Here is a 144,179-nt window from a genome sequence, read left to right as displayed (position 1 = left end):
TCCACACCTCTTTGTCCGGATATGACTGGATGCAACCGGAAATATCCGGTTGTGTTTTGGCTAACTCAATCCCAGATATTGCTACAGCCTCTGCGTTTGTTCTTTCTGGATATTATCAATGGACTTTATTGTTTTGGATGTTTTTTTATCGGGGAACATTGTATTTTCAGCTTGGATACATAATTGGTTGCACATGGAGACACCAGCTCTACACATTCGTATTTTTTAGGGAGAAAGCTAGAGGAACTGCGACAAACAAACATGCTATTTCTGTTTGTATAGATGACATTTTATGCACTTGCATAACGAAAAGACTTTGCTTTTCTCCAAAAGCATTTTATCTGTGATTTTCTCGGTCCATTGCATACGAATTCCACACCTCTTTGTCCGGATATGAGTGGATAAAACCGGAAATATCCATTTTTTTTTGCCTAACTCCATCCCAGATATTGCTACAGACTCTGGGTTGGTATTTTCGGGATATTATCAACAGACTTTATTGTTTTGAAAGTCTTTTATCGGGGAACAGTTTATTTTGAGCTTGGATACAGTAATTGGTTCCACATGGAGACACCAGCTCTATGCATTCGTATTTTCTAGGGAGAAAGCCAGAGGAACTGCTGCAAACATACATGATATTTCTGTGTGTGTAGATGACATTTTATGCACTTGCCTAACGAAAAGACTTTGCTTTTCTCCAAAACCATTTTTACTGTGATTTTCTCGGTCCATTGCATACGAATTCCACACCTCTTTGTCCGGATATGAGTGGATAAAACCGGAAATATCCGGTTTTGTTTTGGCTAACTCAATCCCAGATATGGCTACAGACTCTTGGTTGGTTTTTTCGGGATATTATCAACAGACTTTATTGTTTTGAATGTTTTTATCAGGGAACATTTAATTTTGTACCGTAGAAACACTAATTGGATCCACATGGGGAAACCAGCTCTATATACTCATATTTTCTAAGGAGAAAGCTAGAGGAACTGTGGCCAAAAAATGATATTTCTTTTATTATTGATGACATTTTATGCACTTGCCTAACGAAAAGACTTTGCTTTTCTCCAAAACCATTTTATCTGTGATTTTCTTGGTCCATTGCATACGAATTCCACACCTCTTTGTCCGGATATGAGTGGATAAAACCGGAAATATCCGGTTTTGTTTTGGCTAACTCAATCCCAGATATTGCTAGAGCCTCTGTGTTTGTGTTTTCCAGACACTATCAACGGACTTTATTGTTTTGAATGTTTTTTATCAGGGAACATTTAATTTTGTGCTTGGAAACACTAATTGGTTCCACATGGAGACACCAGCTCTACACATTTGTATTTTCTAGGGAGAAAGCTAGAGGAACTGCGACAAACAAACATGCTATTTCTGTTTGTATAGATGACATTTTATGCACTTGCCTAACGAAAAAGACTTTGCTTTTCTCCAAAACCATTTTATCTGTGATTTTCTCGGTCCATTGCATACGAATTCCACAACAGTTTTCCGGATATCACAGGATGAAACTGGAAATATCTGGGTTTGTTCTGGCTAACTCAATCCCAGATATTGCTACAGCCTCTGTGTTTGTGTTTTATGGACACTATCAACGGACTTTATTGTTTTGAATATTTTTTATCAGGGAACATTTAATTTTGTGCTTGGAAACACTAATTGGTTCCACATGGAGACACCAGCTCTACACATTCGTATTTTCTAGGGAGAAAGCTAGAGGAACTGCGACAAACAAACATGATATTTCTGTTTGTATAGATGACATTTTATGCACTTGCCTAATGAAAAGACTTTGCTTTTCTCCAAAGCATTTCATCTGTGATTTTCTCGGTCCATTGCATACGAATTCCACACCAGTTTGTCCGGATATGACTGGATAAAACCGGAAATATCCGGTTTTGTTTTGGCTAACTCAATCCCAGATATTGCTACAGACTCTGGGTTGGTTTTTTCGGGATATTATCAACAGACTTTATTGTTTTGAAAGTCTTTTATCGGGGAACATTTTATTTTGAGCTTGGATACAGTAATTGGTTCCACATGGAGACACCAGCTCTACGCATTCGTATTTTCTAGGGAGAAAGCCAGAGGAACTGCTGTAAACATAAATGATATTTCTGTTTGTGTAGTTGGCATTTTATGCACTTGCCTAACGAAAAGACTTTGCTTTTCTCCAAAACCATTTTTACTGTGATTTTCTCGGTCCATTGCATACGAATTCCACACCTCTTTGTCCGGATATGAGTGGATAAAACCGGAAATATCCGGTTTTGTTTTGGCTAACTCAATCTCAGATATGGCTACAGACTCTGGGTTGGTTTTTTCGGGATATTATCAACAGACTTTATTGTTTTGAATGTTTTTATCAAGGAACATTTAATTTTGTACCGTAGAAACACTAATTGGATCCACATGGGGACACCAGCTCTACACATTCATATTTTCTAAGGAGAAAGCTAGAGGAACTGTGGCCAAAAAAATGATATTTCTTTTAGTATCGAACATTTTATGCACTTGCCTAAAGAAAAGACTTTGCTTTTCTCCAAAACCATTTTATCTGTGATTTTCTCGGTCCATTGCATACGAATTCCACACCAGTTTTCTGGATATGACTGGATGAAACCGGAAATATCCGGGTTTTTTTTGGCTAACTCAATCCCAGATATTGCTACAGCCTCTGGGTTTGTTCTTTCTGGATATTATCGATGGACTTTATTGTTTTGGATGTTTTTTATCGGGGAACATTGTATTTTCAGTTTGGATACATAATTGGTTGCACATGGAGACACCAGCTCTACACATTCGTATTTTCTAGGGAGAAAGCTAGAGGAACTGTGGCCAAAAAAATGATATTTCTTTTAGTATCGATGACATTTTATGCACTTGCATAACGAAAAGACTTTGCTTTTCTCCAAAACCATTTTATCTGTGATTTTCTCGGTCCATTGCATACGAATTCCACACCAGTTTGTCCAGATATGACTGGATGCAACCGGAAATATCCGGTTTTTTTTGGCTAACTCAATCCCAGATATTGCTACAGCCTCTGGGTTTGTTCTTTCTGGATATTATCAACGGACTTTATTGTTTTGGAAGTTTTTTTATCGGGGAACATTTTATTTTGAGATGGATACATAATTGGTTCCACATGGAGACACCAGCTCTACACATTCGTATTTTCTAGGGAGAAAGCTCGAGGAACTACGACAAACAAACATGATATTTCTGTTTGTATAGATGACATTTTATGCACTTGCCTAACGAAAAGACTTTGCTTTTCTCCAAAACCATTTTTACTGTGATTTTCTTGGTCCATTGCATACGAATTCCACACCTCTTTGTCCGGATATGAGTGGATAAAACCGGAAATATCCGGTTTTGTTTTGGCTAACTCCATCCCAGATATTGCTACAGACTCTGGGTTGGTTTTTTCGGGATATTATCAACAGACTTTATTGTTTTGAAAGTCTTTTATTGGGGAACATTTTATTTTGAGCTTGGATACAGTAATTGGTTCCACATGGAGACACCAGCTCTACGCATTCGTATTTTCTAGGGAGAAAGCCAGAGGAACTGCTGCAAACATACATGATATTTCTGTTTGTGTAGATGACATTTTATGCACTTGCCTAACGAAAAGACTTTGCTTTTCTCCAAAACCATTTTATCTGTGATTTTCTCGGTCCATTGCATACGAATTCCACACCAGTTTTCCGGATATGACAGGATGAAACTGGAAATATCTGGGTTTGTTCTGGCTAACTCAATCCCAGATATTGCTACAGCCTCTGTGTTTGTGTTTTCCGGACACTATCAACGGACTTTATTGTTTTGAATGTTTTTTATCAGGGAACATTTAATTTTGTGCTTGGAAACACTAATTGGTTCCACATGGAGACACCAGCTCTACACATTCGTTTTTTCTAGGGAGAAAGCTAGAGGAACTGCGACAAACAAACATGATATTTCTGTTTGTATAGATGACATTTTATGCACTTGCCTAACGAAAAGACTTTGCTTTTCTCCAAAACCATTTTTACTGTGATTTTCTTGGTCCATTGCATACGAATTCCACACCTCTTTGTCCGGATATGAGTGGATAAATCCGGAAATATCCGGTTTTGTTTTGGCTAACTCCATCCCAGATATTGCTACAGACTCTGGGTTGGTTTTTTCGGGATATTATCAACAGACTTTATTGTTTTGAAAGTCTTTTATTGGGGAACATTTTATTTTGAGCTTGGATACAGTAATTGGTTCCACATGGAGACACCAGCTCTACGCATTCGTATTTTCTAGGGAGAAAGCCAGAGGAACTGCTGCAAACATACATGATATTTCTGTTTGTGTAGATGACATTTTATGCACTTGCCTAACGAAAAGACTTTGCTTTTCTCCAAAACCATTTTATCTGTGATTTTCTCGGTCCATTGCATACGAATTCCACACCAGTTTTCCGGATATGACAGGATGAAACTGGAAATATCTGGGTTTGTTCTGGCTAACTCAATCCCAGATATTGCTACAGCCTCTATGTTTGTGTTTTCCGGACACTATCAACGGACTTTATTGTTTTGAATGTTTTTTATCAGGGAACATTTAATTTTGTGCTTGGAAACACTAATTGGTTCCACATGGAGACACCAGCTCTACACATTCGTTTTTTCTAGGGAGAAAGCTAGAGGAACTGCGACAAACAAACATGATATTTCTGTTTGTATAGATGACATTTTATGCACTTGCCTAACGAAAAGACTTTGCTTTTCTCCAAAACCATTTTTACTGTGATTTTCTTGGTCCATTGCATACGAATTCCACACCTCTTTGTCCGGATATGAGTGGATAAATCCGGAAATATCCGGTTTTGTTTTGGCTAACTCCATCCAAGATATTGCTACAGACTCTGGGTTGGTTTTTTCGGGATATTATCAACAGACTTTATTGTTTTGAAAGTCTTTTATTGGGGAACATTTTATTTTGAGCTTGGATACAGTAATTGGTTCCACATGGAGACACCAGCTCTACGCATTCGTATTTTCTAGGGAGAAAGCCAGAGGAACTGCTGCAAACATACATGATATTTCTGTTTGTGTAGATGACATTTTATGCACTTGCCTAACGAAAAGACTTTGCTTTTCTCCAAAACCATTTTATCTGTGATTTTCTCGGTCCATTGCATACGAATTCCACACCAGTTTTCCGGATATGACAGGATGAAACTGGAAATATCTGGGTTTGTTATGGCTAACTCAATCCCAGATATTGCTACAGCCTCTGTGTTTGTGTTTTCCGGACACTATCAACGGACTTTATTGTTTTGAATGTTTTTTATCAGGGAACATTTAATTTTGTGCTTGGAAACACTAATTGGTTCCACATGGAGACACCAGCTCTACACATTCGTTTTTTCTAGGGAGAAAGCTAGAGGAACTGCGACAAACAAACATGATATTTCTGTTTGTATAGATGACATTTTATGCACTTGCCTAACGAAAAGACTTTGCTTTTCTCCAAAACCATTTTTACTGTGATTTTCTTGGTCCATTGCATACGAATTCCACACCTCTTTGTCCGGATATGAGTGGATAAATCCGGAAATATCCGGTTTTGTTTTGGCTAACTCCATCCCAGATATTGCTACAGACTCTGGGTTGGTTTTTTCGGGATATTATCAACAGACTTTATTGTTTTGAAAGTCTTTTATCGGGGAACCGTTTATTTTGAGCTTGGATACAGTAATTGGTTCCACATGGAGACACCAGCTCTACGCATTCGTATTTTCTAGGGAGAAAGCCAGAGGAACTGCTGCAAACATACATGATATTTCTGTTTGTGTAGATGACATTTTATGCACTTGCCTAACGAAAAGACTTTGCTTTTCTCCAAAACCATTTTATCTGTGATTTTCTCGGTCCATTGCATACGAATTCCACACCAGTTTTCCGGATATGACAGGATGAAACTGGAAATATCTGGGTTTGTTCTGGCTAACTCAATCCCAGATATTGCTACAGCCTCTGTGTTTGTGTTTTCCGGACACTATCAACGGACTTTATTGTTTTGAATGTTTTTTATCAGGGAACATTTAATTTTGTGCTTGGAAACACTAATTGGTTCCACATGGAGACACCAGCTCTACACATTCGTTTTTTCTAGGGAGAAAGCTAGAGGAACTGCGACAAACAAACATGATATTTCTGTTTGTATAGATGACATTTTATGCACTTGCCTAACGAAAAGACTTTGCTTTTCTCCAAAACATTTTATCTGTGATTTTCTCGGTCCATTGCATACGAATTCCACACCTCTTTGTCCGGATATGAGTGGATAAAACCGGAAATATCCGGTTTTGTTTTGGCTAACTCAATCCCAGATATGGCTACAGACTCTGGGTTGGTTTTTTCGGGATATTATCAACAGACTTTATTGTTTTGAATGTTTTTATCAGGGAACATTTAATTTTGTACCGTAGAAACACTAATTGGATCCACATGGGGACACCAGCTCTACACATTCGTATTTTCTAGGGAGAAAGCTAGAGGAACTGTGGCCAAAAAAATGATATTTCTTTTAGTATCGATGACATTTTATGCACTTGCCTAACGAAAAGACTTTGCTTTTCTCCAAAACCATTTTATCTGTGATTTTCTTGGTCCATTGCATACGAATTCCACACCAGTTTGTCCGGATATGACTGGATGCAACCGGAAATATCTGTTTTTTTTTTGGCTAACTCAATCCCAGATATTGCTATAGACTGTGCGTTTGTTCTTTCTGGATATTATCAATGGACTTTATTTTTTTGGATGTTTTTTTATCGGGGAACATTGTATTTTCAGCTTGGATACATAATTGGTTGCACATGGAGACACCAGCTCTACACATTCGTATTTTCTAGGGAGAAAGCTAGAGGAACTGCGACAAACAAACATGCTATTTCTGTTTGTATAGATGACATTTTATGCACTTGCATAACGAAAAGACTTTGCTTTTCTCCAAAACCATTTTATCTGTGATTTTCTCGGTCCATTGCATACGAATTCCACACCTCTTTGTCCGGATATGAGTGGATAAAACCGGAAATATCCATTTTTTTTTTGCCTAACTCCATCCCAGATATTGCTACAGACTCTGGGTTGGTATTTTCGGGATATTATCAACAGACTTTATTGTTTTGAAAGTCTTTTATCGGGGAACAGTTTATTTTGAGCTTGGATACAGTAATTGGTTCCACATGGAGACACCAGCTCTACGCATTCGTATTTTCTAGGGAGAAAGCCAGAGGAACTGCTGCAAACATACATGATATTTCTGTTTGTGTAGATGACATTTTATGCACTTGCCTAACGAAAAGACTTTGCTTTTCTCCAAAACCATTTTTACTGTGATTTTCTCGGTCCATTGCATACGAATTCCACACCTCTTTGTCCGGATATGAGTGGATAAAACCGGAAATATCCGGTTTTGTTTTGGCTAACTCAATCCCAGATATGGCTACAGACTCTGGGTTGGTTTTTTCGGGATATTATCAACAGACTTTATTGTTTTGAATGTTTTTATCAGGGAACATTTAATTTTGTACCGTAGAAACACTAATTGGATCCACATGGGGACACCAGCTCTATATACTCATATTTTCTAAGGAGAAAGCTAGAGGAACTGTGGCCAAAAAATGATATTTCTTTTATTATTGATGACATTTTATGCACTTGCCTAACGAAAAGACTTTGCTTTTCTCCAAAACCATTTTATCTGTGATTTTCTTGGTCCATTGCATACGAATTCCACACCTCTTTGTCAGGATATGAGTGGATAAAACCGCAAATATCCGGTTTTGTTTTGGCTAACTCAATCCCAGATATTGCTAGAGCCTCTGTGTTTGTGTTTTGCAGACACTATCAACGGACTTTATTGTTTTGAATGTTTTTTATCAGGGAACATTTAATTTTGTGCTTGGAAACACTAATTGGTTCCACATGGAGACACCAGCTCTACACATTTGTATTTTCTAGGGAGAAAGCTAGAGGAACTGCGACAAACAAACATGCTATTTCTGTTTGTATAGATGACATTTTATGCACTTGCCTAACGAAAAAGACTTTGCTTTTCTCCAAAACCATTTTATCTGTGATTTTCTCGGTCCATTGCATACGAATTCCACACCAGTTTTCCGGATATGACAGGATGAAACTGGAAATATCTGGGTTTGTTCTGGCTAACTCAATCCCAGATATTGCTACAGCCTCTGTGTTTGTGTTTTCTGGACACTATCAACGGACTTTATTGTTTTGAATATTTTTTATCAGGGAACATTTAATTTTGTGCTTGGAAACACTAATTGGGTCCACATGGAGAAACCAGCTCTACACATTCGTATTTTCTAGGGAGAAAGCTAGAGGAACTGCGACAAACAAACATGCTATTTCTGTTTGTATAGATGACATTTTATGCACTTGCCTAACGAAAAGACTTTGCTTTTCTCCAAAACATTTTATCTGTGATTTTCTCGGTCCATTGCATACGAATTCCACACCTCTTTGTCTGGATATGAGTGGATAAAACCGGAAATATCCGGTTTTGTTTTGGCTAACTCCATCCCAGATATTGCTACAGACTCTGGGTTGGTTTTTTCGGGATATTATCAACAGACTTTATTGTTTTGAAAGTCTTTTATTGGGGAACATTTTATTTTGAGCTTGGATACAGTAATTGGTTCCACATGGAGACACCAGCTCTACGCATTCGTATTTTCTAGGGAGAAAGCCAGAGGAACTGCTGCAAACATACATGATATTTCTGTTTGTGTAGATGACATTTTATGCACTTGCCTAACGAAAAGACTTTGCTTTTCTCCAAAACCATTTTATCTGTGATTTTCTCGGTCCATTGCATACGAATTCCACACCAGTTTTCCGGATATGACAGGATGAAACTGGAAATATCTGGGTTTGTTCTGGCTAACTCAATCCCAGATATTGCTACAGCCTCTATGTTTGTGTTTTCCGGACACTATCAACGGACTTTATTGTTTTGAATGTTTTTTATCAGGGAACATTTAATTTTGTGCTTGGAAACACTAATTGGTTCCACATGGAGACACCAGCTCTACACATTCGTTTTTTCTAGGGAGAAAGCTAGAGGAACTGCGACAAACAAACATGATATTTCTGTTTGTATAGATGACATTTTATGCACTTGCCTAACGAAAAGACTTTGCTTTTCTCCAAAACCATTTTTACTGTGATTTTCTTGGTCCATTGCATACGAATTCCACACCTCTTTGTCCGGATATGAGTGGATAAATCCGGAAATATCCGGTTTTGTTTTGGCTAACTCCATCCCAGATATTGCTACAGACTCTGGGTTGGTTTTTTCGGGATATTATCAACAGACTTTATTGTTTTGAAAGTCTTTTATTGGGGAACATTTTATTTTGAGCTTGGATACAGTAATTGGTTCCACATGGAGACACCAGCTCTACGCATTCGTATTTTCTAGGGAGAAAGCCAGAGGAACTGCTGCAAACATACATGATATTTCTGTTTGTGTAGATGACATTTTATGCACTTGCCTAACGAAAAGACTTTGCTTTTCTCCAAAACCATTTTATCTGTGATTTTCTCGGTCCATTGCATACGAATTCCACACCAGTTTTCCGGATATGACAGGATGAAACTGGAAATATCTGGGTTTGTTCTGGCTAACTCAATCCCAGATATTGCTACAGCCTCTGTGTTTGTGTTTTCCGGACACTATCAACGGACTTTATTGTTTTGAATGTTTTTTATCAGGGAACATTTAATTTTGTGCTTGGAAACACTAATTGGTTCCACATGGAGACACCAGCTCTACACATTCGTTTTTTCTAGGGAGAAAGCTAGAGGAACTGCGACAAACAAACATGATATTTCTGTTTGTATAGATGACATTTTATGCACTTGCCTAACGAAAAGACTTTGCTTTTCTCCAAAACCATTTTTACTGTGATTTTCTTGGTCCATTGCATACGAATTCCACACCTCTTTGTCCGGATATGAGTGGATAAATCCGGAAATATCCGGTTTTGTTTTGGCTAACTCAATCCCAGATATTGCTACAGACTCTGGGTTGGTTTTTTCGGGATATTATCAACAGACTTTATTGTTTTGAAAGTCTTTTATCGGGGAACCGTTTATTTTGAGCTTGGATACAGTAATTGGTTCCACATGGAGACACCAGCTCTACGCATTCGTATTTTCTAGGGAGAAAGCCAGAGGAACTGCTGCAAACATACATGATATTTCTGTTTGTGTAGATGACATTTTATGCACTTGCCTAACGAAAAGACTTTGCTTTTCTCCAAAACCATTTTTACTGTGATTTTCTCGGTCCATTGCATACGAATTCCACACCAGTTTTCCGGATATGACAGGATGAAACTGGAAATATCTGGGTTTGTTCTGGCTAACTCAATCCCAGATATTGCTACAGCCTCTGTGTTTGTGTTTTCCGGACACTATCAACGGACTTTATTGTTTTGAATGTTTTTTATCAGGGAACATTTAATTTTGTGCTTGGAAACAGTAATTGGTTCCACATGGAGACACCAGCTCTACACATTCGTTTTTTCTAGGGAGAAAGCTAGAGGAACTGCGACAAACAAACATGATATTTCTGTTTGTATAGATGACATTTTATGCACTTGCCTAACGAAAAGACTTTGCTTTTCTCCAAAACATTTTATCTGTGATTTTCTCGGTCCATTGCATACGAATTCCACACCTCTTTGTCCGGATATGAGTGGATAAAACCGGAAATATCCGGTTTTGTTTTGGCTAACTCAATCGCAGATATGGCTACAGACTCTGGGTTGGTTTTTTCGGGATATTATCAACAGACTTTATTGTTTTGAATGTTTTTATCAGGGAACATTTAATTTTGTACCGTAGAAACACTAATTGGATCCACATGGGGACACCAGCTCTACACATTCGTATTTTCTAGGGAGAAAGCTAGAGGAACTGTGGCCAAAAAAATGATATTTCTTTTAGTATCGATGACATTTTATGCACTTGCCTAACGAAAAGACTTTGCTTTTCTCCAAAACCATTTTATCTGTGATTTTCTTGGTCCATTGCATACGAATTCCACACCAGTTTGTCCGGATATTACTGGATGCAACCGGAAATATCTGTTTTTTTTTTGGCTAACTCAATCCCAGATATTGCTATAGACTGTGCGTTTGTTCTTTCTGGATATTATCAATGGACTTTATTTTTTTGGATGTTTTTTTATCGGGGAACATTGTATTTTCAGCTTGGATACATAATTGGTTGCACATGGAGACACCAGCTCTACACATTCGTATTTTCTAGGGAGAAAGCTAGAGGAACTGCGACAAACAAACATGCTATTTCTGTTTGTATAGATGACATTTTATGCACTTGCATAACGAAAAGACTTTGCTTTTCTCCAAAACCATTTTATCTGTGATTTTCTCGGTCCATTGCATACGAATTCCACACCTCTTTGTCCGGATATGAGTGGATAAAACCGGAAATATCCATTTTTTTTTGCCTAACTCCATCCCAGATATTGCTACAGACTCTGGGTTGGTATTTTCGGGATATTATCAACAGACTTTATTGTTTTGAAAGTCTTTTATCGGGGAACAGTTTATTTTGAGCTTGGATACAGTAATTGGTTCCACATGGAGACACCAGCTCTACGCATTCGTATTTTCTAGGGAGAAAGCCAGAGGAACTGCTGCAAACATACATGATATTTCTGTTTGTGTAGATGACATTTTATGCACTTGCCTAACGAAAAGACTTTGCTTTTCTCCAAAACCATTTTTACTGTGATTTTCTCGGTCCATTGCATACGAATTCCACACCTCTTTGTCCGGATATGAGTGGATAAAACCGGAAATATCCGGTTTTGTTTTGGCTAACTCAATCCCAGATATGGCTACAGACTCTGGGTTGGTTTTTTCGGGATATTATCAACAGACTTTATTGTTTTGAATGTTTTTATCAGGGAACATTTAATTTTGTACCGTAGAAACACTAATTGGATCCACATGGGGACACCAGCTCTATATACTCATATTTTCTAAGGAGAAAGCTAGAGGAACTGTGGCCAAAAAATGATATTTCTTTTATTATTGATGACATTTTATGCACTTGCCTAACGAAAAGACTTTGCTTTTCTCCAAAACCATTTTATCTGTGATTTTCTTGGTCCATTGCATACGAATTCCACACCTCTTTGTCAGGATATGAGTGGATAAAACCGGAAATATCCGGTTTTGTTTTGGCTAACTCAATCCCAGATATTGCTAGAGCCTCTGTGTTTGTGTTTTCCAGACACTATCAACGGACTTTATTGTTTTGAATGTTTTTTATCAGGGAACATTTAATTTTGTGCTTGGAAACACTAATTGGTTCCACATGGAGACACCAGCTCTACACATTTGTATTTTCTAGGGAGAAAGCTAGAGGAACTGCGACAAACAAACATGCTATTTCTGTTTGTATAGATGACATTTTATGCACTTGCCTAACGAAAAAGACTTTGCTTTTCTCCAAAACCATTTTATCTGTGATTTTCTCGGTCCATTGCATACGAATTCCACACCAGTTTTCCGGATATGACAGGATGAAACTGGAAATATCTGGGTTTGTTCTGGCTAACTCAATCCCAGATATTGCTACAGCCTCTGTGTTTGTGTTTCCTGGACACTATCAACGGACTTTATTGTTTTGAATATTTTTTATCAGGGAACATTTAATTTTGTGCTTGGAAACACTAATTGGTTCCACATGGAGACACCAGCTCTACACATTCGTATTTTCTAGGGAGAAAGCTAGAGGAACTGCGACAAACAAACATGCTATTTCTGTTTGTATAGATGACATTTTATGCACTTGCCTAACGAAAAGACTTTGCTTTTCTCCAAAACATTTTATCTGTGATTTTCTCGGTCCATTGCATACGAATTCCACACCTCTTTGTCCGGATATGAGTGGATAAAACCGGAAATATCCGGTTTTGTTTTGGCTAACTCAATCCCAGATATGGCTACAGACTCTGGGTTGGTTTTTTCGGGATATTATCAACAGACTTTATTGTTTTGAATGTTTTTATCAGGGAACATTTAATTTTGTACCGTAGAAACACTAATTGGATCCACATGGGGACACCAGCTCTACACATTCGTATTTTCTAGGGAGAAAGCTAGAGGAACTGTAGCAAAAAAAAATGATATTTCTTTTAGTATCGATGACATTTTATGCACTTGCCTAACGAAAAGACTTTGCTTTTCTCCAAAACCATTTTATCTGTGATTTTCTTGGTCCATTGCATACAAATTCCACACCAGTTTGTCCGGATATGACTGGATGCAACCGGAAATATCCGGTTGTGTTTTGGCTAACTCAATCCCAGATATTGCTACAGCCTCTGCGTTTGTTCTTTCTGGATATTATCAATGGACTTTATTGTTTTGGATGTTTTTTTATCGGGGAACATTGTATTTTCAGCTTGGATACATAATTGGTTGCACATAGAGACACCAGCTCTACACATTCGTATTTTCTAGGGAGAAAGCTAGAGGAACTGCGACAAACAAACATGATATTTCTGTTTGTATAGATGACATTTTATGCACTTGCCTAACGAAAAGACTTTCCTTTTCTCCAAAACATTTTATCTGTGATTTTCTCGGTCCATTGCATACGAATTCCACACCCCTTTGTCCGGATATGAGTGGATAAAACCGGAAATATCCGGTTTTGTTTTGGCTAACTCATACCCAGATATTGCTACAGACTCTGGGTTGGTTTTCTCGGGATATTATCAACAGACTTTATTGTTTTGAAAGTCTTTTATCGGGGAACAGTTTATTTTGAGCTTGGATACAGTAATTGGTTCCACATGGAGACACCAGCTCTACGCATTCGTATTTTCTAGGGAGAAAGCCAGAGGAACTGCTGCAAACATACATGATATTTCTGTTTGTGTAGATGACATTTTATGCACTTGCCTAACGAAAAGACTTTGCTTTTCTCCAAAACCATTTTATCTGTGATTTTCTCAGTCCATTGCATACGAATTCCACACCTCTTTGTCCAGATATGAGTGGATAAAACCGGAAATATCCGGTTTTGTTTTGGCTAACTCAATCCCAGATATTGCTAGAGCCTCTGTGTTTGTGTTTTCCAGACACTATCAATGGACTTTATTGTTTTGAATGTTTTTATCAGGGAACATTTAATTTTGTACCGTAGAAACACTAATTGGATCCACATGGGGACACCAGCTCTATATATTCATATTTTCTAAGGAGAAAGCTAGAGGAACTGTGGCCAAAAAAATGATATTTCTTTTATTATTGATGACATTTTATGCACTTGCCTAACGAAAAGACTTTGCTTTTCTCCAAAACCATTTTATCTGTGATTTTCTTGGTCCATTGCATACGAATTCCACACCTCTTTGTCCGGATATGAGTGGATAAAACCGGAAATATCCGGTTTTGTTTTGGCTAACTCAATGCCAGATATTGCTAGAGCCTCTGTGTTTGTGTTTTCCAGACACTATCAACGGACTTTATTGTTTTGAATGTTTTTTATCAGGGAACATTTAATTTTGTGCTTGGAAACACTAATTGGTTCCACATGGAGACACCAGCTCTACACATTTGTATTTTCTAGGGAGAAAGCTAGAGGAACTGCGACAAACAAACATGCTATTTCTGTTTGTATAGATGACATTTTATGCACTTGCCTAACGAAAAGACTTTGCTTTTCTCCAAAACCATTTTATCTGTGATTTTCTCGGTCCATTGCATATGAATTCCACACCAGTTTTCCGGATATGACAGGATGAAACTGGAAATATCTGGGTTTGTTCTGGCTAACTCAATCCCAGATATTGCTACAGCCTCTGTGTTTGTGTTTTCTGGACACTATCAACGGACTTTATTGTTTTGAATGTTTTTTATCAGGGAACATTTAATTTTGTGCTTGGAAACACTAATTGGTTCCACATGGAGACACCAGCTCTACACATTCGTATTTTCTAGGGAGAAAGCTAGAGGAACTGCGACAAACAAACATGATATTTCTGTTTGTATAGATGACATTTTATGCACTTGCCTAACGAAAAGACTTTGCTTTTCTCCAAAACATTTTATCTGTGATTTTCTCGGTCCATTGCATACGAATTCCACACCTCTTTGTCTGGATATGAGTGGATAAAACCGGAAATATCCGGTTTTGTTTTGGCTAACTCAATCCCAGATATGGCTACAGACTCTGGGTTGGTTTTTTCGGGATATTATCAACAGACTTTATTGTTTTGAATGTTTTTATCAGGGAACATTTAATTTTGTACCGTAGAAACACTAATTGGATCCACATGGGGACACCAGCTCTATATATTCATATTTTCTAAGGAGAAAGCTAGAGGAACTGTGGCCAAAAAATGATATTTCTTTTATTATTGATGACATTTTATGCACTTGCCTAACGAAAAGACTTTGCTTTTCTCCAAAACCATTTTATCTGTGATTTTCTTGTTCCATTGCATACGAATTCCACACCTCTTTGTCGGGATATGAGTGGATAAAACCGGAAATATCCGGTTTTGTTTTGGCTAACTCAATCCCAGATATTGCTAGAGCCTCTGTGTTTGTGTTTTCCAGACACTATCAACGGACTTTATTGTTTTGAATGTTTTTATCAGGGAACATTTAATTTTGTGCTTGGAAACACTAATTGGTTCCACATGGAGACACCAGCTCTACACATTCGTATTTTCTAGGGAGAAAGCTAGAGGAACTGCGACAAACAAACATGCTATTTCTGTTTGTATAGATGACATTTTATGCACTTGCCTAACGAAAAGACTTTGCTTTTCTCCAAAACCATTTTATCTGTGATTTTCTCAGTCCATTGCATACGAATTCCACACCTCTTTGTCCGGATATGAGTGGATAAAACCGGAAATATCCGTTTTTTTTTTGCCTAACTCCATCCCAGATATTGCTACAGACTCTGGGTTGGTATTTTCGGGATATTATCAACAGACTTTATTGTTTTGAAAGTCTTTTATCGGGGAACCGTTTATTTTGAGCTTGGATACAGTAATTGGTTCCACATGGAGACACCAGCTCTACGCATTCGTATTTTCTAGGGAGAAAGCCAGAGGAACTGCTGCAAACATACATGATATTTCTGTTTGTGTAGATGACATTTTATGCACTTGCCTAACGAAAAGACTTTGCTTTTCTCCAAAACCATTTTTACTGTGATTTTCTCGGTCCATTGCATACGAATTCCACACCTCTTTGTCCGGATATGAGCGGATAAAACCGGAAATATCCGGTTTTGTTTTGGCTAACTCAATCCCAGATATGGCTACAGACTCTGGGTTGGTTTTTTCGGGATATTATCAACAGACTTTATTGTTTTGAATGTTTTTATCAGGGAACATTTAATTTTGTACCGTAGAAACACTAATTGGATCCACATGGGGACACCAGCTCTACACATTCGTATTTTCTAGGGAGAAAGCTAGAGGAACTGTAGCCAAAAAAATGATATTTCTTTTAGTATCGATGACATTTTATGCACTTGCCTAACGAAAAGACTTTGCTTTTCTCCAAAACCATTTTATCTGTGATTTTCTTGGTCCATTGCATACGAATTCCACACCAGTTTGTCCGGATATGACTGGATGCAACCGGAAATATCCGGTTGTGTTTTGGCTAACTCAATCCCAGATATTGCTACAGCCTCTGCGTTTGTTCTTTCTGGATATTATCAATGGACTTTATTGTTTTGGATGTTTTTTTATCGGGGAACATTGTATTTTCAGCTTGGATACATAATTGGTTGCACATGGAGACACCAGCTCTAGACATTCGTATTTTCTAGGGAGAAAGCTAGAGGAACTGCGACAAACAAACATGATATTTCTGTTTGTATAGATGACATTTTATGCACTTGCCTAACGAAAAGACTTTGCTTTTCTCCAAAACATTTTATCTGTGATTTTCTCGGTCCATTGCATACGAATTCCACACCTCTTTGTCCGGATATGAGTGGATAAACCGGAAATATCCGGTTTTGTTTTGGCTAACTCAATCCCAGATATTGCTACAGACTCTGGGTTGGTTTTCTCGGGATATTATCAACAGACTTTATTGTTTTGAAAGTCTTTTATCGGGGAACAGTTTATTTTGAGCTTGGATACAGTAATTGGTTCCACATGGAGACACCAGCTCTACGCATTCGTATTTTCTAGGGAGAAAGCCAGAGGAACTGCTGCAAACATACATGATATTTCTGTTTGTGTAGATGACATTTTATGCACTTGCCTAACGAAAAGACTTTGCTTTTCTCCAAAACCATTTTTACTGTGATTTTCTCGGTCCATTGCATACGAATTCCACACCTCTTTGTCCGGATATGAGTGGATAAAACCGGAAATATCCGGTTTTGTTTTGGCTAACTCAATCCCAGATATTGCTAGAGCCTCTGTGTTTGTGTTTTCCAGACACTATCAACGGACTTTATTGTTTTGAATGTTTTTATCAGGGAACATTTAATTTTGTACCGTAGAAACACTAATTGGATCCACATGGGGACACCAGCTCTATATATTCATATTTTCTAAGGAGAAAGCTAGAGGAACTGTGGCCAAAAAATGATATTTCTTTTATTATTGATGACATTTTATGCACTTGCCTAACGAAAAGACTTTGCTTTTCTCCAAAACCATTTTATCTGTGATTTTCTCGGTCCATTGCATACGAATTCCACACCTCTTTGTCCGGATATGAGTGGATAAAACCGGAAATATCCGGTTTTGTTTTGGCTAACTCAATCCCAGATATTGCTAGAGCCTCTGTGTTTGTGTTTTCCAGACACTGTCAACGGACTTTATTGTTTTGAATGTTTTTTATCAGGGAACATTTAATTTTGTGCTTGGAAACACTAATTGGTTCCACATGGAGACACCAGCTCTACACATTTGTATTTTCTAGGGAGAAAGCTAGAGGAACTGCGACAAACAAACATGCTATTTCTGTTTGTATAGATGACATTTTATGCACTTGCCTAACGAAAAGACTTTGCTTTTCTCCAAAACCATTTTATCTGTGATTTCTCGGTCCATTGCATACGAATTCCACACCAGTTTTCCGGATATGACAGGATGAAACTGGAAATATCTGGGTTTGTTCTGGCTAACTCAATCCCAGATATTGCTACAGCCTCTGTGTTTGTGTTTTCTGGACACTATCAACGGACTTTATTGTTTTGAATGTTTTTTATCAGGGAACATTTAATTTTGTGCTTGGAAACACTAATTGGTTCCACATGGAGACACCAGCTCTACACATTCGTATTTTCTAGGGAGAAAGCTAGAGGAACTGCGACAAACAAACATGCTATTTCTGTTTGTATAGATGACATTTTATGCACTTGCCTAACGAAAAGACTTTGCTTTTCTCCAAAACATTTTATCTGTGATTTTCTCGGTGCATTGCATACGAATTCCACACCTCTTTGTCTGGATATGAGTGGATAAAACCGGAAATATCCGGTTTTGTTTTGGCTAACTCAATCCCAGATATGGCTACAGACTCTGGGTTGGTTTTTTCGGGATATTATCAACAGACTTTATTGTTTTGAATGTTTTTATCAGGGAACATTTAATTTTGTACCGTAGAAACACTAATTGGATCCACATGGGGACACCAGCTCTATATATTCATATTTTCTAAGGAGAAAGCTAGAGGAACTGTGGCCAAAAAATGATATTTCTTTTATTATTGATGACATTTTATGCACTTGCCTAACGAAAAGACTTTGCTTTTCTCCAAAACCATTTTATCTGTGATTTTCTTGGTCCATTGCATACGAATTCCACACCTCTTTGTCCGGATATGAGTGGATAAAACCGGAAATATCCGGTTTTGTTTTGGCTAACTCAATCCCAGATATTGCTAGAGCCTCTGTGTTTGTGTTTTCCAGACACTATCAACGGACTTTATTGTTTTGAATCTTTTTATCAGGGAACATTTAATTTTGTGCTTGGAAACACTAATTGGTTCCACATGGAGACACCAGCTCTACACATTCGTATTTTCTAGGGAGAAAGCTAGAGGAACTGCGACAAACAAACATGCTATTTCTGTTTGTATAGATGACATTTTATGCACTTGCCTAACGAAAAGACTTTGCTTTTCTCCAAAACCATTTTATCTGTGATTTTCTCGGTCCATTGCATACGAATTCCACACCTCTTTGTCCGGATATGAGTGGATAAAACCGGAAATATCCGTTTTTTTTTGCCTAACTCCATCCCAGATATTGCTACAGACTCTGGGTTGGTATTTTCGGGATATTATCAACAGACTTTATTGTTTTGAAAGTCTTTTATCGGGGAACAGTTTATTTTGAGCTTGGATACAGTAATTGGTTCCACATGGAGACACCAGCTCTACGCATTCGTATTTTCTAGGGAGAAAGCCAGAGGAACTGCTGCAAACATACATGATATTTCTGTTTGTGTAGATGACATTTTATGCACTTGCCTAACGAAAAGACTTTGCTTTTCTCCAAAACCATTTTATCTGTGATTTTCTCAGTCCATTGCATACGAATTCCACACCTCTTTGTCCGGATATGAGTGGATAAAACCGGAAATATCCGGTTTTGTTTTGGCTAACTCAATCCCAGATATTGCTAGAGCCTCTGTGTTTGTGTTTTCCAGACACTATCAACGGACTTTATTGTTTTGAATGTTTTTATCAGGGAACATTTAATTTTGTACCGTAGAAACACTAATTGGATCCACATGGGGACACCAGCTCTATATATTCATATTTTCTAAGGAGAAAGCTAGAGGAACTGTGGCCAAAAAATGATATTTCTTTTATTATTGATGACATTTTATGCACTTGCCTAACGAAAAGACTTTGCTTTTCTCCAAAACCATTTTATCTGTGATTTTCTCGGTCCATTGCATACGAATTCCACACCTCTTTGTCCGGATATGAGTGGATAAAACCGGAAATATCCGGTTTTGTTTTGGCTAACTCAATCCCAGATATTGCTAGAGCCTCTGTGTTTGTGTTTTCCAGACACTGTCAACGGACTTTATTGTTTTGAATGTTTTTTATCAGGGAACATTTAATTTTGTGCTTGGAAACACTAATTGGTTCCACATGGAGACACCAGCTCTACACATTTGTATTTTCTAGGGAGAAAGCTAGAGGAACTGCGACAAACAAACATGCTATTTCTGTTTGTATAGATGACATTTTATGCACTTGCCTAACGAAAAGACTTTGCTTTTCTCCAAAACCATTTTATCTGTGATTTTCTCGGTCCATTGCATACGAATACCACACCAGTTTTCCGGATATGACAGGATGAAACTGGAAATATCTGGGTTTGTTCTGGCTAACTCAATCCCAGATATTGCTACAGCCTCTGTGTTTGTGTTTTCTGGACACTATCAACGGACTTTATTGTTTTGAATGTTTTTTATCAGGGAACATTTAATTTTGTGCTTGGAAACACTAATTGGTTCCACATGGAGACACCAGCTCTACACATTCGTATTTTCTAGGGAGAAAGCTAGAGGAACTGCGACAAACAAACATGCTATTTCTGTTTGTATAGATGACATTTTATGCACTTGCCTAACGAAAAGACTTTGCTTTTCTCCAAAACCATTTTATCTGTGATTTTCTCGGTCCATTGCATACGAATACCACACCAGTTTTCCGGATATGACAGGATGAAACTGGAAATATCTGGGTTTGTTCTGGCTAACTCAATCCCAGATATTGCTACAGCCTCTGTGTTTGTGTTTTCTGGACACTATCAACGGACTTTATTGTTTTGAATGTTTTTTATCAGGGAACATTTAATTTTGTGCTTGGAAACACTAATTGGTTCCACATGGAGACACCAGCTCTACACATTCGTATTTTCTAGGGAGAAAGCTAGAGGAACTGCGACAAACAAACATGATATTTCTGTTTGTATAGATGACATTTTATGCACTTGCCTAACGAAAAGACTTTGCTTTTCTCCAAAACATTTTATCTGTGATTTTCTCGGTCCATTGCATACGAATTCCACACCTCTTTGTCTGGATATGAGTGGATAAAACCGGAAATATCCGGTTTTGTTTTGGCTAACTCAATCCCAGATATGGCTACAGACTCTGGGTTGGTTTTTTCGGGATATTATCAACAGACTTTATTGTTTTGAATGTTTTTATCAGGGAACATTTAATTTTGTACCGTAGAAACACTAATTGGATCCACATGGGGACACCAGCTCTATATATTCATATTTTCTAAGGAGAAAGCTAGAGGAACTGTGGCCAGAAAATGATATTTCTTTTATTATTGATGACATTTTATGCACTTGCCTAACGAAAAGACTTTGCTTTTCTCCAAAACCATTTTATCTGTGATTTTCTTGGTCCATTGCATACGAATTCCACACCTCTTTGTCCGGATATGAGTGGATAAAACCGGAAATATCCGGTTTTGTTTTGGCTAACTCAATCCCAGATATTGCTAGAGCCTCTGTGTTTGTGTTTTCCAGACACTATCAACGGACTTTATTGTTTTGAATGTTTTTATCAGGGAACATTTAATTTTGTGCTTGGAAACACTAATTGGTTCCACATGGAGACACCAGCTCTACACATTCGTATTTTCTAGGGAGAAAGCTAGAGGAACTGCGACAAACAAACATGCTATTTCTGTTTGTATAGATGACATTTTATGCACTTGCCTAACGAAAAGACTTTGCTTTTCTCCAAAACCATTTTATCTGTGATTTTCTCGGTCCATTGCATACGAATTCCACACCTCTTTGTCCGGATATGAGTGGATAAAACCGGAAATATCCGTTTTTTTTTGCCTAACTCCATCCCAGATATTGCTACAGACTCTGGGTTGGTATTTTCGGGATATTATCAACAGACTTTATTGTTTTGAAAGTCTTTTATCGGGGAACAGTTTATTTTGAGCTTGGATACAGTATTTGGTTCCACATGGAGACACCAGCTCTACGCATTCGTATTTTCTAGGGAGAAAGCCAGAGGAACTGCTGCAAACATACATGATATTTCTGTTTGTGTAGATGACATTTTATGCACTTGCCTAACGAAAAGACTTTGCTTTTCTCCAAAACCATTTTATCTGTGATTTTCTCGGTCCATTGCATACGAATTCCACACCTCTTTGTCGGGATATGAGTGGATAAAACCGGAAATATCCGGTTTTGTTTTGGCTAACTCAATCCCAGATATTGCTAGAGCCTCTGTGTTTGTGTTTTCCAGACACTATCAACGGACTTTATTGTTTTGAATGTTTTTATCAGGGAACATTTAATTTTGTACCGTAGAAACACTAATTGGATCCACATGGGGACACCAGCTCTATATATTCATATTTTCTAAGGAGAAAGCTAGAGGAACTGTGGCCAAAAAAATGATATTTCTTTTATTATTGATGACATTTTATGCACTTGCCTAACGAAAAGACTTTGCTTTTCTCCAAAACCATTTTATCTGTGATTTTCTTGGTCCATTGCATACGAATTCCACACCTCTTTGTCCGGATATGAGTGGATAAAACCGGAAATATCCGGTTTTGTTTTGGCTAACTCAATCCCAGATATTGCTAGAGCCTCTGTGTTTGTGTTTTCCAGACACTATCAACGGACTTTATTGTTTTGAATGTTTTTATCAGGGAACATTTAATTTTGTGCTTGGAAACACTAATTGGTTCCACATGGAGACACCAGATCTACACATTCGTATTTTCTAGGGAGAAAGCTAGAGGAACTGCGACAAACAAACATGCTATTTCTGTTTGTATCGATGACATTTTATGCACTTGCCTAACGAAAAGACTTTGCTTTTCTCCAAAACCATTTTATCTGTGATTTTCTCGGTCCATTGCATACGAATTCCACACCTCTTTGTCCGGATATGAGTGGATAAAACCGGAAATATCCGTTTTTTTTTTGCCTAACTCCATCCCAGATATTGCTACAGACTCTGGGTTGGTATTTTCGGGATATTATCAACAGACTTTATTGTTTTGAAAGTCTTTTATCGGGGAACCGTTTATTTTGAGCTTGGATACAGTAATTGGTTCCACATGGAGACACCAGCTCTACGCATTCGTATTTTCTAGGGAGAAAGCCAGAGGAACTGCTGCAAACATACATGATATTTCTGTTTGTGTAGATGACATTTTATGCACTTGCCTAACGAAAAGACTTTGCTTTTCTCCAAAACCATTTTTACTGTGATTTTCTCGGTCCATTGCATACGAATTCCACACCTCTTTGTCCGGATATGAGTGGATAAAACCGGAAATATCCGGTTTTGTTTTGGCTAACTCAATCCCAGATATGGCTACAGACTCTGGGTTGGTTTTTTCGGGATATTATCAACAGACTTTATTGTTTTGAATGTTTTTATCAGGGAACATTTAATTTTGTACCGTAGAAACACTAATTGGATCCACATGGGGACACCAGCTCTACACATTCGTATTTTCTAGGGAGAAAGCTAGAGGAACTGTAGCCAAAAAAATGATATTTCTTTTAGTATCGATGACATTTTATGCACTTGCCTAACGAAAAGACTTTGCTTTTCTCCAAAACCATTTTATCTGTGATTTTCTTGGTCCATTGCATACGAATTCCACACCAGTTTGTCCGGATATGACTGGATGCAACCGGAAATATCCGGTTGTGTTTTGGCTAACTCAATCCCAGATATTGCTACAGCCTCTGCGTTTGTTCTTTCTGGATATTATCAATGGACTTTATTGTTTTGGATGTTTTTTTATCGGGGAACATTGTATTTTCAGCTTGGATACATAATTGGTTGCACATGGAGACACCAGCTCTACACATTCGTATTTTCTAGGGAGAAAGCTAGAGGAACTGCGACAAACAAACATGATATTTCTGTTTGTATAGATGACATTTTATGCACTTGCCTAACGAAAAGACTTTCCTTTTCTCCAAAACATTTTATCTGTTATTTTCTCGCTCCATTGCATACGAATTCCACACCTCTTTGTCCGGATATGAGTGGATAAACCGGAAATATCCGGTTTTGTTTTGGCTAACTCAATCCCAGATATTGCTACAGACTCTGGGTTGGTTTTCTCGGGATATTATCAACAGACTTTATTGTTTTGAAAGTCTTTTATCGGGGAACAGTTTATTTTGAGCTTGGATACAGTAATTGGTTCCACATGGAGACACCAGCACTACGCATTCGTATTTTCTAGGGAGAAAGCCAGAGGAACTGCTGCAAACATACATGATATTTCTGTTTGTGTAGATGACATTTTATGCACTTGCCTAACGAAAAGACTTTGCTTTTCTCCAAAACCATTTTATCTGTGATTTTCTCAGTCCATTGCATACGAATTCCACACCTCTTTGTCCGGATATGAGTGGATAAAACCGGAAATATCCGGTTTTGTTTTGGCTAACTCAATCCCAGATATTGCTAGAGCCTCTGTGTTTGTGTTTTCCAGACACTATCAACGGACTTTATTGTTTTGAATGTTTTTATCAGGGAACATTTAATTTTGTACCGTAGAAACACTAATTGGATCCACATGGGGACACCAGCTCTATATATTCATATTTTCTAAGGAGAAAGCTAGAGGAACTGTGGCCAAAAAATGATATTTCTTTTATTATTGATGACATTTTATGCACTTGCCTAACGAAAAGACTTTGCTTTTCTCCAAAACCATTTTATCTGTGATATTCTCGGTCCATTGCATACGAATTCCACACCTCTTTGTCCGGATATGAGTGGATAAAACCGGAAATATCCGGTTTTGTTTTGGCTAACTCAATCCCAGATATTGCTAGAGCCTCTGTGTTTGTGTTTTCCAGACACTGTCAACGGACTTTATTGTTTTGAATGTTTTTTATCAGGGAACATTTAATTTTGTGCTTGGAAACACTAATTGGTTCCACATGGAGACACCAGCTCTACACATTTGTATTTTCTAGGGAGAAAGCTAGAGGAACTGCGACAAACAAACATGCTATTTCTGTTTGTATAGATGACATTTTATGCACTTGCCTAACGAAAAGACTTTGCTTTTCTCCAAAACCATTTTATCTGTGATTTTCTCGGTCCATTGCATACGAATTCCACACCTCTTTGTCCGGATATGAGTGGATAAAACCGGAAATATCCGTTTTTTTTTGCCTAACTCCATCCCAGATATTGCTACAGACTCTGGGTTGGTATTTTCGGGATATTATCAACAGACTTTATTGTTTTGAAAGTCTTTTATCGGGGAACAGTTTATTTTGAGCTTGGATACAGTATTTGGTTCCACATGGAGACACCAGCTCTACGCATTCGTATTTTCTAGGGAGAAAGCCAGAGGAACTGCTGCAAACATACATGATATTTCTGTTTGTGTAGATGACATTTTATGCACTTGCCTAACGAAAAGACTTTGCTTTTCTCCAAAACCATTTTATCTGTGATTTTCTCGGTCCATTGCATACGAATTCCACACCTCTTTGTCGGGATATGAGTGGATAAAACCGGAAATATCCGGTTTTGTTTTGGCTAACTCAATCCCAGATATTGCTAGAGCCTCTGTGTTTGTGTTTTCCAGACACTATCAACGGACTTTATTGTTTTGAATGTTTTTATCAGGGAACATTTAATTTTGTACCGTAGAAACACTAATTGGATCCACATGGGGACACCAGCTCTATATATTCATATTTTCTAAGGAGAAAGCTAGAGGAACTGTGGCCAAAAAAATGATATTTCTTTTATTATTGATGACATTTTATGCACTTGCCTAACGAAAAGACTTTGCTTTTCTCCAAAACCATTTTATCTGTGATTTTCTTGGTCCATTGCATACGAATTCCACACCTCTTTGTCCGGATATGAGTGGATAAAACCGGAAATATCCGGTTTTGTTTTGGCTAACTCAATCCCAGATATTGCTAGAGCCTCTGTGTTTGTGTTTTCCAGACACTATCAACGGACTTTATTGTTTTGAATGTTTTTATCAGGGAACATTTAATTTTGTGCTTGGAAACACTAATTGGTTCCACATGGAGACACCAGATCTACACATTCGTATTTTCTAGGGAGAAAGCTAGAGGAACTGCGACAAACAAACATGCTATTTCTGTTTGTATCGATGACATTTTATGCACTTGCCTAACGAAAAGACTTTGCTTTTCTCCAAAACCATTTTATCTGTGATTTTCTCGGTCCATTGCATACGAATTCCACACCTCTTTGTCCGGATATGAGTGGATAAAACCGGAAATATCCGTTTTTTTTTTGCCTAACTCCATCCCAGATATTGCTACAGACTCTGGGTTGGTATTTTCGGGATATTATCAACAGACTTTATTGTTTTGAAAGTCTTTTATCGGGGAACCGTTTATTTTGAGCTTGGATACAGTAATTGGTTCCACATGGAGACACCAGCTCTACGCATTCGTATTTTCTAGGGAGAAAGCCAGAGGAACTGCTGCAAACATACATGATATTTCTGTTTGTGTAGATGACATTTTATGCACTTGCCTAACGAAAAGACTTTGCTTTTCTCCAAAACCATTTTTACTGTGATTTTCTCGGTCCATTGCATACGAATTCCACACCTCTTTGTCCGGATATGAGTGGATAAAACCGGAAATATCCGGTTTTGTTTTGGCTAACTCAATCCCAGATATGGCTACAGACTCTGGGTTGGTTTTTTCGGGATATTATCAACAGACTTTATTGTTTTGAATGTTTTTATCAGGGAACATTTAATTTTGTACCGTAGAAACACTAATTGGATCCACATGGGGACACCAGCTCTACACATTCGTATTTTCTAGGGAGAAAGCTAGAGGAACTGTAGCCAAAAAAATGATATTTCTTTTAGTATCGATGACATTTTATGCACTTGCCTAACGAAAAGACTTTGCTTTTCTCCAAAACCATTTTATCTGTGATTTTCTTGGTCCATTGCATACGAATTCCACACCAGTTTGTCCGGATATGACTGGATGCAACCGGAAATATCCGGTTGTGTTTTGGCTAACTCAATCCCAGATATTGCTACAGCCTCTGCGTTTGTTCTTTCTGGATATTATCAATGGACTTTATTGTTTTGGATGTTTTTTTATCGGGGAACATTGTATTTTCAGCTTGGATACATAATTGGTTGCACATGGAGACACCAGCTCTACACATTCGTATTTTCTAGGGAGAAAGCTAGAGGAACTGCGACAAACAAACATGATATTTCTGTTTGTATAGATGACATTTTATGCACTTGCCTAACGAAAAGACTTTCCTTTTCTCCAAAACATTTTATCTGTTATTTTCTCGCTCCATTGCATACGAATTCCACACCTCTTTGTCCGGATATGAGTGGATAAACCGGAAATATCCGGTTTTGTTTTGGCTAACTCAATCCCAGATATTGCTACAGACTCTGGGTTGGTTTTCTCGGGATATTATCAACAGACTTTATTGTTTTGAAAGTCTTTTATCGGGGAACAGTTTATTTTGAGCTTGGATACAGTAATTGGTTCCACATGGAGACACCAGCACTACGCATTCGTATTTTCTAGGGAGAAAGCCAGAGGAACTGCTGCAAACATACATGATATTTCTGTTTGTGTAGATGACATTTTATGCACTTGCCTAACGAAAAGACTTTGCTTTTCTCCAAAACCATTTTATCTGTGATTTTCTCAGTCCATTGCATACGAATTCCACACCTCTTTGTCCGGATATGAGTGGATAAAACCGGAAATATCCGGTTTTGTTTTGGCTAACTCAATCCCAGATATTGCTAGAGCCTCTGTGTTTGTGTTTTCCAGACACTATCAACGGACTTTATTGTTTTGAATGTTTTTATCAGGGAACATTTAATTTTGTACCGTAGAAACACTAATTGGATCCACATGGGGACACCAGCTCTATATATTCATATTTTCTAAGGAGAAAGCTAGAGGAACTGTGGCCAAAAAATGATATTTCTTTTATTATTGATGACATTTTATGCACTTGCCTAACGAAAAGACTTTGCTTTTCTCCAAAACCATTTTATCTGTGATATTCTCGGTCCATTGCATACGAATTCCACACCTCTTTGTCCGGATATGAGTGGATAAAACCGGAAATATCCGGTTTTGTTTTGGCTAACTCAATCCCAGATATTGCTAGAGCCTCTGTGTTTGTGTTTTCCAGACACTGTCAACGGACTTTATTGTTTTGAATGTTTTTTATCAGGGAACATTTAATTTTGTGCTTGGAAACACTAATTGGTTCCACATGGAGACACCAGCTCTACACATTTGTATTTTCTAGGGAGAAAGCTAGAGGAACTGCGACAAACAAACATGCTATTTCTGTTTGTATAGATGACATTTTATGCACTTGCCTAACGAAAAGACTTTGCTTTTCTCCAAAACCATTTTATCTGTGATTTTCTCGGTCCATTGCATACGAATTCCACACCAGTTTTCCGGATATGCCAGGATGAAACTGGAAATATCTGGGTTTGTTCTGGCTAACTCAATCCCAGATATTGCTACAGCCTCTGTGTTTGTGTTTTCTGGACACTATCAACGGACTTTATTGTTTTGAATGTTTTTTATCAGGGAACATTTAATTTTGTGCTTGGAAACACTAATTGGTTCCACATGGAGACACCAGCTCTACACATTCGTATTTTCTAGGGAGAAAGCTAGAGGAACTGCGACAAACAAACATGATATTTCTGTTTGTATAGATGACATTTTATGCACTTGCCTAACGAAAAGACTTTGCTTTTCTCCAAAACATTTTATCTGTGATTTTCTCGGTCCATTGCATACGAATTCCACACCTCTTTGTCTGGATATGAGTGGATAAAACCGGAAATATCCGGTTTTGTTTTGGCTAACTCAATCCCAGATATGGCTACAGACTCTGGGTTGGTTTTTTCGGGATATTATCAACAGACTTTATTGTTTTGAATGTTTTTATCAGGGAACATTTAATTTTGTACCGTAGAAACACTAATTGGATCCACATGGGGACACCAGCTCTATATATTCATATTTTCTAAGGAGAAAGCTAGAGGAACTGTGGCCAAAAAATGATATTTCTTTTATTATTGATGACATTTTATGCACTTGCCTAACGAAAAGACTTTGCTTTTCTCCAAAACCATTTTATCTGTGATTTTCTCACTCCATTGCATACGAATTCCACACCTCTTTGTCCGGATATGAGTGGATAAAACCGGAAATATCCGGTTTTGTTTTGGCTAACTCAATCCCAGATATTGCTAGAGCCTCTGTGTTTGTGTTTTCCAGACACTATCAACGGACTTTATTGTTTTGAATGTTTTTATCAGGGAACATTTAATTTTGTGCTTGGAAACACTAATTGGTTCCACATGGAGACACCAGCTCTACACATTCGTATTTTCTAGGGAGAAAGCTAGAGGAACTGCGACAAACAAACATGCTATTTCTGTTTGTATAGATGACATTTTATGCACTTGCCTAACGAAAAGACTTTGCTTTTCTCCAAAACCATTTTATCTGTGATTTTCTCGGTCCATTGCATACGAATTCCACACCTCTTTGTCCGGATATGAGTGGATAAAACCGGAAATATCCGTTTTTTTTTGCCTAACTCCATCCCAGATATTGCTACAGACTCTGGGTTGGTATTTTCGGGATATTATCAACAGACTTTATTGTTTTGAAAGTCTTTTATCGGGGAACAGTTTATTTTGAGCTTGGATACAGTATTTGGTTCCACATGGAGACACCAGCTCTACGCATTCGTATTTTCTAGGGAGAAAGCCAGAGGAACTGCTGCAAACATACATGATATTTCTGTTTGTGTAGATGACATTTTATGCACTTGCCTAACGAAAAGACTTTGCTTTTCTCCAAAACCATTTTATCTGTGATTTTCTCGGTCCATTGCATACGAATTCCACACCTCTTTGTCGGGATATGAGTGGATAAAACCGGAAATATCCGGTTTTGTTTTGGCTAACTCAATCCCAGATATTGCTAGAGCCTCTGTGTTTGTGTTTTCCAGACACTATCAACGGACTTTATTGTTTTGAATGTTTTTATCAGGGAACATTTAATTTTGTACCGTAGAAACACTAATTAGATCCACATGGGGACACCAGCTCTATATATTCATATTTTCTAAGGAGAAAGCTAGAGGAACTGTGGCCAAAAAAATGATATTTCTTTCATTATTGATGACATTTTATGCACTTGCCTAACGAAAAGACTTTGCTTTTCTCCAAAACCATTTTATCTGTGATTTTCTTGGTCCATTGCATACGAATTCCACACCTCTTTGTCCGGATATGAGTGGATAAAACCGGAAATATCCGGTTTTGTTTTGGCTAACTCAATCCCAGATATTGCTAGAGCCTCTGTGTTTGTGTTTTCCAGACACTATCAACGGACTTTATTGTTTTGAATGTTTTTATCAGGGAACATTTAATTTTGTGCTTGGAAACACTAATTGGTTCCACATGGAGACACCAGATCTACACATTCGTATTTTCTAGGGAGAAAGCTAGAGGAACTGCGACAAACAAACATGCTATTTCTGTTTGTATAGATGACATTTTATGCACTTGCCTAACGAAAAGACTTTGCTTTTCTCCAAAACCATTTTATCTGTGATTTTCTCGGTCCATTGCATACGAATTCCACACCTCTTTGTCCGGATATGAGTGGATAAAATCGGAAATAACCGTTTTTTTTTTGCCTAACTCCATCCCAGATATTGCTACAGACTCTGGGTTGGTATTTTCGGGATATTATCAACAGACTTTATTGTTTTGAAAGTCTTTTATCGGGGAACCGTTTATTTTGAGCTTGGATACAGTAATTGGTTCCACATGGAGACACCAGCTCTACGCATTCGTATTTTCTAGGGAGAAAGCCAGAGGAACTGCTGCAAACATACATGATATTTCTGTTTGTGTAGATGACATTTTATGCACTTGCCTAACGAAAAGACTTTGCTTTTCTCCAAAACCATTTTTACTGTGATTTTCTCGGTCCATTGCATACGAATTCCACACCTCTTTGTCCGGGTATGAGTGGATAAAACCGGAAATATCCGGTTTTGTTTTGGCTAACTCAATCCCAGATATGGCTACAGACTCTGGGTTGGTTTTTTCGGGATATTATCAACAGACTTTATTGTTTTGAATGTTTTTATCAGGGAACATTTAATTTTGTACCGTAGAAACACTAATTGGATCCACATGGGGACACCAGCTCTACACATTCGTATTTTCTAGGGAGAAAGCTAGAGGAACTGTAGCCAAAAAAATGATATTTCTTTTAGTATCGATGACATTTTATGCACTTGCCTAACGAAAAGACTTTGCTTTTCTCCAAAACCATTTTATCTGTGATTTTCTTGGTCCATTGCATACGAATTCCACACCAGTTTGTCCGGATATGACTGGATGCAACCGGAAATATCCGGTTGTGTTTTGGCTAACTCAATCCCAGATATTGCTACAGCCTCTGCGTTTGTTCTTTCTGGATATTATCAATGGACTTTATTGTTTTGGATGTTTTTTTATCGGGGAACATTGTATTTTCAGCTTGGATACATAATTGGTTGCACATGGAGACACCAGCTCTACACATTCGTATTTTCTAGGGAGAAAGCTAGAGGAACTGCGACAAACAAACATGATATTTCTGTTTGTATAGATGACATTTTATGCACTTGCCTAACGAAAAGACTTTCCTTTTCTCCAAAACATTTTATCTGTGATTTTCTAGGTCCATTGCATACGAATTCCACACCTCTTTGTCCGGATATGAGTGGATAAAACCGGAAATATCCGGTTTTGTTTTGGCTAACTCAATCCCAGATATTGCTACAGACTCTGGGTTGGTTTTCTCGGGATATTATCAACAGACTTTATTGTTTTGAAAGTCTTTTATCGGGGAACAGTTTATTTTGAGCTTGGATACAGTAATTGGTTCCACATGGAGACACCAGCTCTACGCATTCGTATTTTCTAGGGAGAAAGCCAGAGGAACTGCTGCAAACATACATGATATTTCTGTTTGTGTAGATGACATTTTATGCACTTGCCTAACGAAAAGACTTTGCTTTTCTCCAAAACCATTTTATCTGTGATTTTCTCAGTCCATTGCATACGAATTCCACACCTCTTTGTCCGGATATGAGTGGATAAAACCGGAAATATCCGGTTTTGTTTTGGCTAACTCAATCCCAGATATGGCTACAGACTCTGGGTTGGTTTTTTCGGGATATTATCAACAGACTTTATTGTTTTGAATGTTTTTATCAGGGAACATTTAATTTTGTACCGTAGAAACACTAATTGGATCCACATGGGGACACCAGCTCTACACATTCGTATTTTCTAGGGAGAAAGCTAGAGGAACTGTAGCCAAAAAAATGATATTTCTTTTAGTATCGATGACATTTTATGCACTTGCCTAACGAAAAGACTTTGCTTTTCTCCAAAACCATTTTATCTGTGATTTTCTTGGTCCATTGCATACGAATTCCACACCAGTTTGTCCGGATATGACTGGATGCAACCGGAAATATCCGGTTGTGTTTTGGCTAACTCAATCCCAGATATTGCTACAGCCTCTGCGTTTGTTCTTTCTGGATATTATCAATGGACTTTATTGTTTTGGATGTTTTTTTATCGGGGAACATTGTATTTTCAGCTTGGATACATAATTGGTTGCACATGGAGACACCAGCTCTACACATTCGTATTTTCTAGGGAGAAAGCTAGAGGAACTGCGACAAACAAACATGATATTTCTGTTTGTATAGATGACATTTTATGCACTTGCCTAACGAAAAGACTTTCCTTTTCTCCAAAACATTTTATCTGTGATTTTCTCGCTCCATTGCATACGAATTCCACACCTCTTTGTCCGGATATGAGTGGATAAAACCGGAAATATCCGGTTTTGTTTTGGCTAACTCAATCCCAGATATTGCTACAGACTCTGGGTTGGTTTTCTCGGGATATTATCAACAGACTTTATTGTTTTGAAAGTCTTTTATCGGGGAACAGTTTATTTTGAGCTTGGATACAGTAATTGGTTCCACATGGAGACACCAGCTCTACGCATTCGTATTTTCTAGGGAGAAAGCCAGAGGAACTGCTGCAAACATACATGATATTTCTGTTTGTGTAGATGACATTTTATGCACTTGCCTAACGAAAAGACTTTGCTTTTCTCCAAAACCATTTTATCTGTGATTTTCTCAGTCCATTGCATACGAATTCCACACCTCTTTGTCCGGATATGAGTGGATAAAACCGGAAATATCCGGTTTTGTTTTGGCTAACTCAATCCCAGATATTGCTAGAGCCTCTGTGTTTGTGTTTTCCAGACACTATCAACGGACTTTATTGTTTTGAATGTTTTTATCAGGGAACATTTAATTTTGTACCGTAGAAACACTAATTGGATCCACATGGGGACACCAGCTCTATATATTCATATTTTCTAAGGAGAAAGCTAGAGGAACTGTGGCCAAAAAATGATATTTCTTTTATTATTGATGACATTTTATGCACTTGCCTAACGAAAAGACTTTGCTTTTCTCCAAAACCATTTTATCTGTGATTTTCTCGGTCCATTGCATACGAATTCCACACCTCTTTGTCCGGATATGAGTGGATAAAACCGGAAATATCCGGTTTTGTTTTGGCTAACTCAATCCCAGATATTGCTAGAGCCTCTGTGTTTGTGTTTTCCAGACACTGTCAACGGACTTTATTGTTTTGAATGTTTTTATCAGGGAACATTTAATTTTGTGCTTGGAAACACTAATTGGTTCCACATGGAGACACCAGCTCTACACATTCGTATTTTCTAGGGAGAAAGCTAGAGGAACTGCGACAAACAAACATGCTATTTCTGTTTGTATAGATGACATTTTATGCACTTGCCTAACGAAAAGACTTTGCTTTTCTCCAAAACCATTTTATCTGTGATTTTCTCGGTCCATTGCATACGAATTCCACACCTCTTTGTCCGGATATGAGTGGATAAAACCGGAAATATCCGGTTTTGTTTTGGCTAACTCAATCCCAGATATTGCTAGAGCCTCTGTGTTTGTGTTTTCCAGACACTATCAACGGACTTTATTGTTTTGAATGTTTTTATCAGGGAACATTTAATTTTGTGCTTGGAAACACTAATTGGTTCCACATGGAGACACCAGCTCTACACATTCGTATTTTCTAGGGAGAAAGCTAGAGGAACTGCGACAAACAAACATGCTATTTCTGTTTGTATAGATGACATTTTATGCACTTGCCTAACGAAAAGACTTTGCTTTTCTCCAAAACCATTTTATCTGTGATTTTCTCGGTCCATTGCATACGAATTCCACACCTCTTTGTCCGGATATGAGTGGATAAAACCGGAAATATCCGTTTTTTTTTGCCTAACTCCATCCCAGATATTGCTACAGACTCTGGGTTGGTATTTTCGGGATATTATCAACAGACTTTATTGTTTTGAAAGTCTTTTATCGGGGAACAGTTTATTTTGAGCTTGGATACAGTATTTGGTTCCACATGGAGACACCAGCTCTACGCATTCGTATTTTCTAGGGAGAAAGCCAGAGGAACTGCTGCAAACATACATGATATTTCTGTTTGTGTAGATGACATTTTATGCACTTGCCTAACGAAAAGACTTTGCTTTTCTCCAAAACCATTTTATCTGTGATTTTCTCGGTCCATTGCATACGAATTCCACACCTCTTTGTCGGGATATGAGTGGATAAAACCGGAAATATCCGGTTTTGTTTTGGCTAACTCAATCCCAGATATTGCTAGAGCCTCTGTGTTTGTGTTTTCCAGACACTATCAACGGACTTTATTGTTTTGAATGTTTTTATCAGGGAACATTTAATTTTGTACCGTAGAAACACTAATTAGATCCACATGGGGACACCAGCTCTATATATTCATATTTTCTAAGGAGAAAGCTAGAGGAACTGTGGCCAAAAAAATGATATTTCTTTCATTATTGATGACATTTTATGCACTTGCCTAACGAAAAGACTTTGCTTTTCTCCAAAACCATTTTATCTGTGATTTTCTTGGTCCATTGCATACGAATTCCACACCTCTTTGTCCGGATATGAGTGGATAAAACCGGAAATATCCGGTTTTGTTTTGGCTAACTCAATCCCAGATATTGCTAGAGCCTCTGTGTTTGTGTTTTCCAGACACTATCAACGGACTTTATTGTTTTGAATGTTTTTATCAGGGAACATTTAATTTTGTGCTTGGAAACACTAATTGGTTCCACATGGAGACACCAGATCTACACATTCGTATTTTCTAGGGAGAAAGCTAGAGGAACTGCGACAAACAAACATGCTATTTCTGTTTGTATAGATGACATTTTATGCACTTGCCTAACGAAAAGACTTTGCTTTTCTCCAAAACCATTTTATCTGTGATTTTCTCGGTCCATTGCATACGAATTCCACACCTCTTTGTCCGGATATGAGTGGATAAAATCGGAAATAACCGTTTTTTTTTTGCCTAACTCCATCCCAGATATTGCTACAGACTCTGGGTTGGTATTTTCGGGATATTATCAACAGACTTTATTGTTTTGAAAGTCTTTTATCGGGGAACCGTTTATTTTGAGCTTGGATACAGTAATTGGTTCCACATGGAGACACCAGCTCTACGCATTCGTATTTTCTAGGGAGAAAGCCAGAGGAACTGCTGCAAACATACATGATATTTCTGTTTGTGTAGATGACATTTTATGCACTTGCCTAACGAAAAGACTTTGCTTTTCTCCAAAACCATTTTTACTGTGATTTTCTCGGTCCATTGCATACGAATTCCACACCTCTTTGTCCGGGTATGAGTGGATAAAACCGGAAATATCCGGTTTTGTTTTGGCTAACTCAATCCCAGATATGGCTACAGACTCTGGGTTGGTTTTTTCGGGATATTATCAACAGACTTTATTGTTTTGAATGTTTTTATCAGGGAACATTTAATTTTGTACCGTAGAAACACTAATTGGATCCACATGGGGACACCAGCTCTACACATTCGTATTTTCTAGGGAGAAAGCTAGAGGAACTGTAGCCAAAAAAATGATATTTCTTTTAGTATCGATGACATTTTATGCACTTGCCTAACGAAAAGACTTTGCTTTTCTCCAAAACCATTTTATCTGTGATTTTCTTGGTCCATTGCATACGAATTCCACACCAGTTTGTCCGGATATGACTGGATGCAACCGGAAATATCCGGTTGTGTTTTGGCTAACTCAATCCCAGATATTGCTACAGCCTCTGCGTTTGTTCTTTCTGGATATTATCAATGGACTTTATTGTTTTGGATGTTTTTTTATCGGGGAACATTGTATTTTCAGCTTGGATACATAATTGGTTGCACATGGAGACACCAGCTCTACACATTCGTATTTTCTAGGGAGAAAGCTAGAGGAACTGCGACAAACAAACATGATATTTCTGTTTGTATAGATGACATTTTATGCACTTGCCTAACGAAAAGACTTTCCTTTTCTCCAAAACATTTTATCTGTGATTTTCTCGGTCCATTGCATACGAATTCCACACCTCTTTGTCCGGATATGAGTGGATAAAACCGGAAATATCCGGTTTTGTTTTGGCTAACTCAATCCCAGATATTGCTACAGACTCTGGGTTGGTTTTCTCGGGATATTATCAACAGACTTTATTGTTTTGAAAGTCTTTTATCGGGGAACAGTTTATTTTGAGCTTGGATACAGTAATTGGTTCCACATGGAGACACCAGCTCTACGCATTCGTATTTTCTAGGGAGAAAGCCAGAGGAACTGCTGCAAACATACATGATATTTCTGTTTGTGTAGATGACATTTTATGCACTTGCCTAACGAAAAGACTTTGCTTTTCTCCAAAACCATTTTATCTGTGATTTTCTCAGTCCATTGCATACGAATTCCACACCTCTTTGTCCGGATATGAGTGGATAAAACCGGAAATATCCGGTTTTGTTTTGGCTAACTCAATCCCAGATATGGCTACAGACTCTGGGTTGGTTTTTTCGGGATATTATCAACAGACTTTATTGTTTTGAATGTTTTTATCAGGGAACATTTAATTTTGTACCGTAGAAACACTAATTGGATCCACATGGGGACACCAGCTCTACACATTCGTATTTTCTAGGGAGAAAGCTAGAGGAACTGTAGCCAAAAAAATGATATTTCTTTTAGTATCGATGACATTTTATGCACTTGCCTAACGAAAAGACTTTGCTTTTCTCCAAAACCATTTTATCTGTGATTTTCTTGGTCCATTGCATACGAATTCCACACCAGTTTGTCCGGATATGACTGGATGCAACCGGAAATATCCGGTTGTGTTTTGGCTAACTCAATCCCAGATATTGCTACAGCCTCTGCGTTTGTTCTTTCTGGATATTATCAATGGACTTTATTGTTTTGGATGTTTTTTTATCGGGGAACATTGTATTTTCAGCTTGGATACATAATTGGTTGCACATGGAGACACCAGCTCTACACATTCGTATTTTCTAGGGAGAAAGCTAGAGGAACTGCGACAAACAAACATGATATTTCTGTTTGTATAGATGACATTTTATGCACTTGCCTAACGAAAAGACTTTCCTTTTCTCCAAAACATTTTATCTGTGATTTTCTCGCTCCATTGCATACGAATTCCACACCTCTTTGTCCGGATATGAGTGGATAAAACCGGAAATATCCGGTTTTGTTTTGGCTAACTCAATCCCAGATATTGCTACAGACTCTGGGTTGGTTTTCTCGGGATATTATCAACAGACTTTATTGTTTTGAAAGTCTTTTATCGGGGAACAGTTTATTTTGAGCTTGGATACAGTAATTGGTTCCACATGGAGACACCAGCTCTACGCATTCGTATTTTCTAGGGAGAAAGCCAGAGGAACTGCTGCAAACATACATGATATTTCTGTTTGTGTAGATGACATTTTATGCACTTGCCTAACGAAAAGACTTTGCTTTTCTCCAAAACCATTTTATCTGTGATTTTCTCAGTCCATTGCATACGAATTCCACACCTCTTTGTCCGGATATGAGTGGATAAAACCGGAAATATCCGGTTTTGTTTTGGCTAACTCAATCCCAGATATTGCTAGAGCCTCTGTGTTTGTGTTTTCCAGACACTATCAACGGACTTTATTGTTTTGAATGTTTTTATCAGGGAACATTTAATTTTGTACCGTAGAAACACTAATTGGATCCACATGGGGACACCAGCTCTATATATTCATATTTTCTAAGGAGAAAGCTAGAGGAACTGTGGCCAAAAAATGATATTTCTTTTATTATTGATGACATTTTATGCACTTGCCTAACGAAAAGACTTTGCTTTTCTCCAAAACCATTTTATCTGTGATTTTCTCGGTCCATTGCATACGAATTCCACACCTCTTTGTCCGGATATGAGTGGATAAAACCGGAAATATCCGGTTTTGTTTTGGCTAACTCAATCCCAGATATTGCTAGAGCCTCTGTGTTTGTGTTTTCCAGACACTGTCAACGGACTTTATTGTTTTGAATGTTTTTTATCAGGGAACATTTAATTTTGTGCTTGGAAACACTAATTGGTTCCACATGGAGACACCAGCTCTACACATTTGTATTTTCTAGGGAGAAAGCTAGAGGAACTGCGACAAACAAACATGCTATTTCTGTTTGTGTAGATGACATTTTATGCACTTGCCTAACGAAAAGACTTTGCTTTTCTCCAAAACCATTTTATCTGTGATTTTCTCGGTCCATTGCATACGAATTCCACACCAGTTTTCCGGATATGACAGGATGAAACTGGAAATATCTGGGTTTGTTCTGGCTAACTCAATCCCAGATATTGCTACAGCCTCTGTGTTTGTGTTTTCTGGACACTATCAACGGACTTTATTGTTTTGAATGTTTTTTATCAGGGAACATTTAATTTTGTGCTTGGAAACACTAATTGGTTCCACATGGAGACACCAGCTCTACACATTCGTATTTTCTAGGGAGAAAGCTAGAGGAACTGCGACAAACAAACATGCTATTTCTGTTTGTATAGATGACATTTTATGCACTTGCCTAACGAAAAGACTTTGCTTTTCTCCAAAACATTTTATCTGTGATTTTCTCGGTGCATTGCATACGAATTCCACACCTCTTTGTCTGGATATGAGTGGATAAAACCGGAAATATCCGGTTTTGTTTTGGCTAACTCAATCCCAGATATGGCTACAGATTCTGGGTTGGTTTTTTCGGGATATTATCAACAGACTTTATTGTTTTGAATGTTTTTATCAGGGAACATTTAATTTTGTACCGTAGAAACACTAATTGGATCCACATGGGGACACCAGCTCTATATATTCATATTTTCTAAGGAGAAAGCTAGAGGAACTGTGGCCAAAAAATGATATTTCTTTTATTATTGATGACATTTTATGCACTTGCCTAACGAAAAGACTTTGCTTTTCTCCAAAACCATTTTATCTGTGATTTTCTCGCTCCATTGCATACGAATTCCACACCTCTTTGTCCGGATATGAGTGGATAAAACCGGAAATATCCGGTTTTGTTTTGGCTAACTCAATCCCAGATATTGCTAGAGCCTCTGTGTTTGTGTTTTCCAGACACTATCAACGGACTTTATTGTTTTGAATGTTTTTATCAGGGAACATTTAATTTTGTGCTTGGAAACACTAATTGGTTCCACATGGAGACACCAGCTCTACACATTCGTATTTTCTAGGGAGAAAGCTAGAGGAACTGTGACAAACAAACATGATATTTCTGTTTGTATAGATGACATTTTATGCACTTGCCTAACGAAAAGACTTTGCTTTTCTCCAAAACCATTTTATCTGTGATTTTCTCGGTCCATTGCATACGAATTCCACACCTCTTTGTCCGGATATGAGTGGATAAAACCGGAAATATCCGTTTTTTTTTGCCTAACTCCATCCCAGATATTGCTACAGACTCTGGGTTGGTATTTTCGGGATATTATCAACAGACTTTATTGTTTTGAAAGTCTTTTATCGGGGAACAGTTTATTTTGAGCTTGGATACAGTATTTGGTTCCACATGGAGACACCAGCTCTACGCATTCGTATTTTCTAGGGAGAAAGCCAGAGGAACTGCTGCAAACATACATGATATTTCTGTTTGTGTAGATGACATTTTATGCACTTGCCTAACGAAAAGACTTTGCTTTTCTCCAAAACCATTTTATCTGTGATTTTCTCGGTCCATTGCATACGAATTCCACACCTCTTTGTCGGGATATGAGTGGATAAAACCGGAAATATCCGGTTTTGTTTTGGCTAACTCAATCCCAGATATTGCTAGAGCCTCTGTGTTTGTGTTTTCCAGACACTATCAACGGACTTTATTGTTTTGAATGTTTTTATCAGGGAACATTTAATTTTGTACCGTAGAAACACTAATTGGATCCACATGGGGACACCAGCTCTATATATTCATATTTTCTAAGGAGAAAGCTAGAGGAACTGTGGCCAAAAAAATGATATTTCTTTTATTATTGATGACATTTTATGCACTTGCCTAACGAAAAGACTTTGCTTTTCTCCAAAACCATTTTATCTGTGATTTTCTTGGTCCATTGCATACGAATTCCACACCTCTTTGTCCGGATATGAGTGGATAAAACCGGAAATATCCGGTTTTGTTTTGGCTAACTCAATCCCAGATATTGCTAGAGCCTCTGTGTTTGTGTTTTCCAGACACTATCAACGGACTTTATTGTTTTGAATGTTTTTATCAGGGAACATTTAATTTTGTGCTTGGAAACACTAATTGGTTCCACATGGAGACACCAGATCTACACATTCGTATTTTCTAGGGAGAAAGCTAGAGGAACTGCGACAAACAAACATGCTATTTCTGTTTGTATAGATGACATTTTATGCACTTGCCTAACGAAAAGACTTTGCTTTTCTCCAAAACCATTTTATCTGTGATTTTCTCGGTCCATTGCATACGAATTCCACACCTCTTTGTCCGGATATGAGTGGATAAAACCGGAAATATCCGGTTTTGTTTTGGCTAACTCAATCCCAGATATGGCTACAGACTCTGGGTTGGTTTTTTCGGGATATTATCAACAGACTTTATTGTTTTGAATGTTTTTATCAGGGAACATTTAATTTTGTATCGTAGAAACACTAATTGGATCCACATGGGGACACCAGCTCTACACATTCGTATTTTCTAGGGAGAAAACTAGAGGAACTGTAGCCAAAAAAATGATATTTCTTTTAGTATCGATGACATTTTATGCACTTGCCTAACGAAAAGACTTTGCTTTTCTCCAAAACCATTTTATCTGTGATTTTCTTGGTCCATTGCATACGAATTCCACACCAGTTTGTCCGGATATGACTGGATGCAACCGGAAATATCCGGTTGTGTTTTGGCTAACTCAATCCCAGATATTGCTACAGCCTCTGCGTTTGTTCTTTCTGGATATTATCAATGGACTTTATTGTTTTGGATGTTTTTTTATCGGGGAACATTGTATTTTCAGCTTGGATACATAATTGGTTGCACATGGAGACACCAGCTCTACACATTCGTATTTTCTAGGGAGAAAGCTAGAGGAACTGCGACAAACAAACATGATATTTCTGTTTGTATAGATGACATTTTATGCACTTGCCTAACGAAAAGACTTTCCTTTTCTCCAAAACATTTTATCTGTGATTTTCTCGCTCCATTGCATACGAATTCCACACCTCTTTGTCCGGATATGAGTGGATAAAACCGGAAATATCCGGTTTTGTTTTGGCTAACTCAATCCCAGATATTGCTACAGACTCTGGGTTGGTTTTCTCGGGATATTATCAACAGACTTTATTGTTTTGAAAGTCTTTTATCGGAAAACAGTTTATTTTGAGCATGGATACAGTAATTGGTTCCACATGGAGACACCAGCTCTACGCATTCGTATTTTCTAGGGAGAAAGCCAGAGGAACTGCTGCAAACATACATGATATTTCTGTTTGTGTAGATGACATTTTATGCACTTGCCTAACGAAAAGACTTTGCTTTTCTCCAAAACCATTTTATCTGTGATTTTCTCAGTCCATTGCATACGAATTCCACACCTCTTTGTCCGGATATTAGTGGATAAAACCGGAAATATCCGGTTTTGTTTTGGCTAACTCAATCCCAGATATTGCTAGAGCCTCTGTGTTTGTGTTTTCCAGACACTATCAACGGACTTTATTGTTTTGAATGTTTTTATCAGGGAACATTTAATTTTGTACCGTAGAAACACTAATTGGATCCACATGGGGACACCAGCTCTATATATTCATATTTTCTAAGGAGAAAGCTAGAGGAACTGTGGCCAAAAAAATGATATTTCTTTTATTATTGATGACATTTTATGCACTTGCCTAACGAAAAGACTTTGCTTTTCTCCAAAACCATTTTATCTGTGATTTTCTTGGTCCATTGCATACGAATTCCACACCTCTTTGTCCGGATATGAGTGGATAAAACCGGAAATATCCGGTTTTGTTTTGGCTAACTCAATCCCAGATATTGCTAGAGCCTCTGTGTTTGTGTTTTCCAGACACTGTCAACGGACTTTATTGTTTTGAATGTTTTTTATCAGGGAACATTTAATTTTTTGCTTGGAAACACTAATTGGTTCCACATGGAGACACCAGCTCTACACATTTGTATTTTCTAGGGAGAAAGCTAGAGGAACTGCGACAAACAAACATGCTATTTCTGTTTGTATAGATGACATTTTATGCACTTGCCTAACGAAAAGACTTTGCTTTTCTCCAAAACCATTTTATCTGTGATTTTCTCGGTCCATTGCATACGAATTCCCCACCAGTTTTCCGGATATGACAGGATGAAACTGGAAATATCTGGGTTTGTTCTGGCTAACTCAATCCCAGATATTGCTACAGCCTCTGTGTTTGTGTTTTCTGGACACTATCAACGGACTTTATTGTTTTGAATATTTTTTATCAGGGAACATTTAATTTTGTGCTTGGAAACACTAATTGGTTCCACATGGAGACACCAGCTCTACACATTCGTATTTTCTAGGGAGAAAGCTAGAGGAACTGCGACAAACAAACATGATATTTCTGTTTGTATAGATGACATTTTATGTACTTGCCTAACGAAAAGACTTTGCTTTTCTCCAAAACATTTTATCTGTGATTTTCTCGGTCCATTGCATACGAATTCCACACCTCTTTGTCTGGATATGAGTGGATAAAACCGGAAATATCCGGTTTTGTTTTGGCTAACTCAATCCCAGATATGGCTACAGACTCTGGCTTGGTTTTTTCGGGATATTATCAACAGACTTTATTGTTTTGAATGTTTTTATCAGGGAACATTTAATTTTGTACCGTAGAAACACTAATTGGATCCACATGGGGACACCAGCTCTACATATTCATATTTTCTAAGGAGAAAGCTAGAGGAACTGTGGCCAAAAAATGATATTTCTTTTATTATTGATGACATTTTATGCACTTGGCTAACGAAAAGACTTTGCTTTTCTCCAAAACCATTTTATCTGTGATTTTCTTGTTCCATTGCATACGAATTCCACACTTCTTTGTCCGGATATGAGTGGATAAAACCGGAAATATCCGGTTTTGTTTTGGCTAACTCAATCCCAGATATTGCTAGAGCCTCTGTGTTTGTGTTTTCCAGACACTATCAACGGACTTTATTGTTTTGAATGTTTTTTATCAGGGAACATTTAATGTTGTGCTTGGAAACACTAATTGGTTCCACATGGAGACACCAGCTCTACACATTCGTATTTTCTAGGGAGAAAGCTAGAGGAACTGCGACAAACAAACATGCTATTTCTGTTTGTATAGATGACATTTTATGCACTTGCCTAACGAAAAGACTTTGCTTTTCTCCAAAACCATTTTATCTGTGATTTTCTCGGTCCATTGCATACGAATTCCACACCTCTTTGTCCGGATATGAGTGGATAAAACCGGAAATATCCGTTTTTTTTTGCCTAACTCCATCCCAGATATTGCTACAGACTCTGGGTTGGTATTTTCGGGATATTATCAACAGACTTTATTGTTTTGAAAGTCTTTTATCGGGGAACAGTTTATTTTGAGCTTGGATACAGTAATTGGTTCCACATGGAGACACCAGCTCTACGCATTCGTATTTTCTAGGGAGAAAGCTAGAGGAACTGCGACAAACAAACATGATATTTCTGTGTGTATAGATGACATTTTATGCACTTGCCTAACGAAAAGACTTTGCTTTTCTCCAAAACATTTTATCTGTGATTTTCTCGGTCCATTGCATACGAATTCCACACCTCTTTGTCTGGATATGAGTGGATAAAACCGGAAATATCCGGTTTTGTTTTGGCTAACTCAATCCCAGATATGGCTACAGACTCTGGGTTGGTTTTTTCGGGATATTATCAACAGACTTTATTGTTTTGAATGTTTTTATCAGGGAACATTTAATTTTGTACCGTAGAAACACTAATTGGATCCACATGGGGACACCAGCTCTATATATTCATATTTTCTAAGGAGAAAGCTAGAGGAACTGTGGCCAAAAAATGATATTTCTTTTATTATTGATGACATTTTATGCACTTGCCTAACGAAAAGACTTTGCTTTTCTCCAAAACCATTTTATCTGTGATTTTCTCAGTCCATTGCATACGAATTCCACACCTCTTTGTCCGGATATGAGTGGATAAAACCGGAAATATCCGGTTTTGTTTTGGCTAACTCAATCCCAGATATGGCTACAGAATCTGGGTTGGTTTTTTCGGGATATTATCAACAGACTTTATTGTTTTGAATGTTTTTATCAGGGAACATTTAATTTTGTACCGTAGAAACACTAATTGGATCCACATGGGGACACCAGCTCTACACATTCCTATTTTCTAGGGAGAAAGCTAGAGGAACTGTAGCCAAAAAAATGATATTTCTTTTAGTATCGATGACATTTTATGCACTTGCCTAATGAAAAGACTTTGCTTTACTCCAAAACCATTTTTACTGTGATTTTCTCGGTCCATTGCATATGAATTCCACACCTCTTTGTCCGGATATGAGTGGATAAACCCGGAAATATCCGGTTTTGTTTTAGCTAACTCAATCCCAGTTATTGCTACAGACTCTGGGTTGGTTTTTTCGGGATATTATCAACAGACTTTATTGTTTTGAATATTTTTATCTGGGAACATTTAATTTTGTACCGTAGAAACACTAATTGGATCCACATGGGGACACCAGCTCTACATATTCATATTTTCTAAGGAGAAAGCTAGAAGAACTGTGGCCAAAGAAATGATATTTCTTTTAGTATCGATGACATTTTATGCACTTGCCTAATGAAAATCTATGCTTTTCTCCAAAACCATTTTATCTGTGATTTTCTCGGTCCATTGCATACGAATTCCACACCAGTTTTCCGGATATGACAGGATGAAACTGGAAATATCTGGGTTTGTTCTGGCTAACTCAATCCCAGATATTGCTACAGCCTCTGTGTTTGTGTTTTCCGGACACTATCAACGGACTTTATTGTTTTGAATGTTTTTTATCAGGGAACATTTAATTTTGTACTTGGATACAGTAATTGGTTCTACATGGAGACACCAGCTCTACACATTCGTATTTTCTAGGGAGAAAGCTAGAGGAACTGCGACAAACAAACATGATATTTCTGTTTGTATAGATGACATTTTATGCACTTGCCTAGTGAAAACACTTTGCTTTTCTCCAAAACATTTTATCTGTGATTTTCTCGGTCCATTGCATACGAATTCCACACCTCTTTGTCCGGATATGAGTGGATAAAACTGGAAATACCCGGTTTTGTTTTGGCTAACTCAATCCCAGATATTGCTACAGACTCTGGGTTGGTTTTTTCGGGATATTATCAACAGACTTTATTGTTTTGAAAGTCTTTTATCGGGGAACATTTTATTTTGAGCTTGGATACAGTAATTGGTTCCACATGGAGACACCAGCTCTACGCATTCGTATTTTCTAGGGAGAAAGCCAGAGGAACTGCTGCAAACATACATGATATTTCTGTTTGTGTAGATGACATTTTATGCACTTGCCTAACGAAAAGACTTTGCTTTTCTCCAAAACCATTTTATCTGTGATTTTCTAGGTCCATTGCATACGAATTCCACACCTCTTTGTCCGGGTATGAGTGGATAAAACCGGAAATATCCGGTTTTGTTTTGGCTAACTCAATCCCAGATATGGCTACAGACTCTGGGTTGGTTTTTTCGGGATATTATCAACAGACTTTATTGTTTTGAATATTTTTATCAAGGAACATTTAATTTTGTACCGTAGAAACACTAATTGGATCCACATGGGGACACCAGCTCTACACATTCATATTTTCTAAGGAGAAAGCTAGAGGAACTGTGGCCAAAAAAATGATATTTCTTTTAGTATCGAACATTTTATGCACTTGCCTAAAGAAAAGACTTTGCTTTTCTCCAAAACCATTTTATCTGTGATTTTCTTGGTCCATTGCATACGAATTCCACACCAGTTTGTCCGGATATGACTGGATGAAACCGGAAATATCCGGTTGTGTTTTGGCTAACTCAATCCCAGATATTGCTACAGCCTCTGGGTTTGTTCTTTCTGGATATTATCAATGGACTTTATTGTTTTGGTTGTTTTTTTATCGGGGAACATTGTATTTTCAGGTTGGATACATAATTAGTTGCACATGGAGACACCAGCTCTACACATTCGTATTTTCTAGGGAGAAAGCTAGAGGAACTGCGACAAACAAACATGCTATTTCTGTTTGTATCGATGACATTTTATGCACTTGCCTAACGAAAAGACTTTGCTTTTCTCCAAAACATTTTATCTGTGATTTTCTCGGTCCATTGCATACGAATTCCACAACTCTTTGTCGGGATATGAGTGGATAAATCCGGAAATATCCGGTTTTGTTTTGGCTAACTCAATCCCAGATATTGCTACAGACTCTGGGTTGGTTTTTTCGGGATATTATCAACAGACTTTATTGTTTTGAAAGTCTTTTATCGGGGAACATTTTATTTTGAGCTTGGATACAGTAATTGGTTCCACATGGAGACACCAGCTCTACGCATTCGTATTTTCTAGGGAGAAAGCCAGAGGAACTGCTGCAAACATACATGATATTTCTGTTTGTGTAGATGACATTTTATGCACTTGCCTAACGAAAAGACTTTGCTTTTCTCCAAAACCAATTTTACTGTGATTTTCTCGGTCCATTGAATACGAATTCCACACCTCTTTGTCCGGATATGAGTGGATAAAACCGGAAATATCCGGTTTTGTTTTGGCTAACTCAATCCAAGATATTGCTACAGACTCTGGGTTGGTTTTTTCGGGATATTATCAACAGACTTTATTGTTTTGAATGTTTGTATCAGGGAACATTTAATTTTGTACCGTAGAAAAACTAATTGGATCCACAGGGGACACCAGCTCTATATATTCATATTTTCTAAGGAGAAAGCTAGAGGAACTGTGGCCAAAAAAATGATATTTCTTTTATTATTGATGACATTTTATGCACTTGCCTAAAGAAAAGACTTTGCTTTTCTCCAAAACCATTTTATCTGTGATTTTCTTGGTCCATTGCATACGAATTCCACACCTCTTTGTCCGGATATGAGTGGATAAAACCGGAAATATATAGTTTTGTTTTGGCTAACTCAATCCCAGATATTGCTAGAGCCTCTGTGTTTGTGTTTTCCAGACACTATCAACGGACTTTATTGTTCTGAATGTTTTTTATCAGGGAACATTTAATTTTGTGCTTGGAAACACTAATTGGTTCCACATGGAGACACCAGCTCTACACATTCGTATTTTCTAGGGAGAAAGCTAGAGGAATTGCGACAAACAAACATGCTATTTCTGTTTGTATAGATGACATTTTATGCACTTGCCTAATGAAAAGACTTTGCTTTTCTCCAAAACCATTTTATCTGTGATTTTCTCGGTCCATTGCATACGAATTCCACACCTCTTTGTCCGGATATGAGTGGATAAAACCGGAAATATCCGGTTTTGTTTTGGCTAACTCAATCCCAGATATTGCTACAGACTCTGGGTTGGTTTTTTCGGGATATTATCAACAGACTTTATTGTTTTGAAAGTCTTTTATCGGGGAACATTTAATTTTGAGCTTGGATACAGTAATTGGTTGCACATGGAGACACCAGCTCTACGCATTCGTATTTTCTAGGGAGAAAGCCAGAGGAACTGCTGCAAACATACATGATATTTCTGATTGTGTAGATGACATTTTATGCACTTGCCTAACGAAAAGACTTTGCTTTTCTCCAAAACCATTTTATCTGTGATTTTCTTGGTCCATTGCATACGAATTCCACACCAGTTTGTCCGGATATGACTGGATGCAACCGGAAATATCCGGTTGTGTTTTGGCTAACTCAATCCCAGATATTGCTACAGCCTCTGGGTTTGTTCTTTCTGGATATTATCAATGGAGTTTATTGTTTTGGATGTTTTTTTATCGGGGAACATTGTATTTTCAGCTTGGATACATAATTAGTTGCACATGGAGACACCAGCTCTACACATTCGTATTTTCTAGGGAGAAAGCCAGAGGAACTGCGACAAACAAACATGATATTTCTGTTTGTATCGATGACATTTTATGCACTTGCCTAACGAAAAGACTTTGCTTTTCTCCAAAACATTTTATCTGTGATTTTCTCGGTCCATTGCATACGAATTCCACACCTCTTTGTCGGGATATGAGTGGATAAAACCGGAAATATCCGGTTTTGTTTTGGCTAACTCAATCCCAGATATTGCTACAGACTCTGGGTTGGTTTTTTCGGGATATTATCAACAGACTTTATTGTTTTGAAAGTCTTTTATCGGGGAACATTTTATTTTGAGCTTGGATACAGTAATTGGTTCCACATGGAGACACCAGCTCTACGCATTCGTATTTTCTAGGGAGAAAGCCAGAGGAACTGCTGCAAACATAAATGATATTTCTGTTTGTGTAGATGACATTTTATGCACTTGCCTAACGAAAAGACTTTGCTTTTCTCCAAAACCATTTTTACTGTGATTTTCTCGGTCCATTGCATACGAATTCCACACCTCTTTGTCCGGATATGAGTGGATAAAACCGGAAATATCCGGTTTTGTTTTGGCTAACTCAATCCAAGATATTGCTACAGACTCTGGGTTGGTTTTTTCGGGATATTATCAACAGACTTTATTGTTTTGAATGTTTGTATCAGGGAACATTTAATTTTGTACCGTAGAAAAACTAATTGGATCCACAGGGGACACCAGCTCTATATATTCATATTTTCTAAGGAGAAAGCTAGAGGAACTGTGGCCAAAAAAATGATATTTCTTTTATTATTGATGACATTTTATGCACTTGCCTAACGAAAAGACTTTGCTTTTCTCCAAAACCATTTTATCTGTGATTTTCTCGGTCCATTGCATACGAATTCCACACCTCTTTGTCCGGATATGAGTGGATAAAACCGGAAATATCCAGTTTTGTTTTGGCTAACTCAAACCCAGATATTGCTAGAGCCTCTGTGTTTGTGTTTTCCAGACACTATCAACGGACTTTATTGTTCTGAATGTTTTTTATCAGGGAACATTTAATTTTGTGCTTGGAAACACTAATTGGTTCCACATGGAGACACCAGCTCTACACATTCGTATTTTCTAGGGAGAAAGCTAGAGGAACTGCGACAAACAAACATGCTATTTCTGTTTGTATAGATGACATTTTATGCACTTGCCTAATGAAAAGACTTTGCTTTTCTCCAAAACCATTTTATCTGTGATTTTCTCGGTCCATTGCATACGAATTCCACACCTCTTTGTCCGGATATGAGTGGATAAAACCGGAAATATCCGGTTTTGTTTTGGCTAACTCAATCCCAGATATTGCTACAGACTCTGGGTTGGTTTATTCGGGATATTATCAACAGACTTTATTGTTTTGAAAGTCTTTTATCGGGGAACATTTTATTTTGAGCTTGGATACAGTAATTGGTTCCACATGGAGACACCAGCTCTACGCATTCGTATTTTCTAGGGAGAAAGCCAGAGGAACTGCTGCAAACATACATGATATTTCTGATTGTGTAGATGACATTTTATGCACTTGCCTAACGAAAAGACTTTGCTTTTCTCCAAAACCATTTTTACTGTGATTTTCTCGGTCCATTGCATACGAATTCCACACCAGTTTGTCCGGATATGACTGGATAAAACCGGAAATATCTGGTTGTGTTTTGGCTAACTCAATCCAAAATATTGTGAAAGCTTCTGTGTTTGTGTTTTCTGGATATTATCAATGGACTTTGTTGTTTTGGATGTTTTTTTTATCGGGGAACATTGTATTTTCAGCTTGGATACATAATTGGTTGCACATGGAGACACCAGCTCTACACATTCGTATTTTCTAGGGAGAAAGCTAGAGGAACTGCGACAAACAAACATGCTATTTCTGTTTGTATAGATGACATTTTATGCACTTGCCTAATGAAAAGACTTTGCTTTTCTCCAAAACCATTTTATCTGTGATTTTCTCGGTCCATTGCATACGAATTCCACACCTCTTTGTCCGGATATGAGTGGATAAAACCGGAAATATCCGGTTTTGTTTGGCTAACTCAATCCCAGATATTGCTACAGAATCTGGGTTGGTTTTTTCGGGATATTATCAACAGACTTTATTGGTTGAATGTTTTTATCAAGGAACATTTAATTTTGTACCGTAGAAACACTAATTGGATCCACATGGGGACACCAGCTCTACACATTCATATTTTCTAAGGAGAAAGCTAGAGGAACTGTGGCCAAAAAAATGATATTTCTTTTAGTATCGAACATTTTATGCACTTGCCTAAAGAAAAGACTTTGCTTTTCTCCAAAACCATTTTATCTGTGATTTTCTCGGTCCATTGCATACGAATTCCACACCTCTTTATCGGGATATGAGTGGATAAAACCGGAAATATCCGGGTTTTTTTTGGCTAACTCAATCCCAGATATTGCTACAGACTCTGGGTTGGTTTTTTCGGGATATTATCAACAGACTTTATTGTTTTGAAAGTCTTTTATCGGGGAACATTTTATTTTGAGCTTGGATACAGTAATTGGTTCCACATGGAGACACCAGCTCTACACATTCGTATTTTCTAGGGAGAAAGCTAGAGGAACTGCTGCAAACAAACATGATATTTCTGTTTGTGTAGATGACATTTTATGCACTTGCCTAACAAAAAGACTTTGCTTTTCTCCAAAACCCTTTTTACTGTGATTTTCTCGGTCCATTGCATATGAATTCCACACCTCTTTGTCGGGATATGAGTAGATAAAACCGGAAATATCCGGTTTTGTTTTCGCTAACTCAATCCCAGATATTGCTACAGACTCTGGGTTGGTTTTTTCGGGATATTATCAACAGACTTTATTGTTTTGAAAGTCTTTTATCGGGGAACATTTTATTTTGAGCTTGGATACAGTAATTGGTTCCACATGGAGACACCAGATCTACGCATTCGTATTTTCTAGGGAGAAAGCCAGAGGAAATGCTGCAAACAAACAGGATATTTCTGTTTGTGTAGATGACATTATATGCAATTTCCTAACGAAAAGACTTTGCTTTTCTCCAAAACCATTTTTACTGTGATTTTCTCAGTCCATTGCATACGAATTCCACACCTCTTTGTCCGGATATGAGTGGATAAAACCGGAAATATCCGGTTTTGTTTTGGCTAACTCAATCCCAGATATGGCTACAGACTCTGGGTTGGTTTTTTCGGGATATTATCAACAGACTTTATTGTTTTGAATGTTTGTATCAGGGAACATTTAATTTTGTACCGTAGAAAAACTAATTGGATCCACATGGGGACACCAGCTCTATATATTCATATTTTCTAAGGAGAAAGCTAGAGGAACTGTGGCCAAAAAATTATATTTCTTTTATTATTGATGACATTTTATGCACTTGCCTAACGAAAAGACTTTGCTTTTCTCCAAAACCATTTTATCTGTGATTTTCTCGGTCCATTGCATACGAATTCCACACCTCTTTGTCCGGATATGAGTGGATAAAACCGGAAATATATAGTTTTGTTTTGGCTAACTCAATCCCAGATATTGCTAGAGCCTCTGTGTTTGTGTTTTCCAGACACTATCAACGGACTTTATTGTTCTGAATGTTTTTTATCAGGAAACATTTAATTTTGTGCTTGGAAACACTAATTGGTTCCACATGCAGACACCAGCTCTACACATTCGTATTTTCTAGGGAGAAAGCTAGAGGAACTGCGACAAACAAACATGCTATTTCTGTTTGTATAGATGATATTTTATGCACTTGCCTAATGAAAAGACTTTGCTTTTCTCGAAAACCATTTTATCTGTGATTTTCTCGGTCCATTGCATACGAATTCCACAGCAGTTTTCCGGATATGACTGGATGAAACCGGAAATATCCGGTTGTGTTTTGGCTAACTCAATCCCAGATACTGCTACAGTCTCTGGGTTTGTTCTTTCTGGATATTATCAACGGACTTTATTGTTTTGGATGATTTTTTATCGGGGAACATTGTATTTTCAGCTTGGATACATAATTGGTTGCACATGGAGACACCAGCTCTACACATTCGTATTTTCTAGGGAGAAAGCTAGAGGAACTGTGGCCAAAAAAATGATATTTCTTTTAGTATCGATGACATTTTATGCACTTGCCTAACGAAAAGACTTTGCTTTTCTCCAAAACCATTTTATCTGTGATTTTCTTGGTCCATTGCATACGAATTCCACACCAGTTTGTCCGGATATGACTGGATGCAACCGGAAATATCCGGTTTTCTTTTGGGCTAACTCAATCCCAGATATTGCTACAGCCTCTGCGTTTGTTCTTTCTGGATATTATCAACGGACTTTATTGTTTTGGAAGTTTTTTTATCGGGGAACATTGTATTTTCAGCTTGGATACATAATTGGTTCCACATGGAGACACCAGCTCTACACATTCATATTTTCTAGGGAGAAAGCTAGAGGAACTGCGGCAAACAAACATCCTATTTCTGTTTGTATCAATGACATTTTATGCACTTGCCTAATGAAAAGACTTTGCTTTTCTCCAAAACCATTTTTACTGTGATTTTCTCGGTCCATTGCATAAGAATTCCACACCTCTTTGTCCGGATATGAGTGGATAAACCCGGAAATATCCGGTTTTGTTTTAGCTAACTCAATCCCAGATATTGCTACAGACTCTGGGTTGGTTTTTTCGGGATATTATCAACAGACTTTATTGTTTTGAATATTTTTATCTGGGAACATTTAATTTTGTACCGTAGAAACACTAATTGGATCCACATGGGACACCAGCTCTACATATTCATATTTTCTAAGGAGAAAGCTAGAAGAACTGTGGCCAAAAAAATGATATTTCTTTTAGTATCGATGACATTTTATGCACTTGCCTAAAGAAAAGACTTTGCTTTTCTCCAAAACCATTTTATCTGTGATTTTCTCGGTCCATTGCATACGAATTCCACACCAGTTTTCCGGATATGACAGGATGAAGCTGGAAATATCTGGGTTTGTTCTGGCTAACTCAATCCCAGATATTGCTACAGCCTCTGTGTTTGTGTTTTCCGGACACTATCAACGGACTTTATTGTTTTGAATGTTTTTTATCAGGGAACATTTAATTTTGTACCATTGAAAAACTAATTGGTTCATCATGGGGACACCAGCTCTACACATTCGTATTTTCTAGGGAGAAAGCTAGAGGAACTGTGACAAACAAACTTGATATTTCTGTTGTATGGATGACATTTTATGCACTTGCCTAACGAAAAGACTTTGCTTTTCTCCAAAACCATTTTATCTGTGATTTTCTCGGTCCATTGCATACGAATTCCACACCTCTTTGTGCAGATATGAGTGGATAAAACCGGAAATATCCGGTTTTGTTTTGGCTAACTCCATCCCAGATACTGCTACAGACTCCAGGTTGGTTTTTTCGGGATATTATCAACAGACTTTATTGTTTTGAAAGTCTTTTATCGGGGAACATTTTATTTTGAGCTTGGATACAGTAATTGGTTCCACATGGAGACACCAGATCTACGCATTCGTATTTTCTAGGGAGAAAGCCAGAGGAAATGCTGCAAACAAACATGATATTTCTGTTTGTGTAGATGACATTATATGCACTTGCCTAACGAAAAGACTTTGCTTTTCTCCAAAACCATTTTTACTGTGATTTTCTCGGTCCATTGCATACGAATTCCACACCAGTTTTCCGGATATGACAGGATGAAACTGGAAATATCTGGGTTTGTTCTGGCTAACTCCATCCCAGATATTGCTACAGACTCCAGGTTGGTTTTTTCGGGATATTATCAACAGACTTTATTGTTTTGAAAGTCTTTTATCGGGGAACATTTTATTTTGAGCTTGGATACAGTAATTGGTTCCACATGGAGACACCAGATCTACGCATTCATATTTTCTAGGGAGAAAGCCAGAGGAAATGCTGCAAACAAACATGATATTTCTGTTTGTGTAGATGACATTATATGCACTTGCCTAACGAAAAGACTTTGCTTTTCTCCAAAACCATTTTTACTGTGATTTTCTCGGTCCATTGCATACGAATTCCACACCAGTTTTCCGGATATGACAGGATGAAACTGGAAATATCTGGGTTTGTTCTGGCTAACTCAATCCCAGATATTGCTACAGCCTCTGTGTTTGTGTTTTCCGGACACTATCAACGCAATTTATTGTTTTGAATGTTTTTTATCAGGGAACATTTAATTTTGTGCTTGGATACAGTAATTGGTTCCACATGGAGACACCACCTCTACGCATTCGTATTTTCTAGGGAGAAAGCCAGAGGAACTGCTGCAAACAAACATGATATTTCTGTTTGTGTAGATGACATTGTATGCACTTGCCTAACGAAAAGACTTTGCTTTTCTCCAAAACCATTTTATCTGTGATTTTCTCGGTCCATTGCATACGAATTCCACACCTCTTTGTCCGGATATGAGTGGATAAAACCGGAAATATCCGGTTTTGTTTTGGCTAACTCAATCCCAGATATGGCTACAGACTCTGGGTTGGTTTTTTCGTGATATTATCAACAGACTTTATTGTTTTGAATGTTTTTATCAAGGAACATTTAATTTTGTACCGTAGAAACACTAATTGGATCCACATGGGGACACCAGCTCTACACATTCATATTTTCTAAGGAGAAAGCTAGAGGAACTGTGGCCAAAAATATATTTCTTTTAGTATCGAACATTTTATGCACTTGCCTAAAGAAAAGACTTTGCTTTTCTCCAAAACCATTTTATCTGTGATTTTCTCGGTCCATTGCATACGAATTCCACACCAGTTTGTCCGGATATGACTGGATGCAACCGGAAATATCCGTTTTTTTTTTTTTGGCTAACTCAATCCCAGATATTGCTACAGCCTCTGCGTTTGTTCTTTCTGGATATTATCAATGGACTTTATTGTTTTGGAAGTTTTTTTATCGGGGAACATTGTATTTTCAGCTTGGATACATAATTGGATCCACATGGAGACACCAGCTCTACACATTCATATTTTCTAGGGAGAAAGCTAGAGGAACTGCGGCAAACAAACATCCTATTTCTGTTTGTATCGATGACATTTTATGCACTTGCCTAATGAAAAGACTTTGCTTTTCTCCAAAACCATTTTTACTGTGATTTTCTCGGTCCATTGCATAAGAATTCCACACCTCTTTGTCCGGATATGAGTGGATAAACCCGGAAATATCCGGTTTTGTTTTAGCTAACTCCATCCCAGATATTGCTACAGACTCTGGGTTGGTTTTTTCGGGATATTATCAACAGACTTTATTGTTTTGAAAGTCTTTTATCGGAGAACATTTTATTTTGAGCTTGGATACAGTAATTGGTTCCACATGCAGACACCAGCTCTACGCATTCGTATTTTCTAGGGAGAAAGCCAGAGGAACTGCTGCAAACAAACATGATATTTCTGTTTGTGTAGATGACATTTTATGCACTTGCCTAACGAAAAGACATTGCTTTTCTCCAAAACCATTTTATCTGTGATTTCCTCGTTCCATTGCATACGAATTCCACACCAGTTTTCCGGATATGACAGGATGAAACTGGAAATATCTGGGTTTGTTCTGGCTAACTCAATCCCAGATATAGCTACAGCTTCTGTGTTTGTGTTTTCCGGACACTATCAACGGACTTTATTGTTCTGAATGTTTTTTATTAGGGAACATTTAATTTTGTGCTTGGAAACACTAATTGGTTCCACATGGAGACACCAGCTCTACACATTCGTATTTTCTACGGAGAAAGCTAGAGGAACTGCGACAAACAAACATGATATTTCTGTTTGTATAGATGACATTTTATGCACTTGCCTAACGAAAAGACTTTGCTTTTCTCCAAAACCATTTTATGTGTGATTTTCTCGGTCCATTGCATACGAATTCCACACCTCTTTGTCCGGATATGAGTGGATAAAACCAGAAATATCCGGTTTTGTTTTGGCTAACTCCATCCCAGATATTGCTACAGACTCTGGGTTGGTATTTTCGGGATATTATCAACAGACTTTATTGTTTTGAAAGTCTTTTATCGGGGAACATTTTATTTTGAGCTTGGATAGAGTAATTGGTTCCACATGGAGACACCAGCTCTACGCATTCGTATTTTCTAGGGAGAAAGCCAGAGGAACTTCTGCAAACATACATGATATTTCTGTTTGTGTAGACATTTTATGCACTTGCCTAACGAAAAGACTTTGCTTTTCTCCAAAACCATTTTATCTGTGATTTTCTCGGTCCATTGCATACGAATTCCACACCAGTTTTCCGGATATGACAGGATGAAGCTGGAAATATCTGGGTTTGTTTTGGCTAACTCAATCCCAGATATTGCTACAGCCTCTGTGTTTGTGTTTTCCGGACACTATCAACGGACTTTATTGTTTTGAATGTTTTTTATCAGGGAACATTTAATTTTGTGCTTGGAAACACTAATTGGTTCCACATGGAGACACCAGCTCTACACATTCGTATTTTCTAGGGAGAAAGCTAGAGGAACTGTGGCCAAAAAATGATATTTCTGTTTGTGTAGATGACATTTTATGCACTTGCCTAAAGAAAAGACTTTGCTTTTCTCCAAAACCATTTTATCTGTGATTTTCTCGGTCCATTGCATACGAATTCCACACCAGTTTTCCGGATATGACAGGATGAAACTGGAAATATCTTGGTTTCTTCTGGCTAACTCAATCCCAGATATTGCTACAGCCTCTGTGTTGGTGTTTTCCGGACCCTATCAACGGACTTTATTGTTCTGAATGTTTTTTATCAGGGAACATTTAATTTTGTACCACTGAAAAACTAATTGGTTCATCATGGGGACACCAGCTCTACACATTCGTATTTTCTAGGGAGAAAGCTAGAGGAACTGTGACAAACAAACTTGATATTTCTGTTGTATGGATGACATTTTATGCACTTGCCTAACGAAAAGACTTTGCTTTTCTCCAAAACCATATTTAATGTGATTTTCTCGGTCCATTGCATACGAATTCCACACCTCTTTGTCCAGATATGATGGGATAAACCCAGAAATATCCTGTTTTGTTTTAGCTAACTCAATCCCAGATATTGCTACAGCCTCTGGGTTGGTTTTTTCGGGATATTATCAACAGACTTTATTGTTTTGAATACTTTTATTGGGGAACATTTTATTTTGAGCTTGGATACAGTAATTGGTTCCACATGGAGACATCAGCTCTACGCATTCATATTTTCTAGGGAGAAAGCCAGAGGAACTGCTGCAAACAAACATGATATTTCTGTTTGTGTAGATGACATTTTATGCACTTGCCTAAAGAAAAGACTTTGCTTTTCTCCAAAACCATTTTATCTGTGATTTTCTCGGTCCATTGCATACGAATTCCACACCAGTTTTTCGGATATGACAGGATGAAGCTGGAAATATCTGGGTTTCTTCTGGCTAACTCAATCCCAGATATTGCTACAGCCTCTGTGTTGGTGTTTTCCGGACCCTATCAACGGACTTTATTGTTCTGAATGTTTTTTATCAGGGAACATTTAATTTTGTGCTTGGAAACACTAATTGGTTCCACATGGGGACACCAGCTCTACACATTCGTATTTTCTAGGGAGAAAGCTAGAGGAACTGAGGACAAAAAAATGATATTTCTGTTTGTGTAGATGACATTTTATGCACTTGCCTAACGAAAAGACTTTGCTTTTCTCCAAAACCATTTTATCTGTGATTTTCTCGGTCCATTGCATACGAATTCCACACCTCTTTGTCCAGATATGAGTGGATAAAACCGGAAATATCCGGTTTTGTTTTGGCTAACTCCATCCCAGATATTGCTACAGACTCTGGGTTGGTTTTTTCGGGATATTATCAACAGACTTTATTGTTTTGAAAGTCTTTTATCGGGGAACATTTTATTTTGAGCTTGGATACATAATTGGTTCCACATGGAGACACCAGCTCTACACATTCGTATTTTCTAGGGAGAAAGCTAGAGGAACTGTGGCCAAAAAAATGATATTTCTTTTAGTATCGATGACATTTTATGCACTTGCCTAATGTAAAGACTTTGCTTTTCTCCAAAACCATTTTATCTGTGATTTTCTCGGTCCATTGCATACGAATTCCACACCTCTTTGTCCGGATATGAGTGGATAAACCCGGAAATATCCGGTTTTGTTTTAGCTAACTCAATCCCAGATATTGCTACAGACTCTGGCTTGGTTTTTTCGGGATATTATCAACAGACTTTATTGTTTTGAATATTTTTATCTGGGAACATTTAATTTTGTACCGTAGAAACACTAATTGGATCCACATGGGGACACCAGCTCTACATATTCATATTTTCTAAGGAGAAAGCTAGAGGAACTGTGGCCAAAAAAATGATATTTCTTTTAGTATCGATGACATTTTATGCACTTGCCTAACGAAAAGACTTTGCTTTTCTCCAAAACCATTTGTACTGTGATTTCCTCGGTCCATTGCATACGAATTCCACACCAGTTTTCCGGATATGACAGGATGAAACTGGAAATATCTGGGTTTGTTCTGGCTAACTCAATCCCAGATATTGCTACAGCCTCTGTGTTTGTGTTTTCCGGACACTATCAACGGACTTTATTGTTCTGGGAACATTTAATTTTGTACCATTGAAAAACTAATTGGTTCATCATGAGGACACCAGCTCTACACATTCGTATTTTCTAGGGAGAAAGCTAGAAGAACTGTGACAAACAAACTTGATATTTCTGTTGTATGGATGACATTTTATGCACTTGCCTAATGAAAAGACTTTGCTTTTCTCCAAAACCATTTTATCTGTGATTTTCTCGGTCCATTGCATACGAATTCCACACCTCTTTGTCCAGATATGAGTGGATAAAACCGGAAATATCCGGTTTTGTTTTGGCTAACTCCATCCCAGGTATTGCTACAGACTCTGGGTTGGTTTTTTCGGGATATTATCAACAGACTTTATTGTTTTGAAAGTCTTTTATCGGAGAACATTTATTTTGAGCTTGGATACAGTAATTGGTTCCACATGCAGACACCAGCTCTACGCATTCGTATTTTCTAGGGAGAAAGCCAGAGGAACTGCTGCAAACAAACATGATATTTCTGTTTGTGTAGATGACATTTTATGCACTTGCCTAACGAAAAGACATTGCTTTTCTCCAAAACCATTTTATCTGTGATTTTCTCGGTCCATTGCATACGAATTCCACACCAGTTTTCCGGATATGACAGGATGAAACTGGAAATATCTGGGTTTGTTCTGGCTAATTCAATCCCAGATATAGCTACAGCTTCTGGGTTTGTGTTTTCCGGACACTATCAATGGACTTTATTGTTCTGAATGTTTTTTATTAGGGAACATTTAATTTTGTGCTTGGAAACAATAATTGGTTCCACATGGAGACACCAGCTCTACACATTCGTATTTTCTAGGGAGAAAGCTAGAGGAACTGTGACAAACAAACATGATATTTCTGTTTGTATAGATGACATTTTATGCACTTGCCTAACGAAAAGACTTTGCTTTTCTCCAAAACCATTTTATGTGTGATTTTCTCGGTCCATTGCATACGAATTCCACACCTCTTTGTCCGGATATGAGTGGATAAAACCAGAAATATCCGGTTTTGTTTTGGCTAACTCCATCCCAGATATTGCTACAGACTCTGGGTTGGTATTTTCGGGATATTATCAACAGACTTTATGGTTTTGAAAGTCTTTTATCGGGGAACATTTTATTTTGAGCTTGGATACAGTAATTGGTTCCACATGGAGACACCAGCTCTACGCATGCGTATTTTCTAGGGAGAAAGCCAGAGGAACTTCTGCAAACATACATGATATTTCTGTTTGTGTAGACATTTTATGCACTTGCCTAACGAAAAGACTTTGCTTTTCACCAAAACCATTTTATCTGTGATTTTCTCAGTCCATTGCATACGAATTCCACACCAGTTTTCCGGATATGACTGGATGAAACCGGAAATATCCGGCTTTGTTTTGTCTAACTCAATCCCAGATATTGCTACAGCCTCTGGGTTTGTTCTTTCTGGATATTATCAATGGACTTTATTGTTTTGGATGTTTTTTTATCGGGGAACATTGTATTTTCAGCTTGGATATATAATTGGTTGCACATGGAGACACCAGCTCTACACATTCGTATTCTCTAGGGAGAAAGCTAGAGGAACTGTGGCCAAAAAAATGATATTTCTTTTAGTATCGATGACATTTTATGCACTTGCCTAACGAAAAGACTTTGCTTTTCTCCAAAACCATTTTATCTGTGATTTTCTCGGTCCATTGCATACGAATTCCACACCAGTTTGTCCGGATATGACTGGATGCAACCGGAAATATCCGTTTTTTTTTTTTTTTTTGGCTAACTCAATCCCAGATATTGCTACAGCCTCTGTGTTTGTTCTTTCTGGATATTATCAACGGACTTTATTGTTTTGGAAGTTTTTTTATCGGGGAACATTGTATTTTCAGCTTGGATACATAATTGGTTCCACATGCAGACACCAGCTCTACACATTCATATTTTCTAGGGAGAAAGCTAGAGGAACTGCGGCAAACAAACATCCTATTTCTGTTTGTATCGATGACATTTTATGCACTTGCCTAACGAAAAGACTTTGCTTTTCTCCAAAACCATTTTTACTGTGATTTTCTCGGTCCATTGCATACGAATTCCACACCTCTTTGTCCGGATATGAGTGGATAAACCCAGAAATATCCGGTTTTGTTTTAGCTAACTCAATCCCAGATATTGCTACAGACTCTGGCTTGGTTTTTTCGGGATATTATCAACAGACTTTATTGTTTTGAATATTTTTATCTGGGAACATTTAATTTTGTACCGTAGAAACACTAATTGGATCCACATGGGGACACAAGCTCTACATATTCATATTTTCTAAGGAGAAAGCTAGAGGAACTGTGGCCAAAAAAATGATATTTCTTTTAGTATCGATGACATTTTATGCACTTGCCTAAAGAAAATCTATGCTTTACTCCAAAACCATTTTATCTGTGATTTTCTCGGTCCATTGCATACGAATTCCACACCAGTTTTCCGGATATGACAGGATGAAACTGGAAATATCTGGGTTTGTTCTGGCTAACTCAATCCCAGATATTGCTACAGCCTCTGTGTTTGAGTTTTCCGGACACTATCAACGGACTTTATTGTTCTGAATGTTTTTTATCAGGGAACATTTAATTTTGTACCATTGAAAAACTAATTGGTTCATCATGGGGACACCAGCTCTACACATTCGTATTTTCTACGGAGAAAGCTAGAGGAACTGTGACAAACAAACATGATATTTCTGTTGTATGGATGACATTTTATGCACTTGCCTAATGAAAAGACTTTGCTTTTCTCCAAAACCATTTTATCTGTGATTTTCTCGGTCCATTGCATACGAATTCCACACCTCTTTGTCCAGATATGAGTGGATAAAACCGGAAATATCCGGTTTTGTTTTGGCTAACTCCATCCCAGATATTGCTACAGACTCTGGGTTGGTTTTTTCGGGATATTATCAACCGACTTTATTGTTTTGAATGTCTTTTATCGGGGAAAATTTTATTTTGAGCTTGGATACAGTAATTGGTTCCACATGGAGACACCAGCTCTACGCATTCGTATTTTCTAGGGAGAAAGCCAGAGGAACTGCTGCAAACATACATGATATTTCTGTTTCTGTAGATGACATTTTATGCACTTGCCTAACGAAAAGACTTTGCGTTTCTCCAAAACCATTTTATCTGTGATTTTCTCCTTCCATTGCATACGAATTCCACAACAGTTTTCCGGATATGACAGGATGAAACTGGAAATATCTGGGTTTGTTCTGGCTAACTCATTCCCAGATATTGCTACAGCCTCTGTGTTTGTGTTTTCCGGACACTATCAACGGACTTTATTGTTTTGAATGTTTTTTATCAGGGAACATTTAATTTTGTGCTTGGAAACACTAATTGGTTCCACATGGAGACACCAGCTCTACACATTCGTATTTTCTAGGGAGAAAGCTAGAGGAACTGCGACAAACAAACATGATATTTCTGTTTGTATAGATGACATTTTATGCACTTGCCTAACGAAAAGACTTTGCTTTTCTCCAAAACCATTTTATCTGTGATTTTCTCGGTCCATTGCATACGAATTCCACACCTCTTTGTCCGGATATGAGTGGATAAAACCGGAAATACCCGCTTTTGTTTTGACTAACTCAATCCCAGATATTGCTACAGACTCTAGGTTGGTATTTTCGGGATATAACCAACAGACTTTATTGTTTTGAAAGTCTTTTATCGGGGAACATTTTATTTTGAGCTTGGATACAGTAATTGGTTCCACATGCAGACACCAGCTCTACGCATTCGTATTTTCTAGGGAGAAAGCCAGAGGAACTGCTGCAAACAAACATGATATTTCTGTTTGTGTAGATGACATTTTATGCACTTGCCTAACGAAAAGACTTTGCTTTTCTCCAAAACCATTTTATCTGTGATTTTCTCGGTCCATTGCATACGAATTCAACACCAGTTTTCCGGATATGACTGGATCAAACCGGAAATATCCGGTTTTGTTCTGGCTAACTCAATCCCAGGTATTGCTACAGCCTCTGGGGTTGTTCTTTCTGGATATTATCAATGGACTTTATTGTTTTGGATTTTTTTTATTGGGGAACATTGTATTTTCAGCTTGGATACATAATTGGTTGCACATGAAGACACCAGCTCTACACATTCGTATTTTCTAGGGAGAAAGCTAGAGGAACTGTGGCCAAAAAAATGATATTTCTTTTAGTATCGATGACATTTTATGCACTTGCCTAACGAAAAGACTTTGCTTTTCTCCAAAACCATTTTATCTGTGATTTTCTCGGTCCATTGCATACGAATTCCACACCAGTTTGTCCGGATATGACTGGATGCAACCGGAAATATCCGTTTTTTTTTGGCTAACTCAATCCCAGATATTGCTACAGCCTCTGGGTTTGTTCTTTCTGGATATTATCAACGGACTTTATTGTTTTGGAAGTTTTTTTATCGGGGAACATTGTATTTTCAGCTTGGATACAAAATTGGTTGCACATGGAGACACCAGCTCTACACATTCATATTTTCTAGGGAGAAAGCTAGAGGAACTGTTGCAAACAAACATGCTATTTCTGTTTGTATCGATGACATTTTATGCACTTGCCTAACGAAAAGACTTTGCTTTTCTCAAAAACCATTTTTACTGTGATTTTCTCGGTCCATTGCATACGAATTCCACACCTCTTTGTCCGGAAATGAGTGGATAAACCCAGAAATATCCGGTTTTGTTTTAGCTAACTCAATCCCAGATATTGCTACAGCCTCTGGGTTTGTTCTTTTTGGATATTATCAATGGACTTTATTGTTTTGGATGTTTTTTTATCGGGGAACATTGTATTTTCAGCTTGGATACATAATTGGTTCCACATGGAGACACCAGCTCTACGCATTCGTATTTTCTAGGGAGAAAGCTAGAGGAACTGTGGCCAAAAAAAGTGATATTTCTTTTAGTATCGATGACATTTTATGCACTTGCCTAACGAAAAGACTTTGCTTTTCTCCAAAACCATTTTATCTGTGATTTTCTCGGTCCATTGCATACGAATTCCACACCTCTTTGTCCAGATATGAGTGGATAAAACCAGAAATATCCGGTTTTGTTCTGGCTAACTCAATCCCAGATATTGCTACAGACTCTGGGTTGGTTTTTTCGGGATATTATCAACAGACTTTATTGTTTTGAATATTTTTATCTGGGAACATTTAATTTTGTACCGTAGAAACACTAATTGGATCCACATGGGGACACCAGCTCTACATATTCATATTTTCTAAGGAGAAAGCTAGAGGAACTGTGGCCAAAAAAATGATATTTCTTTTAGTATCGATGACATTTTATGCACTTGCCTAACGAAAAGACTTTGCTTTTCTCCAAAACCATTTTATCTGTGATTTTCTCGGTCCATTGCATACGAATTCCACACCAGTTTGTCCGGATATGACTGGATGCAACCGGAAATATCCGGTTTTTTTTTTTTTTTGGCTAACTCAATCCCAGATATTGCTACAGACTCTGGGTTGGTTTTTTCGGGATATTATCAACAGACTTTATTGTTTTGAATATTTTTATCTGGGAACATTTAATTTTGTACCGTAGAAACACTAATTGGATCCACATGGGGACACCAGCTCTACATATTCATATTTTCTAAGGAGAAAGCTAGAGGAACTGTGGCCAAAAAATGATATTTCTTTTAGTATCGATGACATTTTATGCACTTGCCTAAAGAAAAGACTTTGCTTTTCTCCAAAACCATTTTATCTGTGATTTTCTCGGTCCATTGCATACGAATTCCACACCAGTTTTCCGGATATGACAGGATGAAACTGGAAATATCTGGGTTTGTTCTGGCTAACTCAATCCCAGATATTGCTACAGCCTCTGTGTTTGTGTTTTCCGGACACTATCAACGGATTTTATTGTTCTGAATGTTTTTTATCAGGGAACATTTAATTTTGTACCATTGAAAAACTAATTGTTTCATCATGGGGACACCAGCTCTACACATTCGTATTTTCTAGGGAGAAAGCTAGAGGAACTGTTACAAACAAACTTGATATTTCTGTTGTATGGATGACATTTTATGCACTTGCCTAATGAAAAGACTTTGCTTTTCTCCAAAACCATTTTTACTGTGATTTTCTCGGTCCATTGCATACGAATTCCACACCTCTTTGTCCGGATATGAGTGGATAAACCCGGAAATATCCGGTTTTGTTTTGGCTAACTCAATCCCAGATATTGCTACAGACTCTGGGTTGGTTTTTTCGGGATATTATCAACCGACTTTATTGTTTTGAAAGTCTTTTATCGGGGAACATTTTATTTTGAGCTTGGATACAGTAATTGGTTCCAAATGGAGACACCAGCTCTACGCATTCGTATTTTCTAGGGAGAAAGCCAGAGGAACTGCTGCAAACAAACATGATATTTCTGTTTGTGTAGATGACATTTTATGCACTTGCCTAACGAAAAGACTTTGCTTTTCTCCAAAACCATTTTATCTGTGATTTTCTCGGTCCATTGCATACGAATTCCACACCAGTTTTCCGGATATGACAGGATGAAACGAAATATCTGGGTTTGTTCTGGCTAACTCAATCCCAGATATTGCTACAGCCTCTGTGTTTGTGTTTGCGGGAAACTATCAATGGACTTTATTGTTTTGAATGTTTTTTATTAGGGAACATTTAATTTTGTGCTTGGAAACACTAATTGGTTCCACATGGAGACACCAGCTCTACACATTCGTATTTTCTAGGGAGAAAGCTAGAGGAACTGCGACAAACAAACATGCTATTTCTGTTTGTATCGATGACATTTTATGCACTTGCCTAACGAAAAGACTTTGCTTTTCTCCAAAACCATTTTATCTGTGATTTTCTCGGTCCATTGCATACGAATTCCACACCTCTTTGTCCGGATATGAGTGGATAAAACTGGAAATATCCGGTTTTTTTTAGCTAACTCAATCCCAGATATTGCTACAGACTCTGGGTTGGTTTTTTCGGGATATTATCAACAGACTTTATGGTTTTGAATATTTTTATCTGGGAACATTTAATTTTGTACCGTAGAAACACTAATTGGATCCACATGGGGACACCAGCTCTACATATTCATATTTTCTAAGGAGAAAGCTAGAGGAACTGTGGCCAAAAAAATGATATTTCTTTTAGTATCGATGACATTTTATGCACTTGCCTAAAGAAAGGACTTTGCTTTTCTCCACAACCATTTTATCTGTGATTTTCTCGGTCCATTGCATACGAATTCCACACCAGTTTTCCGGATATGACTGGATGAAACCGGAAATATCTGGGTTTGTTCTGGCTAACTCAATCCCAGATATTGCTACAGCCTCTGGGTTTGTTCTTTCTGGATATTATCAATGGAATTTATTGTTTTGGATGTTTTTTTATCGGGGAACATTGTATTTTCAGCTTGGATACATAATTGGTTGCACATGGAGACACCAGCTCTACACATTCATATTTTCTAGGGAGAAAGGTAGAGGAACTGTTGCCAAAAAAATGATATTTCTTTTAATGTCGATGAGATTTTATGCACTTGCCTAATGAAAAGACTTTGCTTTTCTCCAAAACCATTTTATCTGTGATTTTCTCGGTCCATTGCATACGAATTCCACACCAGTTTGTCCGGATATGACTGGATGCAACCGGAAATATCGGGTTTTTTTTTTTTTTTTTTGCTAACTCAATCCCAGATATTGCTACAGACTCTGGGTTTGTTCTTTCTGGATATTATCAAAGGACTTTATTGTTTTGGAAGTTTTTTTATTGGGGAACATTGTATTTTCAGCTTGGATACATAATTGGTTGCACATGGAGATACCAGCTCTACACATTCATATTTTCTAGGGAGAAAGCTAGAGGAACTGCGGCAAACAAACATGCTATTTCTGTTTGTATCGATGACATTTTATGCACTTGCCTAACGAAAAGACTTTGCTTTTCTCCAAAACCATTTTTACTGTGATTTTCTCGGTCCATTGCATACGAATTCCACACCTCTTTGTCCGGATATGAGTGGATAAACACGGAAATATCCGGTTTTGTTTTCGCTAACACAATCCCAGATATTGCTACAGATTCTGGGTTGGTTTTTTCGGGATATTTTCAACAGACTTTATTGTTCTGAAAGTCTTTTATCGGGGAACATTTTATTTTGAGCTTGGATACAGTAATTGGTTCCACATGCAGACACCAGCTCTACGCATTCATATTTTCTAGGGAGAAAGCCAGAGGAACTGCTGCAAACAAACATGATATTTCTGTTTGTGTAGATGACATTTTATGCACTTGCCTAACGAAAAGACTTTGCTTTTCTCCAAAACCATTTTATCTGTGATTTTCTCGGTCCATTGCATACGAATTCCACACCAGTTTTCCAGATATGACAGGATGAAACTGGAAATATCTGGGTTTGTTCTGGCTAACTCAATCCCAGATATTGCAACAGCCTCTGTGTTTGTGTTTTCCGGACACTATCAACGGACTTTATTGTTCTGAATGTTTTTTATCAGGGAACATTTAATTTTGTGCTTGGAAACACTAATTTGTTTCACATGGAGACACCAGCTCTACGCATTCGTATTTTCTAGGGAGAAAGCTAGAGGAACTGCGACAAACAAACATGATATTTCTGTTTGTATAGATGACATTTTATGCACTTGCCTAACGAAAAGACTTTCTTTTCTCCAAAACCATTTTATCTGTGCTTTTCTCGGTCCATTGCATACGAATTCCACACCTCTTTGTCCGGATATGTGTGGATAAAACCGGAAATATCCGGTTTTGTTTTGGCTAACTCAATCCCAGATATTGCTACAGACTCTGGGTTGGTATTTTCGGGATATTATCAACAGACTTTATTGTTTTGAAAGTCTTTTATCGGGGAACATTTTATTTTGAGCTTGGAAACAGTAATTGGTTCCACATGGAGACACCAGCTCTACGCATTCGTATTTTCTAGGGAGAAAGCCAGAGGAACTGCTGCAAACATACATGATATTTCTGTTTGTGTAGATGACATTTTATGCCCTTGCCTAATGAAAAGACTTTGCTTTTCTCCAAAACCATTTTATCTGTGATTTTCTCGGTCCATTGCATACGAATTCCACACCAGTTTTCCGGATATGACTGGATGAAACCGGAAATATCCGGTTTTGTTTTGGCTAACTCAATCCCAGATATTGCTACAGCCTCTGGGTTTGTTCTTTCTGGATATTATCAATGGACTTTATTGTTTTGGATGTTTTTTCATCGGGGAACATTGTATTTTCAGCTTGGATACATAATAGGTTGCACATGGAGACACCAGCTCTACACATTCGTATTTTCTAGGGAGAAAGCTAGAGGAACTGTGGCCAAAAAAATGATATTTCTTTTAGTATCGATGACATTTTATGCACTTGCCTAATGTAAAGACTTTGCTTTTCTCCAAAACCATTTTATCTGTGATTTTCTCGGTCCATTGCATACGAATTCCACACCTCTTTGTCCGGATATGAGTGGATAAAACCGGAAATATCCGGTTTTGTTTTGGCTAACTCCATCCCAGATATTGCTACAGACTCTGGGTTGGTTTTTTCGCGATATTATCAACAGACTTTATGGTTTTGAATATTTTTATCTGGGAACATTTAATTTTGTACCGTAGAAATACTAATTGGATCCACATGGGGACACCAGCTCTACATATTCATATATTCTAAGGAGAAAGCTAGAGGAACTGTTACAAACAAACTTGATATTTCTGTTGTATGGATGACATTTTATGCACTTGCCTAATGAAAAGACTTTGCTTTTCTCCAAAACCATTTTTACTGTGATTTTCTCGGTCCATTGCATACGAATTCCACACCTCTTTGTCCGGATATGAGTGGATAAACCCGGAAATATCCGGTTTTGTTTTGGCTAACTCAATCCCAGATATTGCTACAGACTCTGGGTTGGTTTTTTCGGGATATTATCAACCGACTTTATTGTTTTGAAAGTCTTTTATCGGGGAACATTTTATTTTGAGCTTGGATACAGTAATTGGTTCCAAATGGAGACACCAGCTCTACGCATTCGTATTTTCTAGGGAGAAAGCCAGAGGAACTGCTGCAAACAAACATGATATTTCTGTTTGTGTAGATGACATTTTATGCACTTGCCTAACGAAAAGACTTTGCTTTTCTCCAAAACCATTTTATCTGTGATTTTCTCGGTCCATTGCATACGAATTCCACACCAGTTTTCCGGATATGACAGGATGAAACGAAATATCTGGGTTTGTTCTGGCTAACTCAATCCCAGATATTGCTACAGCCTCTGTGTTTGTGTTTGCGGGAAACTATCAATGGACTTTATTGTTTTGAATGTTTTTTATTAGGGAACATTTAATTTTGTGCTTGGAAACACTAATTGGTTCCACATGGAGACACCAGCTCTACACATTCGTATTTTCTAGGGAGAAAGCTAGAGGAACTGCGACAAACAAACATGCTATTTCTGTTTGTATCGATGACATTTTATGCACTTGCCTAACGAAAAGACTTTGCTTTTCTCCAAAACCATTTTATCTGTGATTTTCTCGGTCCATTGCATACGAATTCCACACCTCTTTGTCCGGATATGAGTGGATAAAACTGGAAATATCCGGTTTTTTTTAGCTAACTCAATCCCAGATATTGCTACAGACTCTGGGTTGGTTTTTTCGGGATATTATCAACAGACTTTATGGTTTTGAATATTTTTATCTGGGAACATTTAATTTTGTACCGTAGAAACACTAATTGGATCCACATGGGGACACCAGCTCTACATATTCATATTTTCTAAGGAGAAAGCTAGAGGAACTGTGGCCAAAAAAATGATATTTCTTTTAGTATCGATGACATTTTATGCACTTGCCTAAAGAAAGGACTTTGCTTTTCTCCACAACCATTTTATCTGTGATTTTCTCGGTCCATTGCATACGAATTCCACACCAGTTTTCCGGATATGACTGGATGAAACCGGAAATATCTGGGTTTGTTCTGGCTAACTCAATCCCAGATATTGCTACAGCCTCTGGGTTTGTTCTTTCTGGATATTATCAATGGAATTTATTGTTTTGGATGTTTTTTTATCGGGGAACATTGTATTTTCAGCTTGGATACATAATTGGTTGCACATGGAGACACCAGCTCTACACATTCATATTTTCTAGGGAGAAAGGTAGAGGAACTGTTGCCAAAAAAATGATATTTCTTTTAATGTCGATGAGATTTTATGCACTTGCCTAATGAAAAGACTTTGCTTTTCTCCAAAACCATTTTATCTGTGATTTTCTCGGTCCATTGCATACGAATTCCACACCAGTTTGTCCGGATATGACTGGATGCAACCGGAAATATCGGGTTTTTTTTTTTTTTTTTTTGCTAACTCAATCCCAGATATTGCTACAGACTCTGGGTTTGTTCTTTCTGGATATTATCAAAGGACTTTATTGTTTTGGAAGTTTTTTTATTGGGGAACATTGTATTTTCAGCTTGGATACATAATTGGTTGCACATGGAGATACCAGCTCTACACATTCATATTTTCTAGGGAGAAAGCTAGAGGAACTGCGGCAAACAAACATGCTATTTCTGTTTGTATCGATGACATTTTATGCACTTGCCTAACGAAAAGACTTTGCTTTTCTCCAAAACCATTTTTACTGTGATTTTCTCGGTCCATTGCATACGAATTCCACACCTCTTTGTCCGGATATGAGTGGATAAACACGGAAATATCCGGTTTTGTTTTCGCTAACACAATCCCAGATATTGCTACAGATTCTGGGTTGGTTTTTTCGGGATATTTTCAACAGACTTTATTGTTCTGAAAGTCTTTTATCGGGGAACATTTTATTTTGAGCTTGGATACAGTAATTGGTTCCACATGCAGACACCAGCTCTACGCATTCATATTTTCTAGGGAGAAAGCCAGAGGAACTGCTGCAAACAAACATGATATTTCTGTTTGTGTAGATGACATTTTATGCACTTGCCTAACGAAAAGACTTTGCTTTTCTCCAAAACCATTTTATCTGTGATTTTCTCGGTCCATTGCATACGAATTCCACACCAGTTTTCCAGATATGACAGGATGAAACTGGAAATATCTGGGTTTGTTCTGGCTAACTCAATCCCAGATATTGCAACAGCCTCTGTGTTTGTGTTTTCCGGACACTATCAACGGACTTTATTGTTCTGAATGTTTTTTATCAGGGAACATTTAATTTTGTGCTTGGAAACACTAATTTGTTTCACATGGAGACACCAGCTCTACGCATTCGTATTTTCTAGGGAGAAAGCTAGAGGAACTGCGACAAACAAACATGATATTTCTGTTTGTATAGATGACATTTTATGCACTTGCCTAACGAAAAGACTTTCTTTTCTCCAAAACCATTTTATCTGTGCTTTTCTCGGTCCATTGCATACGAATTCCACACCTCTTTGTCCGGATATGTGTGGATAAAACCGGAAATATCCGGTTTTGTTTTGGCTAACTCAATCCCAGATATTGCTACAGACTCTGGGTTGGTATTTTCGGGATATTATCAACAGACTTTATTGTTTTGAAAGTCTTTTATCGGGGAACATTTTATTTTGAGCTTGGAAACAGTAATTGGTTCCACATGGAGACACCAGCTCTACGCATTCGTATTTTCTAGGGAGAAAGCCAGAGGAACTGCTGCAAACATACATGATATTTCTGTTTGTGTAGATGACATTTTATGCCCTTGCCTAACGAAAAGACTTTGCTTTTCTCCAAAACCATTTTATCTGTGATTTTCTCGGTCCATTGCATACGAATTCCACACCAGTTTTCCGGATATGACTGGATGAAACCGGAAATATCCGGTTTTGTTTTGGCTAACTCAATCCCAGATATTGCTACAGCCTCTGGGTTTGTTCTTTCTGGATATTATCAATGGACTTTATTGTTTTGGATGTTTTTTCATCGGGGAACATTGTATTTTCAGCTTGGATACATAATAGGTTGCACATGGAGACACCAGCTCTACACATTCGTATTTTCTAGGGAGAAAGCTAGAGGAACTGTGGCCAAAAAAATGATATTTCTTTTAGTATCGATGACATTTTATGCACTTGCCTAATGTAAAGACTTTGCTTTTCTCCAAAACCATTTTATCTGTGATTTTCTCGGTCCATTGCATACGAATTCCACACCTCTTTGTCCGGATATGAGTGGATAAAACCGGAAATATCCGGTTTTGTTTTGGCTAACTCCATCCCAGATATTGCTACAGACTCTGGGTTGGTTTTTTCGCGATATTATCAACAGACTTTATGGTTTTGAATATTTTTATCTGGGAACATTTAATTTTGTACCGTAGAAATACTAATTGGATCCACATGGGGACACCAGCTCTACATATTCATATATTCTAAGGAGAAAGCTAGAGGAACTGTGGCCAAAAAAATGATATTTCTTTTAGTATCGATGACATTTTATGCACTTGCCTAACGAAAAGACTTTGCTTTTCTCCAAAACCATTTTATCTGTGATTTTCTCGGTCCATTGCATACGAATTCCACACCAGTTTTCCGGATATGACTGGATGAAACTGGAAATATCTGGGTTTGTTCTGGCTAACTCAATCCCAGATATTGCTACAGCCTCTGGGTTTGTTCTTTCTGGATATTATCAATGGACTTTATTGTTTTGGATGTTTTTTTATCGGGGAACTTTGTATTTTCAGCTTGGATACATAATTGGTTGCACATGGAGACACCAGCTCTACACATTCGTATTTTCTAGGGAGAAAGCTAGAGGAACTGTGGCCAAAAAAATGATATTTCTTTTAGTATCGATGACATTTTATGCACTTGCCTAACGAAAAGACTTTGCTTTTCTCCAAAACCATTTTTACTGTGATTTTCTCGGTCCATTGCATACGAATTCCACACCAGTTTATCCGGATATGACTGGATGAAACCGGAAATATCCGTTTTTTTTTTTTTTTTTGGCTAACTCAATCCCAGATATTGCTACAGCCTCTGTGTTTGTTCTTTCTGGATATTATCAACGGACTTTATTGTTTTGAATGTTTTTTTATCGGGGAACATTGTATTTTCAGCTTGGATACATAATTGGTTCCACATGGAGACACCAGCTCTACACATTCATATTTTCTAGGGAGAAAGCTAGAGGAACTGCGGCAAACAAACATGCTATTTCTGTTTGTATCGATGACATTTTATGCACTTGCCTAACGAAAAGACTTTGCTTTTCTCCAAAACCATTTTTACTGTGATTTTCTCAGTCCATTGCATATGAATTCCACACCTCTTTGTCTGGATATGTGTGGATAAACCCGGAAATATCCGGTTTTGTTTAAGCTAACTCAATCCCAGATATTGCTACGGACTCTGGGTTGGTTTTTTCGGGATATTATCAACAGACTTTATTGTTTTGAATATTTTTATCTGGGAACATTTAATTTTGTACCGTAGAAACACTAATTGGATCCACATGGGGACACCAGCTCTACATATTCATATTTTCTTAGGAGAAAGCTAGAGGAACTGTGGCCAAAAAAATGATATTTCTTTTAGTATCGATGACATTTTATGCACTTGCCTAACGAAAATCTATGCTTTTCTCCAAAACCATTTTATCTGTGATTTTCTCGGTCCATTGCATACGAATTCCACACCAGTTTTCCGGATATGACAGGATGAAACTGGAAATATCTGGGTTTGTTCTGGCTAACTCAATCCCAGATATTGCTACAGCCTCTGTGTTTTTGTTTTCCGGACACTATCAACGGACTTTATTGTTCTGAATGTTTTTTATCAGGGAACATTTAATTTTGTACCATTGAAAAACTAATTGGTTCATCATGGGGACACCAGCTCTACACATTCGTATTTTCTAGGGAGAAAGCTAGAGGAACTGTTACAAACAAACTTGATATTTCTGTAGTATGGATGACATTTTATGCACTTGCCTAATGAAAAGACTTTGCTTTTCTCCAAAACCATTTTATCTGTGATTTTCTCGGTCCATTGCATACGAATTCCACACCTCTTTGTCCGGATATGAGTGGATAAAACCGGAAATATCCGGTTTGGTTTTGGCTAACTCCATCCCAAATATTGCTACAGACTCTGGGTTGGTTTTTTCGGGATATTATCAACAGACTTTATTGTTTTGAAAGTCTTTTATCGGGGAACATTTTATTTTGAGCTTGGATACAGTAATTGGTTCCACATGCAGACACCAGCTCTACACATTCGTATTTTCTAGGGAGAGAGCCAGAGGAACTGCTGCAAACAAACATGATATTTCTGTTTGTGTAGATGACATTTTATGCACTTGCCTAACGAAAAGACTTTGCTTTTCTCCAAAACCATTTTATCTGTGATTTTCTCGGTCCATTGCATACGAATTCCACACCAGTTTTCCGGATATGACAGGATGAAACTGGAAATATCTGGGTTTGTTCTAGCTAACTCAATCCCCGATATTGCTACAGCCTCTGTGTTTGTGTTTTCCGGACACTATCAACGGACTTTATTGTTTTGGATATTTTTTCATCGGGGAACATTGTATTTTCAGCTTGGATACATAATAGGTTGCACATGGAGACACCAGCTGTACACATTCGTATTTTCTAGGGAGAAAGCTAGAGGAACTGCGACAAACAAACATGATATTTCTGTTTGTATAGATGACATTTTATGCTCTTGCCTAACGAAAAGACTTTGCTTTTCTCCAAAACCATTTTATCTGTGATTTTCTCGGTCCATTGATACGAATTCCACACCTCTTTGTCCGGATATGAGTGGATAAAACCGGAAATATCCGGTTTTGTTTTGGCTAACTCCATCCCAGATATTGCTACAGACTCTGGGTTGGTTTTTTCGGGATATTGTCAACAGACTTTATTGTTTTGAATGTTTTTTATCAGGGAACATTTTATTTTGAGCTTGGATACAGTAATTGGTTCCACATGGAGACACCAGCTCTACGCATTCGTATTTTCTAGGGAGAAAGCCAGAGGAACTGCTGCAAACATACATGATATTTCTGTTTGTGTAGATGACATTTTATGCACTTGCCTAACGAAAAGACTTTGCTTTTCTCCAAAACCATTTTATCTGTGATTTTCTCGGTCCATTGCATACGAATTCCACACCAGTTTTCCGGATATGACTGGATGAAACCGGAAATATCCGGTTTTGTTTTGGCTAACTCAATCCCAGATATTGCTACAGCCTCTGGATTTGTTCTTTCTGGATATTATCAATGGACTTTATTGTTTTGGATGTTTTTTTATCAGGGAACTTTGTATTTTCATCTTGGATACATTATTGGTTGCACATGGAGACACCAGCTCTACACATTCGTATTTTCTAGGGAGAAAGCTAGAGGAACTGTGGCCAAAAAAATGATATTTCTTTTAGTATCGATGACATTTTATGCACTTGCCTAACGAAAAGACTTTGCTTTTCTCCAAAACCATTTTATCTGTGATTTTCTCGGTCCATTGCATACGAATTCCACACCTCTTTGTCCAGTTATGAGTGGATAAAACCGGAAATATCCGGTTTTGTTTTGGCTAACTCCATCCCAGATATTGCTACAGACTCTGGGTTGGTTTTTTCGGGATATTATCAACAGACTTTATTGTTTTGAATATTTTTATCTGGGAACATTTAATTTTGTACCGTAGAAACACTAATTGGATCCACATGGGGACACCAGCTCTACATATTCATATTTTCTAAGGAGAAAGCTAGAGGAACTGTGGCCAAAAAATGATATTTCTTTTAGTATCGATGACATTTTATGCACTTGCCTAACGAAAAGACTTTGCTTTTCTCCAAAACCATTTTATCTGTGATTTTCTCGGTCCATTGCATACGAATTCCACACCAGTTTTCCGGATATGACAGGATGAAACTGGAAATATCTGGGTTTGTTCTGGCTAACTCAATCCCAGATATTGCTACAGCCTCTGTGTTTGTGTTTTCCGGACACTATCAACGGATTTTATTGTTCTGAATGTTTTTTATCAGGGAACATTTAATTTTGTGCTTGGAAACACTAATTGGTTTCACATGGAGACACCAGCTCTACGCATTCGTATTTTCTAGGGAGAAAGCCAGAGGAACTGCTGCAAACAAACATGATATTTCTGTTTGTGTAGATGACATTTTATGCACTTGCCTAACGAAAAGACTTTGCTTTTCTCCAAAACCATTTTATCTGTGATTTTCTCGGTCCATTGCATACGAATTCCACACCAGTTTTCCGGATATGACAGGATGAAACGAAATATCTGGGTTTGTTCTGGCTAACTCAATCCCAGATATTGCTACAGCCTCTGTGTTTGTGTTTGCGGGAAACTATCAATGGACTTTATTGTTTTGAATGTTTTTTATTAGGGAACATTTAATTTTGTGCTTGGAAACACTAATTGGTTCCACATGGAGACACCAGCTCTACACATTCGTATTTTCTAGGGAGAAAGCTAGAGGAACTGCGACAAACAAACATGCTATTTCTGTTTGTATCGATGACATTTTATGCACTTGCCTAACGAAAAGACTTTGCTTTTCTCCAAAACCATTTTATCTGTGATTTTCTCGGTCCATTGCATACGAATTCCACACCTCTTTGTCCGGATATGAGTGGATAAACCCGGAAATATCCGGTTTTGTTTTAGCTAACTCAATCCCAGATATTGCTACAGACTCTGGCTTGGTTTTTTCGGGATATTATCAACAGACTTTATGGTTTTGAATATTTTTATCTGGGAACATTTAATTTTGTACCGTAGAAACACTAATTGGATCCACATGGGGACACCAGCTCTACATATTCATATTTTCTAAGGAGAAAGCTAGAGGAACTGTGGCCAAAAAAATGATATTTCTTTTAGTATCGATGACATTTTATGCACTTGCCTAAAGAAAGGACTTTGCTTTTCTCCACAACCATTTTATCTGTGATTTTCTCGGTCCATTGCATACGAATTCCACACCAGTTTTCCGGATATGACTGGATGAAACCGGAAATATCTGGGTTTGTTCTGGCTAACTCAATCCCAGATATTGCTACAGCCTCTGGGTTTGTTCTTTCTGGATATTATCAATGGAATTTATTGTTTTGGATGTTTTTTTATCGGGGAACATTGTATTTTCAGCTTGGATACATAATTGGTTGCACATGGAGACACCAGCTCTACACATTCATATTTTCTAGGGAGAAAGGTAGAGGAACTGTTGCCAAAAAAATGATATTTCTTTTAATGTCGATGAGATTTTATGCACTTGCCTAATGAAAAGACTTTGCTTTTCTCCAAAACCATTTTATCTGTGATTTTCTCGGTCCATTGCATACGAATTCCACACCAGTTTGTCCGGATATGACTGGATGCAACCGGAAATATCGGTTTTTTTTTTTTTTTTTTTGCTAACTCAATCCCAGATATTGCTACAGACTCTGGGTTTTTTCTTTCTGGATATTATCAAAGGACTTTATTGTTTTGGAAGTTTTTTTATTGGGGAACATTGTATTTTCAGCTTGGATACATAATTGGTTGCACATGGAGATACCAGCTCTACACATTCATATTTTCTAGGGAGAAAGCTAGAGGAACTGCGGCAAACAAACATGCTATTTCTGTTTGTATAGATGACATTTTATGCACTTGCCTAACGAAAAGACTTTGCTTTTCTCCAAAACCATTTTTACTGTGATTTTCTCGGTCCATTGCATACGAATTCCACACCTCTTTGTCCGGATATGAGTGGATAAACACGGAAATATCCGGTTTTGTTTTCGCTAACACAATCCCAGATATTGCTACAGATTCTGGGTTGGTTTTTTCGGGATATTTTCAACAGACTTTATTGTTCTGAAAGTCTTTTATCGGGGAACATTTTATTTTGAGCTTGGATACAGTAATTGGTTCCACATGCAGACACCAGCTCTACGCATTCATATTTTCTAGGGAGAAAGCCAGAGGAACTGCTGCAAACAAACATGATATTTCTGTTTGTGTAGATGACATTTTATGCACTTGCCTAACGAAAAGACTTTGCTTTTCTCCAAAACCATTTTATCTGTGATTTTCTCGGTCCATTGCATACGAATTCCACACCAGTTTTCCGGATATGACAGGATGAAACTGGAAATATCTGGGTTTGTTCTAGCTAACTCAATCCCCGATATTGCTACAGCCTCTGTGTTTGTGTTTTCCGGACACTATCAACGGACTTTATTGTTTTGGATATTTTTTCATCGGGGAACATTGTATTTTCAGCTTGGATACATAATAGGTTGCACATGGAGACACCAGCTGTACACATTCGTATTTTCTAGGGAGAAAGCTAGAGGAACTGCGACAAACAAACATGATATTTCTGTTTGTATAGATGACATTTTATGCTCTTGCCTAACGAAAAGACTTTGCTTTTCTCCAAAACCATTTTATCTGTGATTTTCTCGGTCCATTGATACGAATTCCACACCTCTTTGTCCGGATATGAGTGGATAAAACCGGAAATATCCGGTTTTGTTTTGGCTAACTCCATCCCAGATATTGCTACAGACTCTGGGTTGGTTTTTTCGGGATATTGTCAACAGACTTTATTGTTTTGAATGTTTTTTATCAGGGAACATTTTATTTTGAGCTTGGATACAGTAATTGGTTCCACATGGAGACACCAGCTCTACGCATTCGTATTTTCTAGGGAGAAAGCCAGAGGAACTGCTGCAAACATACATGATATTTCTGTTTGTGTAGATGACATTTTATGCACTTGCCTAACGAAAAGACTTTGCTTTTCTCCAAAACCATTTTATCTGTGATTTTCTCGGTCCATTGCATACGAATTCCACACCAGTTTTCCGGATATGACTGGATGAAACCGGAAATATCCGGTTTTGTTTTGGCTAACTCAATCCCAGATATTGCTACAGCCTCTGGATTTGTTCTTTCTGGATATTATCAATGGACTTTATTGTTTTGGATGTTTTTTTATCAGGGAACTTTGTATTTTCATCTTGGATACATTATTGGTTGCACATGGAGACACCAGCTCTACACATTCGTATTTTCTAGGGAGAAAGCTAGAGGAACTGTGGCCAAAAAAATGATATTTCTTTTAGTATCGATGACATTTTATGCACTTGCCTAACGAAAAGACTTTGCTTTTCTCCAAAACCATTTTATCTGTGATTTTCTCGGTCCATTGCATACGAATTCCACACCTCTTTGTCCAGTTATGAGTGGATAAAACCGGAAATATCCGGTTTTGTTTTGGCTAACTCCATCCCAGATATTGCTACAGACTCTGGGTTGGTTTTTTCGGGATATTATCAACAGACTTTATGGTTTTGAATATTTTTATCTGGGAACATTTAATTTTGTTCCGTAGAAACACTAATTAGATCCACATGGGGACACCAGATCTACATATTCATATATTCTAAGGAGAAAGCTGGAGGAACTGTGGCCAAAAAAATGATATTTCTTTTAGTATCGATGACATTTTATGCACTTGCCTAAAGAAAAGACTTTGCTTTTCTCCAAAACCATTTTATCTGTGATTTTCTCAGTCCATTGCATACGAATTCCACACCAGTTTTCCGGATATGACTGGATGAAACTGGAAATATCTGGGTTTGTTCTGGCTAACTCAATCCCAGATATTGCTACAGCCTCTGGGTTTGTTCTTTCTGAATATTATCAATGGACTTTATTGTTTTGGATGTTTTTTTATGGGGGAACATTGTATTTTCAGCTTGGATACATAATTGGTTGCACATGGATACACCAGCTCTACACATTCGTATTTTCTAGGGAGAAAGCTAGAGGAACTGTGGCCAAAAAAATGATATTTCTTTTAGTATCGATGACATTTTATGCACTTGCCTAACGAAAAGACTTTGCTTTTCTCCAAAACCATTTTATCTGTGATTTTCTCGGTCCATTGCATACGAATTCCACACCAGTTTATCCGGATATGACTGGATGAAACCGGAAATATCCGTTTTTTTTTTTTTTTTTGGCTAACTCAATCCCAGATATTGCTACAGCCTCTGTGTTTGTTCTTTCTGCATATTATCAACGGACTTTATTGTTTTGGAAGTTTTTTTATCGGGGAACATTGTATTTTCAGCTTGGATACATAATTGGTTCCCCATGGAGACACCAGCTCTACACATTCATATTTTCTAGGGAGAAAGCTAGAGGAACTGCGGCAAACAAAAATGCTATTTCTGTTTGTATCGATGACATTTTATGCACTTGCCTAACGAAAAGACTTTGCTTTTCTCCAAAACCATTTTTACTGTGATTTTCTCAGTCCATTGCATACGAATTCCACACCTCTTTGTCCGGATATGTGTGGATAAACCCGGAAATATCCGGTTTTGTTTTAGCTAACTCAATCCCAGATATTGCTACAGACTCTGGGTTGGTTTTTTCGGGATATTATCAACAGACTTTATTGTTTTGAATATTTTTATCTGGGAACATTTAATTTTGTACCGTAGAAACACTAATTGGATCCACATGTGGACACCAGCTCTGCATATTCATATTTTCTTAGGAGAAAGCTAGAGGAACTGTGGCCAAAAAAATGATATTTCTTTTAGTATCGATGACATTTTATGCACTTGCCTAACGAAAATCTATGCTTTTCTCCAAAACCATTTTATCTGTGATTTTCTCGGTCCATTGCATACGAATTCCACACCAGTTTTCCGGATATGACAGGATGAAACTGGAAATATCTGGGTTTGTTCTGGCTAACTCAATCCCAGATATTGCTACAGCCTCTGTGTTTGTGTTTTCCGGACACTATCAACGGACTTTATTGTTCTGAATGTTTTTTATCAGGGAACATTTAATTTTGTACCATTGAAAAACTAATTGGTTCATCATGGGGACACCAGCTCTACACATTCATATTTTCTAGGGAGAAAGCTAGAGGAACTGTTACAAACAAACTTGATATTTCTGTTGTATGGATGACATTTTATGCACTTGCCTAATGAAAAGACTTTGCTTTTCTCCAAAACCATTTTATCTGTGATTTTCTCGGTCCATTGCATACGAATTCCACACCTCTTTGTCCGGATATGAGTGGATAAAACCGGAAATATCCGGTTTTGTTTTGGCTAACTCCATCCCAGATATTGCTACAGACTCTGGGTTGGTTTTTTCGGGATATTATCAACAGACTTTATGGTTTTGAAAGTCTTTTATCGGGGAACATTTTATTTTGAGCTTGGATACAGTAATTGGTTCCACATGGGGACACCAGCTCTACACATTCGTATTTTCTAGGGAGAAAGCCAGAGGAACTGCTGCAAACAAACATGATATTTCTGTTTGTGTAGATGACATTTTATGCACTTGCCTAACGAAAAGACTTTGCTTTTCTCCAAAACCATTTTATCTGTGATTTTCTCGGTCCATTGCATACGAATTCCACACCAGTTTTCCGGATATGACAGGATGAAACTGGAAATATCTGGGTTTGTTCTGGCTAACTCAATCCCAGATATTGCTACAGCCTCTGTGTTTGTTCTTTCTGCATATTATCAACGGACTTTATTGTTTTGGAAGTTTTTTTATCGGGGAACATTGTATTTTCAGCTTGGATACATAATTGGTTCCCCATGGAGACACCAGCTCTACACATTCATATTTTCTAGGGAGAAAGCTAGAGGAACTGCGGCAAACAAAAATGCTATTTCTGTTTGTATCGATGACATTTTATGCACTTGCCTAACGAAAAGACTTTGCTTTTCTCCAAAACCATTTTTACTGTGATTTTCTCAGTCCATTGCATACGAATTCCACACCTCTTTGTCCGGATATGTGTGGATAAACCCGGAAATATCCGGTTTTGTTTTAGCTAACTCAATCCCAGATATTGCTACAGACTCTGGGTTGGTTTTTTCGGGATATTATCAACAGACTTTATTGTTTTGAATATTTTTATCTGGGAACATTTAATTTTGTACCGTAGAAACACTAATTGGATCCACATGTGGACACCAGCTCTACATATTCATATTTTCTTAGGAGAAAGCTAGAGGAACTGTGGCCAAAAAAATGATATTTCTTTTAGTATCGATGACATTTTATGCACTTGCCTAACGAAAATCTATGCTTTTCTCCAAAACCATTTTATCTGTGATTTTCTCGGTCCATTGCATACGAATTCCACACCAGTTTTCCGGATATGACAGGATGAAACTGGAAATATCTGGGTTTGTTCTGGCTAACTCAATCCCAGATATTGCTACAGCCTCTGTGTTTGTGTTTTCCGGACACTATCAACGGACTTTATTGTTCTGAATGTTTTTTATCAGGGAACATTTAATTTTGTACCATTGAAAAACTAATTGGTTCATCATGGGGACACCAGCTCTACACATTCATATTTTCTAGGGAGAAAGCTAGAGGAACTGTTACAAACAAACTTGATATTTCTGTTGTATGGATGACATTTTATGCACTTGCCTAATGAAAAGACTTTGCTTTTCTCCAAAACCATTTTATCTGTGATTTTCTCGGTCCATTGCATACGAATTCCACACCTCTTTGTCCGGATATGAGTGGATAAAACCGGAAATATCCGGTTTTGTTTTGGCTAACTCCATCCCAGATATTGCTACAGACTCTGGGTTGGTTTTTTCGGGATATTATCAACAGACTTTATGGTTTTGAAAGTCTTTTATCGGGGAACATTTTATTTTGAGCTTGGATACAGTAATTGGTTCCACATGGGGACACCAGCTCTACACATTCGTATTTTCTAGGGAGAAAGCCAGAGGAACTGCTGCAAACAAACATGATATTTCTGTTTGTGTAGATGACATTTTATGCACTTGCCTAACGAAAAGACTTTGCTTTTCTCCAAAACCATTTTATCTGTGATTTTCTCGGTCCATTGCATACGAATTCCACACCAGTTTTCCGGATATGACAGGATGAAACTGGAAATATCTGGGTTTGTTCTGGCTAACTCAATCCCAGATATTGCTACAGCCTCTGTGTTTGTTCTTTCTGGATATTATCAATGGACTTTATTGTTTTGGATGTTTTTTTATCGGGGAACATTGTATTTTCAGCTTGGATACATAATTGGTTGCACATGGAGACACCAGCTCTACACATTCGTATTTTCTAGGGAGAAAGCTAGAGGAACTGTGGCCAAAAAAATGATATTTCTTTTAGTATCGATGACATTTTATGCACTTGCCTAACGAAAAGACTTTGCTTTTCTCCAAAACCATTTTATCTGTGATTTTCTCGGTCCATTGCATACGAATTCCACACCTCTTTGTCCGGATATGAGTGGATAAACCCAGAAATATCCGGTTTTGTTTTAGCTAACTCAATCCCAGATATTGCTACAGACTCTGGGTTGGTTTTTTCGGGATATTATCAACAGACTTTATTGTTTTGAATATTTTTATCTGGGAACATTTAATTTTGTACCGTAGAAACACTAATTGGATCCACATGTGGACACCAGCTCTACATATTCATATTTTCTTAGGAGAAAGCTAGAGGAACTGTGGCCAAAAAAATGATATTTCTTTTAGTATCGATGACATTTTATGCACTTGCCTAACGAAAATCTATGCTTTTCTCCAAAACCATTTTATCTGTGATTTTCTCGGTCCATTGCATACGAATTCCACACCAGTTTTCCGGATATGACAGGATGAAACTGGAAATATCTGGGTTTGTTCTGGCTAACTCAATCCCAGATATTGCTACAGCCTCTGTGTTTGTGTTTTCCGGACACTATCAACGGACTTTATTGTTCTGAATGTTTTTTATCAGGGAACATTTAATTTTGTACCATTGAAAAACTAATTGGTTCATCATGGGGACACCAGCTCTACACATTCATATTTTCTAGGGAGAAAGCTAGAGGAACTGTTACAAACAAACTTGATATTTCTGTTGTATGGATGACATTTTATGCACTTGCCTAATGAAAAGACTTTGCTTTTCTCCAAAACCATTTTATCTGTGATTTTCTCGGTCCATTGCATACGAATTCCACACCTCTTTGTCCGGATATGAGTGGATAAAACCGGAAATATCCGGTTTTGTTTTGGCTAACTCCATCCCAGATATTGCTACAGACTCTGGGTTGGTTTTTTCGGGATATTATCAACAGACTTTATGGTTTTGAAAGTCTTTTATCGGGGAACATTTTATTTTGAGCTTGGATACAGTAATTGGTTCCACATGGGGACACCAGCTCTACACATTCGTATTTTCTAGGGAGAAAGCCAGAGGAACTGCTGCAAACAAACATGATATTTCTGTTTGTGTAGATGACATTTTATGCACTTGCCTAACGAAAAGACTTTGCTTTTCTCCAAAACCATTTTATCTGTGATTTTCTCGGTCCATTGCATACGAATTCCACACCAGTTTTCCGGATATGACAGGATGAAACTGGAAATATCTGGGTTTGTTCTGGCTAACTCAATCCCAGATATTGCTACAGCCTCTGTGTTTGTTCTTTCTGGATATTATCAATGGACTTTATTGTTTTGGATGTTTTTTTATCGGGGAACATTGTATTTTCAGCTTGGATACATAATTGGTTGCACATGGAGACACCAGCTCTACACATTCGTATTTTCTAGGGAGAAAGCTAGAGGAACTGTGGCCAAAAAAATGATATTTCTTTTAGTATCGATGACATTTTATGCACTTGCCTAACGAAAAGACTTTGCTTTTCTCCAAAACCATTTTATCTGTGATTTTCTCGGTCCATTGCATACGAATTCCACACCTCTTTGTCCGGATATGAGTGGATAAACCCAGAAATATCCGGTTTTGTTTTAGCTAACTCAATCCCAGATATTGCTACAGACTCTGGGTTGGTTTTTTCGGGATATTATCAACAGACTTTATTGTTTTGAATATTTTTATCTGGGAACATTTAATTTTGTACCGTAGAAACACTAATTGGATCCACATGGGGACACCTGCTCTACATATTCATATTTTCTAGGGAGAAAGCTAGAGGAACTGTGGCCAAAAAAATGATATTTCTTTTAGTATCGATGACATTTTATGCACTTGCCTAACGAAAAGACTTTGCTTTTCTCCAAAACCATTTTATCTGTGATTTTCTCGGTCCATTGCATACGAATTCCACACCTCTTTGTCCGGATATGAGTGGATAAAACCGGAAATATCCGGTTTTGTTCTGGCTAACTCAATCCCAGATATTGCTACAGCCTCTGGGTTTGTTCTTTCTGGATATTATCAACGGACTTTATTGTTTTGGATGATTTTTCATGGGGGAACATTGTATTTTCAGCTTGGATACATAATTGGTTGCACATGGAGACACCAGCTCTACACATTCGTATTTTCTAGGGAGAAAGCTAGAGGAACTGTGGCCAAAAAAATGATATTTTTTTTAGTATCGATGACATTTATGCACTTGCCTAACGAAAAGACTTTGCTTTTCTCCAAAACCATTTTATCTGTGATTTTCTCGGTCCATTGCATACGAATTCCACACCAGTTTGTCCGGATATGACTGGATGCAACCGGAAATATCCGTTTTTTTTTTTTTTTGCTAACTCAATCCTAGATATTGCTACAGCCTCTGGGTTTGTTCTTTCTGGATATTATCAACGGACTTTATTGTTTTGGAAGTTTTTTTATCGGGGAACATTGTATTTTCAGCTTGGATACATAATTGGTTCCACATGGAGACACCAGCTCTACACATTCATATTTTCTAGGGAGAAAGCTAGAGGAACTGCGGCAAACAAACATGCTATTTCTGTTTGTATCGATGACATTTTATGCACTTGCCTAACGAAAAGACTTTGCTTTTCTCCAAAACCATTTTTACTGTGATTTTCTCGGTCCATTGCATACGAATTCCACACCTCTTTGTCCGGATATGAGTGGATAAACCCAGAAATATCCGGTTTTGTTTTAGCTAACTCAATCCCAGATATTGCTACAGACTCTGGGTTGGTTTTTTCGGGATATTATCAACAGACTTTATTGTTTTGAATATTTTTATCTGGGAACATTTAATTTTGTACCGTAGAAACACTAATTGGATCCACATGGGGACACAAGCTCTACATATTCATATTTTCTAAGGAGAAAGCTAGAGGAACTGTGGCCAAAAAAATGATATTTCTTTTAGTATCGATGACATTTTATGCACTTGCCTAACGAAAATATATGCTTTACTCCAAAACCATTTTATCTGTGATTTTCTCGGTCCATTGCATACGAATTGCACACCAGTTTTCCGGATATGACAGGATGAAACTGGAAATATCTGGGTTTGTTCTGGCTAACTCAATCCCAGATATTGCTACAGCCTCTGTGTTTGTGTTTTCCGGACACTATCAACGGACTTTATTGTTCTGAATGTTTTTTATCTGGGAACATTTAATTTTGTACCATTGAAAAACTAACTGGTTCATCATGGGGACACCAGCTCTACACATTCGTATTTTCTAGGGAGAAAGCTAGAGGAACTGTGAAAAACAAACATGATATTTCTGTTGTATGGATGACATTTTATGCACTTGCCTAATGAAAAGACTTTGCTTTACTCCAAAACCATTTTATCTTGATTTTCTCGGTCCATTGCATACGAATTCCACACCTCTTTGTCCACATATGAGTGGATAAAACCGGAAATATCCAGTTTGGTTTTGGCTAACTCCATCCCAGATATTGCTACAGACTCTGGGTTGGTTTTTTCGGGATATTATCAACAGACTTTATTGTTTTGAAAGTCTTTTATCGGGGAACATTTTATTTTGAGCTTGGATACAGTAATTGGTTCCACATGCAGACACCAGCACTACGCATTCATATTTTCTAGGGAGAAAGCCAGAGGAACTGCTGCAAACAAACATGATATTTCTGTTTGTGTAGATGACATTTTATGCACTTGCCTAACGAAAAGACTTTGCTTTTTTCCAAAACCATTTTATCTGTGATTTTCTCGGTCCATTGCATACGAATTGCACACCAGTTTTCCGGATATGACAGGATGAAACTGGAAATATCTGGGTTTGTTCTGGCTAACTCATTCCCAGATATTGCTACAGCCTCTGTGTTTGTGTTTTCCAGACACTATCAACGGACTTTATTGTTTTGAATGTTTTTTATCAGGGAACATTTAATTTTGTGCTTGGAAACACTAATTGGTTCCACATGGAGACACCAGCTCTACACATTCATATTTTCTAGGGAGAAAGCTAGAGGAACTGCGACAAACAAACATGATATTTCTGTTTGTATAGATGACATTTTATGTACTTGCCTAATGAAAAGACTTTGCTTTTCTCCAAAACCATTTTATCTGTGATTTTCTCGGTCCATTGCATACGAATTCCACACCAGTTTTCCAGATATGACTGGATGAAACCGGAAATATCCGGTTTTGTTTTGGCTAACTCAATCCCAGATATTGCTACAGACTCTGGGTTTGTTCTTTCTGGATATTATCAATGGACTTTATTGTTTTGGATGTTTTTTTATCGGGGAACATTGTATTTTCAGCTTGGATACATAATTAGTTGCACATGGAGACACCAGCTCTACACATTCGTATTTTCTAGGGAGAAAGCTAGAGGAACTGTGGCCAAAAAAATGATATTTCTTTTAGTATCGATGACATTTATGCACTTGCCTAAAGAAATTCTATGCTTTACTCCAAAACCATTTTATCTGTGATTTTCTCGGTCCATTGCATACGAATTCCACACCAGTTTTCCGGATATGACAGGATGAAACTGGAAATATCTGGGTTTGTTCTGGCTAACTCAATCCCAGATATTGCTACAGCCTCTGTGTTTGTGTTTTCCGGACACTATCAACGGACTTTATTGTTCTGAATGTTTTTTATCAGGGAACATTTAATTTTGTACCATTGAAAAACTAATTGGTTCATCATGGGGACACCAGCTCTACACATTCGTATTTTCTAGGGAGAAAGCTAGAGGAACTGTGACAAACAAACATGATATTTTTGTTGTATGGATGACATTTTATGCACTTGCCTAATGAAAAGACTTTGCTTTTCTCCAAAACCATTTTATCTGTGATTTTCTCGGTCCATTGCATACGAATTCCACACCTCTTTGTCCAGATATGAGTGGATAAAACCGGAAATATCCGGTTTTGTTTTGGCTAACTCCATCCCAGATACTGCTACAGCCTCTGGGTTTGTTCTTTCTGGATATTATCAACGGACTTTATTGTTTTGGAAGTTTTTTTATCGGGGAACATTGTATTTTCAGCTTGGATACAGTGATTGGTTCCACATGGAGACACCAGCTCTACACATTCATATTTTCTAGGGAGAAAGCCAGAGGAACTGCGGCAAACAAACATGCTATTTCTGTTTGTATCGATGACATTTTATGCACTTGCCTAACGAAAAGACTTTGCTTTTCTCCAAAACCATTTTTACTGTGATTTTCTCGGTCCATTGCATACGAATTCCACACCTCTTTGTCCGGATATGAGTGGATAAACCCAGAAATATCCGGTTTTGTTTTAGCTAACTCAATCCCAGATATTGCTACAGACTCTGGGTTGGTTTTTTCGGGATATTATCAACAGACTTTATTGTTTTGAATATTTTTATCTGGGAACATTTAATTTTGTACCGTAGAAACACTAATTGGATCCACATGGGGACACCTGCTCTACATATTCATATTTTCTAGGGAGAAAGCTAGAGGAACTGTGGCCAAAAAAATGATATTTCTTTTAGTATCGATGACATTTTATGCACTTGCCTAACGAAAAGACTTTGCTTTTCTCCAAAACCATTTTATCTGTGATTTTCTCGGTCCATTGCATACGAATTCCACACCTCTTTGTCCGGATATGAGTGGATAAAACCGGAAATATCCGGTTTTGTTCTGGCTAACTCAATCCCAGATATTGCTACAGCCTCTGGGTTTGTTCTTTCTGGATATTATCAACGGACTTTATTGTTTTGGATGATTTTTCATGGGGGAACATTGTATTTTCAGCTTGGATACATAATTGGTTGCACATGGAGACACCAGCTCTACACATTCGTATTTTCTAGGGAGAAAGCTAGAGGAACTGTGGCCAAAAAAATGATATTTTTTTTAGTATCGATGACATTTATGCACTTGCCTAACGAAAAGACTTTGCTTTTCTCCAAAACCATTTTATCTGTGATTTTCTCGGTCCATTGCATACGAATTCCACACCAGTTTGTCCGGATATGACTGGATGCAACCGGAAATATCCGTTTTTTTTTTTTTTTTTGCTAACTCAATCCTAGATATTGCTACAGCCTCTGGGTTTGTTCTTTCTGGATATTATCAACGGACTTTATTGTTTTGGAAGTTTTTTTATCGGGGAACATTGTATTTTCAGCTTGGATACATAATTGGTTCCACATGGAGACACCAGCTCTACACATTCATATTTTCTAGGGAGAAAGCTAGAGGAACTGCGGCAAACAAACATGCTATTTCTGTTTGTATCGATGACATTTTATGCACTTGCCTAACGAAAAGACTTTGCTTTTCTCCAAAACCATTTTTACTGTGATTTTCTCGGTCCTTTGCATACGAATTCCACACCTCTTTGTCCGGATATGAGTGGATAAACCCAGAAATATCCGGTTTTGTTTTAGCTAACTCAATCCCAGATATTGCTACAGACTCTGGGTTGGTTTTTTCGGGATATTATCAACAGACTTTATTGTTTTGAATATTTTTATCTGGGAACATTTAATTTTGTACCGTAGAAACACTAATTGGATCCACATGGGGACACAAGCTCTACATATTCATATTTTCTAAGGAGAAAGCTAGAGGAACTGTGGCCAAAAAAATGATATTTCTTTTAGTATCGATGACATTTTATGCACTTGCCTAACGAAAATCTATGCTTTACTCCAAAACCATTTTATCTGTGATTTTCTCGGTCCATTGCATACGAATTGCACACCAGTTTTCCGGATATGACAGGATGAAACTGGAAATATCTGGGTTTGTTCTGGCTAACTCAATCCCAGATATTGCTACAGCCTCTGTGTTTGTGTTTTCCGGACACTATCAACGGACTTTATTGTTCTGAATGTTTTTTATCTGGGAACATTTAATTTTGTACCATTGAAAAACTAACTGGTTCATCATGGGGACACCAGCTCTACACATTCATATTTTCTAGGGAGAAAGCTAGAGGAACTGCGACAAACAAACATGATATTTCTGTTTGTATAGATGACATTTTATGTACTTGCCTAACGAAAAGACTTTGCTTTTCTCCAAAACCATTTTATCTGTGATTTTCTCGGTCCATTGCATACGAATTCCACACCAGTTTTCCAGATATGACTGGATGAAACCGGAAATATCCGGTTTTGTTTTGGCTAACTCAATCCCAGATATTGCTACAGACTCTGGGTTTGTTCTTTCTGGATATTATCAATGGACTTTATTGTTTTGGATGTTTTTTTATCGGGGAACATTGTATTTTCAGCTTGGATACATAATTAGTTGCACATGGAGACACCAGCTCTACACATTCGTATTTTCTAGGGAGAAAGCTAGAGGAACTGTGGCCAAAAAAATGATATTTCTTTTAGTATCGATGACATTTTATGCACTTGCCTAAAGAAAATCTATGCTTTACTCCAAAACCATTTTATCTGTGATTTTCTCGGTCCATTGCATACGAATTCCACACCAGTTTTCCGGATATGACAGGATGAAACTGGAAATATCTGGGTTTGTTCTGGCTAACTCAATCCCAGATATTGCTACAGCCTCTGTGTTTGTGTTTTCCGGACACTATCAACGGACTTTATTGTTCTGAATGTTTTTTATCAGGGAACATTTAATTTTGTACCATTGAAAAACTAATTGGTTCATCATGGGGACACCAGCTCTACACATTCGTATTTTCTAGGGAGAAAGCTAGAGGAACTGTGACAAACAAACATGATATTTTTGTTGTATGGATGACATTTTATGCACTTGCCTAATGAAAAGACTTTGCTTTTCTCCAAAACCATTTTATCTGTGATTTTCTCGGTCCATTGCATACGAATTCCACACCTCTTTGTCCAGATATGAGTGGATAAAACCGGAAATATCCGGTTTTGTTTTGGCTAACTCCATCCCAGATACTGCTACAGCCTCTGGGTTTGTTCTTTCTGGATATTATCAACGGACTTTATTGTTTTGGAAGTTTTTTTATCGGGGAACATTGTATTTTCAGCTTGGATACAGTGATTGGTTCCACATGGAGACACCAGCTCTACACATTCATATTTTCTAGGGAGAAAGCCAGAGGAACTGCGGCAAACAAACATGCTATTTCTGTTTGTATCGATGACATTTTATGCACTTGCCTAACGAAAAGACTTTGCTTTTCTCCAAAACCATTTTATCTGTGATTTTCTCGGTCCATTGCATACAAATTCCACACCTCTTTGTCCGGATATGAGTGGATAAACCCAGAAATATCCGGTTTTGTTTTAGCTAACTCAATCCCAGATATTGTTACAGACTCTGGGTTGGTTTTTTCGGGATATTATCAACAGACTTTATTGTTTTGAATGTTTTTATCTGGGAACATTTAATTTTGTACCGTAGAAACACTAATTGGATCCACATGGGGACACCAGCTCTACATATTCATATTTTCTAGGGAGAAAGCTAGAGGAACTGTGGCCAAAAAAATGATATTTCTTTTAGTATCGATGACATTTTATGCACTTGCCTAACGAAAATCTATGCTTTACTCCAAAACCATTTTATCTGTGATTTTCTCGGTCCATTGCATATGAATCCCACACCAGTTTTCCGGATATGACAGGATGAAACTGGAAATATCTGGGTTTGTTCTGGCTAACTCAATCCCAGATATTGCTACAGCCTCTGTGTTTGTGTTTTCCGGACACTATCAACGGACTTTATTGTTCTGAATGTTTTTTATCTGGGAACATTTAATTTTGTACCATTGAAAAACTAATTGGTTCATCATGGGGACACCAGCTCTACACATTTGTATTTTCTAGGGAGAAAGCTAGAGGAACTGTGACAAACAAACTTGATATTTCTGTTGTATGGATGACATTTTATGTGTAAGACCCCCGAAAGTTGTCTCACACCTTTACTGACCCCAGAAACACGAATTCCAGTCCAATCGCTGCAAGTGCATGAGGAAGTTTATTACATTTGCGCAGATGGGCCAACTCTTAAGCACAACAACACCCTCTGGTGGAGTGCGAGAAGAGAGGCACCGATCATCAACCGCACAGCATATTTAAGATTTGAAACCACAACATTAGCATATCTCCACATCATTGCCAAGAATCACAAGATAAACCACAGCATGACAAATACATCACAAGGTAGTGGGTTTTTCCAGGGTGAGGGGACAAAAAACCTTGAGCAAGCATAAACACGGGGTCATCACGACCAAAAACTCAACACAGCTCCTAAAATAATTATCACATGCTCCATTATCTCATAAAAGCATTAGCACAATCATCACATGTTACAAGGTCAGCTAAAGTCTAGTTATCTTAAACAAAATGCATTTTGCAAGCCAAAGCATTTTGTACAAAAGCAGAACAATATGCAGTTAGCTCATAAGCAACTCCAATTTAACCCTATCCTGCCTCAATTTCACATTCCCCCCTTTTCTTTTTGGTCAAATTTTAATCTTAAAATTTTAGGAATAGTCACATGTTAAAGTTTGTCTTTTATGTCCTCCAATTTTAAACTTTGGTGTTGTAGGGTTAACATTAAGGCGTGAGTAACAGACAGTCTATCATTAATAAACTGAAGAAGGCTATTTATTATGCAGGGTCCAATGGTTAAAATTAAGAGTAATATTACTAGGGGCCCTGCGATAGAGGAGACTAGAGTTGTGAGCCAAGGGGATGAATTTAACCAGCCCTGAAACCATGACTGTTCTGTCTTAAAAGAGCTCTCTCGCTGTTTTAGTCTTTCCCTCAATTTTGCCATATTATCTCTAACTACTCCAGTGTGATCCACATAGAAACAACACTCTTCTTTTAAGGCTGCACAAAGTCCCCCTTCTTTTAGAAATACTAAATCCAGTCCCCTTCTGTTTTGTAAGACTACCTCAGAAAGTGAGGTTAAGGATTTTTCCAAGGCACTAACAGATTCTTCTAAGGCTCGTAAGTCTGAGTGCATAGCTTGTTGTAGCAAATAGAATTGATTTGTCTTATGTAGAGCAGTAGTTCCGGTACCTATGACTGCCCCGATACCCCCGACTGTGAGTCCTCCTAATATAAGAGCTAGTGTTATGGATACGGGTTCCCTACGGAACCGGAGATTTCCCTCATAGTGTTGGTAGACTTCTTCAGAGCTGTGTAACGTAACCCGAGGCCATACCTCAACCATGACACACCATTCATGAGTTTGATTATGAGCTAGTCCATGGACACAGGGGGTCAGGCCAGTATTACATGCCCAATACGACCCATCTGGCCCTGCTAAGTAATAGTCGCCTGGGTTAAGGGTCATGGTTTTGTTACAAAGGCCCTGGTATCGAGGGGGTACAGAACCTACACAAAGCCCTCGTCCTGTTACTTCTGTAAGAGTTAGCCGGTAGGATGGCAAATCGAAGCACCGGGGAGGGATAGTAGTATGGATAGTCCAATTTCCAATGACAGCCACTCCCTCATAATAAGGGGGAGGTAAGGCAAGGCATATCCAGCAATCCTGGGTTCTATTAGGGTCAGAATTATTTAATGCCTGGTAGGCCCCATATATTAGGCTTAAAAGGCGGTCTCCTGTGCCCGACCATGATGAAACCTGTCGTGGGGCAAGAGATAAGCTAGGACTCACAGCTGCCCATGTTGCCCGGGAGGGTGGAGAGGTCGGGGGTTGGCCTCGGGATTTTGGGGATATAACCCTAGGCACAGGCCTCCAATCTGCCAGTATTGACTGAGAGATAGGTTGTTCTTTAAGTCGAATTGTAAATTGGAACCCAGGATCGCTGCCAGTAAGATAAAACCTCAAACCCCAAGTCCTTCCCCTTCTCCAGTCAGTGATGTTGGCTTTTATTCCTTTTTCTGTGAAGGCAATGTTTAGGGGCACACAGAGTGGTTGGCTAGAACAGGGCTTTGTTTTTGGATTTAGACAATCTTCCCCTGTGGGGTCAAAATTACGATTTACAGTGATCCAGTCCCAACTAGAGGAGGGTTTCCAATATGCGTGACCCGTGGTCTCACATCTCCAGGCTTTACAATAAAAGGATTCTGGCCCCCCGCACCGCCACCTTTCTTCCATGGACCTGCCATCCTTAGGGCATACATAAAACTCAGCTTGTCGGAAAAAGCATCTAAATTTGGGGTTTCTGCACCCGGTGTTATTTGCATACGCTTTAGGTATGCTCCAATTTGGTCCTTTGTTCCATAGGGCTATTTGATCATGAGACATGTTAGGGATGTCCCAGGTGTTTAGTCTTGCAACCAACTGACAGACATCAGGGTGTAATGAAGGCCACCACATCCCAGAAGGGGCCACGTGGGTAACAGACCACACGACCTTGTTAGTTCCAGATTGTACCTCCCACGTTAGCCTCCTTGAGACAGGTGGGCTGCCCATAATCGGGGTAAGAAAGATTAAAATTATTACAAATACTAAACAGTCTTTAAAAATCTTATCTTGAGTGAGTTTTGGGTGCGGTGTAGTCTCCATTTTGGTGTCGGCTTGTCAGCAGAACTGCCGATCCCTTGACTCTGTTCAGCTGCCGTCCCCTTCAAGTGCGACACGTGAACCCAGGCGGCGATCCCGACCACCTTTATTGTTGTTGGTGTGGTCAGTACTTCAGCGCGGCTCAGGAATCTCGGTCAGATGCTTACGAGTGTAGACGATGTTCCAGCCCTGGAGCGAGTGTGGAAGCACAGGGCACTTGGACTGGTATCAGCCAGCTGCTTCCCTATGTGCTCGTAAGTCAGCTACAAGACACGGAAGCAAGTCAGCAGGGTAGGGAAAGTTACAAAAGGGTGGCAGTATAAAAATGTAGTGTTATATAAAAATTGTGTAGCAGCAATCTGACCCAGTCTCCAGTGCCAGTCTCTACCATTAATCATACGTTTTACCTAACTATATCCCCAGTACCTTGGCTACCGCTACCACCATCTGACTTACCCCATAAACACAATGCAACTTTCAATTTCCACCACCTGTGCCACCATCTGACTTACCCTGGAGACGAAAGCCGGCCCGGTGTCTGACCCTAGTACCTTTGGTAGTCCAAATCAGGGAAACATTGGCGCAATTCTTCTTCCTGGTCGATAGAGCCTCTGTCCATTTTGAGTTCCCCGTGGGTAGTGGCGAGAGCGTATCTGCTGTTCTTGTGCATTGCCACCCGCTCCTTTTTCTTAGCTGCATGGAGTGCATGGTCCATAGTAATCAGCCCTGCCTGCCGAGCAAAACTCTCGGGGGGGGCTGGTGGTAGAAACCCAGACCACTGACCTCGTTCGGCCGCTTCCCACTGTTGTCCCCGTTGTACTCCGGAAGCTAGGGGGATATGTCGGCACACGCGGGCCCGTCCCGGACACCACAGGAGGTGATGGAGCATTATCCACGGGAACCTGGGCAGGGCCTGCATTCCCAACACTATCCCCAGCCGTGTGACGGACCACACGTATCCCAGCGAGGGAGGGGCCGCTGTCGCCCAGCCTCACCACTCCGCTGCTGCCGTCTTTCCTCTCGCTGGCTTGCAGAGGCCGTTTTCGGTCAGTTTAGTCCCATGTGGCAGTCGTACACCACTTGACTCTCGTTGTTAATCGGACCTTAGGCAGACTTGTCCTTTTGGGCACTTCTCTGTGCTTTTGCCAGTCTCCGGGGGTCCCTGCTTACCCTGATTCTCCCTTACTCTGCTTCCTGTTAACTGTGGTGGCCAGGATCCTAGTTAGTTCCTCTTTCTTGGCCCATTTTAAACTTCCCCTTTTTAACTAAAAAACTTTAACACCTTCAGCCAAACTCCTCAGGGGAGTCTGGCAGTAGAGACTGAGTCTTTTACAGAATTCCATTTAAGTGTAGTAAAATTAATGTTAGTAAAACAGGCCCTGCAAGTCCTGTCAGGGCTTGCTTTCCCAGTTATATGGAGGAGGAGGACGGCCAGTTAGAACGGGCCGGGGGTCCTCCCTCCTCTGCTTGATCCTCCTCTGTTTTATCGGATTTTTTTTTCCATTTCAATAAACAGACATGTTAAGGCGCACACAGTCCAATTAACAAATGAGCTAACATTTTGCATTAACCATTTAATTATTACATTTTTGTAGGTTTGTACAATCTTAACTATTTGTTTCCCTTTTGGCTAGACCTCCCGTTTGATCCACATTTGAACTAGCAATACATTTGAACTAGCAACGCCTGGTTGTTTAGCGTTAGCTGGACGGAGACTTCATCGGTCCCTCTTTAAAGGATCTGGCTTCTGAGCCAGAGACTGGAGCAGCTAGAAAGAAACATGTTTATAGCTGAAGTTTAGCATCATTTTACATCTTGGCACCACTTTTAATTTAAACAGCCGATTGGTTATTATCTCTGCAAGATGAGAGATCTCTTTTTGACATCTCCAGGGGCCCTCTGGGGGTGTCAAAAGTTCGGATAATTTAGAACTTGGATTTTTAGAAAGTCTGTTAAAGGTGCCAAGAGAACTTAGAGTATCTGGTCAAAATAAAATTCCTTAACATCCTGAAATGATAGCCATTTATTAGTTAGGGTGATTTTTACACTTTTAAACCAGATTTGATCATAATACTTAACAATGCTTTTTATTAATTTGAACTTAACAGAAACAGTAGAGTACACAATAGATCACTTTGGTAAAACATGAATTTTATGTCTGTTGTTGAATAAACCAGAAATAAAAACCTTGAACATAAGGGTTTACATAATTTAGAACTACTTAACAGAGTCAAAAAGAGCTTATAGGACCTAACTCTAAAAATGGCAAAGTAACTGATTCAGCAGACACTGTTAAAATAGACATTACAGCTTTTGCAAAAACAGATTTTAAAACTTAGACCATTTTTAGGTATTTTGTTGTAACAGAAGATCAGACTTTAACTTTAGGTCAATGTAATTTTGGCATTAGCACTTAACTTAAAGAAAGCTCTGTAAACAATTTTAAAGTTGTAAACCTTTTAAAACTTTTTATGATTTGCTCACATTTTCTGAAACTTTATACCTGTAGTTACATGACTTAAGACACTGAATTCTGAATTAAAAGTCAAAATTTATATTTCCATGCTTTCAAGTAACATAAGAATAACTCCTCCTGGACAGCAAACATGGACATAACCTTGAAAAGATCTTTATCGTTAAGAGAAACATGTCTAAAGCATTTTAATATATTTTACTTTAACAAATTTTAGAGTCTCATCCTTTGAGAGTTCCAGGGATCCGACTGGAAGCCCAAAGTTGGAAGACTCAGTTTAGAATTTAAGCTGTCAGAGTCAAGCAGTTTGGCCAACAATTAGTACACTTGGCCAACAATTAGTACACTTCTGATCAGTTGGGTAATCACTCAAACACTAAAAACAGATAAACAACATAAACAACTTCGCGTTGCAGTTTTCCCAATTAAGACTCATAAAGTAAGACTCAAAGGTGTAGTTAATTCCTGTCCCATGTTGGAGGGGAAAGGCAAATCAGAAGAGTATATTAGAACACAGAAACAATCACAAAATTCACAAATGACAAGACTCACAAAGACACTGCGCACAACAATGGAACAAGACCTGCGTGCCCTAATAAGACAAGACTTGCGCGCAACAAAACTGAAACCGATGGGAGTGGCTGCTGCCACCAGCCTTTCTCCCGGGAAAAAAAAAACTTTCCCTAACCAGAACTACCGATGGGAGCGAAGCGGCTGCCACCCGCCAGGCTCCCCAGAATACCACCAATGGAGTGTCTTCCAAGGGCCTGAGCCAGGGGTCTTGACACGTCTGTCCTGCCTACTACTGGCTCTTTTCAGATACAGGTCCTGTACAGGCACAATCTCAGTAAAACATGAACCTCCAGTACGTCAAGCGCCCCGGGAAAAAAATAAAAATCAACAGAACACACAAAAACACTTAAAACAGCAAAAACTTACCTCCGATTGGAAAATGGAGCGTGGGTCTGGGGTCTCCAATCCCGGACGAGCCCCCAAGAATGTAAGACCCCCGACAGGTGTCTCACACTTTTACTGACCCCAGAAACACGAATTCCAGTCCAATCGCTGCAAGTGCATGAGGAAGTTTATTACATCTGCGCAGATGGGCCAACTCTTAAGCACAACAACACCCTCTGGTGGAGTGCGAGAAGAGAGGCACCGATCATCAACCGCACAGCGTATTTAAGATTGAAAACCACAACATTAGCATATCTCCACATCATTGCCAAGAATCACAAGATAAACCACAGCATGACGAATACATCACAAGGTAGTGGGTTTTTCCAGGGTGAGGGGACAAAAAACCTTGAGCAAGCATAAACACGGGGTCATCACGACCAAAAACTCAACACAGCTCCTAAAATAATTATCACATGCTCCATTATCTCATAAAAGCATTAGCACAATCATCACATGTTACAAGGTCAGCTAAAGTCTAGTTATCTTAAACAAAATGCATTTTGCAAGCCAAAGCATTTTGTACAAAAGCAGAACAATATGCAGTTAGCTCATAAGCAACTCCAATTTAACCCTATCCTGCCTCAATTTCACATATGCACTTGCCTAATGAAAAGACTTTGCTTTTCTCCAAAACCATTTTATCTGTGATTTTCTCGGTCCATTGCATACGAATTCCACAACTCTTTGTCCAGATATGAGTGGATAAAACCGAAAATATCCGGTTTTGTTTTGGCTAACTCCATCAAAGATATTGCTACAGACTCTGGGTTGGTTTTTTCGGGATATTATCAACAGACTTTATTGTTTTGAAATTCTTTTATCGGGGAACATTTTATTTTGAGCTTGGAAACACTAATTGGTTCCACATACAGATACCAGCTCTACGCATTCGTATTTTCTAGGGAGAAAGCCAGAGGAACTGCTGCAAACAAACATGATATTTCTGTTTGTGTAGATGACATTGTATGCACTTGCCTAACGAAAAGACTTTGCTTTTCTCCAAAACCATTTGTACTGAGATTTTCTCGGTCCATTGCATACGAATTCCACACCAGTTTTCCGGATATGACAGGATGAAACTGGAAATATCTGGGTTTGTTCTGCCTAACAAATTCCCAGATATTGCTACAGCCTCTGGGTTTGTGTTTTCCGGACACTATCAACGGACTTTATTGTTTTGAATGTTTTTTATCAGGGAACATTTAATTTTGTGCTTGGAAACACTAATTGGTTCCACATGGAGACACCAGCTCTACACATTCATATTTTCTAGGGAGAAAGCTAGAGGAACTGCGACAAACAAACATGATATTTCTGTTTGTATAGATGACATTTTATGCACTTGCCTAACGAAAAGACTTTGCTTTTCTCCAAAACCATTTTATCTGTGATTTTCTCGGTCCATTGCATACGAATTCCACACCAGTTTTCCGGATATGACTGGATGAAACCGGAAATATCCGGTTTTGTTTTGGCTAACTCAATCCCAGATATTGCTACAGCCTCTGGGTTTGTTCTTTCTGGATATTATCAATGGACTTTATTGTTTTGTATGTTTTTTTATGGGGGAACATTGTATTTTCAGCTTGGATACATAATTGGTTGCACATGGAGACACCAGCTCTACACATTCGTATTTTCTAGGGAGAAAGCTAGAGGAACTGTGGCCAAAAAAATGATATTTCTTTTAGTTTCGATGATATTTTATGCACTTGCCAACGAAAAGACTTTGCTTTTCTCCAAAACCATTTTATCTGTGATTTTCTCGGTCCATTGCATGCGAATTCCACACCAGTTTGTCCGGATATGACTGGATGCAACCGGAAATATCCGTTTTTTTTTTTTTTTTTTGGCTAACTCAATCCCAGATATTGCTACAGCCTCTGGGTTTGTTCTTTCTGGATATTATCAACGGACTTTATTGTTTTGGAAGTTTTTTTATCGGGGAACATTGTATTTTCAGCTTGGATACATAATTGGTTGCACATGGAGACACCAGCTCTACACATTCATATTTTCTAGGGAGAAAGCTAGAGGAACTGCGGCAAACAAACATGCTATTTCTGTTTGTATCGATGACATTTTATGCACTTGCCTAACGAAAAGACTTTGCTTTTCTCCAAAACCATTTTTACTGTGATTTTCTTGGTCCATTGCATACGAATTCCACAACTCTTTGTCCGGATATGAGTGGATAAACCCAGAAATATCCGGTTTTGTTTTAGCTAACTCAATCCCAGATATTGCTACAGACTCTGGGTTGGTTTTTTCGGGATATTATCAACAGACTTTATTGTTTTGAATATTTTTATCTGGGAACATTTAATTTTGTACCGTAGAAACACTAATTGGATCCACATGGGGACACCAGCTCTACATATTCATATTTTCTAAGGAGAAAGCTAGAGGAACTGTGGCCAAAAAAATGATATTTCTTTTAGTATCGATGACATTTTATGCACTTGCCTAACGAAAAGACTTTGCTTTTCTCCAAAACCATTTTATCTGTGATTTCCTCGGTCCATTGCATACGAATTCCACACCAGTTTTCCGGATATGACAGGATGAAACTGGAAATATCTGGGTTTGTTCTGGCTAACTCAATCCCAGATATTGCTACAGCCTCTGTGTTTGTGTTTTCCGGACATTATCAACGGACTTTATTGTTCTGAATATTTTTTATCAGGGAACATTTAATATTGTACCATTGAAAAACTAATTGGTTCATCATGGGGACACCAGCTCTACACATTCGTATTTTCTAGGGAGAAAGCGAGAGGAACTGTGACAAACTAACTTGATATTTTTGTTGTATGGATGACATTTTATGCACTTGCCTAACGAAAAGACTTTGCTTTTCTCCAAAACCATTTTATCTGTGATTTTCTCGGTCCATTGCATACGAATTCCACACCTCTTTGTCCAGATATGAGTGGATAAAACCGGAAATATCCGGTTTTGTTTTGGCTAACTCCATCCCAGATATTGCTGCAGACTCTGGGTTGGTTTTTTCGGGATATTATCAACAGACTTTATTGTTCTGAAAGTCTTTTATCGGGGAACATTTTATTTTGAGCTTGGATACAGTAATTGGTTCCACATGCAGACACCAGCTCAAGACATTCGTATTTTCTAGGGAGAAAGCCAGAGGAAATGCTGCAAACAAACATGATATTTCTGTTTGTGTAGATGACATTTTATGCACTTGCCTAACGAAAAGACTTTGCTTTCCTCCAAAACCATTTTATCTGTGATTTTCTCAGTCCATTGCATACGAATTCCACACCAGTTTTCCGGATATGACAGGATGAAACTGGAAATATCTGGGTTTGTTCTGGCTAACTCAATCCCAGATATTGCTACAGCCTCTGTGTTTCTGTTTTCCGGACACTATCAACGGACTTTATTGTTTTGAATGTTTTTTATCAGGGAACATTTAATTTTGTGCTTGGAAACACTAACTGGTTCCACATGGAGACAGCAGCTCTACACATTCGTATTTTCTAGGGAGAAAGCTAGAGGAACTGTGACAAACAAACATGATATTTCTGTTTGTGCAGATGACATTTTATGCACTTGCCTAAGGAAAAGACTTTGCTTTTCTCCAAAACCATTTTATCTGTGATTTTCTCGGTCCATTGCATACGAATTCCACACCAGTTTGCCCGGATATGACTGCATGCAACCGGAAATATCCGTTTTTTTTTTTTTTTGGCTAAATCAATCCAAAATATTGCTACAGCCTCTGGGTTTGTTCTTTCTGGATATTATCAACGGACTTTATTGTTTTGGATGTTTTTTTATCGGGGAACATTGTATTTTCAGCTTGGATACATAATTGGTTCCACATGGAGACACCAGCTCTACACATTCATATTTTCTAGGGAGAAAGCTAGAGGAACCGCGGCAAACAAACATGTTATTTCTGTTTGTATCGATGACATTTTATGCACTTGCCTAACGAAAAGACTTTGCTTTTCTCCAAAACCATTTTATCTGTGATTTTCTCGGTCCATTGCATACGAATTCCACACCTCTTTTTCCGGATATGAGTGGATAAACCCAGAAATATCCGGTTTTGTTTTAGCTAACTCAATCCCAGATATTGCTACAGACTCTGGGTTGGTTTTTTCGGGATATTATCAACAGACTTTATTGTTTTGAATATTTTTATCTGGGAACATTTAATTTTGTACCATAGAAACACTAATTGGATCCACATGGGGACACCAGCTCTACATATTCATATTTTCTAAGGAGAAAGCTAGAGGAACTGTGGCCAAAAAAATGATATTTCTTTTAGTATCGATGAGATTTCATGCACTTGCCTAACGAAAATCTATGCTTTACCCCAAAACCATTTTATCTGTGATTTTCTCGGTCCATTGCATACGAATTCCACACCAATTTTCCGGATATGACAGGATGAAACTGGAAATATCTGGGTTTGTTCTGGCTAACTCAATCCCAGAGATTGCTACAGCCTCTGTGTTTGTGTTTTCCGGACACTATCAACGGACTTTATTGTTCTGAATGTCTTTTATCTGGGAACATTTAATTTTGTACCATTGAAAAACTAATTGGTTCATCATGGGGACACCAGCTCTACACATTCGTATTTTCTAGGGAGAAAGCTAGAGGTACTGTGACAAACAAACTTGATATTTCTGTTGTATGGATGACATTTTATGCACTTGCCTAATGAAAAGACTTTGCTTTTCTCCAAAACCATTTTATCTGTGATTTTCACGGTCCATTGCATACGAATTCCACACCAGTTTTCCGGATATGACAGGATGAAACCGGAAATATCTGGGTTTGTTCTGGCTAACTCAATCCCAGATATTGCTACAGCCTCTGGGTTTGTTCTTTCTGGATATTATCAATGGACTTTATTGTTTTGGATGTTTTTTTATGGGGGAACATTGTATTTTCAGCTTGGATACATAATTGGTTCCACATGGAGACACCAGCTCTACAAATTCGTATTCTCTAGGGAGAAAGCTAGAGGAACTGTGGCCAAAAAAATGATATTTCTTTTAGTATCGATGATATTTTATGCACTTGCCAACGAAAAGACTTTGCTTTTCTCCAAAACCATTTTATCTGTGATTTTCTCGGTCCATTGCATACGAATTCCACACCAGTTTGTCCGGATATGTCTGGATGCAACCGGAAATATCCGTTTTTTTTTTTTTTTGCTAACTCAATCCCAGATATTGCTACAGCCTGTGGGTTTGTTCTTTCTGGATATTATCAACGGACTTTATTGTTTTGGAAGTTTTTTTATCAGGGAATATTGTAGTTTCAGCTTGGATACATAATTGGTTCCACATGGAGACACCAGCTCTACACATTCATATTTTCTAGGGAGAAAGCTAGAGGAACTGCGGCAAACAAACATGCTATTTCTGTTTGTATCGATGACATTTTATGCACTTGCCTAACGAAAAGACTTTGCTTTTCTCCAAAACCATTTTTACTGTGATTTTCTCGGTCCATTGCATACGAATTCCACACCTCTTTGTCCGGATATGAGTGGATAAACCCAGAAATATCCGGTTTTGTTTTAGCTAACTCAATCCCAGATATTGCTACAGACTCTGGGTTGGTTTTTTCGGGATATTATCAACAGAATTTATTGTTTTGAATGTTTTTATCACGGAACATTTAATTTTGTACCGTAGAAACACTAATTGGATCCACATGGGGACACCAGCTCTACATATTCATATTTTCTAAGGAGAAAGCTAGAGGAACTGTGGCCAAAAAAATGATATTTCTTTTAGTATCGATGAGATTTTATGCACTTGCCTAACGAAAAGACTTTGCTTTTCTCCAAAACCATTTTATCTGTGATTTTCTCGGTCCATTGCATACGAATTCCACACCAGTTTTCCGGATATGACAGGATGAAACTGGAAATATCTGGGTTTGTTCTGGCTAACTCAATCCCAGATATTGCTACAGCCTCTGTGTTTGTGTTTTCCGGACACTATCAACGGACTTTATTGTTCTGAATGTCTTTTATCTGGGAACATTTAATTTTGTACCATTGAAAAACTAATTGGTTCATCATGGGGACACCAGCTCTACACATTCGTATTTTCTAGGGAGAAAGCTAGAGGAACTGCGACAAAAAACATGATATTTCTGTTTGTATAGATGACATTTTATGCACTTGCCTAACGAAAAGACTTTGCTTTTCTCCAAAACCATTTTATCTGTGATTTTCTCGGTCCATTGCATACGAATTCCACACCAGTTTTCCGGATATGACTGGATGAAACCGGAAATATCCGGTTTTGTTTTGGCTAACTCAATCCCAGATATTGCTACAGCCTCTGGGTTTGTTCTTTCTGGATATTATCAATGGACTTTATTGTTTTGGATGTTTTTTTATGGGGGAACATTGTATTTTCAGCTTGGATACATAATTGGTTGCACATGGAGACACCAGCTCTACACATTCGTATTTTCTAGGGAGAAAGCTAGAGGAACTGTGGCCAAAAAAATGATATTTCTTTTAGTTTAGATGATATTTTATGCACTTGCCAACGAAAAGACTTTGCTTTTCTCCAAAACCATTTTATCTGTGATTTTCTCGGTCCATTGCATGCGAATTCCACACCAGTTTGTCCGGATATGACTGGATGCAACCGGAAATATCCGTTTTTTTTTTTTTTTTGGCTAACTCAATCCCAGATATTGCTACAGCCTCTGGGTTTGTTCTTTCTGGATATTATCAACGGACTTTATTGTTTTGGAAGTTTTTTTATCGGGGAACATTGTATTTTCAGCTTGGATACATAATTGGTTGCACATGGAGACACCAGCTCTACACATTCATATTTTCTAGGGAGAAAGCTAGAGGAACTGCGGCAAACAAACATGCTATTTCTGTTTGTATCGATGACATTTTATGCACTTGCCTAACGAAAAGACTTTGCTTTTCTCCAAAACCATTTTTACTGTGATTTTCTTGGTCCATTGCATACGAATTCCACAACTCTTTGTCCGGATATGAGTGGATAAACCCAGAAATATCCGGTTTTGTTTTAGCTAACTCAATCCCAGATATTGCTACAGACTCTGGGTTGGTTTTTTCGGGATATTATCAACAGACTTTATTGTTTTGAATATTTTTATCTGGGAACATTTAATTTTGTACCGTAGAAACACTAATTGGATCCACATGGGGACACCAGCTCTACATATTCATATTTTCTAAGGAGAAAGCTAGAGGAACTGTGGCCAAAAAAATGATATTTCTTTTAGTATCGATGACATTTTATGCACTTGCCTAACGAAAAGACTTTGCTTTTCTCCAAAACCATTTTATCTGTGATTTCCTCGGTCCATTGCATACGAATTCCACACCAGTTTTCCGGATATGACAGGATGAAACTGGAAATATCTGGGTTTGTTCTGGCTAACTCAATCCCAGATATTGCTACAGCCTCTGTGTTTGTGTTTTCCGGACATTATCAACGGACTTTATTGTTCTGAATATTTTTTATCAGGGAACATTTAATATTGTACCATTGAAAAACTAATTGGTTCATCATGGGGACACCAGCTCTACACATTCGTATTTTCTAGGGAGAAAGCGAGAGGAACTGTGACAAACTAACTTGATATTTTTGTTGTATGGATGACATTTTATGCACTTGCCTAACGAAAAGACTTTGCTTTTCTCCAAAACCATTTTATCTGTGATTTTCTCGGTCCATTGCATACGAATTCCACACCTCTTTGTCCAGATATGAGTGGATAAAACCGGAAATATCCGGTTTTGTTTTGGCTAACTCCATCCCAGATATTGCTGCAGACTCTGGGTTGGTTTTTTCGGGATATTATCAACAGACTTTATTGTTCTGAAAGTCTTTTATCGGGGAACATTTTATTTTGAGCTTGGATACAGTAATTGGTTCCACATGCAGACACCAGCTCTACGCATTCGTATTTTCTAGGGAGGAAGCCAGAGGAACTGCTGCAAACAAACATGATATTTCTGTTTGTGTAGATGACATTTTATGCACTTGCCTAACGAAAAGACTTTGCTTTTCTCCAAAACCATTTTATCTGTGATTTTCTCAGTCCATTGCATACGAATTCCACACCAGTTTTCCGGATATGACAGGATGAAACTGGAAATATCTGGGTTTGTTCTGGCTAACTCAATCCCAGATATTGCTACAGCCTCTGTGTTTGTGTTTTCCGGACACTATCAACGGACTTTATTGTTTTGAATGTTTTTTATCAGGGAACATTTAATTTTGTGCTTGGAAACACTAACTGGTTCCACATGGAGACAGCAGCTCTACACATTCGTATTTTCTAGGGAGAAAGCTAGAGGAACTGTGACAAACAAACATGATATTTCTGTTTGTGCAGATGACATTTTATGCACTTGCCTAAGGAAAAGACTTTGCTTTTCTCCAAAACCATTTTATCTGTGATTTTCTCGGTCCATTGCATACGAATTCCACACCAGTTTGCCCGGATATGACTGCATGCAACCGGAAATATACGTTTTTTTTTTTTTTGGCTAAATCAATCCAAAATATTGCTACAGCCTCTGGGTTTGTTCTTTCTGGATATTATCAACGGACTTTATTGTTTTGGATGTTTTTTTATCGGGGAACATTGTATTTTCAGCTTGGATACATAATTGGTTCCACATGGAGACACCAGCTCTACACATTCATATTTTCTAGGGAGAAAGCTAGAGGAACCGCGGCAAACAAACATGTTATTTCTGTTTGTATCGATGACATTTTATGCACTTGCCTAACGAAAAGACTTTGCTTTTCTCCAAAACCATTTTATCTGTGATTTTCTCGGTCCATTGCATACGAATTCCACACCTCTTTTTCCGGATATGAGTGGATAAACCCAGAAATATCCGGTTTTGTTTTAGCTAACTCAATCCCAGATATTGCTACAGACTCTGGGTTGGTTTTTTCGGGATATTATCAACAGACTTTATTGTTTTGAATATTTTTATCTGGGAACATTTAATTTTGTACCATAGAAACACTAATTGGATCCACATGGGGACACCAGCTCTACATATTCATATTTTCTAAGGAGAAAGCTAGAGGAACTGTGGCCAAAAAAATGATATTTCTTTTAGTATCGATGAGATTTCATGCACTTGCCTAACGAAAATCTATGCTTTACCCCAAAACCATTTTATCTGTGATTTTCTCAGTCCATTGCATACGAATTCCACACCAATTTTCCGGATATGACAGGATGAAATTGGAAATATCTGGGTTTGTTCTGGCTAACTCAATCCCAGAGATTGCTACAACCTCTGTGTTTGTGTTTTCCGGACACTATCAACGGACTTTATTGTTCTGAATGTCTTTTATCTGGGAACATTTAATTTTGTACCATTGAAAAACTAATTGGTTCATCATGGGGACACCAGCTCTACACATTCGTATTTTCTAGGGAGAAAGCTAGAGGTACTGTGACAAACAAACTTGATATTTCTGTTGTATGGATGACATTTTATGCACTTGCCTAATGAAAAGACTTTGCTTTTCTCCAAAACCATTTTATCTGTGATTTTCTCGGTCCATTGCATACGAATTCCACACCAGTTTTCCGGATATGACAGGATGAAACCGGAAATATCTGGGTTTGTTCTGGCTAACTCAATCCCAGATATTGCTACAGCCTCTGGGTTTGTTCTTTCTGGATATTATCAATGGACTTTATTGTTTTGGATGTTTTTTATGGGGGAACATTGTATTTTCAGCTTGGATACATAATTGGTTCCACATGGAGACACCAGCTCTACACATTCGTATTCTCTAGGGAGAAAGCTAGAGGAACTGTGGCCAAAAAAATGATATTTCTTTTAGTATCGATGATATTTTATGCACTTGCCAACGAAAAGACTTTGCTTTTCTCCAAAACCATTTTATCTGTGATTTTCTCGGTCCATTGCATACGAATTCCACACCAGTTTGTCCGGATATGACTGGATGCAACCGGAAATATCCGTTTTTTTTTTTTTGGCTAACTCAATCCCAGATATTGCTACAGCCTCTGGGTTTGTTCTTTCTGGATATTATCAACGGACTTTATTGTTTTGGAAGTTTTTTTATCGGGGAATATTGTAGTTTCAGCTTGGATACATAATTGGTTCCACATGGAGACACCAGCTCTACACATTCATATTTTCTAGGGAGAAAGCTAGAGGAACTGCGGCAAACAAACATGCTATTTCTGTTTGTATCGATGACATTTTATGCACTTGCCTAACGAAAAGACTTTGCTTTTCTCCAAAACCATTTTTACTGTGATTTTCTCGGTCCATTGCATACGAATTCCACACCTCTTTGTCCGGATATGAGTGGATAAACCCAGAAATATCCGGTTTTGTTTTAGCTAACTCAATCCCAGATATTGCTACAGACTCTGGGTTGGTTTTTTCGGGATATTATCAACAGACTTTATTGTTTTGAATGTTTTTATCACGGAACATTTAATTTTGTACCGTAGAAACACTAATTGGATCCACATGGGGACACCAGCTCTACATATTCATATTTTCTAAGAGAAAGCTAGAGGAACTGTGGCCAAAAAAATGATATTTCTTTTAGTATCGATGAGATTTTATGCACTTGCCTAACGAAAAGACTTTGCTTTTCTCCAAAACCATTTTATCTGTGATTTTCTCGGTCCATTGCATACGAATTCCACACCAGTTTTCCGGATATGACAGGATGAAACTGGAAATATCTGGGTTTGTTCTGGCTAACTCAATCCCAGATATTGCTACAGCCTCTGTGTTTGTGTTTTCCGGACACTATCAACGGACTTTATTGTTCTGAATGTCTTTTATCTGGGAACATTTAATTTTGTACCATTGAAAAACTAATTGGTTCATCATGGGGACACCAGCTCTACACATTCGTATTTTCTAGGGAGAAAGCTAGAGGAACTGCGACAAAAAACATGATATTTCTGTTTGTATAGATGACATTTTATGCACTTGCCTAACGAAAAGACTTTGCTTTTCTCCAAAACCATTTTATCTGTGATTTTCTAGGTCCATTGCATACGAATTCCACACCTCTTTGTCCGGATATGAGTGGATAAACCCAGAAATATCCGGTTTTGTTCTGGCTAACTCAATCCCATATATTGCTACAGACTCTGGGTTGGTATTTTCGGGATATTATCAACAGACTTTATTGTTTTGAAAGTCTTTTATCGGGGAACATTTTATTTTGAGCTTGGATACAGTAATTTGTTCCAAATGGAGACACCAGCTCTACGCATTCGTATTTTCTAGGGAGAAAGCTAGAGGAACTGTGGCCAAAAAAATGATATTTCTTTTAGTATCGATGACATTTTATGCACTTGCCTAACGAAAAGACTTTGCTTTTCTCCAAAACCATTTTATCTGTGGTTTTGTCAGTCCATTGCATACGAATTCCACACCTCTTTGTCCGGATATGAGTGGATAAAACCGGAAATATCCGGTTTTGTTCTGGCTAACTCAATCCCAGATATTGCTACAGACTCTGGGTTGGTATTTTCGGGATATTATCAACAGACTTTATTGTTTTGAAAGTCTTTTATCGGGGAACATTGTATTTTGAGCTTGGATACAGTAATTGGTTCCACATGGAGACGCCAGCTCTACGCATTCGTATTTTCTAGGGAGAAAGCTAGAGGAACTGCGACAAACAAACATGATATTTCTGTTTGTATAGATGACATTTTATGCACTTGCCTAACGAAAAGACTTTGCTTTTCTCCAAAACCATTTTATCTGTGATTTTCTCAGTCCATTGCATACGAATTCCACACCTCTTTGTCCGGATATGAGTGGAGAAAACCGGAAATATCCGGTTTTCTTTTGGCTAACTCAATCCCAGATATTGCTACAGCCTCTGGGTTTGTTCTTTCTGGATATTATCAACGGACTTTATTGTTTTGGATGTTTTTTTATCGGGGAGCATTGTATTTTCAGCTTGGATACATAATTGGTTGCACATGGAGACACCAGCTCTACACATTCGTATTTTCTAGGGAGAAAGCTAGAGGAACTGTGGCCAAAAAAATGATATTTCTTTTAGTATCGATGACATTTTATGCACTTGCAAAATGAAAAGACTTTGCTTTTGTCCAAAAACATTTTATCTGTGATTTTCTCGGTCCATTGCATACGAATTCCACACCAGTTTGTCCGGATATGACTGGATGCAACCGGAAATATCCGGTTTTTTTTGGCTAACTCAATCCCAGATATTGCTACAGCCTCTGGGTTTGTTCTTTCTGGATATTATCAACGGACGTTATTGTTTTGGAAGTTTTTTTATCGGGGAACATTGTATTTTCAGCTTGGATACATAATTGGTTCCACATGGAGACACCAGCTCTACACATTCATATTTTCTAGGGAGAAAGCTAGAGGAACTGCGGCAAACAAACATGATATTTCTGTTTGTATCGATGACATTTTATGCACTTGCCTAACGAAAAGACTTTGCTTTTCTCCAAAACCATTTTATCTGTGATTTTCTCAGTCCATTGCATACGAATTCCACACCTCTTTGTCCGGATATGAGTGGATAAAACCGGAAATATCCGGTTTTGTTCTGGCTAACTCAATCCCAGATATTGCTACAGACTCTGGGTTGGTATTTTCGGGATATTATCAACAGACTTTATTGTTTTGAGAGTCTTTTATCGGGGAACATTGTATTTTGAGCTTGGATACAGTAATTGGTTCCACATGGAGACACCAGCTCTACGCATTCGTATTTTCTAGGGAGAAAGCTAGAGGAACTGCGACAAACAAACATGATATTTCTGTTTGTATAGATGACATTTTATGCACTTGCCTAACGAAAAGACTTTGCTTTTCTCCAAAACCATTTTATCTGTGATTTTCTCGGTCCATTGCATACGAATTCCACACCTCTTTGTCCGGATATGAGTGGAGAAAACCGGAAATATCCGGTTTTGTTTTGGCTAACTCAATCCCAGATATTGCTACAGCCTCTGGGTTTGTTCTTTCTGGATATTATCAATGGACTTTATTGTTTTGGATGCTTTTTTATCGGGGAACATTGTATTTTCAGCTTGGATACATAATTGGTTGCACATGGAGACACCAGCTCTACACATTCGTATTTTCTAGGGAGAAAGCTAGAGGAACTGTGGCCAAAAAAATGATATTTCTTTTAGTATCGATGACATTTTATGCACTTGCCTAACGAAAAGACTTTGCTTTTCTCCAAAACCATTTTATCTGTGATTTTCTCAGTCCATTGCATATGAATTCCACACCAGTTTGTACGGATATGACTGGATGCAACCGGAAATATCCGTTTTTTTTTTGGCTAACTCAATCCCAGATATAGCTACAGCCTCTGGGTTTGTTCTTTCTGGATATTATCAACGGACTTTATTGTTTTGGAAGTTTTTTTATCGGGGAACATTGTATTTTCAGCTTGGATACATAATTGGTTCCACATGGAGACACCAGCTCTACACATTCATATTTTCTAGGGAGAAAGCTAGAGGAACTGCGGCAAACAAACATGCTATTTCTGTTTGTATCGATGACATTTTATGCACTTGCCTAACGAAAAGACTTTGCTTTTCTCCAAAACCATTTTTACTGTGATTTTCTCGGTCCATTGCATACGAATTCCACACCTCTTTGTCCGGATATGAGTGGATAAACCCAGAAATATCCGGTTTTGTTTTAGCTAACTCAATCCCAGATATTGCTACAGACTCTGGGTTGGTTCTTTCTGGATATTATCAACAGACTTTATTGTTTTGAATATTTTTATCTGTTAACATTTAATTTTGTACCGTAGAAACACTAATTGGATCCACATGGGGACACCAGCTCTACATATTCATATTTTCTAAGGAGAAAGCTAGAGGAACTGTGGCCAAAAAAATGATATTTCTTTTAGTATCGATGACATTTTATGCACTTGCCTAAAGAAAAGACTTTGCTTTTCTCCAAAACCATTTTATCTGTGATTTTCTCGGTCCATTGCATACGAATTGCACACCAGTTTTCCGGATATGACAGGATGAAACTGGAAATATCTGGGTTTGTTCTGGCTAACTCAATCCCAGATATTGCTACAGCCTCTGTGTTTGTGTTTTCCGGACATTATCAACGGACTTTATTGTTCTGAATATTTTTTATCAGGGAACATTTAATATTGTACCATTGAAAAACTAATTGGTTCATCATGGGGACACCAGCTCTACACATTCGTATTTTCTAAGGAGAAAGCTAGAGGAACTGTGACAAACAAACTTGATATTTTTGTTGTATGGATGACATTTTATGCACTTGCCTAACGAAAAGACTTTGCTTTTCTCCAAAACCATTTTATCTGTGATTTTCTCGGTCCATTGCATACGAATTCCACACCTCTTTGTCCAGATATGAGTGGATAAAACCGGAAATATCCGGTTTTGTTTTGGTAACTCCGTTCCAGATATTGCTACAGACTCTGGGTTGGTTTTTTCGGGATATTATCAACAGACTTTATTGTTCTGAAAGTCTTTTATCGGGGAACATTTTATTTTGAGCTTGGGTACAGTAATTGGTTCCACATGCAGACACCAGCTCTACGCATTCGTATTTTCTAGGGAGAAAGCCAGAGGAACTACTGCAAACAAACATGATATTTCTGTTAGTGTAGATGACATTTTATGCACTTGCCTAACGAAAAGACTTTGCTTTTCTCCAAAACCATTTTATCTGTGATTTTCTCGGTCCATTGCATACGAATTCCACACCAGTTTGCCCGGATATGACTGCATGCAACCGGAAATATACGTTTTTTTTTTTTTTGGCTAAATCAATCCAAAATATTGCTACAGCCTCTGGGTTTGTTCTTTCTGGATATTATCAACGGACTTTATTGTTTTGGATGTTTTTTTATCGGGGAACATTGTATTTTCAGCTTGGATACATAATTGGTTCCACATGGAGACACCAGCTCTACACATTCATATTTTCTAGGGAGAAAGCTAGAGGAACCGCGGCAAACAAACATGTTATTTCTGTTTGTATCGATGACATTTTATGCACTTGCCTAACGAAAAGACTTTGCTTTTCTCCAAAACCATTTTATCTGTGATTTTCTCGGTCCATTGCATACGAATTCCACACCTCTTTTTCCGGATATGAGTGGATAAACCCAGAAATATCCGGTTTTGTTTTAGCTAACTCAATCCCAGATATTGCTACAGACTCTGGGTTGGTTTTTTCGGGATATTATCAACAGACTTTATTGTTTTGAATATTTTTATCTGGGAACATTTAATTTTGTACCATAGAAACACTAATTGGATCCACATGGGGACACCAGCTCTACATATTCATATTTTCTAAGGAGAAAGCTAGAGGAACTGTGGCCAAAAAAATGATATTTCTTTTAGTATCGATGAGATTTCATGCACTTGCCTAACGAAAATCTATGCTTTACCCCAAAACCATTTTATCTGTGATTTTCTCGGTCCATTGCATACGAATTCCACACCAATTTTCCGGATATGACAGGATGAAATTGGAAATATCTGGGTTTGTTCTGGCTAACTCAATCCCAGAGATTGCTACAACCTCTGTGTTTGTGTTTTCCGGACACTATCAACGGACTTTATTGTTCTGAATGTCTTTTATCTGGGAACATTTAATTTTGTACCATTGAAAAACTAATTGGTTCATCATGGGGACACCAGCTCTACACATTCGTATTTTCTAGGGAGAAAGCTAGAGGTACTGTGACAAACAAACTTGATATTTCTGTTGTATGGATGACATTTTATGCACTTGCCTAATGAAAAGACTTTGCTTTTCTCCAAAACCATTTTATCTGTGATTTTCTCGGTCCATTGCATACGAATTCCACACCAGTTTTCCGGATATGACAGGATGAAACCGGAAATATCTGGGTTTGTTCTGGCTAACTCAATCCCAGATATTGCTACAGCCTCTGGGTTTGTTCTTTCTGGATATTATCAATGGACTTTATTGTTTTGGATGTTTTTTATGGGGGAACATTGTATTTTCAGCTTGGATACATAATTGGTTCCACATGGAGACACCAGCTCTACACATTCGTATTCTCTAGGGAGAAAGCTAGAGGAACTGTGGCCAAAAAAATGATATTTCTTTTAGTATCGATGATATTTTATGCACTTGCCAACGAAAAGACTTTGCTTTTCTCCAAAACCATTTTATCTGTGATTTTCTCGGTCCATTGCATACGAATTCCACACCAGTTTGTCCGGATATGACTGGATGCAACCGGAAATATCCGTTTTTTTTTTTTTTGGCTAACTCAATCCCAGATATTGCTACAGCCTCTGGGTTTGTTCTTTCTGGATATTATCAACGGACTTTATTGTTTTGGAAGTTTTTTTATCGGGGAATATTGTAGTTTCAGCTTGGATACATAATTGGTTCCACATGGAGACACCAGCTCTACACATTCATATTTTCTAGGGAGAAAGCTAGAGGAACTGCGGCAAACAAACATGCTATTTCTGTTTGTATCGATGACATTTTATGCACTTGCCTAACGAAAAGACTTTGCTTTTCTCCAAAACCATTTTTACTGTGATTTTCTCGGTCCATTGCATACGAATTCCACACCTCTTTGTCCGGATATGAGTGGATAAACCCAGAAATATCCGGTTTTGTTTTAGCTAACTCAATCCCAGATATTGCTACAGACTCTGGGTTGGTTTTTTCGGGATATTATCAACAGACTTTATTGTTTTGAATGTTTTTATCACGGAACATTTAATTTTGTACCGTAGAAACACTAATTGGATCCACATGGGGACACCAGCTCTACATATTCATATTTTCTAAGGAGAAAGCTAGAGGAACTGTGGCCAAAAAAATGATATTTCTTTTAGTATCGATGAGATTTTATGCACTTGCCTAACGAAAAGACTTTGCTTTTCTCCAAAACCATTTTATCTGTGATTTTCTCGGTCCATTGCATACGAATTCCACACCAGTTTTCCGGATATGACAGGATGAAACTGGAAATATCTGGGTTTGTTCTGGCTAACTCAATCCCAGATATTGCTACAGCCTCTGTGTTTGTGTTTTCCGGACACTATCAACGGACTTTATTGTTCTGAATGTCTTTTATCTGGGAACATTTAATTTTGTACCATTGAAAAACTAATTGGTTCATCATGGGGACACCAGCTCTACACATTCGTATTTTCTAGGGAGAAAGCTAGAGGAACTGCGACAAAAAACATGATATTTCTGTTTGTATAGATGACATTTTATGCACTTGCCTAACGAAAAGACTTTGCTTTTCTCCAAAACCATTTTATCTGTGATTTTCTAGGTCCATTGCATACGAATTCCACACCTCTTTGTCCGGATATGAGTGGATAAACCCAGAAATATCCGGTTTTGTTCTGGCTAACTCAATCCCATATATTGCTACAGACTCTGGGTTGGTATTTTCGGGATATTATCAACAGACTTTATTGTTTTGAAAGTCTTTTATCGGGGAACATTTTATTTTGAGCTTGGATACAGTAATTTGTTCCAAATGGAGACACCAGCTCTACGCATTCGTATTTTCTAGGGAGAAAGCTAGAGGAACTGTGGCCAAAAAAATGATATTTCTTTTAGTATCGATGACATTTTATGCACTTGCCTAACGAAAAGACTTTGCTTTTCTCCAAAACCATTTTATCTGTGGTTTTGTCAGTCCATTGCATACGAATTCCACACCTCTTTGTCCGGATATGAGTGGATAAAACCGGAAATATCCGGTTTTGTTCTGGCTAACTCAATCCCAGATATTGCTACAGACTCTGGGTTGGTATTTTCGGGATATTATCAACAGACTTTATTGTTTTGAAAGTCTTTTATCGGGGAACATTGTATTTTGAGCTTGGATACAGTAATTGGTTCCACATGGAGACGCCAGCTCTACGCATTCGTATTTTCTAGGGAGAAAGCTAGAGGAACTGCGACAAACAAACATGATATTTCTGTTTGTATAGATGACATTTTATGCACTTGCCTAACGAAAAGACTTTGCTTTTCTCCAAAACCATTTTATCTGTGATTTTCTCAGTCCATTGCATACGAATTCCACACCTCTTTGTCCGGATATGAGTGGAGAAAACCGGAAATATCCGGTTTTCTTTTGGCTAACTCAATCCCAGATATTGCTACAGCCTCTGGGTTTGTTCTTTCTGGATATTATCAACGGACTTTATTGTTTTGGATGTTTTTTTATCGGGGAGCATTGTATTTTCAGCTTGGATACATAATTGGTTGCACATGGAGACACCAGCTCTACACATTCGTATTTTCTAGGGAGAAAGCTAGAGGAACTGTGGCCAAAAAAATGATATTTCTTTTAGTATCGATGACATTTTATGCACTTGCAAAATGAAAAGACTTTGCTTTTGTCCAAAAACATTTTATCTGTGATTTTCTCGGTCCATTGCATACGAATTCCACACCAGTTTGTCCGGATATGACTGGATGCAACCGGAAATATCCGGTTTTTTTTGGCTAACTCAATCCCAGATATTGCTACAGCCTCTGGGTTTGTTCTTTCTGGATATTATCAACGGACGTTATTGTTTTGGAAGTTTTTTTATCGGGGAACATTGTATTTTCAGCTTGGATACATAATTGGTTCCACATGGAGACACCAGCTCTACACATTCATATTTTCTAGGGAGAAAGCTAGAGGAACTGCGGCAAACAAACATGATATTTCTGTTTGTATCGATGACATTTTATGCACTTGCCTAACGAAAAGACTTTGCTTTTCTCCAAAACCATTTTATCTGTGATTTTCTCAGTCCATTGCATACGAATTCCACACCTCTTTGTCCGGATATGAGTGGATAAAACCGGAAATATCCGGTTTTGTTCTGGCTAACTCAATCCCAGATATTGCTACAGACTCTGGGTTGGTATTTTCGGGATATTATCAACAGACTTTATTGTTTTGAGAGTCTTTTATCGGGGAACATTGTATTTTGAGCTTGGATACAGTAATTGGTTCCACATGGAGACACCAGCTCTACGCATTCGTATTTTCTAGGGAGAAAGCTAGAGGAACTGCGACAAACAAACATGATATTTCTGTTTGTATAGATGACATTTTATGCACTTGCCTAACGAAAAGACTTTGCTTTTCTCCAAAACCATTTTATCTGTGATTTTCTCGGTCCATTGCATACGAATTCCACACCAGTTTTCCGGATATGACAGGATGAAACTGGAAATATCTGGGTTTGTTCTGGCTAACTCAATCCCAGATATTGCTACAGCCTCTGTGTTTGTGTTTTCCGGACACTATCAACGGACTTTATTGTTTTGAATGTTTTTTATCAGGGAACATTTAATTTTGTGCTTGGAAACACTAACTGGTTCCACATGGAGACAGCAGCTCTACACATTCGTATTTTCTAGGGAGAAAGCTAGAGGAACTGCGACAAACAAACATGATATTTCTGTTTGTGTAGATGACATTTTATGCACTTGCCTAAAGAAAAGACTTTGCTTTTCTCCAAAACCATTTTATCTGTGATTTTCTCGGTCCATTGCATACGAATTCCACACCTCTTCGTCCGGATATGAGTGGATAAAACCGGAAATATCCGGTTTTGTTTTAGCTAACTCAATCCCAGATATTGCTACAGACTCTGGGTTGGTATTTTCGGGATATTATCAACAGACTTTATGGTTTTGAAAGTCTTTTATCGGGGAACATTTTATTTTGAGCTTGGATACAGTAATTGGTTCCAAATGGAGACACCAGCTCTACGCATTCGTATTTTCTAGGGAGAAAGCTAGAGGAACTGTGGCCAAAAAAATGATATTTCTTTTAGTATCGATGACATTTTATGCACTTGCCTAACGAAAAGACTTTGCTTTTCTCCAAAACCATTTTATCTGTGATTTTCTCGGTCCATTGCATACGAATTCCACACCAGTTTGTCCGGATATGACTGGATGCAACCGGAAATATCCGTTTTTTTTTTGGCTAACTCAATCCCAGATATAGCTACAGCCTCTGGGTTTGTTCTTTCTGGATATTATCAACGGACTTTATTGTTTTGGAAGTTTTTTTATTGGGGAACATTGTATTTTCAGCTTGGATACATAATTGGTTCCACATGGAGACACCAGCTCTACACATTCATATTTTCTAGGGAGAAAGCTAGAGGAACTGCGGCAAACAAACATGCTATTTCTGTTTGTATCGATGACATTTTATGCACTTGCCTAACGAAAAGACTTTGCTTTTCTCCAAAACCATTTTATCTGTGATTTTCTCGGTCCATTGCATACGAATTCCACACCTCTTTGTCCGGATATGAGTGGATAAACCCAGAAATATCCGGTTTTGTTTTAGCTAACTCAATCCCAGATATTGCTACAGACTCTGGGTTGGTTTTTTCGGGATATTATCAACCGACTTTATTGTTTTGAATATTTTTATCTGGGAACATTTAATTTTGTACCGTAGAAACACTAATTGGATCCACATGGGGAAACCAGCTCTACATATTCATATTTTCTAAGGAGAAAGCTAGAGGAACTGTGGCCAAAAAAATGATATTTCTTTTAGTATCGATGACATTTTATGCACTTGCCTAAAGAAAAGACTTTGCTTTTCTCCAAAACCATTTTATCTGTGATTTTCTCGGTCCATTGCATACGAATTCCACACCTCTTTGTCCGGATATGAGTGGATAAAACCGGAAATATCCGGTTTTGTTCTGGCTAACTCAATCCCAGATATTGCTACAGACTCTGGGTTGGTATTTTCGGGATATTATCAACAGACTTTATGGTTTTGAAAGTCTTTTATCGGGGAACATTTTATTTTGAGCTTGGATACAGTAATTGGTTCCACATGGAGACACCAGCTCTACGCATTCGTATTTTCTAGGGAGAAAGCTAGAGGAACTGTGGCCAAAAAAATGATATTTCTTTTAGTATCGATGACATTTTATGCACTTGCCTAACGAAAAGACTTTGCTTTTCTCCAAAACCATTTTATCTGTGATTTTCTCGGTCCATTGCATACGAATTCCACACCTCTTTGTCCGGATATGAGTGGATAAAACCGGAAATATCCGGTTTTGTTCTGGCTAACTCAATCCCAGATATTGCTACAGACTCTGGGTTGGTTTTTTCAGGATATTATCAACAGACTTTATTGTTTTGAATATTTTTATCTGGGAACATTTAATTTTGTACCGTAGAAACACTAATTGGATCCACATGGGGACACCAGCTCTACATATTCATATTTTCTAAGGAGAAAGCTAGAGGAACTGTGGCCAATAAAATGATATTTCTTTTAGTATCGATGACATTTTATGCACTTGCCTAACGAAAAGACTTTGCTTTTCTCCAAAACCATTTTATCTGTGATTTTCTCGGTCCATTGCATACGAATTGCACACCAGTTTTCCGGATATGACAGGATGAAACTGGAAATATCTGGGTTTGTTCTGGCTAACTCAATCCCAGATATTGCTACAGCCTCTGTGTTTGTGTTTTCCGGACATTATCAACGGACTTTATTGTTCTGAATATTTTTTTTCAGGGAACATTTAATATTGTACCATTGAAAAACTAATTGGTTCATCATGGGGACACCAGCTCTACACATTCGTATTTTCTAGGGAGAAAGCTAGAGGAACTGCGACAAAAAACATGATATTTCTGTTTGTATAGATGACATTTTATGCACTTGCCTGAAGAAAAGACTTTGCTTTTCTCCAAAACCATTTTATCTGTGATTTTCTCGGTCCATTGCATACGAATTCCACAACTCTTTGTCCGGATATGACTGGATAAAACCAGAAATATCCGGTTTTGTTTTGGCTAGCTCAATCCCAGATATTGCTACAGACTCTGGGTTTGTATTTTCGGGATATTATCAACAGACTTTATTGTTTTGAGAGTCTTTTATCGGGGAACATTTTATTTTGAGCTTGGATACAGTAATTGGTTCCACATGCAGACACCAGCTCTACGCATTCGTATTTTCTAGGGAGAAAGCCAGAGGAACTGCTGCAAACAAACATGATATTTCTGTTTGTGTAGATGACATTTTATGCACTTGCCTAACGAAAAGACTTTGCTTTTCTCCAAAACCATTTTTACTGTGATTTTCTCGGTCCATTGCATACGAATTCCACACCAGTTTTCCGGATATGACTGGATGAAATCGGAAATATCCCTTTTTGTTTTGGCTAACTCAATCCCAGATATTGCTACAGCCTCTGGGTTTGTTCTTTCTGGATATTATCAATGGACTTTATTGTTTTGGATGTTTTTTTATCGGGGAACATTGTATTTTCAGCTTGGATACATAATTGGTTCCACATGGAGACACCAGCTCTACACATTCATATTTTCTAGGGAGAAAGCTAGAGGAACTGCGGCAAACAAACATGCTATTTCTGTTTGTATCGATGACATTTTATGCACTTGCCTAACGAAAAGACTTTGCTTTTCTCCAAAACCATTTTATCTGTGATTTTCTCGGTCCATTGCATACGAATTCCACACCTCTTTGTCCGGATATGAGTGGATAAACCCAGAAATATCCAGTTTTGTTTTAGCTAACTCAATCCCAGATATTGCTACAGACTCTGGGTTGGTTTTTTCGGGATATTATCAACAGACTTTATTGTTTTGAATACTTTTATCTGGGAACATTTAATTTTGTACCGTAGAAACACTAATTGGATCCACATGGGGACACCAGCTCTACATATTCATATTTTCTAAGGAGAAAGCTAGAGGAACTGTGGCCAAAAAAATGATATTTCTTTTAGTATCGATGACATTTTATGCACTTGCCTGAAGAAAAGACTTTGCTTTTCTCCAAAACCATTTTATCTGTGATTTTCTCGGTCCATTGCATACGAATTCCACACCAGTTTTCCGGATATGAAAGGATGAAACCGGAAATATCTGGGTTTCTTCTGGCTAATTCAATCCCAGATATTGCTACAGCCTCTGGGTTTGTTCTTTCTGGATATTATCAATGGACTTTATTGTTTTGGATTTTTTTTATCGGGGAGCATTGTATTTTCAGCTTGGATACATAATTGGTTGCACATGGAGACACCAGCTCTACACATTCGTATTTTCTAGGGAGAAAGCTAGAGGAACAGTGGCCAAAAAAAATGATATTTCTTTTAGTATCGATGACATTTTATGCACTTGCCTAACGAAAAGACTTTGCTTTTCTCCAAAACCATTTTTACTGTGATTTTCTCGGTCCATTGCATATGAATTCCACACCAGTTTTCCGGATATGACAGGATGAAACTGGAAATATCTGGGTTTGTTCGGGCTAACTCATTCCCAGATATTGCTACAGCCTCTGTGTTTGTGTTTTCCGGACACTATCAACGGACTTTATTGTTTTGAATGTATTTTATCAGGGAACATATAATTTTGTGCTTGGAAACACTAATTGGTTCCACATGGAGACACCAGCTCTACACATTCGTATTTTCTAGGGAGAAAGCTAGAGGAACTGCGACAAACAAACATGATATTCCTGTTTGTATAGATGACATTTTATGCACTTGCCTAACGAAAAGACTTTGCTTTTCTCCAAAACCATTTTATCTGTGATTTTCTCGGTCCATTGCATACGAATTCCACACCTCTTTGTCCGGATATGAGTGGATAAAACCGGAAATATCCGGTTTTGTTTTGGCTAACTCCATCCCAGATATTGCTACAGACTCTGGGTTGGTTTTTTCGGGATATTATCAACAGACTTTATTGTTTTGAAAGTCTTTTATCGGGGAACATTTTATTTTTAGCTTGGATACAGTAATTGGTTCCACATGCAGACACCAGCTCTACGCATTCGTATTTTCTAGGGAGAAAGCCAGAGGAACTGCTGCAAACAAACATGATATTTCTGTTTGTGTAGATGACATTTTATGCACTTGCCTAACGAAAAGACTTTGCTTTTCTCCAAAACCATTTTATCTGTGATTTTCTCGGTCCATTGCATATGAATTCCACACCAGTTTTCCGGATATGACAGGATGAAACTGGAAATATCTGGGTTTGTTCGGGCTAACTCATTCCCAGATATTGCTACAGCCTCTGTGTTTGTGTTTTCCGGACACTATCAACGGACTTTATTGTTTTGAATGTATTTTATCAGGGAACATTTAATTTTGTGCTTGGAAACACTAATTGGTTCCACATGGAGACAGCAGCTCTACACATTCGTATTTTCTAGGGAGAAAGCTAGAGGAACTGCGACAAACAAACATGATATTCCTGTTTGTATAGATGACATTTTATGCACTTGCCTAACGAAAAGACTTTGCTTTTCTCCAAAACCATTTTATCTGTGATTTTCTCGGTCCATTGCATACGAATTCCACAACTCTTTGTCCGGATATGAGTGGATAAAACCAGAAATATCCGGTTTTGTTTTGGCTAACTCAATCCCAGATATTGCTACAGAATCTGGGTTGGTATTTTCGGGATATTATCAACAGACTTTATGGTTTTGAAAGTCTTTTATCGGGGAACATTTTATTTTGAGCTTGGATACAGTAATTGGTTCCACATGGAGACACCAGCTCTACGCATTCGTATTTTCTAGGGAGAAAGCCAGAGGAACTGCTGCAAATATACATGATATTTCTGTTTGTGTAGATGACATTTTATGCACTTGCCTAAAGAAAAGACTTTGCTTTTCTCCAAAACCATTTTATCTGTGATTTTCTCGGTCCATTGCATACGAATTCCACACCAGTTTTCCGGATATGACTGGATGAAACCGGAAATATCCGGTTTTGTTTTGGCTAACTCAATCCCAGATATTGCTACAGCATCTGGGTTTGTTCTTTCTGGATATTATCAATGGACTTTATTGTTTTGGATTTTTTTTATCGGGGAGCATTGTATTTTCAGCTTGGATACATAATTGGTTGCACATGGAGACACCAGCTCTACACATTCGTATTTTCTAGGGAGAAAGCTAGTGGAACTGTGGCCAAAAAAAATGATATTTCTTTTAGTATCGATGACATTTTATGCACTTGCCTAACGAAAAGACTTTGCTTTTCTCCAAAACCATTTTTACTGTGATTTTCTCGGTCCATTGCATATGAATTCCACACCAGTTTTCCGGATATGACAGGATGAAACTGGAAATATCTGGGTTTGTTCGGGCTAACTCATTCCCAGATATTGCTACAGCCTCTGTGTTTGTGTTTTCCGGACACTATCAACGGACTTTATTGTTTTGAATGTATTTTATCAGGGAACATTTAATTTTGGGCTTGGAAACACTAATTGGTTCCACATGGAGACAGCAGCTCTACACATTCGTATTTTCTAGGGAGAAAGCTAGAGGAACTGCGACAAACAAACATGATATTCCTGTTTGTATAGATGACATTTTATGCACTTGCCTAACGAAAAGACTTTGCTTTTCTCCAAAACCATTTTATCTGTGATTTTCTCGGTCCATTGCATACGAATTCCACAACTCTTTGTCCGGATATGAGTGGATAAAACCAGAAATATCCGGTTTTGTTTTGGCTAACTCCATCCCAGATATTGCTACAGACTCTGGGTTGGTTTTTTCGGGATATTATCAACAGACTTTATTGTTTTGAAAGTCTTTTATCGGGGAACATTTTATTTTTAGCTTGGATACAGTAATTGGTTCCACATGCAGACACCAGCTCTACGCATTCGTATTTTCTAGGGAGAAAGCCAGAGGAACTGCTGCAAACAAACATGATATTTCTGTTTGTGTAGATGACATTTTATGCACTTGCCTAACGAAAAGACTTTGCTTTTCTCCAAAACCATTTTATCTGTGATTTTCTCGGTCCATTGCATATGAATTCCACACCAGTTTTCCGGATATGACAGGATGAAACTGGAAATATCTGGGTTTGTTCGGGCTAACTCATTCCCAGATATTGCTACAGCCTCTGTGTTTGTGTTTTCCGGACACTATCAACGGACTTTATTGTTTTGAATGTATTTTATCAGGGAACATTTAATTTTGTGCTTGGAAACACTAATTGGTTCCACATGGAGACACCAGCTCTACACATTCGTATTTTCTAGGGAGAAAGCTAGAGGAACTGCGACAAACAAACATGATATTTCTTTTAGTATCGATGACATTTTATGCACTTGCCTAACGAAAAGACTTTGCTTTTCTCCAAAACCATTTTATCTGTGATTTTCTCGGTCCATTGCATACGAATTCCACAACTCTTTGTCCGGATATGAGTGGATAAAACCAGAAATATCCGGTTTTGTTTTGGCTAACTCAATCCCAGATATTGCTACAGAATCTGGGTTGGTATTTTCGGGATATTATCAACAGACTTTATGGTTTTGAAAGTCTTTTATCGGGGAACATTTTATTTTGAGCTTGGATACAGTAATTGGTTCCACATGGAGACACCAGCTCTACGCATTCGTATTTTCTAGGGAGAAAGCCAGAGGAACTGCTGCAAACATACATGATATTTCTGTTTGTGTAGATGACATTTTATGCACTTGCCTAAAGAAAAGACTTTGCTTTTCTCCAAAACCATTTTATCTGTGATTTTCTCGGTCCATTGCATACGAATTCCACACCAGTTTTCCGGATATGACTGGATGAAACCGGAAATATCCGGTTTTGTTTTGGCTAACTCAATCCCAGATATTGCTACAGCCTCTGGGTTTGTTCTTTCTGGATATTATCAATGGACTTTATTGTTTTGGATTTTTTTTATCGGGGAGCATTGTATTTTCAGCTTGGATACATAATTGGTTGCACATGGAGACACCAGCTCTACACATTCGTATTTTCTAGGGAGAAAGCTAGTGGAACTGTGGCCAAAAAAAATGATATTTCTTTTAGTATCGATGACATTTTATGCACTTGCCTAACGAAAAGACTTTGCTTTTCTCCAAAACCATTTTTACTGTGATTTTCTCGGTCCATTGCATATGAATTCCACACCAGTTTTCCGGATATGACAGGATGAAACTGGAAATATCTGGGTTTGTTCGGGCTAACTCATTCCCAGATATTGCTACAGCCTCTGTGTTTGTGTTTTCCGGACACTATCAACGGACTTTATTGTTTTGAATGTATTTTATCAGGGAACATTTAATTTTGTGCTTGGAAACACTAATTGGTTCCACATGGAGACACCAGCTCTACACATTCGTATTTTCTAGGGAGAAAGCTAGAGGAACTGCGACAAACAAACATGATATTCCTGTTTGTATAGATGACATTTTATGCACTTGCCTAACGAAAAGACTTTGCTTTTCTCCAAAACCATTTTATCTGTGATTTTCTCGGTCCATTGCATACGAATTCCACAACTCTTTGTCCGGATATGAGTGGATAAAACCGGAAATATCCGGTTTTGTTTTGGCTAACTCCATCCCAGATATTGCTACAGACTCTGGGTTGGTTTTTTCGGGATATTATCAACAGACTTTATTGTTTTGAAAGTCTTTTATCGGGGAACATTTTATTTTTAGCTTGGATACAGTAATTGGTTCCACATGCAGACACCAGCTCTACGCATTCGTATTTTCTAGGGAGAAAGCCAGAGGAACTGCTGCAAACAAACATGATATTTCTGTTTGTGTAGATGACATTTTATGCACTTGCCTAACGAAAAGACTTTGCTTTTCTCCAAAACCATTTTATCTGTGATTTTCTCGGTCCATTGCATATGAATTCCACACCAGTTTTCCGGATATGACAGGATGAAACTGGAAATATCTGGGTTTGTTCGGGCTAACTCATTCCCAGATATTGCTACAGCCTCTGTGTTTGTGTTTTCCGGACACTATCAACGGACTTTATTGTTTTGAATGTATTTTATCAGGGAACATTTAATTTTGTGCTTGGAAACACTAATTGGTTCCACATGGAGACACCAGCTCTACACATTCGTATTTTCTAGGGAGAAAGCTAGAGGAACTGCGACAAACAAACATGATATTCCTGTTTGTATAGATGACATTTTATGCACTTGCCTAACGAAAAGACTTTGCTTTTCTCCAAAACCATTTTATCTGTGATTTTCTCGGTCCATTGCATACGAATTCCACACCTCTTTGTCCGGATATGAGTGGATAAAACCGGAAATATCCGGTTTTGTTTTGGCTAACTCCATCCCAGATATTGCTACAGACTCTGGGTTGGTTTTTTCAGGATATTATCAACAGACTTTATTGTTTTGAAAGTCTTTTATCGGGGAACATTTTATTTTTAGCTTGGATACAGTAATTGGTTCCACATGCAGACACCAGCTCTACGCATTCGTATTTTCTAGGGAGAAAGCCAGAGGAACTGCTGCAAACAAACATGATATTTCTGTTTGTGTAGATGACATTTTATGCACTTGCCTAACGAAAAGACTTTGCTTTTCTCCAAAACCATTTTATCTGTGATTTTCTCGGTCCATTGCATATGAATTCCACACCAGTTTTCCGGATATGACAGGATGAAACTGGAAATATCTGGGTTTGTTCGGGCTAACTCATTCCCAGATATTGCTACAGCCTCTGTGTTTGTGTTTTCCGGACACTATCAACGGACTTTATTGTTTTGAATGTTTTTTATCAGGGAACATTTAATTTTGTGCTTGGAAACACTAATTGGTTCCACATGGAGACAGCAGCTCTACACATTCGTATTTTCTAGGGAGAAAGCTAGAGGAACTGCGACAAACAAACATGATATTCCTGTTTGTATAGATGACATTTTATGCACTTGCCTAACGAAAAGACTTTGCTTTTCTCCAAAACCATTTTATCTGTGATTTTCTCGGTCCATTGCATACGAATTCCACAACTCTTTGTCCGGATATGAGTGGATAAAACCAGAAATATCCGGTTTTGTTTTGGCTAACTCAATCCCAGATATTGCTACAGAATCTGGGTTGGTATTTTCGGGATATTATCAACAGACTTTATGGTTTTGAAAGTCTTTTATCGGGGAACATTTTATTTTGAGCTTGGATACAGTAATTGGTTCTACATGGAGACACCAGCTCTACGCATTCGTATTTTCTAGGGAGAAAGCCAGAGGAACTGCTGCAAACATACATGATATTTCTGTTTGTGTAGATGACATTTTATGCACTTGCCTAAAGAAAAGACTTTGCTTTTCTCCAAAACCATTTTATCTGTGATTTTCTCGGTCCATTGCATACGAATTCCACACCAGTTTTCCAGATATGACTGGATGAAACCGGAAATATCCGGTTTTGTTTTGGCTAACTCAATCCCAGATATTGCTACAGCCTCTGGGTTTGTTCTTTCTGGATATTATCAATGGACTTTATTGTTTTGGATGTTTTTTTATCGGGGAACATTGTATTTTCAGCTTGGATACATAATTAGTTGCACATGGAGACACCAGCTCTACACATTCGTATTTTCTAGGGAGAAAGCTAGAGGAACTGCGACAAACAAACATGATATTTCTGTTTGTATAGATGACATTTTATGCACTTGCCTAACGAAAAGACTTTGCTTTTCTCCAAAACCATTTTATCTGTGATTTTCTCGGTCCATTGCATACGAATTCCACACCTCTTTGTCCGGATATGAGTGGATAAACCCAGAAATATCCGGTTTTGTTTTAGCTAACTCAATCCCAGATATTGCTACAGACTCTGGGTTGGTTTTTTCGGGATATTATCAACAGACTTTATTGTTTTGAATATTTTTATCTGGGAACATTTAATTTTGTACCGTAGAAACACTAATTGGATCCACATGGGGACACCAGCTCTACATATTCATATTTTCTAAGGAGAAAGCTAGAGGAACTGTGGCCAAAAAAATGATATTTCTTTTAGTATCGATGACATTTTATGCACTTGCCTAAAGAAAAGACTTTGCTTTTCTCCAAAACCATTTTATCTGTGATTTTCTCGGTCCATTGCATACGAATTCCACACCAGTTTTCCAGATATGACTGGATGAAACCGGAAATATCCGGTTTTGTTTTGGCTAACTCAATCCCAGATATTGCTACAGCCTCTGGGTTTGTTCTTTCTGGATATTATCAATGGACTTTATTGTTTTGGATTTTTTTTATCGGGGAGCATTGTATTTTCAGCTTGGATACATAATTGGTTGCACATGGAGACACCAGCTCTACACATTCGTATTTTCTAGGGAGAAAGCTAGAGGAACAGTGGCCAAAAAAAATGATATTTCTTTTAGTATCGATGACATTTTATGCACTTGCCTAACGAAAAGACTTTGCTTTTCTCCAAAACCATTTTATCTGTGATTTTCTCGGTCCATTGCATATGAATTCCACACCAGTTTTCCGGATATGACAGGATGAAACTGGAAATATCTGGGTTTGTTCGGGCTAACTCATTCCCAGATATTGCTACAGCCTCTGTGTTTGTGTTTTCCGGACACTATCAACGGACTTTATTGTTTTGAATGTATTTTATCAGGGAACATTTAATTTTGTGCTTGGAAACACTAATTGGTTCCACATGGAGACAGCAGCTCTACACATTCGTATTTTCTAGGGAGAAAGCTAGAGGAACTGCGACAAACAAACATGATATTCCTGTTTGTATAGATGACATTTTATGCACTTGCCTAACGAAAAGACTTTGCTTTTCTCCAAAACCATTTTATCTGTGATTTTCTCGGTCCATTGCATACGAATTCCACAACTCTTTGTCCGGATATGAGTGGATAAAACCGGAAATATCCGGTTTTGTTTTGGCTAACTCCATCCCAGATATTGCTACAGACTCTGGGTTGGTTTTTTCGGGATATTATCAACAGACTTTATTGTTTTGAAAGTCTTTTATCGGGGAACATTTTATTTTTAGCTTGGATACAGTAATTGGTTCCACATGCAGACACCAGCTCTACGCATTCGTATTTTCTAGGGAGAAAGCCAGAGGAACTGCTGCAAACAAACATGATATTTCTGTTTGTGTAGATGACATTTTATGCACTTGCCTAACGAAAAGACTTTGCTTTTCTCCAAAACCATTTTATCTGTGATTTTCTCGGTCCATTGCATATGAATTCCACACCAGTTTTCCGGATATGACAGGATGAAACTGGAAATATCTGGGTTTGTTCGGGCTAACTCATTCCCAGATATTGCTACAGCCTCTGTGTTTGTGTTTTCCGGACACTATCAACGGACTTTATTGTTTTGAATGTTTTTTATCAGGGAACATTTAATTTTGTGCTTGGAAACACTAATTGGTTCCACATGGAGACACCAGCTCTACACATTCGTATTTTCTAGGGAGAAAGCTAGAGGAACTGCGACAAACAAACATGATATTCCTGTTTGTATAGATGACATTTTATGCACTTGCCTAACGAAAAGACTTTGCTTTTCTCCAAAACCATTTTATCTGTGATTTTCTCGGTCCATTGCATACGAATTCCACAACTCTTTGTCCGGATATGAGTGGATAAAACCAGAAATATCCGGTTTTGTTTTGGCTAACTCCATCCCAGATATTGCTACAGAATCTGGGTTGGTATTTTCGGGATATTATCAACAGACTTTATGGTTTTGAAAGTCTTTTATCGGGGAACATTTTATTTTGAGCTTGGATACAGTAATTGGTTCCACATGGAGACACCAGCTCTACGCATTCGTATTTTCTAGGGAGAAAGCCAGAGGAACTGCTGCAAACATACATGATATTTCTGTTTGTGTAGATGACATTTTATGCACTTGCCTAAAGAAAAGACTTTGCTTTTCTCCAAAACCATTTTATCTGTGATTTTCTCGGTCCATTGCATACGAATTCCACACCAGTTTTCCGGATATGACTGGATGAAACCGGAAATATCCGGTTTTGTTTTGGCTAACTCAATCCCAGATATTGCTACAGCCTCTGGGTTTGTTCTTTCTGGATATTATCAATGGACTTTATTGTTTTGGATTTTTTTTATCGGGGAGCATTGTATTTTCAGCTTGGATACATAATTGGTTGCACATGGAGACACCAGCTCTACACATTCGTATTTTCTAGGGAGAAAGCTAGTGGAACTGTGGCCAAAAAAAATGATATTTCTTTTAGTATCGATGACATTTTATGCACTTGCCTAACGAAAAGACTTTGCTTTTCTCCAAAACCATTTTTACTGTGATTTTCTCGGTCCATTGCATATGAATTCCACACCAGTTTTCCGGATATGACAGGATGAAACTGGAAATATCTGGGTTTGTTCGGGCTAACTCATTCCCAGATATTGCTACAGCCTCTGTGTTTGTGTTTTCCGGACACTATCAACGGACTTTATTGTTTTGAATGTATTTTATCAGGGAACATTTAATTTTGTGCTTGGAAACACTAATTGGTTCCACATGGAGACACCAGCTCTACACATTCGTATTTCCTAGGGAGAAAGCTAGAGGAACTGCGACAAACAAACATGATATTCCTGTTTGTATAGATGACATTTTATGCACTTGCCTAACGAAAAGACTTTGCTTTTCTCCAAAACCATTTTATCTGTGATTTTCTCGGTCCATTGCATACGAATTCCACAACTCTTTGTCCGGATATGACTGGATAAAACCGGAAATATCCGGTTTTGTTTTGGCTAACTCCATCCCAGATATTGCTACAGACTCTGGGTTGGTTTTTTCGGGATATTATCAACAGACGTTATTGTTTTGAAAGTCTTTTATCGGGGAACATTTTATTTTTAGCTTGGATACAGTAATTGGTTCCACATGCAGACACCAGCTCTACGCATTCGTATTTTCTAGGGAGAAAGCCAGAGGAACTGCTGCAAACAAACATGATATTTCTGTTTGTGTAGATGACATTTTATGCACTTGCCTAACGAAAAGACTTTGCTTTTCTCCAAAACCATTTTTACTGTGATTTCCTCGGTCCATTGCATACGAATTCCACACCAGTTTTCCGGATATGACTGGATGAAATCGGAAATATCCGTTTTTGTTTTGGCTAACTCAATCCCAGATATTGCTACAGCCTCTGGGTTTGTTCTTTCTGGATATTATCAACGGACTTTATTGTTTTGGATGTTTTTTTATCGGGGAACATTGTATTTTCAGCTTGGATACATAATTGGTTCCACATGGAGACACCAGCTCTACACATTCATATTTTCTAGGGAGAAAGCTAGAGGAACTGCGGCAAACAAACATGCTATTTCTGTTTGTATCGATGACATTTTATGCACTTGTCTAACGAAAAGACTTTGCTTTTCTCCAAAACCATTTTATCTGTGATTTTCTCGGTCCATTGCATACGAATTCCACACCTCTTTGTCCGGATATGAGTGGATAAACCCAGAAATATCCGGTTTTGTTTTAGCTAACTCAATCCCAGATATTGCTACAGACTCTGGGTTGGTTTTTTCGGGATATTATCAACAGACTTTATTGTTTTGAATATTTTTATCTGGGAACATTTAATTTTGTACCGTAGAAACACTAATTGGATCCACATGGGGACACCAGCTCTACATATTCATATTTTCTAAGGAGAAAGCTAGAGGAACTGTGGCCAAAAAAATGATATTTCTTTTAGTATCGATGACATTTTATGCACTTGCCTAACGAAAAGACTTTGCTTTTCTCCAAAACCATTTTATCTGTGATTTTCTCGGTCCATTGCATACGAATTCCACACCAGTTTTCCGGATATGACAGGATGAAACCGGAAATATCTGGGTTTCTTCTGGCTAACTCAATCCCAGATATTGCTACAGCCTCTGGGTTTGTTCTTTCTGGATATTATCAATGGACTTTATTGTTTTGGATTTTTTTTATCGGGGAGCATTGTATTTTCAGCTTGGATACATAATTGGTTGCACATGGAGACACCAGCTCTACACATTCGTATTTTCTAGGGAGAAAGCTAGAGGAACAGTGGCCAAAAAAAATATTTCTTTTAGTATCGATGACATTTTATGCACTTGCCTAACGAAAAGACTTTGCTTTTCTCCAAAACCATTTTTACTGTGATTTTCTCGGTCCATTGCATATGAATTCCACACCAGTTTTCCGGATATGACAGGATGAAACTGGAAATATCTGGGTTTGTTCTGGCTAACACAATCCCAGATATTGCTACAGCCTCTGTGTTTGTGTTTTCCGGACACTATCAACGGACTTTATTATTTTGAATGTATTTTATCAGGGAACATTTAATTTTGTGCTTGGAAACACTAATTGGTTCCACATGGAGACAGCAGCTCTACACATTCGTATTTTCTAGGGAGAAAGCTAGAGGAACTGCGACAAACAAACATGATATTCCTGTTTGTATAGATGACATTTTATGCACTTGCCTAACGAAAAGACTTTGCTTTTCTCCAAAACCATTTTATCTGTGATTTTCTCGGTCCATTGCATACGAATTCCACACCTCTTTGTCCAAATATGAGTGGATAAAACCGGAAATATCCGGTTTTGTTTTGGCTAACTCCATCCCAGATATTGCTACAGACTCTGGGTTGGTTTTTTCGGGATATTATCAACAGACTTTATTGTTTTGAAAGTCTTTTATCGGGGAACATTTTATTTTTAGCTTGGATACAGTAATTGGTTCCACATGCAGACACCAGCTCTACGCATTCGTATTTTCTAGGGAGAAAGCCAGAGGAACTGCTGCAAACAAACATGATATTTCTGTTTGTGTAGATGACATTTTATGCACTTGCCTAACGAAAAGACTTTGCTTTTCTCCAAAACCATTTTATCTGTGATTTTCTTGGTCCATTGCATATGAATTCCACACCAGTTTTCCGGATATGACAGGATGAAACTGGAAATATCTGGGTTTGTTCGGGCTAACTCATTCCCAGATATTGCTACAGCCTCTGTGTTTGTGTTTTCCGGACACTATCAACGGACTTTATTGTTTTGAATGTTTTTTATCAGGGAACATTTAATTTTGTGCTTGGAAACACTAATTGGTTCCACATGGAGACAGCAGCTCTACACATTCGTATTTTCTAGGGAGAAAGCTAGAGGAACTGCGACAAACAAACATGATATTCCTGTTTGTATAGATGACATTTTATGCACTTGCCTAACGAAAAGACTTTGCTTTTCTCCAAAACCATTTTATCTGTGATTTTCTTGGTCCATTGCATACGAATTCCACAACTCTTTGTCCGGATATGAGTGGATAAAACCAGAAATATCCGGTTTTGTTTTGGCTAACTCAATCCCAGATATTGCTACAGAATCTGGGTTGGTATTTTCGGGATATTATCAACAGACTTTATGGTTTTGAAAGTCTTTTATCGGGGAACATTTTATTTTGAGCTTGGATACAGTAATTGGTTCCACATGGAGACACCAGCTCTACGCATTCGTATTTTCTAGGGAGAAAGCCAGAGGAACTGCTGCAAACATACATGATATTTCTGTTTGTGTAGATGACATTTTATGCACTTGCCTAAAGAAAAGACTTTGCTTTTCTCCAAAACCATTTTATCTGTGATTTTCTCAGTCCATTGCATACGAATTCCACACCAGTTTTCCGGATATGACTGGATGAAACCGGAAATATCCGGTTTTGTTTTGGCTAACTCAATCCCAGATATTGCTACAGCCTCTGGGTTTGTTCTTTCTGGATATTATCAATGGACTTTATTGTTTTGGATTTTTTTTATCGGGGAGCATTGTATTTTCAGCTTGGATACATAATTGGTTGCACATGGAGACACCAGCTCTACACATTCGTATTTTCTAGGGAGAAAGCTAGAGGAACTATGGCCAAAAAAAATGATATTTCTTTTAGTATCGATGACATTTTATGCACTTGCCTAACGAAAAGACTTTGCTTTTCTCCAAAACCATTTTTACTGTGATTTTCTCGGTCCATTGCATATGAATTCCACACCAGTTTTCCGGATATGACAGGATGAAACTGGAAATATCTGGGTTTGTTCGGGCTAACTCATTCCCAGATATTGCTACAGCCTCTGTGTTTGTGTTTTCCGGACACTATCAACGGACTTTATTGTTTTGAATGTTTTTTATCAGGGAACATTTAATTTTGTGCTTGGAAACACTAATTGGTTCCACATGGAGACAGCAGCTCTACACATTCGTATTTTCTAGGGAGAAAGCTAGAGGAACTGCGACAAACAAACATGATATTCCTGTTTGTATAGATGACATTTTATGCACTTGCCTAACGAAAAGACTTTGCTTTTCTCCAAAACCATTTTATCTGTGATTTTCTCGGTCCATTGCATACGAATTCCACAACTCTTTGTCCGGATATGAGTGGATAAAACCGGAAATATCCGGTTTTGTTTTGGCTAACTCCATCCCAGATATTGCTACAGACTCTGGGTTGGTTTTTTCGGGATATTATCAACAGACTTTATTGTTTTGAAAGTCTTTTATCGGGGAACATTTTATTTTTAGCTTGGATACAGTAATTGGTTCCACATGCAGACACCAGCTCTACGCATTCGTATTTTCTAGGGAGAAAGCCAGAGGAACTGCTGCAAACAAACATGATATTTCTGTTTGTGTAGATGACATTTTATGCACTTGCCTAACGAAAAGACTTTGCTTTTCTCCAAAACCATTTTATCTGTGATTTTCTCGGTCCATTGCATATGAATTCCACACCAGTTTTCCGGATATGACAGGATGAAACTGGAAATATCTGGGTTTGTTCGGGCTAACTCATTCCCAGATATTGCTACAGCCTCTGTGTTTGTGTTTTCCGGACACTATCAACGGACTTTATTGTTTTGAATGTTTTTTATCAGGGAACATTTAATTTTGTGCTTGGAAACACTAATTGGTTCCACATGGAGACACCAGCTCTACACATTCGTATTTTCTAGGGAGAAAGCTAGAGGAACTGCGACAAACAAACCTGATATTCCTGTTTGTATAGATGACATTTTATGCACTTGCCTAACGAAAAGACTTTGCTTTTCTCCAAAACCATTTTATCTGTGATTTTCTCGGTCCATTGCATACGAATTCCACAACTCTTTGTCCGGATATGAGTGGATAAAACCAGAAATATCCGGTTTTGTTTTGGCTAACTCAATCCCAGATATTGCTACAGACTCTGGGTTGGTATTTTCGGGATATTATCAACAGACTTTATTGTTTTGAAAGTCTTTTATCGGGGAACATTTTATTTTTAGCTTGGATACAGTAATTGGTTCCACATGCAGACACCAGCTCTACGCATTCGTATTTTCTAGGGAGAAAGCCAGAGGAACTGCTTCAAACAAACATGATATTTCTGTTTGTGTACATGACATTTTATGCACTTGCCTAACGAAAAGACTTTGCTTTTCTCCAAAACCATTTTATCTGTGATTTTCTCGGTCCATTGCATATGAATTCCACACCAGTTTTCCGGATATGACAGGATGAAACTGGAAATATCTGGGTTTGTTCGGGCTACTCATTCCCAGATATTGCTACAGCCTCTGTGTTTGTGTTTTCCGGACACTATCAACGGACTTTATTGTTTTGAATGTTTTTTATCAGGGAACATTTAATTTTGTGCTTGGAAACACTAATTGGTTCCACATGGAGACAGCAGCTCTACACATTCGTATTTTCTAGGGCGAAAGCTAGAGGAACTGCGACAAACAAACATGATATTCCTGTTTGTATAGATGACATTTTATGCACTTGCCTAACGAAAAGACTTTGCTTTTCTCCAAAACCATTTTATCTGTGATTTTCTCGGTCCATTGCATACGAATTCCACAACTCTTTGTCCGGATATGAGTGGATAAAACCAGAAATATCCGGTTTTGTTTTGGCTAACTCCATCCCAGATATTGCTACAGAATCTGGGTTGGTATTTTCGGGATATTATCAACAGACTTTATGGTTTTGAAAGTCTTTTATCGGGGAACATTTTATTTTGAGCTTGGATACAGTAATTGGTTCCACATGGAGACACCAGCTCTACGCATTCGTATTTTCTAGGGAGAAAGCCAGAGGAACTGCTGCAAACATACATGATATTTCTGTTTGTGTAGATGACATTTTATGCACTTGCCTAAAGAAAAGACTTTGCTTTTCTCCAAAACCATTTTATCTGTGATTTTCTCAGTCCATTGCATACGAATTCCACACCAGTTTTCCGGATATGACTGGATGAAACCGGAAATATCCGGTTTTGTTTTGGCTAACTCAATCCCAGATATTGCTACAGCCTCTGGGTTTGTTCTTTCTGGATATTATCAATGGACTTTATTGTTTTGGATTTTTTTTATCGGGGAGCATTGTATTTTCAGCTTGGATACATAATTGGTTGCACATGGAGACACCAGCTCTACACATTCGTATTTTCTAGGGAGAAAGCTAGAGGAACTATGGCCAAAAAAAATGATATTTCTTTTAGTATCGATGACATTTTATGCACTTGCCTAACGAAAAGACTTTGCTTTTCTCCAAAACCATTTTTACTGTGATTTTCTCGGTCCATTGCATATGAATTCCACACCAGTTTTCCGGATATGACAGGATGAAACTGGAAATATCTGGGTTTGTTCGGGCTAACTCATTCCCAGATATTGCTACAGCCTCTGTGTTTGTGTTTTCCGGACACTATCAACGGACTTTATTGTTTTGAATGTTTTTTATCAGGGAACATTTAATTTTGTGCTTGGAAACACTAATTGGTTCCACATGGAGACACCAGCTCTACACATTCGTATTTTCTAGGGAGAAAGCTAGAGGAACTGCGACAAACAAACATGATATTCCTGTTTGTATAGATGACATTTTATGCACTTGCCTAACGAAAAGACTTTGCTTTTCTCCAAAACCATTTTATCTGTGATTTTCTCGGTCCATTGCATACGAATTCCACAACTCTTTGTCCGGATATGAGTGGATAAAACCGGAAATATCCGGTTTTGTTTTGGCTAACTCCATCCCAGATATTGCTACAGACTCTGGGTTGGTTTTTTCGGGATATTATCAACAGACTTTATTGTTTTGAAAGTCTTTTATCGGGGAACATTTTATTTTTAGCTTGGATACAGTAATTGGTTCCACATGCAGACACCAGCTCTACGCATTCGTATTTTCTAGGGAGAAAGCCAGAGGAACTGCTGCAAACAAACATGATATTTCTGTTTGTGTAGATGACATTTTATGCACTTGCCTAACGAAAAGACTTTGCTTTTCTCCAAAACCATTTTATCTGTGATTTTCTCGGTCCATTGCATATGAATTCCACACCAGTTTTCCGGATATGACAGGATGAAACTGGAAATATCTGGGTTTGTTCGGGCTAACTCATTCCCAGATATTGCTACAGCCTCTGTGTTTGTGTTTTCCGGACACTATCAACGGACTTTATTGTTTTGAATGTTTTTTATCAGGGAACATTTAATTTTGTGCTTGGAAACACTAATTGGTTCCACATGGAGACACCAGCTCTACACATTCGTATTTTCTAGGGAGAAAGCTAGAGGAACTGCGACAAACAAACCTGATATTCCTGTTTGTATAGATGACATTTTATGCACTTGCCTAACGAAAAGACTTTGCTTTTCTCCAAAACCATTTTATCTGTGATTTTCTCGGTCCATTGCATACGAATTCCACAACTCTTTGTCCGGATATGAGTGGATAAAACCAGAAATATCCGGTTTTGTTTTGGCTAACTCAATCCCAGATATTGCTACAGACTCTGGGTTGGTATTTTCGGGATATTATCAACAGACTTTATTGTTTTGAAAGTCTTTTATCGGGGAACATTTTATTTTTAGCTTGGATACAGTAATTGGTTCCACATGCAGACACCAGCTCTACGCATTCGTATTTTCTAGGGAGAAAGCCAGAGGAACTGCTTCAAACAAACATGATATTTCTGTTTGTGTACATGACATTTTATGCACTTGCCTAACGAAAAGACTTTGCTTTTCTCCAAAACCATTTTATCTGTGATTTTCTCGGTCCATTGCATATGAATTCCACACCAGTTTTCCGGATATGACAGGATGAAACTGGAAATATCTGGGTTTGTTCGGGCTACTCATTCCCAGATATTGCTACAGCCTCTGTGTTTGTGTTTTCCGGACACTATCAACGGACTTTATTGTTTTGAATGTTTTTTATCAGGGAACATTTAATTTTGTGCTTGGAAACACTAATTGGTTCCACATGGAGACAGCAGCTCTACACATTCGTATTTTCTAGGGAGAAAGCTAGAGGAACTGCGACAAACAAACATGATATTCCTGTTTGTATAGATGACATTTTATGCACTTGCCTAACGAAAAGACTTTGCTTTTCTCCAAAACCATTTTATCTGTGATTTTCTCGGTCCATTGCATACGAATTCCACAACTCTTTGTCCGGATATGAGTGGATAAAACCAGAAATATCCGGTTTTGTTTTGGCTAACTCAATCCCAGATATTGCTACAGACTCTGGGTTGGTATTTTCGGGATATTATCAACAGACTTTATGGTTTTGAAAGTCTTTTATCGGGGAACATTTTATTTTGAGCTTGGATACAGTAATTGGTTCCACATGGAGACACCAGCTCTACGCATTCGTATTTTCTAGGGAGAAAGCCAGAGGAACTGCTGCAAACATACATGATATTTCTGTTTGTGTAGATGACATTTTATGCACTTGCCTAAAGAAAAGACTTTGCTTTTCTCCAAAACCATTTTATCTGTGATTTTCTCGGTCCATTGCATACGAATTCCACACCAGTTTTCCGGATATGACTGGATGAAACCGGAAATATCCGGTTTTGTTTTGGCTAACTCAATCCCAGATATTGCTACAGCCTCTGGGTTTGTTCTTTCTGGATATTATCAATGGACTTTATTGTTTTGGATGTTTTTTTATCGGGGAACATTGTATTTTCAGCTTGGATACATAATTGGTTGCACATGGAGACACCAGCTCTACACATTCGTATTTTCTAGGGAGAAAGCTAGAGGAACTGTGGCCAAAAAAATGATATTTCTTTTAGTATCGATGACAATTTATGCACTTGCCTAACGAAAAGACTTTGCTTTTCTCCAAAACCATTTTATCTGTGATTTTCTCGGTCCATTGCATACGAATTCCACACCTCTTTGTCCGGATATGAGTGGATAAAACCGGAAATATCCGGTTTTGTTCTGGCTAACTCAATCCCAGATATTGCTACAGACTCTGGGTTTGTTTTTTCGGGATATTATCAACAGACTTTATTGTTTTGAATATTTTTATCTGGGAACATTTAATTTTGTACCGTAGAAACACTAATTGGATCCACATGGGGACACAAGCTCTACATATTCATATTTTCTAAGGAGAAAGCTAGGGGAACTGTGGCCGAAAAAATGATATTTCTTTTAGTATCGATGAGATTTTATGCACTTGCCTAACGAAAATCTATGCTTTACTCCAAAACCATTTTATCTGTGATTTTCTCGGTCCATTGCATACGAATTCCACACCAGTTTTCCGGATATGACAGGATGAAACTGGAAATATCTGGGTTTGTTCTGGCTAACTCAATCCCAGATATTGCTACAGCCTCTGTGTTTGTGTTTTCCGGACATTATCAACGGACTTTATTGTTCTGAATATTTTTTATCAGGAAACATTTAATATTGTACCATTGAAAAACTAATTGGTTCATCATGGGGAAACCAGCTCTACACATTCGTATTTTCTAGGGAGAAAGCTAGAGGAACTGCGACAAAAAACATGATATTTCTGTTTGTATAGATGACATTTTATGCACTTGCCTAACGAAAAGACTTTGCTTTTCTCCAAAACCATTTTATCTGTGATTTTCTCGGTCCATTGCATATGAATTCCACACCAGTTTTCCGGATATGACAGGATGAAACTGGAAATATCTGGGTTTGTTCGGGCTAACTCATTCCCAGATATTGCTACAGCCTCTGTGTTTGTGTTTTCCGGACACTATCAACGGACTTTATTGTTTTGAATGTTTTTTATCAGGGAACATTTAATTTTGTGCTTGGAAACACTAACTGGTTCCACATGGAGACACCAGCTCTACACATTCGTATTTTCTAGGGAGAAAGCTAGAGGAACTGCGACAAACAAACATGATATTCCTGTTTGTATCGATGACATTTTATGCACTTGCCTAAGGAAAAGACTTTGCTTTTCTCCAAAACCATTTTATCTGTGATTTTCTCGGCCCATTGCATACGAATTCCACAACTCTTTGTCCGGATATGAGTGGATAAAACCAGAAATATCCGGTTTTGTTTTGGCTAACTCAATCCCAGATATTGCTACAGACTCTGGGTTGGTATTTTCGGGATATTATCAACAGACTTTATGGTTTTGAAAGTCTTTTATTGGGGAACATTTTATTTTGAGCTTGGATACAGTAATTGGTTCCACATGGAGACACCAGCTCTACGCATTCGTATTTTCTAGGGAGAAAGCCAGAGGAACTGCTGCAAACATACATGATATTTCTGTTTGTGTAGATGACATTTTATGCACTTGCCTAAAGAAAAGACTTTGCTTTTCTCCAAAACCATTTTATCTGTGATTTTCTCGGTCCATTGCATACGAATTCCACACCAGTTTTCCGGATATGACTGGATGAAACCGGAAATATCCGGTTTTGTTTTGGCTAACTCAATCCCAGATATTGCTACAGCCTCTGGGTTTGTTCTTTCTGGATATTATCAATGGACTTTATTGTTTTGGATGTTTTTTTATCGGGGAACATTGTATTTTCAGCTTGGATACATAATTGGTTGCACATGGAGACACCAGCTCTACACATTCGTATTTTCTAGGGAGAAAGCTAGAGGAACTGTGGCCAAAAAAATGATATTTCTTTTAGTATCGATGACAATTTATGCACTTGGCTAAGGAAAAGACTTTGCTTTTCTCCAAAACCATTTTTACTGTGATTTTCTCGGTCCATTGCATACGAATTCCACACAAGTTTGTCCGGATATGACTGGATGCAACCGGAAATATCCGGTTTTTTTTTTGGCTAACTCAATCCCAGATATTGCTACAGACTCTCGGTTTGTTCTTTCTGGATATTATCAACGGACTTTATTGTTTTGGATGTTTTTTTATCGGGGAACATTGTATTTTCAGCTTGGATACATAATTGGTTCCACATGGAGACACCAGCTCTACACATTCATATTTTCTAGGGAGAAAGCTAGAGGAACTGTGGCAAATTAACATGCTATTTCTTTTAGTATCGATGACAATTTATGCACTTGGCTAAGGAAAAGACTTTGCTTTTCTCCAAAACCATTTTTACTGTGTTTTTCTCGGTCCATTGCATACGAATTCCACACAAGTTTGTCCGGATATGACTGGATGCAACCGGAAATATCCGGTTTTTTTTTTGGCTAACTCAATCCCAGATATTGCTACAGACTCTCGGTTTGTTCTTTCTGGATATTATCAACGGACTTTATTGTTTTGGATGTTTTTTTATCGGGGAACATTGTATTTTCAGCTTGGATACATAATTGGTTGCACATGGAGACACCAGCTCTACACATTCGTATTTTCTAGGGAGAAAGCTAGAGGAACTGTGGCCAAAAAAATGATATTTCTTTTAGTATCGATGACAATTTATGCACTTGCCTAACGAAAAGACTTTGCTTTTCTCCAAAACCATTTTATCTGTGATTTTCTCGGTCCATTGCATACGAATTCCACACCTCTTTGTCCGGATATGAGTGGATAAAACCGGAAATATCCGGTTTTGTTCTGGCTAACTCAATCCCAGATATTGCTACAGACTCTGGGTTGGTTTTTTCGGGATATTATCAACAGACTTTATTGTTTTGAATATTTTTATCTGGGAACATTTAATTTTGTACCGTAGAAACACTAATTGGATCCACATGGGGACACCAGCTCTACATATTCATATTTTCTAAGGAGAAAGCTAGAGGAACTGTGGCCAAAAAAATGATATTTCTTTTAGTATCGATGACATTTTATGCACTTGCCTAACGAAAAGACTTTGCTTTTCTCCAAAACCATTTTATCTGTGATTTTCTCGGTCCATTGCATACGAATTCCACACCAGTTTTCCGGATATGACAGGATGAAACTGGAAATATCTGGGTTTGTTCTGGCTAACTCAATCCCAGATATTGCTACAGCCTCTGTGTTTGTGTTTTCCGGACATTATCAACGGACTTTATTGTTCTGAATATTTTTTATCAGGGAACATTTAATATTGTACCATTGAAAAACTAATTGGTTCATCATGGGGACACCAGTTCTACACATTCGTATTTTCTAGGGAGAAAGCTAGAGGAACTGCGACAAACAAACATGATATTTCTGTTTGTATAGATGACATTTTATGCACTTGCCTAACGAAAAGACTTTGCTTTTCTCCAAAACCATTTTATCTGTGATTTTCTCGGTCCATTGCATACGAATTCCACACCTCTTTGTCCGGATATGACTGGATAAAACCAGAAATATCCGGTTTTGTTTTGGCTAGCTCAATCCCAGATATTGCTACAGACTCTGGGTTGGTATTTTCGGGATATTATCAACAGACTTTATTGTTTTGAGAGTCTTTTATCGGGGAACATTTTATTTTTAGCTTGGATACAGTAATTGGTTCCACATGCATACACCAGCTCAACGCATTCGTATTTTCTAGGGAGAAAGCCAGAGGAACTGCTGCAAACAAACATGATATTTCTGTTTGTGTAGATGACATTTTATGCACTTGCCTAATGAAAAGACTTTGCTTTTCTCCAAAACCATTTTATCTGTGATTTTCTCGGTCCATTGCATACGAATTCCACACCAGTTTTCCGGATATGACTGGATGAAATCAGAAATATCCGTTTTTGTTTTGGCTAACTCAATCCCAGATATTGCTACAGCCTCTGGGTTTGTTCTTTCTGGATATTATCAACGGACTTTATTGTTTTGGATGATTTTTATCGGGGAACATTGTATTTTCAGCTTGGATACATAATTGGTTCCACATGGAGACACCAGCTCTACACATTCATATTTTCTAGGGAGAAAGCTAGAGGAACTGCGGCAAACAAACATGCTATTTCTGTTTGTATCGATGACATTTTATGCACTTGCCTAACGAAAAGACTTTGCTTTTCTCCAAAACCATTTTATCTGTGATTTTCTCGGTCCATTGCATACGAATTCCACACCTCTTTGTCCGGATATGAGTGGATAAACCCAGAAATATCCGGTTTTGTTTTAGCTAACTCAATCCCAGATATTGCTACAGACTCTGGGTTGGTTTTTTCCGGATATTATCAACAGACTTTATTGTTTTGAATATTTTTATCTGGGAACATTTAATTTTGTACCGTAGAAACACTAATTGGATCCACATGGGGACACCAGCTCTA

This window comes from Lepus europaeus, unplaced genomic scaffold (assembly GCF_033115175.1).
Source record: "Lepus europaeus isolate LE1 unplaced genomic scaffold, mLepTim1.pri SCAFFOLD_153, whole genome shotgun sequence".
Taxonomy (NCBI): Eukaryota; Metazoa; Chordata; class Mammalia; order Lagomorpha; family Leporidae; genus Lepus; species Lepus europaeus.
This window is presented reverse-complemented; position numbering follows the sequence as displayed.